We start from the raw sequence: 144,179 nt of genomic DNA, 5'->3' as shown, positions 1-144,179 counted from the left end.
ATTTTCTACAAACTTCATTCTAAATAGCATTTTTATTTAAAGCCCTATCAACTTTTATAAGTTTTATTGTAAATGGCATTTAAAATCATCTTTTATGCAAACTATTATATTTTCTCTAAATCTTATCTTAAACAACATTCTTATATTTTTCTTAAAAACATTAGCAACATTTCTTAACCCCTTTTTCTTAAAATTTAAGCATCTTACTTAACTTTAATTAATTAACCTAAGTTTGACCGGTAAACCGTAGTTAACGGATTCTAAAGGATGCCTAACCCCTTCCCTTTAGGATAATATAGAACCCTTACCTAGAATCACACTGGTTAAGCAGACTATTAACGGAGGTTCACTTAGCTTTACCTTAGTTAATAATTAGGTGCCCTAATTCACCTTAAAATCAATTAGGTGGCGACTCCTTAAAACAAGCAATATAGGAATCTCCAATATGTTGTACTCCGCTTCAACCCGGTCTAAATGGGGTATAACAGGTGAGCCACATAGCCTACTCATAATCTCTAGGCATCAGTAATACACTTCCAATCGGGCTATGGCACTTTTGTGACAACATCAACAACTATGCCCATATATATACGCAAGCCGACAAGGCTATCACACTGGTATATAAAATATGAGCCGACAAAGCTATCAAAATGGTATACAAAATATGAGCCGACAAGGCTAAGAGACATCTAGCTATACACAACTTTCTACGAGCCTCAAGGAAGAGTATGTAACATCATAAAGACGGGACAGGACCCCGCCGTGCCCATATATGTACACAAAAGAATAGTACCAACAGAGCTGCGCACTCCGAATCAAATGGAGCTCCTCTAGCGATCTCGGATAAGAAACCTAAGGATCAAGTCTATCTCCATGTCCACTGCGGGCATGACGCGGCGTCCCTGAGCAAAATGACGTCAGTACGAATAATATACTGAGTATGTAAGGCATAATCAATAACATAATAAAAGCATGGAGGATAACATGGGATAGAAGAGTCACAAAATAGTAGAGTTATGTATACCTCTTGGGACGTTAATCGTATTTACTTACCCTTTTTTCTAATGGAAACCTTCCATACATACGCATATATATATATATATATATATATATATATATATGCATAGTATGGCTACCCTTTTTTCTAATAGAAACCTTCCATACATACTCATACATATATAGTAGTGCCATACCCGACCATGGAGGTTCGGTGTCACACATACCCGGCCATAACAAGGCTCGGTGTTGTCCATACCCAATTGCAGTAGTGTGCGCGCGATGAATATCATACCGGCCATACAAGATCGGTGTTATGTAATGGCCATACATATATACATAGGAGTACATAAGTAGAGTCAACATCATCATCATTAATATATCTTTCTTTAGAGGGCCAACTATTGTAGGATGAGATCAACGATCTCATGAGAGAATCAAGACTTATGAGCTTTAGCACTTCTAGAAATGGAGGCGTCATGAAAGACATCATGGAGTTTACATATGTGTATACAATAATGGAATCATGCCTTAGGAAGGAAGGGTTAGCCTTACATACATTTATGTCTTCTTAACTACTTAACATTCACCTCCAAAGCCCTAGAAATCTACATTTAAGAGGGTTCATGGCAAGGTTAGGTCTTAAAGACACCCTTAAGTTCAAACTAGTATAATTCGTAAGCTAGCGAAAATTGGGAAGCATTTCCCCTATTTCATCTACTTCTACCAAATTCCAAAACAACTCCCAAACAACAATGACATTATTAACAATACCATAATCAAAAGGCTTCGTTCAAGTTAAAAAACGTATCATCCATCCCTCAAAACCCGCTTTTCAAGGTCATTCATAAAATAGCTACAACACCACACCATATTTACTTACATACAATACTTCCTCAACATCATTAGCACCGCCCAAAACAAGATTATACTCATAGCATGCTAACAATCATAATTCAAATTAACGTGTAGCTCACAATATCCTCAACTGTATACTTGGGCTCTATTCTCGCTTTTCTTCCTTCAACCACATGGTATAACAATCAAACAACCTTAACCATATGTAAAAGATATAAAAACTTACCTTAATCACTCAAGAACAAGTCTTGGATCAACTCACTCCACTAGAGTGAAGTCTCCAACATCAACACCATAGAAAATCTTGAGTTCCACAAACCCTAGCAAGCTTTTTAGCACTTGAATCTCTTGATATTGGCCTCTTGATCCTTGGTTTCACTTTAGATTTGTGTTGATATGCTTGGAGAAAAGTTCTAGGGCTTTTAAGAGTTTGGGGGAAAGTGGGGAATGAATTAAATGAATAAGCATATATAACTAAAAAGAACTGACCCGACTCGGATCTACGACCAATTGTACTGGCCGTACAATTTATACGGTCCGTATAAATGGACCGTATAATACCACCAGGGGTTCGCACTTCTCTGGAACGGTTTTACGGTGGGGGGTCAGCCAATTATACGGGCCGTATAAATTATACTAATCCATTTTGTTTTGCGAAACTTATTCTCGTCGATTCTCTTAGCCTCCAATCTTTATGGAACCTTATTGGCACTTGTGCAACACTTCATTAACCATATAAGGGGCCCTATAGCTCCTTCTCAAGTATTTACTAAACAAGGTATAACTCAATTGTTGCGAAATCATCCCAAGCATGACTTACATTCTACTTCCTTCGAAGAACTTAATTCCACCGGTTCATATGACTTCAAAATCTTATGGTACGCGCTTAACGTTATCAAATACTCTCCTTAATCTCATAAGGACTTCATGTTCACCTTAAGCTCGCGTTAGTCTACTCATAATGCAACAACGCGAAATCTCCGAGATGTAACAGCTATGGAGTGAATAAACTATCCAAATTGAAGTTCGTTTAGTCTAGTTTCCAACGCAACCAACCGTTCGTCGATATGACACCAGAGTAGGAAGTTATGGGCATTTCAAGACGGACTGCCAGAAGCTCGCAGTTAGTTCGTGAAAATTCTAGAAACGACTTAAATTGACTTAAGTCGGTGCAGACCGACCTTCGGAACTATCAATTGACCTCAAACCCTCATTTTCCACCATTTTCACCAAGTCTTAAGAACATAAACATATAGATACTCTCTCTCAAAGTTTATACATCAATTTTGGCTTAAGGTGGTAAGATCTAGCATCAAATTTGACCCGGGAAAGGACGGGTGGCCTAGTAATTCTCGATCTCCGTGGTGGTATCATCGTAGAGAGGGGCAGCGACACCAACCCGAGTGCCATATCACACATGCAACCCATTTTAAGGTAAGATTCCTCCTCCGTTAGCATAAATTTGTAATGAGTATCGCTAGAATTAGCCATAACAAAAATTATTGGTAAGATCCCATGGAAATCGATATGGTTAATAATTGGTATTATTGTATTGTTGTTTTTGGTACTGTTGTCGACACTTGGGATGTCACAAAAACAGGTGAAATGCTTCCGAATTTCCCTCACTTCGGATAATTGGGAAAACTAGCACCAAAATATTTGCATGCAAGTCGAAGAGGACTTGTTACGGCTCGCTTTTTATGCGGGGTTAGGGCATAAAAAGCTACTACGAACTCGTTGGTGCTCTTTCGGACTTTGTTTTAAAAGAGTCCCTACCTAATTTTTAGGAAATTAGGAAAATCAGTTTTGAAGGGTTTATTCAAATACCATGAAAAAAACCTTCGTAATCCAGAGTTCTAGGTAAGGGTTCTGATGATCCCCTGGGGAAGGTGTTAGGCACCTCAGTATTAAGGATCCGTACTATACGGTTGACCTTCGAATTCCAAAGTATGAGTATTTGCCTAATCTATTTATTTTGTATTTATTCTCGCAAAGAAACTGTCATTTTTTGTGATTTACATATCATTTTTTGGAAAGAAGTTTGAACATAGGTATTGTAGTTTTGGATTTATAATATACGAATACAAAGTCTTCCTTTATATAAGGAATATATATATATATATATATATAGGGGTTTTTTTTTTATAAAGAAAGTGGTTATGATTCATGTTTTTACTCATACTCCATCTCGGGTTGATCCGTCTTAATACGTTCAGTCTTATCCGGAATTCTTTATATTACGACGGTTTTTAAAGGCGTTTTTCTATTTTAAGAGGTGTTATATATATATATATATATATATATATATATATATATATATATATATATATATATATATATATATATTTGGGTTTTTTTTTTTAAAGAAAGTGGTTATGGTTCATTCTTATACTCATACTCTGTCTCGGGTTGATCCGTCTTAATACGTTCAGTCTTATCCAGAATTCTTTATATTACGACCATTTTTATATGAAAAGGCATTTTTCTATTTTAAGAGGTGGTATATACTGGCTTTGTATGTACTCACCTTTTGGCCTTTTATTTGACCCAAATTTATTAAGGGGATGAGGGGTTTGTTTTTAAAAGAGAGGGCATGGTGAGTTTTAAAAACAACATCTTTTTGCTTTATTGAAAATCATAAGCCCAATTCTGGTGAAAACTTACTTGCCTTATTTTAAAACGCTATGTTTCTGGAAGATTTACATAAAAGGAGTATATGCGATCTGATTTAACAAAGTCTCGTGGGCATTGGGCCCAATATTTTTATGCACTAGACTGAATTATGGCTTAAAACTTTGTTGAATATTTCATTTCCTTTTTCTAGAAAATGGTAAGAGTTTATCAGAAATCCCCTTTTCTACAATAGCTTAAAACTCACTAGCACTGGATCCAATTGCCATTTTAGTTTGAAAACGCAAAGTTGATTTAAGACTTATTTAGGTAAAAAAAAAACAGCTTGTGTACCCAATTTTAACTTAGCGAAAAAACATTATAGAGATTTGCCGTGGTTTTGGAAATCGTTGGGGACCTAAGGTCATCTAAACGGCGTAGGAACCGTTATCGTAAGACGTCTAATCCATAAGTTCCACTATAATATGAGTTGCATACATTTACAAATACATACAGATAAAATCATACATATATGGGAATAAATTTAAACTAGGGGCGTACCAAGCCCCTAGTGGCCATTTTCACCCATGGCTAAGCCTTCTGCGCGCCTCGCTATCATTTTTCACCATAGACTCGATCTTAATGCGAATGAGAAGTCCTATTGGGCCTTTGGCCCAACAGGGGCTGATTTGGACCCTAGTGGTCATGCAAGTAGAGGAAGAAAAGGAAAAGGGAAAGTGGTTAGTTTATATTTAATTGTCCTTATAACTACAATAATTAAGCACATATACATATACAAACACATAATGATACAAGTCACACAAAAGTGTATACTTGCCCCTCTGTGTACTAGACTAACATATTGGTCTAATTTCGAGATTTGATATGGCATGGGGACTGGGTCCTAATCCCATATTCCCGATGTCGCACAAGTTCCAAGGGGTTTCTGAGAACCCCAGGCATGGCTAACACCGGGGAGACTAGGACTAACCCCGAATTACCAAACCTATCTCAAAATATAACCATGGCAGCCCATTACACAAAAAGTATGAGACTAAAAAGAACAATAACAAATATGTACATGGTAATGATGATAAAATAAACTCTTGCTAAAAGAAAATGGAGCTTTCAATTTAAGGAACTCAAAATTACAAGGAATACGGTTTGCTAAATAAGAGAAGTAGCTTTTCAATACACACATACAGTGACAACTTATACTCTAGGGTCAGGCCCAAATTGCAAAAACACTGGCCTGAACTGCAAGCATCCCAGTATCAACACTCCCAGTTAAGGCCCAACCTCCAGATACAAGTCATCTCAATTTTAAACTCAAAGAACAAATGGTAGTTTACAAATTCCAGGATAATCTTAAAAAAAGTGAGTATAAATATGAAAAGCTCAAAAAAAAAAGGCTTCAATTTAGAAAGCCCTTATTCTAAGAGGAGACTCCGTCACATTATACTCTCAACCATAGTACAAAACAAATTCCCCGATTGTCATTATATACGGTGTTAAGTGCAGGTTGGGGAAGAGTTTTAGGAAAAGATAAATTAACATATAACATAGTCCAACAGTATCAAAAGAACACCACACAGTCAAAAGAGTGGGGGGAAGGGGGGCAAAGAATATAACAAGCAATTCCAATTATCAAAAGATGCAAGGCAAGTACAGGTATGAGCCTAAAATTATAGGGACATCTCCTTATGATATTAATAGAATTTCAAGTTGACATGACCCCTCTAAAGGAGTATACTCACTCCAACATCAGGCTGGGACAAGCCAAAGTTAAGCTAGAATCACCTCAGACACAGGACACACACATCCAGTCAAGTTCTTTATTTGGAATTTCAACTCAACATCCTCCAGGTGATACAGTAAAGAAAAGCCAATTCAAATGAATGGAATGCGAGCAAAACGAGAATTCAATTGATTAGTTTGTAGTGCATGTGTCTTTGAAAGAGATATGCAGGGGTTCCTTGTCACTAATATGACCTAGAGGTAAGGCAAGGATATGCCAAGTAAAAGATTAAGTGAGGATCCAAATAAGTTTAGCACATTCTTAAGAGAGAAGAGGAAAAGAATAGCTTTTGGTACCTTCGTCCTAGACAACTTAGTTTCCAGGTTTGAAGGAAAAATGAACACAAATTGCAATACCAAGTAAACATGGAGTCCACAAGACAGTTTGAAAAAAAAAAAAAAAAAAAAAAAAAAAGCTTTTAAAGACAAAAGGAATCAAAATAAAAGTGATTCCCGAAAAGTATGAATCCATGTAACACTGGAGAAATTTTAGAATGAGAACAAGTGAAGCAGGAGAAAGCACAGGTCAAAGCACAAAGTTGCATTACAGCAAATATAGAGACAACCACACAATTTTTCTGAGGCCAAATGGTTTCTAAGTCTAAGGTGCACACACAAATACATCCATGGGACTTCACCAAGTTCCAGTCAAGACAAAACAGCAAGAAACCTCAATTCAATTAGCTAGTTCCTTAAAACTGTAAAGTCACATAAGTATGAAAGGAGGAATACAAGGCTTCCATGACACAAAATAAAGCACAAGCCAAGTCCCACTCTACAGGATTTGCAGGTTTTCAGAGCAAAGAAAAAGAGATCATATTCTCCGTGAAGCCTAGGACACTGAAACTTATCTATCTTTATTGAGATTTTATAAGAAAGGAAAGTTGGAGAAACCAGTTTTGTAGCTTAAAAATCAATTCACATGTATGTTCAATAAAATACAGACATCACAAGAGGATCTGTAAACCAAACACAAGCTCAAAGAACAAACTCTTTTTTGGAAATTCAGTGGCAAAACAAAACACCTAGGATTGATTCTTATATCTTCAAACTTAATCAAAACCTTTTCGACTCAAAACATGATCATATCATAAGTGCAGACTAAATGGGAGGACCCAAAGGAAAAGACAAGAAGAGACAGTAAAACAGTCATGGCACAAGTTGCCTATGTTCTTAACCTCTAGTATTCCCCTTAGCTAGGTGATCACACAAAAGAAAGCCAAGCAAGGTGAATTAAGACCTCACCTTAATTCCAAGTTATTTATATATTCAAAACATACTAAATGATTGTCTATCAAATGATTGGCCTTATCGGATTTAGACAAGTTAGGAGAAGGCAATTAGAAGAGGACAAGCAAGACAACATCAAAACAAGTAGCACAGACCACACATAGCTTAATTTTTTAAAAGAGAAAATGCCTACTATAAGTGATCATGACACAGATTAGCAAAGATCTTCCCCTTTTAAAGTCAATTACCACTTTGCACCACACTGTTTTAGATAAATAGAAAGGATTAAGCACTAGACCTGGACTACCTATTATTACACTCCTCAATACTTGGTAAAATGATGATTCAAAAGCAGGTTTGACACTTCACCTCTTGACCAAAATGCAGCCCAATCAAATAAATAAATGCAGTAATAAATGAAGTCCAATCTACATTTCCAAGCTCTTTCCCTCAGTTTTATCTTATCTTAATCTAGGTGAAGTAAATTTAGATAGAAAACAATCTTTTCTTATAAGTAAAACATTCCAGGCCACTTGGAGAGGCCAAAACAAATCATGAATGAGCCATACACTTAGGTGAATTCTAAGTAAATCATTTTGGGGAAAGAGAAGTCAACAGGCAACAAAAGAAAAAACAAGGAAGTATTTATTAACTAGAAATGCACCTATCCGAGTTCAAACTACAAGCCTATATTAAGGCAATTCCCAAAATCCACTCAATATGAACTAACCTTATGTAAATGGAAAAGGAATCAAAGTGTTATATACGAAATGAAAGAAAAAAAATCCCCTTTCATCACAAAGTAACAAATCAAGTAGATTATACTTAACACACACAGTATCGTAACTAATCAAGTTGACTAATCTTGGACACACAATTCAAACCAAACAACAAAAGAATCAATTCCCAAGGGCTAGTTGCTAAACAAGATAGACTATAACAATACACTACTCCAATTATGAGCCACTAAATTTAAATAGTTCAGTGATTAGAAGTAAAACTTAGTGAGTATTCCAAGTTGAGACATGAACCTATCTTCGATATTCTAAACCCCCGATCAAGTAAGCAACACACAGACCAAACAAATATCCATGAGAGATGCCATTAAGTAATTATTTTAGCTTAACATAAATCATATTTGAACTAGTTTCAAGAAGACAAGTATACTAAACTGGTTCATTTTCATCACAATTCATCTATCTATAAAAGAAAAAACATCAAATTCCGGGGCACATAATAATCTAGATTCAAACAATATTACTAATGCCTATGTCAAACTAGGCTAAACGTAAGAATATTAACACACAATAGATAACAATCAACAATATTACTAAATAAATTAAATACTAACATAAACACAAGATACCATAATATGTTCAACATTAACTAACAAAGCCACAAGCTCTTGGAAATAACTAGAAGCAAGTATTTAAAAGACTAAGACTTAAAAAAAAAAAAAAAAAAAAAAAAAGGAAACAACAAGAGAGAATATTACCTTTTGTTGACACGGCCAAGACCAAATTTGAACTTGGAAGACCCTTCTCCAAACTCGAGCTCGGAAATGCCAAAATGACAAAGAAAACACAAATTTTTAGAACACTAGGTTTTCGAATAAATGAAGAACCTTAAGAAACTTTTTGAGAAAACTTCAACTATTTCAAGACTAATACTTTCAAGTCTTTAGTTTTTATAACTATTTTATCTCTATTTTGCCCGACCTTTTGCATTGAAACTTGGGTTTTCTATATAGAAACCCCAAACCGTCTCAACTGGGTGAAATATCGATGTGGGATAAAGGTTCTACGGCCAAGATCTTCTCCATGGAGGAGTAGATCGACGGTCAAACGACGAACTGTCCAAAGAAAAGAGGGCAACATACATAAACCAAAAAGAAGCAAACTTATAGGGGGGAGGGGCTCGAGGTTGTCGTCACTTTGGTGACGACAATGGTGGCGATGGGACAAGCAAGTGGGGTGGTGCGTGGTGGAGAAGTGTCCACGCCGCCACCCTATGCTCCTATACCCCCTAACCCTAAACGTGTGAAGGCCAACGGAAAATGTGGGAGCCTTCTAGGCTCTTCCACGATGGAGGGAGTATATTATTATAATCTGGGCCGGGTCGGTCCAATTGGACCGGGCTCGGCCCAATTTTTTTAAAAAGAATGTCCCTCAAATGCCAAACGAACCCAGGCCCGCCATTTTTAAAAAATGTCCCTGATATACATTTCATATGAGAATGTATATCAGGTGTATATGCCTAGGTAGGGGCAAAATTGGCAATTGCAAAAATAGCACAAAAAATAGAAAATAAGAAATTGAAGACTAATTAATTAAAAGACATCAAATTATGCAAAGCAAATTATTTAAAAAGCTAATAAATCAAATTCTTTTGCAAGTATGACCTGAATTGGTCAAAAATTAAAAAGGTTTGCAATTATAACCTTTGCAACAAAATCGAAATTCCTTTATTAACTATTTAGTTATTGCTAAATAATTTAATTATTGCAAATATAGTCTCAATTTGGTATTAATTTTACCAGTTAAAACTAATTTGCATTAATAACTTTAATTAATTTGCCAATTGATTGAGCATCTCAATTAAAGTTATTTGGGAGGCTAGAATTGTAAAATGACCCCGGCTTATCTTGAACCATGAATTGGTTAATTACGGGGAGGTCATTTATGTTGGAACCATGAAATTGTATTTTGTCAATGCATTTTTTTGTCAATAATAAAAATAAACAGATAAACAGGCAAAATTCAAAGCTTGAGGGGTAAAATAGTAATTTTATTAATTTACTCGAACTCCTTGGATAAATAAAATAAATTGCTTCTCTTATTTAATTTCTGAATTAATTAAATGGACAATTGTTTAAAATTGTCCTGCGGTTGATAAATTAAAAATATTTTATAGAAAATGTTGTAAATGCTGCAAATTGCAAATAAAATCATTGAGTAATTAATAGAGCCTCGAGGGTTCCCCTAATTTATAACAAGAAATAATGGCCGGGACAATTATGCGAAATTATCCAGGTGCTAATTAATGTGCAAAAATCATTTTATTTGTTATCCAAGGACTTTGAGTAATCAAAATAAATTACGGGAGGTCAAAAATCAGGTGCCAATAGGACTAACCCAGGATTTGCACGTCCTCGTATAGGTGCGGAGGAAAGGGCAAGCTCGGGATAGGAAATCCCTTCAGGCAGCAAGTTAGAGAATAAGGTATGTAAAGTTTTCGTTATTGTTTTCCTTGGGACGAATCAATAGAACCCCTAGCGTGCATTATCAATCCATTGGAGTCTATTTCGGATTTCCTACATTTTACAATATATATATATATATATATATATATATATATATATATATATATATATATATATATATATACGAAAAATACGTATTTTATGAGAAGTACATATATTTTATGAAAGATGCATATTTTTTCGAAAATCTCTATTTTTACGGAATTTCCGATATTTTACAAAATCAAGTAAACGTCCCCAGCTAAGTCGTTCATTGAATCCTATTAAAACGTTTGTATACTTTATGAAATATCCTTATGATGTTAATGTAATTATTATCATTTGCGTCATTTCTTGTCCTCGATATGTGTCCCATAATATATTCGGAGGTATAACTACCTTACGTCACTCAAAAGGCCCAATGTCATGTTCTTTGACCCCTCGTGCATATATATAAATATATATATATATATATATATATATATATATATATATATTTACGCACTATTTTACTAACACCAAGCCGCGCTATAGTCGGCCGGTGCGGCACGTAGATGTGCAATCAGCCGATCGATTGGGTATTCATCCGAGTCCCATTAGAAAGTCGGGTACGTTATGATATAATGATGTTTTCTCGGACGCGGGGAGGATGATGATATGATGATGATGATATACACACCGAATCCTAAAAAGGCCGGGTACGTTTCATATCGAGTCCCGAAAGGGCTTGGTACGCTTCACACCGAGTCCCACTAAGGCCGGGTATGTTATATATATTATATCTTATGTATATATACTTGCATAAGAAAAAATGATTTCTCATGCATGGCATATTGTATAGTTTCAGATGTCACAAGTTACTAGTTACCACTAATCTCCCATGTTTACATTTATATTTCTTAATGTCATTACTTCCACCTTACATACTCGGTGCTTTTATCCGTATTGGACCGTACCACCTTTTGGGCGCGCCGTATTTCGTCTTCACGTGTCTGCGACGAGGAAAGAACGGAAAGGACCTTCTCGATGGATCGCCGACTTCGGCGGGATGTCAGCAAGTACCACTATGCCGGGCTTGCTAGTTGGGTATATATCGAATCTACATGTTATGTATACGACAGATGTACGTATGTACGTACTCTTAGAGGCTCATATACAGTGTTGTGGGTGTCAGAGTCATGTATGTTTTCATTATACTTATGATACACATGTTATAACCTGGGCGGATATATGATATTTTATGAGGTTTATGTTGCGGCCTTGTTGGCCAGCTTATGTATACAGTCGTTCACAAAGAGGTTATGTTATCCTTGTGTTGGGCCTTTACGTATGCGGTGCTTTATATGTACATGCTAATGATTACGATCGGGTTGTTGTATTAAGGTTATATTATGTCACGTCGGTGGTACTCGATATTAGGGTCGGGTGCCGCCCCTAAATCGGGGTGTGACATGAACAAGCTGAAATTCGTACAATCGAAGAATAAATGAAGATCAACGACACGAATCTTTCTTTCCAGGAGGTTATATTCTTACACAATAGTTTAACGGCATAAAAAGTTGGTATATACTTACTTTAAAGAAAATGAATCAGTTCGTATTCGTTTGAATTTTTGGCAACGTATTTCATATTACTGGTTAATATATTTTGACTTTTTAGCCAAAAGAAAATTTGACATTGTTTTACAATGAGAATACACTATAAGAAGTTTTTTCAACGAACTAGCTATTCAAAATATGTTAGTATCTATTCTAAGTACTTCAAATTTATTAATTAACCCTAAAGTAATTTATAAAAATTATTTACCCAAACGTATGCTATTTAAAAGTGTTTTTCTCATAGAAAAAGGGATATTATCTAGTAAAGTAATAACAGTTTGCCATCAGAAAAGTATTACCCAATCATCTCTTATAATAACAATCTGCCATTAAAAAAGCATATCAAGTTTTTTTTTTTTTTTTTTTTTTTTTTTTTAAGATAACAAACTGGTGTATTTTAATAACGTTTTTTATTTATAAGTACCTGCTATGACAGAAAATTTGGTTCTAAGGTTAAGAGCCCATTTGGGTTACCGAATTTAAGTAGCTTTTAAGTAATAAAAGCTCAAAAGCAATTATTAAGTGCTGGAGCTAAACGCGTTTGGATAGAAGTGCTAGAGCTGAAAATAAGCAGCTGATGTGTTTGGTAAAAAGGTGTTGGAAAGCTCTTTTTATGCTACATTGACTGAAATAACCTTAAAGTTGTTAAAAGTAAGAATAAGCTTGTTGTTTCAACACTTTTAATTTTAAATTAATTCACATACAATTAATTTGTGTCTCGATTCACTTTTAAGTTAGAAATTACTTTGATAAGATTACTATTAGTAAATATAAATTATTTAAAGAAGTACAGTATTTATAATTTGACTTAAGTTTGTAATTAAAATACACACTCCAATACTATGAAAAAAATTCATATATAAATTACAACCGTTCATCAATTTCCCCAGCAATCATATCACGAATATCCATCCAATAATTATCACTTTGATTTGTCATATTTTCTACATTTACGTTATTAGCTCTTACAGATGTATCAACATGATCAACAGATGGGAATTAAATACAATATTTTTAGTTTGACTTAAGTTTGTAACTAAAAAACATACTCCAATACTATGATAAATGTTCATATATAAGTTACAAACGTACATCAATTTCACCAGCAATCATATCACGAATTGTCATCCAGTTATTAACTTATATCAATGTCACAGTAATGCATGTCTTGCAGAATAGATCACCTCCCTTTCCATACCCCAAATGTACGCTTCATAATGTTGCTGCATAAAGAATGCCAATAGTTGAATTTTTCTTTCGTTCCTCTCGTTGCTCACACTTGTTGTGTCGCACCTCGACGAAATTCTGCTAGGTGGTATCTCACTTCCTCCCCTTTGTATGGATCCATATATCCCCTCATGTGTGGATATCCTGCATCAACTAGGTAATATTTGTTCCCCAGTGGATGTGGAAACTTAAGCTCTGATCTACGAAGGGCCTCACCAAATATACGACCATCATGAGCTGCTTCTTTCCATCCAGCCCATACAAAGGTAAAACACATATTAAAATCGACGACAACAAGAATATTTTGAGTTGAATAACCTTTTTGCCCAATATAAGGTATTTCTTTTCCTTGTGGTAATCTTGTTTTCAGTGACATGTAATTTGTAATGTAAAAGATAGATATATTTGAGGTTTATTTCTCAAAAAATTATTTAAAAAGCTAGTCACCGTTATTGTTCAGAAATAGATCTTTAATAGAAATACTTAATATTTTCATTTTATTTCTGTTATCTATTAATTTCTATTTTATTTATTATTTTCTCCCTTTTAGTGTTAATTTATTGTATGAAAAGAAGAAAAACCTCTTATGGATAAACAAACAAGGTTATTTGTACTTATGTTGATATGAATGGCTATTTGCTTTAGTGATGGATAAATTGAATATTAAAGGGGAGGTGTCATGGTGTATGCTACTCGCTGATGAGATAGTATTGGTTGACGAGACGCGTAGAGGAGATAACACTAGGTTGGAAGTTTGACGACAGGCCCTATAGTCTAAAGGTTTCGAGTTAAGCAGGACTAAAACAGAGTATATGGACTGTAGGTATAGTGACGTACTGCTTGAGCTAGAGGTGGAAGTTAAGTTTGATGCGCAAGTCATCTCCAAGAAATGAAGCTTCAAGTATCTTTGGTCCATAATTCAAGGAATGGGGGAGATTGATGAGGATGTCGCACATCATATTGGAGCGGGGTGGGTGAAATGGAGACTCGCTTCCGGGGTTTTGTGCGATAAGAATGTGTCGCCAAGGCTTAAAGGTAAGTTCCACAGAGTGGTGGTTAGACCAACTTTGTTATGTGGAGCAGAGTGCTGGCCAGTCAAGAACGCTCACATCCAGAAGATAAATGTGGTAGAGATGAGGATGCTCAGATGGATGTGTGGGCATACTAGGAAAGATGTGACTAGGAACAAAGTTATGCAGGACAACGTAAGAGTACTCCGTTGCGTACAAAATGAGGGATGCGAGACTAAGATGGTTTGGCATGTGAAGAGGAGGTGTGAGGATGCGCCAGTAAGGAAGTGTGAGAGGTTAGCTATCGCAGAAGTTAGGAGAGGTAGAGGTAGGCCGAAGAAGAACTAGGAAAGGTGATTAGACAGGACATGATACGACTTCAGCTTACCGAGGACATGACCCTAGATAGGAAAGTATAGAGGTCAAATATTAGGGCAGTAGTTAGTCGAGTGATGTCGCACTATAGGTTGGAGAGGTAGGGGCCAACCCTAATACACGTATTTCTTAGCAGTAGTATTATTTAGTAATCGCGTAGTTGTCTATTCTTCAATGTGTATTACTTTCTCTTGTGTTGTTGCTTTGTATCTTGCTCTTTTGCTGTCATCTTCATTTTTACATTTTATTATTTTTTAATGTATGCGTCGATTACTCCTTTTCCTTTAATTTCCTTTTCTTTAATTTTCTTTCCTTTCGAGCCGAGGGTCTTTCGAAACAACCTTTTGCCCTCAAAGGTGTAGGTTATGGTATGCGTACGTCCTGCCCTCACGCACTTACCCCGGGATTACAGGTATGTTGTTATTGTTGAATAGCTATTTCTATGCATATTAATATTTTAATAAAATAAATACAAATATTAATAATTTAAGTAGTTATTATATTCTTGGCGTCTGTGGCGGACAAGATAAGAGAAGCGAGACTAAGATGGTTCGGGCATGTGAAAAGGAGGCATGAGGATGCACCAGTTAGGAGGTGCGAGAGATTGGCGGTCGCAGGAGTTAGGAGAGGTAGAGGTAGGCCAAAGAAGAAATGTGAGGAGGTGATTAGACAGGACATGGCACAGCTTTAGTTGACGGAGGACATGACCTTAGATAGGAAGATTTGGAGGTCAAGGATTAGTATAGAAGGTTAGTAGGTATTTGAGTTTCGTCGCGCTGAGTGTGTGAGTAATTTGGAGAGGGGTGGGGGGTGGGGGTGGCTAGCCTTTCCATCTCTTCTTCTGCTCTTTCTTAGTAGTATTATTTTTATTTTTGTACCACGTAGATCATTATCCTTATGTGTGTATTACGGTGTTACTTTATTTGTTTGATATCTTCATATTTTGCTGTCTTATTTCTCTTACATTTATGCATTTGACTACGTTCTTTTTGGCCGAGGGTCTATTGAAACAACCTCTCTACCCCTATAAAGGTAGAGGTAAAGAATCACAGACATCTTACATCCTCCCATTTATATGTACGGACTACGTTGGGTATGTTGTTGTTGGTTGTATTCTTGACATATCAATATTTTTAAATCACTATACGTGAATTTTTTAAAATCTAGCTCACTTAGTTGTGGTAGATTTGACATACTTTTCATGTATAAAATATATCTATCAACTATAAAAGTGTATTTACTCATAATTTTTTTTTTAGGAAAATACATAAAAACCCCCATCGTATAGCTAGATTAATTATGACGCACCCAACTTCATGGGCGACCTATTCCCCCTCTAAATTCTTAATTTTTTTACGTATTTTAGTACCATTTTCGACTGACGTGGCAAAAAAAAATAATTATGGCGAGTGAATTGAAAAAAATGAAATGTTGCAACTCAGATGCTTAAAATTGAGAAAGAAGACATTGAAGACACCTTCCCTCCCTCTCTTCCACATTTCAATTGTTAAATGCAATTTATTTTTCTCTTTCTTCTTCTTTCTCCTCAACCACCGCCGCCGCCGCAACAGCAACAGGAGGTACAAAAAATATTAAAAATGGGTTGAAGAAAATGGTTAAAAATATTTTGGTGTTTGATTTGCCTTTAAATGAATGTGTGTGTTAATGGAGGAAGAAAATGGGTTGAAGAAAATGAGTTTTAATGGAGGAAGAAAATGGGTTGAATGTTTCTTGAAAATAAGCTCTTTATGATTGATGATTAAATTGAATGTGTGTGTTAATGGAGGAAGAAAATGGGTTGAATGTGTGTGTGTTAATGGAGGAAGAAAATGGGTTGAAGAAAATAGGTTGAATGTGTGTTGTTAATGGAGGAAGAAAATGGGTTGAATGTGTGTGTGTGTTAATGGAGGAAGAAAATGGGTTGAATGTGTGTGCTAATGGAGGAAGAAAATGAATTGATGGATTTTCTTGAAATGAAGAAGAAGAAGAAGGGTTTAGTGATGAAGAAGAAGAGTTTAGTGATGAAGAAGACAAAATTAATGGTTTAATGGTTAATTATAAGTTAATTAGTGTAAATATAATTAATAAAAGAAAAATCAAATGAAAAAAAAAAGAAAAGGAAAAGTGGCGTTGACGTGTCGATGACGTGTCGCTGACGTGCACCACGTATGAGTGTGCAACACTCTCGCTATCACAATCAAGCCAATTTTTTTTTTTTTGCCACGTCTGACCAAAAAATGGTACAAAAAATACAGAAAAATTAAGACCGGGGGTAATGATGCCCAGCGGTACGCTATAATTAATCTCGGCTATACTGGGGGGGGGGGGTTATGTATTTTCCTTTTTTTTACATATTTATTTATTCATCAGGATCTTTTTAATAAAAAGCAACACGTCATAACAATTAGAAATTAGTTTTTTTTTTCTCATTCGGTGTCTGGTATCCATATTGAACCTCGACTAAATTCGAATCGTGCACTGCATTGTTTATTTTTCGGGGGCGGCGCTCCAAACAAAAGAATTTTCATTTCCAGAGGCTCGAATCCGAGAACTTTGATTACGGATGGAGGAACCCATCCCACCATAACCATATAAATTTGGTTGTGTCCATCAAACAGACAACACTTTTTTCCAGATATATTTGGGGGACAAAAGGAGACTTAAAAGGGGGTAAACTTCAAAAGCTCATTTTCAGCAAAAATTCAGAAAACACAGGTGAAAATATACCCTCGTTGTTGACATGCATTCCGACCAAAGACGATTTACGACGTGGAGGGAGAAAATGAGACGAAGGCGGTAGAGGGAGATGATGACCGAGACCGGAACTCGAGTTTTAAATGCAATGGAGGTAAATGACGACAGCGCTAGAACTCTCGAGTTTGCTGATGGAAGATGATGACAGCGGTGGGGGGAGAAGGAGATGACGGTGATGGAGGGAGATCACGACAGTGCTGAGACTCGAGTTTTCCTGCGAGAAAGGACGATGGAGGTGGAGGGAGAAGAAGGAGACTTTGTTCTCAATGTATTTTTTTCTCTGGTGTAGTCTTCTTCTTTAAATATATTGTATAGCTGCATTAGGTAATTACCTACATAGTATAGCTATGATAGGTAATTAATTTAAATTAGGCATAAGACATGGTTTCCATCCTGAACTTGTCTCGAAAAGTCGAGTTCACACTCTAACTAATCAGGCGACATATTAACCCGTCACATTTAAAAAGTGTATTTATTTAACCCTTTTTAGCACCGTATGTGATGATGTGGCAATGATTTCTCAGTGGCGCGTGAAAGGCATGAAAATGGTAAAAACTGACTAAATTATCCAGGTGTCATCTTTCAATTGGTTATTATACAATTTATTACATTTAATTGAAAATTTCCTCTTTTAAAACTTTTTATACCTCTTTTTCCTTTTGTCCTTTTCTCTTTCTTTCGTATCACTAAACTCACCTGAAACCACCATTGTTGCTACAACCATACCTCCCCGCATTCTACTCCATCCTAATCACTTTCTAGTCTACCACTTGATATTAGATTGTAATATTTTTGGCTATTAACCTTTCATCTTCCTAAATTTATCCAAAATGGTGATAAAAAATTCATGATTTCAGGCTCGTTCCCAGATCTGAAAAGACCATAGAAATATGCAGAGAGAACGATACGGCCTAAGTAAGAAACTCCACCACACACCAAAACAAAAGCAAAAGAGAGGGGAAAAAGGAGAGAGCGACACCGGCGTGGTAGTGTTAATGGCGTTGCTTCTCCAAAGAACATCGGAGAATACCAATTCCGACGGTCTGGCCACATTTCAAAAAATTTTTGATAAAGCAAATTGTGACCTTGGAATCACTAAATCGAGATAAAGTAAGGGCCATTTGAGTCTCTATTTTGAAAGTTTGTGAGAAAAACACGTGGTGTATATATAAGTAACTGACTTGATCTTTGTATTCATGAGAGATATAATTGGACCAACATAAATAGGTGTCTTGACTGACAGGTGAGTGGTGACAGTGTCGACCTCTAGTCCAAACACCCCTTATCATTTGAACCTTCTTGAACCTGGGAAACTTGCATAAGTGACTTAAGCGATCTCCTGCACCGCCTCGTACATAGGTGACGTCTGGACTCTTGTCTCGGCCAGGTATATACGCTAAGCTTATCTTGAAGGAACGGTGCAGGCGACTGGATTTTGCTACATATCTGTGCAAAGAATAAAGAAGCAGGCAAAGCTGTGGGCCCGACTAATACATACAGCTGACTCTGGAACCTCTCTTTGGAATAAAGGCTGTAAGAAGGACGGGACGGTAAAATCGTATACCATATGCATGTACGTCTCGAAAAGACAACGGCATGCAAAAATGAGCTACGACTCGGATCAATGGAGCGCCGCGACTCTTTGCGGATAGAAAGTCCTACTGGGCCGGACACACATCGGATACACGAACTTGCGAGCATGAACGTGGCCACTCCAAGCGACGGGGAGTCGGTACGGATATGCGTGTGAAAGAGCGTAAGAACGACATGTATATACAGAATATATTGAATAGATGAACTGTGGGCCCGAAATAACTATACACACATGTACTTGTACGAACTAGTATCATGTGTGTCTACGTATATACATATATGATACATACAATGAACGTAATACATATAAATACACACACATCGATATGGGTAAATACAATAACATGTACGTATATAATATATTAGCCTCGCATCCCGTACGTATGTATGGGCCTCTCTGTGACCATCGTTATATACATTGTTGTGATACGTGCGGCTTTGATCCTTATATCGTACATCATAGTACACATTTAAATCGAACAATGATAATGCGTATATATAACGCCTATTCATTCCCCATTACCCACGTATACATATAATATTTTGCGTATGTACGCATGTACGGTCACGGAGTCCGGGAATATATATATATATATATATATATATATATATATATATATATATATATATGAATAAAGATATATGATAAACAGATATTTGTATATAAAGCGGACCCGTGAACAAAAGGAACAATCATAAACGGGAGTACGTGAACATCAAGGGCGGGGTACTCTAATGCTTCTAAGAGTAGGAAGTAATATGGGCTAAGCTTACTCGTTTGTTGGTTTATATCATAAGGTCATGCTAAAGAAAGGATAGCCTTAGCATCTGGCAGAAGTATATCCCGGTGTCCAACTCTACCTCTCCGGAGCATAAGTCTACAATTAAGATAACATAGGCAGCAGTGAACTATTTACCTGAAAAGCTACTTTAATCGTCTTTAGATGCGTATAGGCTTAACGAATTGTGGATAACATTTCCTTGTAAACACAGCTGTGACTTCACGTTCGATCTAACATCGACCACGATACCCGCAACAACAATGACAACACTTGTATATCAAAATATACTCAATTCCATTCCCAAACGTCTCTTAAAAGCAACCCAGAATCACTATCTTGCCCTTCGTGACTTACCGCTTCCATAAGTATCTTCTCTTCGCCCAAAAAACCGCTAAAACTCTTGATAATGACTTAAATGTAAGGGTAGGAATCATTTACATACCTTGAGGTCCTAGAATTCCAAAGATCAACAAGCTCTAACTCCACCGGCAACGACTGAAAAAACCTAGAAACAACCTTCTTCTTCCTGACTTGGGTTCAGGCTCGGATCTTGCCAAATGCTTACTATAATGATATAAAATGTTGGGAGTAAATATACTACAGGGTTTTTCTCTGACTTGGAAGAGAAAATGAAAATTAAAGTTGTGGATCACATGTTGTACTTGGAATGAAAAAGTCCCGGCGGTACGGTCGATGACCGGATTGACGTGTCGACGGTCGGAAATGCGACTACTGTAGATTTTGGGGTTGCGGAACCTGTCGACGCCGCGCAACAATGGTCGTCGACCGTGATGACCCTTCGACGATGGTAGTGTGCTGTGATTTCTCGAGATTCGGCTCGAAGGATCGCGTCGTTTGATTAGATTGACTTCTAATCCTGCAATTACAGCGATACACTGTCGTACCTTTGTATACATGGGGTAAAGACACTATCTCCAAAACTCGGACATGCAGTCTCAATTCCAAGGGCATGCCCAGAGCTATGAAACCATATGTTCTACTATGATGAAGCAGGCATGTGTGGTTTCGTGGTTTCGATGGAAGAGGAAGCGTATTTTGATAAAAAGGAAATATTAAGGGAAAAGGAAAAAGGAAAAAGAAAAAAAAAAGATATTTAAAAACGGTATTATACACGTGTCAAGCACGTGTATAACATCACTCCACATGAAAATTGGGATTGTGTTAGGAACGAGTGAATAAATTCACTTTTTAAATATGTAGGGAGGTAATAGGTCGCCCGATTAGTTTTTTTTTTTTTTTTTTTTTTTTTATGACATGGGAACCCGCAGTCGCTACCCTTAGGATGTGCACGGGGTAAACCCAGCTCCTGTGCAATAGCTCGCAAACCACACAGGAGAGATAACCCGCACTAGGCAAGCCCCGAGCGACGAGCTCGATCCAGAAGGCAAATCCACTGCTGTTGTAGGTAGGGAGGTAATAGGTCACCCGATTAGTTGGAGCGTGAACTCAACCTTTCGGGACAAGTTGAGGGTGGAAACAATGTCTCTTGCTTTTTTAAATTATAGTTATTGTTTTAAAATATCTCTTAGATGTTATTTACACCATGTAAAATCTCCTAAAATATATCCATCAACTACAAAAGAGCTATTATGGATAAAATTATCTATTTTTTATTCATTCATCACGATCTTTTTAATAGATAAAATAACACATCATAACAATTCGAAATTAGGTTGTGTCCATCAAACAAACAACAACTTTTTCTACAATAAAAAGAGATTTGCATCAGGAAAAAAGGGGGTAAACTTCAAAAGCTCATTTCATGGAAAAAATTAAATAATTTAAAAATACTTTTGTGGAAAATTTTCAAAAATATACAATCCAACAGAAAATATTATGTCACGTTGCCCAATATATGATATCAGACATTGGGATAAATATTAACACATAATATATCAACCTTGTATAAAAGTGTATGAAATGTGTTTATACACAAATATGGGCTAAATCGGATAACAAACTCGAATTATGGACTATAGGGCGTAAATATTTCTCCACAAGTTCTAGATACACCTTAGAGCGTAATTTTTTCTACTTTTGGGGGGGGGGGGGGGTAAACGAAAACCTTCTAAAGTATATCATTAAAACTCCAAAATCTAAAAATTTACTTTCCACGCCTCGCTAATCTCCAGTTCTCCATCTCCCCCAACTCCCTATTTCCCACATCTACAAACACCACACAAACATGCACTCCTAAGTCCTACAACATAGTTTGCAATAGTATACAACATTATTTATAATATTATATTTGGAGAAAAATATTATACATAATTGTATCAACCTTATATATTTATACCCAAATACAATAAAAATCGTTTATAAGGTGGTGTAAATATTTTCAAAAAATAGACATTAGGGCATATAATTTTCCCATTTGCTACTTTCCACCCTTCGCCATTCTCCAATTCTCCATCTCACTCCCTAATTTCCAAATCTACAAACACCACACAAACATCCACTCCTACACTCTCTCAGCTAGGGTTTCTCTTTCCGATTTCCCCCGCCGCCGCCGTCTATGGCCGAAGTAATGGAAGATATTCCGGCCGATGACAACACCTTAGACCGCCGCCGCGACCGTTCACGTAGCAAATCAAAATCAAAATCCTCCTCACCACCGCTTGACCGTGACCTTGACCGTGACCGTGACCGTGACCGTGAACCCATAACCGCAACATCATCTCCTCCACCACCACAACCACCACCACCACCACCTCCACCGCGTCGCAGCTTAGAACGCCGCCGCGACAGAGATTCACGCGACCGCGATAGCCGTGACAGAGATTTCGATCGTAACCCTAGAGGAGGTGGTGGTGGTGGTGGTGGTCGTAACGACTATTACGACCGTTCGAATTTTAGAGAGCGTGATTACAAGCGCGGAAGAGCGAGTCATAGTCCACCTCCACATCCACATCCACCTCATCATCATCATCATCCTTTTCCTCCTTATAGAGATCGACGTGGCGGTGGTGGTGGTGGTGGTGGTGGATATTCGCCGCCACCTCATCGTAACCGTTCGCCTCCATTTCATCAACCGTATAAAAGGTCACGTAGAGATGATTATGATGGTGGACGACGTGGTGGTAGCCCTAGAGGTGGTTTTAACGGCCACGCTGATCGAAGGTAAACTTACAAATGTTTCGATTTTTTTTTTTTGGTTTTCTCTGCATATATGTTTGTAAATACTAGCACTCGGCCGTCCCTATTTGTGTGATGGTGTTTGATTGAGAACGTAGTTCTAAGACATAAAGTAAGACTTTTGAAACTTGTCGTCTAGCACTCATCAGTGTGTTAGACTAGTATATTTTAGCCCTAGAGGTGGTTTTGGGCACGGGAATCGAAGGTAAACTTACAAAGGTTTCGACTTTTTTAATTTTTCTGCTTATGTTTGTAAAATACTGTTATAAACCTTCAATAATTAGGCTGATTAGCCAACCAGTAGGAATTTTTATGGATGACCTCAATTAGGAGCCTGTTTGATTGGCTTATTTTAGTTGCTTTTAAGCATCTTTATAGTGTTTGGTTAAGATAAAAAAAGTGTTTTAAAGGATAGTGGACTATTAGTGCTCCATGTAAAACAACATGAACCAAAGATAATGGACTATTTTGGTAATTCATGGACAATGGGAAACTTATAAGTGCTCGCGTAGAGATGATTATGATGGCGGCCACCGTGTAGCCCTAGAGGTGGTTTCGGATCGAAGGCAAAGTTACAAAGGTTTCAACTTCTCTTTTTTTTTTTTTTTTTTTTTTTTTTGGTTTTCTCTGCATATATGTTTGTAACATTGTCTTATAAAACCTTTAATTATTTCGTCTGATTAGCCAACCAGTAGGAATTTTTATGGATGAGCCTGTTTGGATTGGCTTATTTTAGGTGCTTTTGAGAACTTTGTAGTGTTTGAATAAGATAAAAAAGGGCTTTTGAGAACTTGTTGTTAAGCCAAATAACAAAATTAAGCCAAAAACCATAAGTTATAAGTCTATCCAAACAGGCTCTTATTCTTCTTTTGAGCTGAGGGTCTATCAGATAGCTAAGTAGTAGGATTACATAAATAAATAAATGAAGAATGGTAACAATGATTCACCTTTTTTTCAGCTGGAGAATAACAGATTTCTGGGTTACAAAATGAAGAAAATAGTAGGAACTTACTACTACAATAAATGTTGTGAAATATAGCACTTAATGGTTCATCAGTGTATTAGACTAGTATATTTCAGCCCTAGAGGTGGTTTTGGGCACAGGGATCGAAGATAAGTTACAAAGGTTTCGACTTTTTTACTTTTCTCTCTGCATATATGTTTGTAAATACTCTTAAAAATGGCAATTTTGTGTACAAATTGGGTATCAGTTGGCTTAAATACTCTTAGTATAAATAAACCTTCAATAATTAGTATGAATAGCCAATTAGGAGCCTGTTTGGATTGACTTATTTTAGGTGTTTTTAACCAATTTTATAGTGTTTGGGTAAGATAAAAAAGTGCATTAAAGCATAGTGGCCTATTGGTGCTCCATGTAAAAGAACATGGACTGATGGACTATTTTGATAATGGGCCACATAAGTGCTCATTTAGAGATTATTATGATGGCGGATGCCGTGGTAGCCCTAGAGGTGGGTTTCGGGCACGGTGATCGAAGATAAAGTTTCAAAGGTTTCGACTTTTTAAATTTTTCTGCTTATGTTTGTAAAATACTGTTATAAACCTGCAATTATTAGTCTGAGTAGCCAACCAGTAGGAATTAGGCTGGGATTGAGGTGCAGTTATTGTTGTTTTAGGTCAGTAGTAGGATTACAGAAATAAATAAGTGGAGAATTGTAGCAATGATTCACCTTGTTTTAAGCTCAAAAATAACAGATTTTTGGTTGACAAAAGGAAGAAAGTTGTGAACTTACTGAAAATTCTACAATAAATGTGGTGAAATATAGCACTTGTTGGTTCATCAGCGTGTTAGACTAGTATATTTCTGCCCTAGAGGTTGTTTTGGGTAGGGAGATCGAAGGTAAGTTACAAAGCTTTTTTATTTTATTTTTATATCTGTTAGTATAGGTTTGAGTTTTTAGATATTAGAGTTGTTGATTTATGTTAAAAGATGAGGTTATTTAGTTTTGGAATGAATTGGATGTGAACAAAGTGGAAGACGTATAGGAATATTTATTCAAGCTAGGATAACTAATTTGGAATGGAGACATAGTTGATTGATTGATTAGAGCTGCCCTGTGGTTCTAAAATCCTAGTTTTTAACTGTTTTAAAGAGGAAATTTTGTCAAATTTGTGTAAAGCTAGCATTTTTTTGTGTGCTGTTTCTATAAATTCGTAATTTTCAAGTCTGTTAAGTAGTGAATGCAGTTAAATTTGTGGAAAGGAGCCTTATTTAGTTAATTGTATGGCCTAGTCATAGTCCTCCACCTCATCATCATCCTCGTTATCGGGATCAATGTGGTGGCGGATATTCGTCGCCATCTCATCGTAACCGTTCACCTCCCTTTCATCAACCGTATAAGCGGTCAAAATCTGCATATTCTGAGCTGTATTAACTGGAAACAAGCTGCTTTTGACCAGTAAAACATGGAGTCCGGATACAGCTTCAAAATCATTTAGGATCACCTAATTGTCTGCATAATTGCATGAAGGAGCATCCATGTCTTTGGGATGATGATTTGCTGGGCTTTTTGAAGTTTTAGGAGTTCTTAATACTCTTACTTGCATTTAACACATCATCTAACAAGAGTTGTGTCAGGAGAAAAAATGCTGCTGCTTTCTCTGGTGACCAATAAAAGCACATGGGTTAAGTAATTTCTAGTGCTAAGTGTTATTTGGTCGACTCTAAGCTTTAGAAACATAGACAATACTCAACATTGCTTGGGAAACCCTATGAGCCCAAGATCAGCTATGACAGATGAACTGTCCGAAATAAAGGGTTTTATGGATGGTATTTAAGTGGCAAATCCTCCAATTTATTTTAAAAAATGTTAGGCCCTCTGCACCTTTCAGGAATATGGCTTGATCTTACATTGTAGGAATCCTCACTCAGACCACCTGATAAGGAAAATGGAAACCTACCAATCTGTTATTTTCTATGCTGCTCGGACTCTCCAAAAATATTGATGGGTGCGTGTCTTACACTCCAAAAGTAGTGCATTTTTGGAGAATCCGACACGTGTGCGGCAACGAAAGTCAAGAGTCCCGCAATTCAGGTTATTTCACCTTTGTAGAATCTGTGAACTATGCATATTGTTTGCTGAATGCCCAAAGAGTGGCAGAACAATCTTGGAATCACTTTATAACCTTTCCGTAGGTGAATTGGTCTACAGCATTCTAACCTATTCTGATGTTGACCAGCTTTTGTTCCAAAGCTAAAACCATTCACTTTCTTGGGCTTCTCGACATTATATTAGAGATTAGGGAGTATGTCGGATCTGATCTATCAGCAGCCTTTGATATGTTGGTGCAAATTTCCTGATGTCAAGGAAAACAAATATGATAACAAAAAACTGTCATCTGTCATCTGTCTGTAGTTTTTTTTTTTTTTTTGACTTGGTAACAATCTTCTGTTATTTTTTCTTTAGCTTACTCTTTGACTTGAGTTCTTGCATTTGGTGACAAATGATTTTTTTTTTTTGGATGAAGTAATGGTATTTCGTTAAACAAGCCATCAAGAAGATGCATAATTACAGAAACAGAGATAACAACAACAACATACCCAGTGAAATCCCACAACCACAAAGTAGGGTTACAGAAACCGAGATCTTTATCAAAATAATTACAGAAACAGAAATACAGAAAGTACCTAAAAAGAGTTTGGTACCATGTGTCAATCTGTAACTTGGGTGCTTACAAAGCCCAAAAATGGGTAAGTACTAATTACGGGTGTTAACTTAATCCAGCATAAAGGTTAAGCAACATTTAGCCTTGAGAGACTGATTCGGAGTTGAGATTCTATAAAGACATCTTCGGCTCCTTTCATTCCACATAGACCAAATAATAATTGCAGGAGTTATTAACTAGATTTTCCTGATGACCTTATCAACTCTCCATAAACTCCAACTTGTACGTGTCTCTCTCATATGATGTGGCATGACCCAATTTAAACCAAAAAATACAGTAATACATATTCCACAGGTCAATGGCCACTGGACAATGTAGGAATAAGTGACTGACATGCTCCAGGCCGTTGAGCAGCTGGATGCCTCTTATGTAAGGTTGTCTTGTATTAAACATGCTCCATTTAGAGCAATCCAGTTGAAGCATATAACCCTGGATGACAATTTAGTTTTCCATATCAGCTTCCATGGCCAGAGGTGATTATCCTGATTCAGAGTACACATCTGCTTGTAGCATTCTTTCAGTGTGAAAATGTTCTTGCTTCCCCAATTCAAGTGTCAGGTAGCTTATCATCCATGGTTAACCTCTCTATTCTGGCTAAAATATCCATCGACCTTTCCATTTCTCAATCTTGTATTGACCTTTTGAGTTGCACGTTCCTAATCTGCCAATTCTATTTTGTGCGATGGCAGAGTCCTTAATAAAGAATGACACACAGAGATCAGGAATAAATAAAAGCATGATCGGCTGTTTATTTGTCAAAAGCATGATCAACCGTTTATTTGTTAAAGTAAGAAAAAATATAAGAGGAAGCTACTGAATTTCTGCCTGTGCTTGTCTCGTCTTTATTTCGACACTTTTCTAGTTTTCCGAAGTAGCATCATTTGTAGTGCTTTCGTTATTGTTCACGCTCTTTCTTATTCACAGTTTTTGTCCTTTAGCATAATTCTTGTCCTTTATACCCGAGGAACTTATGATTTTTCTTTTATTAGATATTTGATCTTTTCTGTTGTCAAGTTATCTTTCAAGTGTTCTTATGGTGGTGCTTTCGAAAACCTTTTGATTTTGCAGATATGGTTATGATCGTCAAGTCGGTTATGAGCGTGATATGGGGGGTAGACCTGGTTATCCTGATGAGAGGCATCATGGACGATTTGCAGGCCGCTCAGGTGGCTATCGAGGTGGTCAGTTTCATTAATATTTTACTCTCTTGGAGTATTGGCTTTCAATGGGCATGTTGAACATGTAGTATTTCTGCTAGTTAATGTTTAACTACTATTTTGAGTAATATATGTTTTTAGAGCATCGTATATGTATTCATTGCTATATAGGATAGTTAATTAGCAAATTTTGGTAAGTCAGACAAGTTACGTCTTACCCTTTATTTGTTGCCTTAGAGGGTTCCCTTATAATCCACTTATTTCTCCAATAAGTTACGTCTTGCCTTCTAAGTTACCTTTACCTCAAAAAAAAAAAAAGTTACGTCTTGCCTTCTACTTTATATTGAACCTTTTTGATACTCTTTTAGGTGCAGTCTGGTTGATTCAACTTCAGTTTCCATTCTTAGCTTTTAGGGCTCGTTTGGTTTGAAAACAAGTTATCCCGGGATTGTTATTCCACCCTCAATGTGGGATAGAAAAACACTATAATCCCGGGGATTAGTTATCCTGAGTTTCTATTCCAACCAAACGTGGGATACGGCGGCACTAAATTTTTATCCCAGGACTATTTTTGCTTATCCATCATACCAAACGAGCCCTTAGTCTAGTACTAGTTCTACAATTCATGATCAAATTATCTGTTCCAAACTTCTTGTGGTGTTTGGCATTTCTAGGGATGGACTTTTGACCTATATTTATTTATGCTAGATTGGGGCCCTGGTCGGGGAGGATTTGCTGATACTTTTGGCGCAGGGAACAATCAAAGGTACTCGTTTATGCCTTTTATAGCTCTTTGCAACTTCTATGATTGTAAAAGAGCTACCTCTTTTTCCCTACTCTCACCTAGTTAATTAAGTCCTATACTGTCCTTTAGTTGGTGTTTAATTTGCAAGTAACAAGCTCAGCTGCATGGAGAATACTATTATTTGAGTGGAAGTGATTGCTCCCATGTTATCTTTGTCATGTAACATTATGATGACTGAATTCTTTGTCTCTGGTTTTTATTTGGGCATCAAGACTGTAACAAGAAAAACTTTTTCGAGAAAAGTGGCTTGAGTTAAGTGAAGAAAAGATTTTTTTTGCAGGTCTGCTTTGATGGAAAAGAAAAGTAAAATAGCAAGAATGTGGGTGGTAAAACCTACACAAAAGCCTACTTAACATCTCCTCCCCCCCCCCCCCCCGCCTCCCTTTTTTTTTTTTTTAAAGGAAAAGAACGTTTTTCAGAGGCTTGTCGTTTTTTTCCAAGAAAACGAAGTTCGTAAATGTGATCCTCTCACTCATTAAATGGCGGCTGATTAGCTCTCGTGCACTTTCTTTTCCTTTCCATTCAAAACTTTGAGAATATGGGGCATTTTGTGTGATTCATTTCTTTTATGAAAATTACTTGGGACTTTGAATATTTGGTTTGAATAATTGATGCACTCTTTTGAACATGTTGCAGAGAGGGATTGAAGTCTTATAAGCAATTCATTCAGGAGCTTGAAGATGATATCTTGCCAGCTGAAGCTGAGCGCAGGTGAGAATGGAAACAAGATGATATCTCGTTCTTTAGATGTTTCAATTTAAGCTTAATTTGTTGGCTTCAGTATAACCAGTTTTTTTGTTTCGACTACATTTCTCTCATATGTGTCACTGTAAAATAATTGAGCTAATTCTCTTATATGCAGGTACCAAGAATACAAGGCTGGGTACATAGAAGCACAAAAAAGAGCTTATTTTAATGCGCATAAAAATGAAGAATGGTACACTTCCGGATCACCTAGCATCCCCTGCTATCTCTATTTGTTTGAGCTCTGAAATAGAAATTTTTTGTATATGCAGGTTGAAAGACAAATACCATCCGACAAACTTAATTTCTGTTATTGAAAGGTACACGTTGATACCGTTGCACAGAATTTTTGTATGCAGAGCTTTGGAGATGCTCTTGTTTGTTACTTGGACTAACTGCTTTTATACCTTTTACCTGTTGTTCTAGTCAGGTGTATGATTTTGGTTAAACTCTTTTCCTTTCTGTCTTAATGTCCTGCAGGAGGGATGAGCTTGCAAGGAAATCGGCAAAGGATTTCTTACTTGATTTGCAGAGTGGAACTTTAGACATGTAAGATCTGTTTGTTCTTGATATATAGAATGTGCAAGGTGAAATAATAATGTACTGCTAGCTGAAGTGATAAATCTTTGCATAAAATAGAGGTCCTGGTGTTACACCTGCTTCTGCAAATAAATCAGGACAGTCAAGTGAGCCAAATTCGGATGAAGAAGCAGATGAAAGTGGCAAAAGGAGGCGGCATGGGAGAGGGTCCACTAAAGAAACTGACTTACTTTCAGCTGCTCCAAAGGCTCATCAAGTGAGTTCTGATCCCAGAAGAATCCAGATTGATGTTGAACAAGCACAGGCACTTGTGAGGAAGCTTGACTCTGAGAAGGGAATAGAGGATAACATATTATCTCGGTCTGATAATGATAGGGGAAGCAGAGACAAGTCTCATGGTTCCTCTGGCCCAGTTATTATCATAAGGGGCTTAACTTCAGTAAAAGGTCTTGAGGGAACTGAGCTACTTGATACACTTCTAACCTATCTGTGGCGCATTCATGGGGTGGATTATTATGGCGTGATTGAGACAAATGAAGCTAAGGGTCTTCGGCATGTGAGACTAGATGGCAAGGCTTCTGATGCAACAGGCAACGGAGAAGAGTGGGAAACAAAACTAGACTCGCATTGGCAAGACAGGCTGAAGGGGCGGGATCCTTTGGAGGTAATGGCTGCAAAGGAAAAAATTGATGCTGCAGCTGCCGAAGCCTTAGATCCCTATGTCCGTAAGATTAGGGATGAGAAGTATGGCTGGAAGTATGGTTGTGGAGCCAAGGGTTGTACAAAGCTCTTCCATGCTGCTGAATTTGTCCATAAACATTTAAAGTTGAAACACCCTGATCTGGCGGTGGATCTTACTACTAAAGTGCGTGAAGATTTATACTTCAAGAACTATATGAAGTAAGTGCAGTATAGCATCTTGTTTTCCACCTTCCTTACTTTTAGCATAAAGGCTGACGGCTTTAAATGATCTCAGTGATGTAAATGCTCCTGGTGGGACTCCTGTAATGCTGCCATCTATGCCGGTAAACCATCCATTTCTCCTTCTTTATGTTAAATAACATTTCTTGGGTTTCTTACTTCTCATACAAGTGTTTGAACCTCTTAAATTCTCCGACTCCAGGCTTCTTCTCATACTTTTTGTAATGGTGACTAAATAATGCCGTAGTATTATCTCTTGTGAACTTTGCCTGGTGCTTTTGTCTTTAGTCTTCGTGTTGAAGGATATAGAAAAACAAGCTGGAAGGTTTTGTCATATTAATTTTGTCTGATTGGTTTCCAGTGCTGGTTGTTTGTAGTGTTGTTAGATGTTTGGTTAATGGTATTAAAATGATAAATGGTAATAATCTAAGCATCTGATTTATTAAATTAGATACATATTTATTTCTAGTGCTTTGATAAAAAAGAAATATTTATTTCTAGTAATACCTTTTTCCCAAATAGAGGAAATAATATGAAGGATTTATATTATATACTCCCAACTAGTTTGGATTGAGGTGTAGTAGATTGATTGTGTATCATTTTTTTTCTTAAAATAATTATTATAGTGTAATATAAGAAAGAGCTTAATAGAATGTAGCACTGTCAATATTTTTAATTAGCTCAAATAAAGAACAACAACAAAAAGAAATTTAAAATGATGTAAAATAAATTTCAAGAATAATGAATAGTTAGGGTAGAGGCCGGCCCATTATTCATTGAGTTCAAACCTTTTACCACTGGCCTTGGGGATTTCTCGGTTGTTGGAAAAAGATGAATAAATAGATAAATGTCGCATTTAAACACGAAACTAAACTTCCAAAAAACAGTCTTATGATTTGAATTTGATACCATAAAACATACTAGAAGAAAAAATGGGTGACAACAAAAGATGATTAAATGTAATAATAACCCGAAAGGCGCTGTTGTCATTTACGTGCTTTTATGAAGGTACTGACACAACTATTATTAGTTTATTATTATTGGGGAAATCAAATATGGCAACAAGTAGCTGATTATTGAACTTGTAATTCGATACCATGATTAGTTTCAACTTTCAATAACACGAGTAGCGAAATAACCACTTTGAATTTGTCTAAGTGATAAAAAACTTTAGACTAGAAGCCGTGACCTTGTATTTAGGCATAGCTAATGATTCTAGCATCTTTTCTACATGACAGACATTGTGATACTGAACATTGTAAGTTACAGCTGATTCTGTCTTCTAGAGACTAGTTATAGAATTGGTAGGCCGGAAAACTGGTAGATTTAGCATGTTCTCTATGTCGTATCTAAGCTATTAAACATCTTTAGCTCTCTAGTATCTTGTGATGGAGAAGAGCATGGAAGTGAAGTGGAAGTTCTAAACTCCGCACATCAAACGTATTAGAAACATATACTTGTTATTGTCCCAAGGGATTTGGTTCAATGGTAAAGGTAGTATAATATGAAATGTGTGTAGGCACATCTCATGAGTTGAACCAAATCTAGTATTAAAGTGGAGAGCTGTGAAGGATGTAGGTTATCCACGGAATGTTGAAGCTAGAAACAACGAATTTTTCAGTCTTAAAAAGAACATATACTGATAGCCCTGGTGGTTTGGGCAAGTGTGCATCTGTACCTCATTCTCCCTCCATTTCAATTTATATGGCATGCGCTACCAAATGAAAAGGAAGTTGCAGGAGCAAGTTAAGAGCTAGAATTTTTCTGATTCCACATGAGCTTCCGCTCTTTCTTAGTTGACAACTTTATCGCAATCTTAAATTCTCTAGTTACTTCTGGACAAGCAATCACAGTTATGTAGTTTGACTGGGTACTAAATTTAATGAAAAATAGAAGACGTTTGAAACTTATGGTCTTAAATATGCATAACATTTGTGTGGCTATAAGACTTTTGAAACTTGTGGTCTTAAACATGCCATAACATTTGTGTGGATATAAATGCTTGTCATTAAGTGTAAAATAGAAAATTTAGGTTAAATTGCTTCTAAATATATTAAAATGGCATTCTTTTTGAAAGAGATTAATAAGGAAATAATTTCATTTTTCTTTTGTATCAGAGGGTAGTGTCTTTAAAATCATTGAGAAAGTTCTAACAATGGTGAATTATTCTGATTGATTTGTCCTTGTCTTATAATAATGTGCGAAGTGTTTGTTCGGATGCAAAAAATACTCGCACATCAGGCCAGTCAGAAATTTTTGATAGTGATGCATTTTAACCCTAAATGTTGCCTTCACATGTGATGGCAGTTAGTGATGTTTAACATAATTGGGTTAATTTGAGTAGTATTGGGTCTTTGACATCTTCATCACTGTGATAAATTTGCGCCATCTAGATTGTTCATGTTGTTACCACTCATGTTATAAGGCTAATTCCATTATTTGTCATCTGTGCTTCAATGCTGTTTATCTTTTTTGTGTTCTTGCTTATGTTATACAGGCATATTGTCTTGAAGGAGCTAGTCTGTCTTAATATATTAATTGAATAAAAGAACATTTTCATATCATATAGTAATTCAGTCCTTTTACTAAAACTTTCAACCAGTGGTGATTTTAACAGCATGTGGGTTCTATGCAGAAAGAGAAGCCACTAAGGCGCGGACCTGGGCTAGATGGCCGACTGAAGGATGACAGAGGGAACCGTAGAGACCGTGATGGACGTGCTAATGGTGGTGAAAGGTTCGATATGTCTGACAATCCACAATCTGGGGATTTTCAGTCCAATAATGATGGTGCCGGTGGGGGAAACCCTGATGAAGAAATGTTTGATACTTTTGGTGGACAAGGAATTCCAGTTGCGTCTTTCCCTTCAGACATGGCTCCTCCACCAGTGTTGATGCCTGTTCCTGGTGCTGGGTAACTTAAAATGATTCTTCCCCGTAACTTGTTAAATTTGCAAAACTAGGTCTTGGCCATGACTACTATATCACTCTTGATTTTTTGATTATTTTTTTTCATTTTCACTGCAATTGCAGTCCTCTTGGGCCTTTTGTTCCTGCGCCTCCTGAAGTTGCAATGCGAATGATGCGAGAACAAGGAGGGCCCACTCCTTTTGAAGGTGGTAGAAATGGGAGGTCTGGGCCTGCAATAAGTGGGGCGTCCCCGATAATTGCTTTACCTCCTGGATTTCGACAGGATCCTCGTCGTTTGCGAAGGTATTTTGTGCCTTGTAGTATTTTCAGATTGATTAATGGTGAATCTAATAGTACCATCATTCAAATGTCCTATCTCACTATAATCAGTAAAATGTGGTCAACTGTGAATTTGGCACTGTGTGTGTACTGCTTGAGGGAAATTGTTTCTCTTGGTTGAGAAGACAATATGGGTTATCCAAGTGTCGGTATAGTATATTCGTGACTTGTAAAGTATGTCAATAAAAAAGCTGATTTTAGATAAGTACGTCAATAAAAAAGCCGATTTTAGATAATGGCTCTTTGGATGGGTTTGATGTAAGATAATAATATAGGCTTTGCACTGTCTTGTTTGGTCTGTAGATGCGGAAAAAAGAGTACTAGGAAATAGTAGGGCTGAGTTTTAGGTTGTGCGAGTAAGGGCTCGGATCTGCTTGTAAATGGCCCCTGGAATGTGGGTAGTCTTTTGGGAGGTCCGCGTTGACATATAGCTGGTCACAAATCCAACGTATTGGTTAACCATTATAAACTTTGAGATGGGTCATATTCCACTTATTGATGTTTTCTGTATTGGTTCTCTCTTATCAAAATGTCACCGCCCTGTGGGCCATAAACATAACATTCTGAGACAATCATGAAAGTATTGTGAGGCTAACACATCTATATGTTGGAAACAAGACATGTATAGTTTAACACTTCTAGCTGTCTATCCCTTACTCAGCTAGAACATCTTCTGCATGCTTTACACCTTTTAGTGACTGTTGCTAACCATAACATTTTCGTTGTAAATTTTCATTGTGGATTTGTTTATACCTTACTTGATATGGGTTTTTATGTTAATATAGAATCTGTTTGTTTAGTATAGTTTTATTTACTTGAATTACTCGTACATCATTTGCTTTTAAATTTTATATATTTTGATAATTTTATATATTTTATATCTACTTTTAAAATATAAAAAGTAAAAATATGAGGTACAATGGACATTGCTGGGTCCTGCGAAGGGCTGCATTATGTAATTGGGCTTTTAGAGGAAGGAGGCGACGACACCAGTGTGGGATGTTGTTGCAAGGACCTTTTGCACTTATGTGGGTAGTATGGAGGGAAAGAAATAGGAGACTTTTTGAAGCTAACAAGCTTCTGTTGATATATATTTTTTTTTTGGATCAGGTAAAGTGTAATTTTATTGATAATGGAAAACATGAGGTTCCTATTTGTACATAATTTCGGGTGTCTTCGTAGAGAATCAGATGTTTTTTCTGTATATTCTCTACTTTGTGGTACACTCTTGTATACGGGAGCTTTCTTTTTATCAGTAAAATTATACTTTACTCGATTAAAAAAAAAAAAAAGAGAGAGAGAGAGAGAGAGAGAGAAAATAAACCATGATACTTACACTACAAGGTACTTATGCTACAATATGGAGTTATTGCATCGTTCATGCACTTCTTTGAAAAAGCAATTCTTGTGATTACTAGTCAGGCGGGCCATGTCCAAGATAAATCTGTGTATGCTGGTTTGTCTATATGTTTGAAGACTATGTTGAAGTAGAATTTTGATCATGGGTTCCACAGAGAAATAGACAAGAAGAAGACAAGTGGAGTCCGGTTTGTGTAAAGTTCCACCTTTACCGTTTATCTTCTCAAGGCAAGATTCAGAATCAAGAAAACTTCTTTGCCTCCTACGTGGATGGAGGAATGTTTATAACTAACAAAACGGAGCTACTTCTGGAAGTTCTTGGAAGTTGTTTTTCTTGCTTCTTGATCTGTTAGCACTGATTTTCTTTTGGAGTTGCAACTGTCCACTTCTTCCATTATACAACTATGAAAAATGAGTATGCCTCAGTACCAGTGTGAAATGCTGTTGGTCATGTGTTAAGTATTCAGTTGTCATGCCCTATGTGTTGTAGTAACACGCGTATCACTTCTGCAATGCTAAAAAAATGTGTCTGTCCATTCCATGCGACATATAGAAATATCTTTGAGGAAGTTGACTTGGAAGTCGAGTAAGATATATAAGGATTTGCAAATTGTAGTATTTTGTTGGTGTTACATATGCTGGAGTCGTCTGATGACTATCGGGTATGGAAGTTCAACTTTGAATCTATTTTCAGAATTGGAGGGAAAAGAGTGGCAGTACAAGAGAGCTGTCAAAGGGTATTGCTATATTGCCCGAGCAGCTAATGATTATCTATCTGGTTATATCTTGATGGCATTTTCCTTTCATTCAAGGAACTTCTGCCCTGATTAAATCCTGGAATGTAATTGTTTTGTGTTTGAATGGAGATATGACTGACCTAAATGCATTTATGTGAATACATGCCATGGCATTTTGTGATTTAATTTGCAATATTAAACACTATCGTTACTTTCTTTGGAAAGAAACTTATCCATACTTCCTTTACTGACCTACGGTTCAACAATTTCGCAGCTACAATGATCTTGATGCACCTGAAGATGAAGTTACTGTAATAGATTACAGGAGTTTGTAGAGTAGACATGGAGAATGATGTATTTTCAATTGAGTAGAGGCAACCTGCATTGATGCAACATGCAACTACGTTGATGTCGAAGCAAAGAGCAGATACTTGATTGTCTTGAAGTTAACAATGATCAATGCGACCAACTGCATTTACATGCATAGTTGGTCTTTTAGTTGAAGATGTATTGTGGTGGAGGGCTGGTGGTTAGTTGAAGATTTGCTAGATATTTCCAGGTTCTGCATGAGCGTTTAAGCTTGTAGAATTTCCAATTTTTTCTCCTCCCCACTTGTTGTAGCAAAATTTCAGAATATGTGCCAATAAGAACTTGAAATGGAAGAAACACGGATGGCTAAGTTATGCTGCTGTAAAAATTAATTTGTGACTAGAGTTGTCAGTTTGTTTTGGTGTTGCGATTTGCATAACTTAACATTGAAGAAAAATTATGACTCTTGAGATTTCTGATAACATGAATGCTATTGGATCCTTGATTATGAATGCTCAAAGTGACTTTACTAGATAAATTTATTAAGTTGAGTGACCATTTTAACTCTTTTATACTCTCAACAAGGCGATTCTTTTGTTCTCATATGCCTGAGCGAGCTCAAAATGGACAAACAGTGCAAGAAGAGAAGCATGTAGATCCTACCCAAATCCATATAACACCAACTCTGGTTGTTCCAAACTCAACCATGCAACTATATCCATCAGTGTCAACGAGGGTGAGCATCAGGCAGTTTGGATTAGCTTATGAACACTTCAGTTTGTATTTTCGGTGTTGAGCTTACAATTTTGTTATTTTTTTTCTCCCATTCACAGAAGCGAAAATCCAAAAAATTAATGTATCAGTTTTGCTAAAACTATACCTCTCCTAATTGCCAAATCTACAAGGTGATCTATTAACAGACCTGTCTTTATATAGTGAAAGAACGTCCCTTCTGGTATTGCATTTTTTTCGGAATCTCTGTTGAGACTTAGCCTAACCATTATCAGAACATCCAAGTCTCAGATGAATTAAGAGATTCTCATATTGAAGGCACAAGAATCTAAAACCTTTTCAGTCAGTTTCCGGACATCATCCTAGTAAAAGCTCCATAATAAGTCTTTGCATAACCTTACCGGTTTTTATTCTGTGCAGTCTTACGTCATATTTCTACAGAGATTTATTTTCACGACTTGAAACTGGGCAACAATTCTTACCAATATTCCAAAACTCTTTTAACTCTTGCTAAAAAATTTATTTTCACGACTTGAAACTGGGCAACAATTCTTACCAATATAAAAACTCGAAACCGGAAAGCCTAAATGTAACCACAAAAAAACCAAAATGGTATGCCTTTTTTTTTTCAAACCAAAATGGGTATTTCGTTGGATAACCAACGAAATACCCGCATCACCATGTTCATGCCCGAATTATTTTTTCAAATTTTTTTTTTTTTTTTTAATTTTGGTGCATTTAGGTAAAAAATGTTGAACGAAATATGGCATTAAATTTTTTTTTTTTTTTAATTTCGTTTATACAAAAAACGAAAGTAAAAATAAAAATATTTTTGACCTATTTAGTTGGCCAAATTAATCAACAAATAGGACAAATTTTTATTTTTTTTAATTTCGTTTTTGTTAGCCAAATTGTTAAAATAAAAAAAAAAAATATATATATGCTTCAAGGAAAGTACGCACTCCTCCCGGCAGACTTTTAGTTGTGTTCAACTAAAGTACGCCGGAGGGGCGACTTTAGTTGTGTTTAAGTAAAAGTACGGAGGGGGCGGACTTTTGTTGTGTTTAAGAAAAAGAAATCTGCCGGAGGGGCGGACTTTTAGTTATTCATACGATAACCATACATGTTGCGGACAAACTATAAGATTTTATTATAGCCAACCAAACCAAACACGTAATGTTGATAACCAAATTCATATCAACTTTTCAACATTATTATTATTAAAATTGTACTCGGTTCTACACGTAATGGGCATAAAAGTTTGCCCGTTAAATTTTGCACCTTATAAGGCAAACTTTTGTTATACCTTAAGGAAAACTTACCCTTATGAGGCATACTTTTAGTTATGTTTATGGGACACACTTTTGACTAAAGGCATTACTAAAAGTTTCCCTTGAAAAGTTAAAAATATATATATGCTTCAAGGGAAAGTACGCCCCTCGGCAGACTTTTAGTTGTGTTCAACTTAAAGTACGCGGAGGGGGGACTTTAGTTGTGTTTAAGTAAAAGTCTGCCGGAGGGCGGACTTTTAGTTGTGTTTAAGTAAAAGTACGCGGGAGGAGCGGACTTTTAGTTATTATACGATAACCATACATATTGCGGACAAACTATATATATATATTTCATTCATGTACCAATGAAATAGGATGAATATATATATATTTTTGTTTCTTTTGATGAGTATCAATCTCAATGAATAACATTTTCCCACTCAATGCGGATAAGTATTTGCCTACCGTCGAGGAAGTGGAATACTAGAAATGACGTATCGAGATCATAAAGTACAAAAATATTAGTTGGTGCCATGGCAATAATGGAAGCCCTATCTCTTATGGAAGACACAACGGCCCATATTGTAGCAACAATTGCGGTCGGACGTTACTTCCACTCTCTCGTTTCGTTTTCTTCTATTGTCCTTCTAAGAAAATTGCTTTACATATAGTTCAAAGTTACTTCATGTTTTTACAATATTTCAATCTTTATATATATGTGGAGATTGGATACTCATCAAAAGAAACAAAAATATATATATATTCATCCTATTTCATTGGTACATGAATGAAATATATATATATAGTTTGTCTGCAATATGTATGGTTACTGTATGAATAACTAAAAGTCTGCCCCCTCCGGCAGACTTTTACTTAAACACAACTAAAAGTCTGCCCCCTCCGGCAGACTTTTACTTAAACACAACTAAAAGGAAATCTGTGGGGGCGGACTTTCATAAAGCATATATATATTTTTTTTAACTTTTCAAGAAACTTTTAGTAATGCCTTAGCTAAAAAGTGTGTCCCATAAAACATAACTAAAAGTATGCCCCATAAGGCGTAAGTTTTCCTTAAGGTATAACAAAAGTTTGCCTTATAAGGCAAAATTTAATGGGCAAACTTTTATGCCCATTACGTTTAGAAAGCTAGTACAATTTTAATAATAATAATGTTGAAAAGTTGATATGAATTTGGTTATCAACATTACGTGTTTGGTTTGGTTGGCTATAATAAAATCTTATAGTTTATCTTACAATATGTATAATTCTTGTATGAATAACTAAAAGTGCTTTCCGGCATACTTTTACTTAAACACAACTAAAAGTCTGCCCCCTCCGGACTTTTATTTTGTAACTAAAAGTCTGCCCCCTCCGGCAGACTTTTAGTTGAACACAACTAAAAGTCTGCCGGAGGGGGCAGACTTTCCCTTGAAGCATATATATATATATTTTTTTTTTTATTTGGCTAACAATTTGGCTAACAAAAACGAAATTAAAAAAAAAAAAAATTTTAATGCCATTTCGTTCAGCATTTCACGAAATGCACCAAAATTTAAAAAAAAAAAAAAATTTTGACTGAAATAATTCGGGCATGAACAGTAAGATGCGGGTATTTAAGTTGGTTATCCAACGAAATACCCATTTTAATTTGAAAAAAAAAAGGCATACCATTTTGGTTTTTTTGTGGCAAATTTATGCCATTTAGGCTCCGGACTCCCAAAAACTCTTTTAACTCTTGCTAAAAGAAGTGAAGAAAATCAAAGGTCGAATAATTCATGAAAAAACTACCGGTCAGTTTCTTGATTTTGTAGTTTCAACATAAATGAACTAGATAGAATAGAACCATCTATAATATTTGCAAAAATAATAAAAAAAAAAAAAATGATTAAACGTTTCGTCCACTTCTTAATTCCAATGTTGGACACAGCTAGTTCACATTGGATTAAGCATTTTTGTTTCATTATTTAAAATATTTAGAGAAACAAATCTTATGTTGTGCGCACTAGACCACTCTTATAAGAAAAGATGAATAAAGACAATAAAAAATTTATGTTATATATATAAAATTTTCTCACTGTTTTCCACAATATAACAGTGGTCAGAAATAAAGTGAAATAACAGAAATAAATGTAACGATTGAAATGTATAAAGTCGCAAGTGTTATTAGATCTAAACCTTAAAATAAAGTCTTTATAATTAGCCTATTTAGCATTAGATGTATTTGTCTGGAGAATTACGCAATGAATCTCTTTCTTTTGTCGTATTTTTCCCCTATCCCTTAACGAAAAAGAATGAAGTGAGCATGACGACGACAACAACAACAACATACCCAGTGAAATCATGATGTGGGTGCAGGGAGGAGTAAAGTGTCGCGGACTACTTCCCCAGCTTGAGAGGTAGGGAAATTTGTTTCGGAGTTAACTCCATTCAAGAGAAAACAAGGCTTTTGAGTCAATAGTCAACGTTTAATCCCATTTCAAATGTAATTCTAAAGTAGCCAGTTTTAAATACAAAAATAAAATTTGCAAAAAAAATAGCCCTAGTTAAAATGCGGAGCTTTTCCGTGTTCTAATTAGGGCTATTTTTAGTTATGCTTTAAGGAAAAGTTAGCGCTTTACGGAACTTTTTAGTTATCTTATGGGCACGCTTTTAGTTAAGACATAATTAAAAGTATGTATAGGTAAGGTGGAACACCTTTAAGGCATAACTAAAAATTTGTCTTGAAAAAAATAAAATAAAATAAATATATGTCTCGGAAAAGTCGCCCTCAATAGCTTTTAGTTTTCATGAAGGATTGTATCTTAGGATCACCGGCCTGCTCCCAAACGTACTGCCTTGCGAAATTATTTTGTTATTTTATGGTAGGCGGGGGTTCGAACCCAGAACCTCGAGTATCCAAGTGAAAGGCAGAAACTTAAAAACAAATATGAGGAAAAAATTTAAAGCAACCCCAAAAGATGGGCAATCCGGCAAAAAAATGTACAGTAGGGGCAAAGTGAACTACCAAATTTAATTTAAGGGTAAATATGACTCTTGGAAAGCAATTATAATGGCCCAATACCTTTAAGTTCTGTATCAAACTCAACTTCTAAAACACCAACTCCATTCCCAACATTACTTTTTAGCACTCAATTGGTACACATTAACATATAAAACAAGAACCAATTTCATTCCACCTACAATATGTCTCTATTTTACATAAGATTGACTAAGAAAGCGAACTACCTAAAAGAACATACACGTCCATTTTACCAACAGAATCTCATTTTGAAATGCTCAATAATATTACGTAACATTGACTAGAAAGCTCATTTCGTCACCCACTGCAATGGTAGACAAAACAATGCAACTCAATGATGACTTAGTGAAAAACTGCTCGAATTTTGAGACATTTTATTTATAGAATCAGAGAAGAAGTTGAAAAATTAAAAGCCTAACCCTACGAATTTAATGGTAAAATAATAATTAAAAAAAAAAATCTAGTGAAAGTGTTGGAGCTGATGCAGATCCTAACAAATGAGTATTCTAATTTCAAACTGGTAATTAAAAAGGGGTGGTTTAAAATATGGAATACATTAGGGGTGGGGGTTTAATTATTAATATGTGGTAATTTTTCCAAAATAAATAAATTGTAATTTTTAATAGGGAAAATTTCACTTATAAACAATTTATGGGTCAAAATTACATATTCATAGCTCATATTTTAAATTACAAACCTACAGCCTAACATTTCATGGCCCAACTTTAATATTCACCTTTATACATAATATACAACTTTGCTACACCTCTTTTGTAGACAATGTATACACACCTTGCATAAAATAGTATAATAATGTATAAACTAGTATACAACAATATATAATTTTATACGTAATCGTAGACATATGTATAAACCTTACGTAAAAGTGTATAATAATGTATAAGACTAGTAAAAAACTGAAGAGGAAAAAAATGGCAATGGCAGGTAATTAAAAAAAGATGGGCTAAAAGGGGTAAATATTTTGCCATAATTGGCATACAGTGTAAAATTCCCTTTTTAATAGGGAAAACAGTTTCCGTTAGCTAATAATGGCAAATCTTGGGGCATTTGGCTAATAACAGGGTTACGAATGTGACACTTTTGTAACGGAGGCTAAAGTTTTTCTATATCGAATACATGAGGGTATATTTGGTCATTTTCTGCAGAAGACATAAATGACACAGTAGGAGAAAAAGAATCAAAACTCAAGACTAATATACAAATTGGTGGGAAAGAAAAACAAAGGGGTACTTAAACCCAAGTCAAGAAGAAAATGGACAAACATAAGTTCAACAAAATCACACATATATATATATATTTCCTCTGTTTACAAAATTATTGCAGAAAAATGGAATTTGTGACTTTTTAGCTGCTACTTGGCTCTTCTTCTTTTGTATTAGCTTCAACTTCTTCTGGTTCAGAATCAGATGCAGTAGTTTCCAACTTCTCAAGCTTTGCGACTCGAAATATTGCCAAATTGGTATCCCCTGAATGAGTAATTTTTTGAAAAGACAATCAACTTGAGGTAGCAGAAAGTTGACACATACAATATACGAGTTTAACTTCTATAAACAGACAGTTTAAAAGAACTTTTAAAGTATCAGGTCACCTAGATGATAACAAGTGGGATTGGTAAACCCCCCGCCCCCCTCCCAAAAAAAAAGAAGAGAAAGATAACATGCAACAATAGTTTAAACTACACCAATAGCTTAAATGTCTTTTATACTGTCAGTCTATATAAGTCAAATAATTGATAAAATCGCACAAGCAATACAACCACCCCGTAAATTATAAAAAAATACTGAGAAAAATTTCAGTGAATGGAAATGAAAGCCTGAACATCTACTATAAGTATATGCCTTTTTTTCCCCACAAAGATGATGCGACAAGGCTTTCTCAACATACCTAAGCTAGATACTTGCTTCATGGAATTGGTAAGGGGATCTTGCATACCAATTCCCTAACTGATGATATCCCAACATTCCCCTAGATATGCTCATAAATCTTTTTCCCTTTTTTTTGATACCGTGGTGTCCGGAACAGTTTACGCGCACCTCGACTAATTCCACGGGGTACCTATTACCTCCCACCACTATTGGTATCGGGTAACTCTGTCCATCAACATAGTTTTTTTTCCTTCCCTTTTTACTTATCTTATAAAATTTTAATGTTTCTCATAACATAAAAGACAAGGGACATAAAACATTTCATTTGGTTAATGCTAAATATGTACTCCAATATCCAACACTACAGATTAGCCATTAACACATGTTTTTCTCTTGACTCAATTAAGGTGGCCCCACTTTTGAGGACTCTGGCCTAATTAAACCTATTCCCTAATTTATTGCTACACCAATGAATTTTTCATGAGTTTAACTTATATACCTTATATTATTAGAGAGTTTTTACACTATCAGGTCACTTAAAAGATAACTACAAGTAACTGTCCATAACCATGACAAGTAGAACTAGTTACCCGAAAAATAAAACATGCATCATGCTATAAAAAATTAAATTACACTGATTATGTGAGGGTTTTTTATATTGTCAGTGTATATAAGTTAAATCCAATTTTCATTACTCTTTAAAGGAAGAGGTAAATAGGATGCTGAAAGTAAAATGTAGGATCGGCTACAAAAGCTGTACCAAATGTCACGATACTTCCAGGTAATGCAGCAGCAGCCACACCAGGTTGGAGCCTCTTCTCACCGATGAATGTTCCATTCGTGCTGTCTAAATCTGTCACTACGAGATACTCCTCCATGTTTTGCAGCCGAGCATGTACACCAGATACTGTTTTGTACATCAACAGATTTTCAGCTACGGGCAGAAACTAAATGTTTTGTTTGGCAACCAATTTATTACCTTGACTCTAAAGGCTTTTCATTTCCTTGCTTTAACAATGTTTTAAGAATTGAAAAAGTGGGGATTACATCAAGAAATTAAGTTTGTTTTCATAATCAATATATATATAAGAGAAATCACAAATTTTAATATCCATAAATTATCTTAGATTCTGGTGGAAGCTGATCAGCATTTCAGGCATACAATTTTTCACCTTGAAAAGGCGAAAAAAGGGAGGCATTTCTGTAAGAGTTTAACTTCTATACACTAATAGCGCAAAAGGATTTTTATATTATCAGGTCACCAAATAGATAATTACAAGTAACTATCTATAATAAGGGAAACTAACTACTTGAGAAATACGACAGGTATGGTGGAACTATTTACGTGAAAAAATAAGACAGAAAACAGATTACAACAGGTTAAATTACACTGATAGTGTAAAATTAATAAACTGACAGTAAATAAGCTAAATTCTTTCACAAAACTGGTTTCATTACCTGTAGGCACCGGAATGACCACATCTGCCTTATCAGCAACACGTCCGACAGTAACTGCACCCTAAAGAATGTAACAAAACTTGCTTTCAATATTTGAAACTGGAAATTTGATTGTTATGAAAGAGCATCACATCATAATACTTACGGAAGGTATTTCAAGAGAGCGTGGCTTTGCAGTGGGAGAACCGATGTGCTTTGTGTCTCCATCACCTTAATTTGATGTATTCAATATTTGATAGTGAGTCAAAAGCTCTAAGCTAAACATAAATGGATGACAAGATCACAAGAAATTCTTAAAACTCCTTTGTATCGTATCGTTAACCATATTTAGAAGTTTAGTACAGCCTGCAGGTTATATTGCTAGGACTGGTCAATAGTGGTGCCATAGCCGTGCCGTATCCTTAAAAAAAGCACTACTGTTGGAGGATCTGACAGACACCCGACGACACTTTTGGAGAGTCGAAGCAACATAGCTTATAACACATTCATTATGAAAGAAGAACAAGTAACACAGAATTTTGGGTCCTTGCTTCAAAGCATCAACAATTAACAGTAATACAACATATGATTCGAAGTATTGAAGTCAAGGACAAAGAAAAACAACAAAATATAAGGGAAAATAGCGATTCGTCAATTTTGATCCCTATATTATTTGACTAAGTATATCTAGCGTTTAATTAAAAAAGGCCCGGCTCTGGTTCTTGAAGTTGACTTGAAGCTAATTAAGGGACTTTAGTTTTATTCTTCTCCTTTTTTCTTGCAAAAGGTAATCTTCCATGGTATCAAATAAAAAGAAACGAAAATACTCACTTTTGTCTGAAGCCTCAATCTTTGACCTGCTAAAGTAGAGTTAAATGGTTTTTCTTTTTCTTTTGATAATGTTAGTATCCTGGTCAGGTTGTTGCACTGATTATTCCACCAGGTGTTTACTACCTCTACCAACATTAGTACTTGATAACTCTTCCCACCAAAACTTACACAATTGGAGGATATCACTTAGCATTTTTTGGTTTTGTGCTGAAATTTGAACCATGTCTCTCATCATTTTTAGCCACTTTATTGACCGCCATACAGTGGCGGATCCAAAATTTTCACTCAGGGGGTTCGAAAAACAACAAAAGCTAAATATAAAATATAATGTTGTTGATGAGAATCGAACCTAGGATGCTAGAGACAATTTTGAACACCCTTGACCGCTTGAGCTAACCTTTTGCATATGCTCAGGTGTTCAAAAGTTAAAATATATACAAAAACACAGAAAATCTATCCTAATTTTTTGCAACACCCTCACCTCCACTTAAATCCGCCCCTGCCGCCATACCACAATTTGTCACCCACTTCATTGACCCTCAGACCAAGGGTGGAGCTAGGGGAACGCAAGAGGTTCATCCCAATCCCCTTTGCTAAAAATTACACTGTATATGTAAGGTTAACATATGTTTTATATACAAATAGTAGATGTTCAATCCCCTTGGCTTCTTTACGGATTTAATTCTTTATATTTTAAATCCCATTAGTGAACATCCTGGCGCCGCTGATCCATCAGACGACACCTTGGGTGCATATTGAAGTGTTTATTTGTTGTTTACACTTTTTTCATTTAAGTACTAGGCATTTCCCAAATTTGATCCATTATACAACTTAGTATTAACTCATGAGGAACAAACTCCTATATGTAAAGAAAAAAAAAAAACAGAAAATAAAAGAAAGATCACGTACCTATAAATTCAAGAGCCCATGTTACTGAACCAGTAGTTGAATTACTCTCAGCGACAGAAGCATGGATAGCTCCAAAGTGCCTCAATTGCCTAGCACTACATGTCAGCTTTCTTGGTATGCAATTAAATCCAAGAAAATTAATGGAACTGGAAGAACAATGAGTACTAGCTCTAGAAGGGAGTAGAGCTGGTAGTTTCAGGAAACTAGCATAGGAAAGAGACTGTGAAGTTGTAGTTAATTCCATTGTTTTTTTTTTAATGGATTTTTCTTTTTTGTTGGTTCACTCTTTATGACAGGTATATATATGGTCTGTGGATAAAATTTGCTTTAGTGGAAAATGTGGTTGAGGACTTTGCTTATATAAAATGTTGTCACCAAGATTTTAGATAACAAAAATCACGGGCTAAAAGACGTCAAGTAATACAACTTTTTAAAAAAAAATTCTTTTAAGAATCTAAGCCTCGTTTGTACATGATTTGAAATCAGGTTGATTTGAAATTGAAGTTTTGTTTGGATAAGTAATTTGAATTTCTTAAGTTCCATTTTTTTAAACTTAAAAATTTGTGAAAAGCTATCGAAAGCTTCATTTCTTATAGAATCTTCTGAATGAAATAACCAACCATGCTTCGTAACAAAGTTAATATCTTGCAAAAGGCGCTTTCTAAAAAATATGACATCTATTGATCAAACTTTAGTTCAATTAAAAAAATTGAACATGAGTTGTAGTGTAACTACTCTTTAATATAATCGTCTCATGTGACAGACAATCTCTTCATGTCGAGCATGCATTTCAGATAAGATGACCTAGAAGACGAACCAACATTGTTATTTTGAGTCAAGATTTACATTTAGAAAATATATATCTACCAACTTATGAATTTTTTTTACAAAATATAAACTTATGTGCCAAGTTTTACATTTAAATTTTTTTAAAATCATGATTTGGAATCTCAAATCCTACTTTTTGAAAAATTTGAAATTTAAAATCATGATATGAAATTAAAGTTGAAATTTTGTGTTGAAGTTAAAATTTTGTGCAAATTTCATAAATAATGATTTGAAATCGCATGACCAAACACCTATTAAGTTGGGAAGAAGAGGTATATATAAAAATCTTCTGAGAGGGGACTCCATTTTCTTTTTCATTTTCTTTTATTCTAAAAGATTGATTAAGGGTCGATTAAAATGGGTTGGAGTTTATATTAGAATATTGAAAGATTGAGGTACAAATCTAAAGTCAAGAAAATTTAAAAGTACCTACTATCTCCTCCTCCTCCCTCTTTCTCATCATTGTTGAACCAATCTTGAAGTTTTAAAGTAGGTTACAAAATTCAGACATGATTTTTGTGTTGTTGGGGTATTATTGGGAATAATGTATGGATGTTGAATACAAAATTTGAGATCTTTTGGAATTGATTTGGACAGAATTTGGATTAATTTTGAATAAAAATTGTTGCTAAAAGTTTTCAAACATCCCCTGAGATGCTTAAAACATCTCTATCGGGATGTTTCAAACATCTTCTTCTTCGTTCAACATCATAATCATCATCATCTTCTTCCTCCTCCTCCAAGTTTTAGGTGATTTGAATTATTTTTTAATTAAAATGTGAAGCCCATCATTGTTAAACTAAACCTAAATTTTTTAAAGTGGGTTTAAAAATTAAAATAAGATTTTTATTTTATTTTAAAGTAGATGTCGTTTGGAATTGTTGGTAATAATATTTGGAGGTTGAATACAAAATTTTAGATCATTTAAAATTGATTTATACTGAATTTAGATTGATTTTGGAAGAAAATCGTTGTTGAAAATTTTCAACCATCCCAAGAGATGTTTAAACAAGATGTCTTAGATTAAACATCTCTAAAGATGTTTGAAATATCCTTCGTTCAACATCAACTTATTTTTCATTCATCATCTTATTCTTCTTCCTCATTCTCTAATCCTCCTAATCATAATTATCTTCTTCTTCTTCTTTTTCGAATTTCAAAGGTGATTTGAAATACCTTTGAATCAATATTTGAAGTTCGCAACTATTGGACTAGCCTTGAACTTTTGAAGTGGGTTTGATTGAACCAGATGTGTAATTTTGAAGTGGATGTTATATGAAATTTATGAAAATAGTATTTCAAGGTTGAATATAATAACGATTGACTACTAGATTACCTACTCACTTAAGACTCCTCACTGCTGTAGATTCCCTATTTTTATAACCCCTAATCTTTGGAAATTTTGTGTAACTTTCTCCTCCTATTTAGGCTCTCTTTTGATAGGCATTATCTTTTTTCAAGTTTATCTTGTAGATATAAGTGTTGTACATATTTTGTATAAATACTCTGCCATACAAGCAAATAATATCATCGCATTATTTACCATCTTCTGTTCGCTTCTTTTTATGGTATCAGAGCTACACTAAACTACCATGAGTTGATCTTTTTTTTTTTTCCTGCTTACTCGCCCAAACACTCAAATAGCCCCTAATACCTCTGTGACCAATGCCGATGGTGTCAACAACGCCATTACTATTGTCCAATTCAATCCCGTTACCCAGCTGCCCATAAAATTAACAAGCAGTCACAATTTCTTCCTGTGGAAAGCTCAAGTTTCAATGCTTATGCGTGGTCACAATCTCTTTGGGCATCTCGATGGCTCCATCCCTGCCACTACTCGCACCATCTCTCAAAACAATCAAGATATTGATAACCCTGAGTTCCTTCCCTGGTATCGCCAAGATCAGTTAATTCAAAATGCTATCTTGGCCTCCGTTGATCCTACAATTGCCCCCACTATTGCTGTTAAAGTCTCCGCCAAAGCTGTCTGGGATGCAGTATGCGAACAAATCTCAAACAAGAATTTTCAGCTTGCGAGACCGATTGGCTCGTCTCACTAAAGACTCTCGTCCGGTCACTGATTATCTTCATCAAGTTCGATTACTTTACGATGAACTTGCAACTGTTGGTGCGCCTGTATCAAACATCGTTAAAATTCTCAGTGTACTCGGATCTGAATTTCGAGAACTTTCTGTTGCCATTCGTGCTCGAGAATCTACAATTTCATATGAAGAGCTTTATGAAAAGCTGCTACATCATGAGCTTTTTCTAAAGCATGAGGAAGACAAGAAGCCGCTATCAACACCTATTACAGCTGCTGTAGCACAAAAGACTACATCAGCTCCTCCTCGTCAGGGTAATAATCCTAACTCCAGCAATCACCGTCCAGGTACGAACACTACTACCAACAATCAGCAATGGCAAGCACAACCATGGCGCCCACGAAGAAACAATCAGCAGCAGCCCTTTGACAAAAACCTTCACTGCCAACTATGTGATCGTGTAGGTCATTCTGCGAGAGTATGCAGATCGCAGTCACATAACCATCTGCAAGCCCAGGAAAACTTCACTGCTCGTTTTTCTCCTCAACAGACCCTTTGGATCATGGATAGTGGAGCTACTCATCATATTGCCTCTGATGCTCAAAGCCTAGCCACCGTACATGACTACCACGGCACCGAAGAGATAACTATGGGCAATGGTAACACCATTCCAATTTCCCATACTGGAAAACGCTAACTTAAGTGCATCAAATCATAATTTCAAACTTCTTAATACCTTATGCTCCCCTGTCATAAAAAATAATCTTATTTCTGTTTCTCAGTTTTGTCGTGATAATCATTCATCTATTGAATTCTTTCCTTTCCATTATCTTGTGATGGATCTGAGTACGGGTGCGCCCTTAGTTCGCAGGAAGAATAAAGATGGGTTGTATGAGTGGACACCAGGCTTCACACATCGTTCTCCTCAATGCAATGTGGTTGTTCCATTTCACCTGTGGCATCAGCGTTTAGGCCATCCTAATTGCCGCTTTTTAAATAATATCTTGAATAATTTTTCCCTTCCTGTTTCAGATCCTAAAGCTAGGTCCATTTGTAATTCCTGTTATTCAAATAAAATGCATAGGTTGACTTTTTCCGAAAATTCAGTGCAAAGTAATAAGCCACTACAAATCCTTTATAGCGATTTATGGGGTCCATCTCCGGTTACGTCAATTGATAAAAAAAGATATTATGTGTCATTTGTTGATCAATTTTCGAAATATATGTGGTTGTTCACTTTAAAATCAAAAAATGAAACTCTGGAAGTTTTTGAACATTTACATCCGTTGCTCGAACAACGGTTCAACACAAAAATTCAATATTTTTACACTGATGGTGGTGGTGAATTTCAGAGTTTACAGTCCTATCTCAAAACATATGGCATAGAGCACTTAGTGTCACCCCCATATACTCCATTAATAGTTGCTCTAGTCCAAAGATGACACCGACGTGTTATTGAAACGGCTAGAACCTTGCTGCACCAAGCATCTTTACCCTCACACTTTTGGAGTTTTGCCTGCCAACAAGCTGTTTATGTGATAAACAGGCTAACTACACCCAATCTTCAGCATAAGAGCCCCTTTGAAATTCTGTTTCAAACTATGCCCAAGTATGACTCCATTAAAGTATTTGGTTGCTTGTGTTATCCATGGCTCAAACCATATGCCAAGAATAAATTAGAGCCCCGTTCGACACCGCGTGTTTATTTAGGATTTTAACATTACTGCCATCAATGTTTTGATCCTTTAACTTTCAAAATTTATTTATCACGCGATGTCTTGTTTCTGGAAAATTAGGTCCCATTTGAAAAATACAGAAAATAAAAATGTATCTTGGGAAACTTGTTCAACTGAACAACCACCACAGGATAATACTCTGAGTTCAAATGTCTCTTATAAACTTCCTACTCAGATTGTGCAGTGGCCCGTGGGCATACATTCTCGTCTCCTCTGCCCCAACAGGTACCACCGTCTCAGGTAATTTAGTTTCTCGCTTATCTGATACTTCTTCTCCTTCTCCAACAACTCTGTTGTTCCCTCCTCTTGCCGCACCAAATTTAGTTTCCGGCCATGATTCACCTCAACCAATTGTTTCAGCCTAACTAGTTCACCCCTCTTCCCATTTAAATGCTCAACCTCAACCCACAATAATCACTTACCAGCGCCAAAATAAGTTTACTGGACCTTTGACCCAGAATCCTACGGTACAACCTTTTTCCTTGTCACTTGCCCCGCCTCCCATAGCGTCACAACCTTCCCTTGTTGCCTCCGACTCTATAGTGATACCCACTCATCATATGATTGCTTGGTCTAAGACCAATAGCCTTAAGCCTAAACAATTCCACACTGTTGTTCAAACTACTTCCTCCATACCTAGAACCTTTAAGCAAGCTCAGCAAGTCCCACACTGGCGTGAAGCTATGAAAAATGAATTTGATGCCTTAGTTCAAAACCGAACATGGGATCTGGTACCATATGATCCTTCAAAAAATGTGGTGGATTGTAAGTGGCTTTTTGGGGTTAAATATCATCGTGATGGCTCAGTTGACAGGTACAAAGCTCGCCTGGTTACTAAAGGGTTCATACAACGACTTGGCCTTGATTTTCAATGCACTTTTAGTCCTGTGGTGAAGCCCGCAACTGTTCGACTCGTTTTTACGATTGCAACACAACAAAGTTGGCCCATCCGTCAACTTGATATCAATAATGCCTTCCTGCAAGGCCGTCTCGATGAGGAGGTCTATATGCGTCAACCACCTAGTTTTGAAGCTTCTACACATCCAACGCATGTTTTCAAGCTGCACAAAGCTATATATGACCTCAAACAGGCTCCACGGGCCTGGTACACTGAACTCAAAAATTATGTGGTTACTTTGGGATTTATTAAATCCCAATCTGATTCGTCATTGTTCATCCTGCATAATTCTAAGTTTACTGCCTATATTCTGGTTTACGTTGATGACATAATTGTTACAGGAAATCAGATTCGTGGTGTTCAGAACATAATTGATAATCTTGCCACCCGGTTCTCATTGAAAGATCTTGGTCCACTTCATTATTTCCTTGGTGTGGAACTCTTTTCTTATCATGGTGGTCTTTTGTTGTCTCAACAAAAATACATTACAGATCTGTTGCAGGAAGTTAATATGCACAATTGCAAGGGTGTTCTGACGCCAATGGCTTCTACTGTTGTTTTCCCAGAGTCTGCCGAAGATTCTCTAGTTGATGGCTCTCTTTATAGGCGGATAATTGGTAAACTTCATTACCTTTCTTTTAAACATCCGGACATCGCATTTGCTGTAAGCAAACTCTCACAGCCCATGCACCAACCCCTAATATCTCATTGGACAGCCATGATGCGCCTCCTTCGGTATCTTCACCAGACATCCTCGTTTGGTCTCCGAATTTCCAAAGAACATAATCATCGTCTTCTAGCATACTCAGATTCTAATTGGGCTAGAGATCCTCTCGATCGAACCTCTACCACAGGTTATGTTGTTTACCTTAGCAGCTCTCCAATATCATGGTCTTCTAAAAAGCAAAGATCTGTCTCCCGCTCCTCCACAGAAGCAGAATATCGGGCTGTTGCAAATACTGTTTCTGAGACCAATTGGCTAACGAGTTTACTCCATGAGCTTCGCTTCCGTATTTTAGCCACTCCTCGGATCTTTTGTGACAATGTCAGCACCACTTACATTTGTGCCAACCTGGTGTTCCATAGTCGGATGAAGCATATTGCTATTGATTTTCACTTTGTTCGTGAACAAGTTCAAAACAAGGCAATCGAAGTTCAACACCTTCACTCTGCTTATCAAGTTGCAGATATGCTTACAAAACCACTTCCACGAGCCTCTTTTGTCAAGCGATTTTCCAAGTTGGGTGTTGTTGACACCACCAACTTGCGAGGGCGTAATAACGGATGACTACTAGATTACCTGCTCACTTAAGACTCCTTACTGCTGTAGATTCCCTATTTTTGTAACTCCGAATCTTTAGGAATTTTGTGTAACTTTCTCCTCCTATTTAGGCTCTCTTTTGATAGGCATTATCTTTTTTCAAGTTTATCTTGTAGATACAGGTGTTGTACATATTTTGTATAAATACTCTGCCATACAAGCAAATAATATCATCGCATTATTTACCATCTTCTGTTCGCTTCTTTTTAGAATACATAATTGAGATTATTTGGAGTTGATTTAGACTATATTTGGATTGATTTTGGATCAGAATTGTTGCTCAAAAGTTAATCATTTCTGTAGATATTTGAAACTGTCACAACCCAAATCTAGATCTAGGTTGTGACAGGCAGACAGGCCACTAACCACTAGGCAAATCTTCTAAGCTACATTATGTGCATAACGTAGAATAAGAGAAGAAAGAATACTACTAAAGATGTTTCAAATACAAATTAGTGCGGAAGTATACTACAAACGTTAAGACATCCCATGCAACCCAACATGAAACTAACTCATGAAGCACTAGAATCTGAATACAACTTATACGAGTTGTAGCTTGATAAAAGAGTCACGAACCAATAAATAAAGGATATGAGTTGAAACCGCCTCCACTCTAGTGGTGGCTCACCTCAACCGGATAGAATTGACAAATTTCTGGAATCACTAGTCAACAACTAGATCTCCACTTACTAAACCTGCGTACATGCATTAACTGTGAGTCTAAAAAACCAAGTAAGTTCATCGACTCGCTCTCCCAACCTACACCTGGTGCAAGTCTTTAGAAATCATTGGTAGTGCATGCAATCCTCATCGTAGCAATACAAGTATAGATAATGATGGAAAGTTTGGTAAATATAAACTCATGATAAGGATATTTTTGTTCCCAACAGTAAAAAGTACATTTTTTTCTGCTTCTTAAAAGCACATTTTTTTCCTTGGTCAAACACATCTAATATAAGAAAAAGTACTAGTAAAAAAGAAAAAAAATGCTTATAGCTTTCAAAAAATTTGACCAAACAACCTATTAGTGTGATAAATAAGTTATTATTACATATAGCAATTTAACAGTAAGTACGATTGAATAAATTATCTTCAACTCAAATGATATACACACAAAGAGTTAAATAAATGAAAAACTACTGCAAAATATTTGGCGTTCACTCTCAATCGACTCAATTTTTAGTACACTAGTCATTCACATGGTTTTTTTAACTAAAGTTGAGACAAAAGACATATGCTTTCATTCTTGAGCTTTTATGTATGTTTGCTCTTATTTGGATAATATATTAGGTATATGCGAAATGAATATTTGAATTTCACAGATACCAAACATCTTTCCATATATATAGAAAGATATGTATAGGAATGTTAAGAAAAAAGCTTTCTTCTTATCATGTGGTTTCTTGAATAAAAAGAGTAATCTGATTAATTACTTTATCCATAATCTTAAACTGAAGATCCATGATTTCACTGGATCATTAGTTTTATTTATGAGTTTAAGTAAATATACACCGTATAAATATTTTTTATAGTATCATTTTTTTTTTATCCCTTGTGTGCATTAAAGATACTTGGGGAATAATATATAGTAGCAGTACAATATACGGAGTAGCAAAAAGAGTAGTACAACTACTTGCTAAACTAATGTTACTGACTAAAATTCAACTCTTTAATTATTCTTCTGACTATTCCTCGTATTTGGAGTGGTGGGGAGGAGGGGGGGGGGGGGGGTGTTTCAAACTCCTAACCTAAATTCTTATATTAGCAATTATTACTTAATCAATCTAAATCCTCGTACTAACTAATTCTACTATCTGTACTTGTCCCATTAATAAATAATAATAATACTCCAATCAAACTAACATTATTCCCGTTCACAACGTTTCAAAATAAAATAATAATAGATGTAGTAGTAAACAAGGAATGACTTTTACAAGATAGTATTATTTTATAATCATGCTGACTATTTGATTATGACTACTTTAATGTTGGACCAATAATTTATTTTGTTTCAGAAAGTTAAATTTTATTTACTTTTAATAAATTGAATTACTTTGAAATATATAAGTATAAAAATTAGCATCTTATGGTAGTTTCTTGTATATATTTTTTTTTTTCAAATTTCACTTGATGAATCACATTCCATAGTTGGATGCATGTATTTGTCTCAAACATTAGTATGAACATGTGGCTGAGATACATATTTTAGAAACTTTCAATTGGCTAAGTTTCTGATCCGTTTAAATAGGAGTAAATAGTACTAATAAAATCTTGAATATTATAATTATAATTTGGTTAAAGGATGAAACTCTTTTATCATGCGTAATGCCAAATTTCCTTCTCTCTCTTAATCAAACTCTCTTTGTTGTGGTCATGTGGATCCCACAAATTTCTTCTATTAATTAATTACACATTTCTTAATGATTACCCCCAAAGATATTAACAAAAGAGTAGGTTTGGGCATGGGATCGTCGTCAACCTCCTACTCATGTTAAAAAAAAAAAAAATTAAGGTAGGGATCGACAATTGTGCAGCAAAAAATATGGACCCCATATTAAAATATCAGGCAATATTTATATAATTCCCAAAGTATCCCCCATTAAGTCATTAATGGTGGATTCATTGCCACATACGTATCAACTCATTAGTGGGAGCAAATGAAATCACTGTACAACAAAAAACTTAGACCCCATATTATTGCTTTTCTTCAAAAGATTAAGTAGTCAAACCATACAATTTCCTTTCTTTTCTTATATTAGCCTAAGATCTAATCTAGATATTTAACTGTTGTATTTGCTATTCCGCCATGTCATTTATTTGTTATGTTTACTCAAATAAATATACTTAAAATATTTATATTTAAAAATAAGATAGAATTTAATTACTTTTTCATTTTTATTTTTACTCTAATAAATGTGAAAAGAGATTAATGTCCTAAAAGAAAAAATAATATTAAATGGAGATCAAATAAGGTAAATTAGTCAAATTATAATTCTAATTGACGTTTTCTTAAAAAAGGTGTAAAAGACAACACGACAAGTAAAATGAGCTGGATAGAGTACTTGAAATTAGAGTAAACCAAGAGTATTCACCAAAAATTAAAAAATAGTAGTTTTTCGTTTAAATAGAAAATCAAATTTCTACTTTGTTTCGTTTTCAACATGTAAAATTAATTTAATAATTTGAACTAATGTAAGTTTGATTTAATTTTATAATTATCCAAATCAAAATTTGATAAAAAATAATAAGTATTGTTTAAGTCCAATCTACATACATTAACAATAGAATATTTTACACCTTTAAATTAATCGAATTAAAATTCAAGTTATCAACTGATGCTTAAATATTGCTATTGTTTTGTCTCAAAGAGGGGAAAATAGTTTCCTTTTAAACAAGTCTTCTCTTTTAAAAAGTATTAATAAATTTTTGTAAACTTTGTATTCTAGCAAACATTAATATAATAAAGTTTTGGATACGGAGCACAAACTACAGTGTTATATTAATCGTGTTTTGGACATACAACTTATTAGTAATATGAGTAAAAAGATTCAAGCGATTTTTTTTTTAAAAAGCTGACAAAATAATGAATAAATAATTGCAATTTGAGAAATTATATAACCAATTAACATTAATAAGAACAAATTTTGAAATAAAAGAAAAATATATGGGTCAAAAAATTAATTTGATGTGTAACTATATAACACAAACTTTAGTAGAATTTAAATTAAATTTTAAAGAAAATACATTTATGATGTGAGACTACACGATAATATTTTCACTAAATTGATATAAATGATAAAAGTACTTATTAACAATATATCATTATAATTATGAAAGAAGAACAGAAGCAAATATTATATCATGCTAACAACTTTTCTGCTATCTGTCGAGATAAATTACGCATTTGAATTATACGCTGAACTTTATAATTTTTATTTGTGAATGGTAAATAAGAAATGATTGATCTTTAGGAGAATAATGTATAATGACTCACGGTTGTTGTATAAAATACAATTCAATCTAAGAAGCAAATATATATCTTTGCAAACCTAATAAATTTATAGCACTAAGCGATAGTAAAAAGCAGATAAAATGTTAGATTCTTAGTGCTTTACAACTTAAGAAATGAATGTCCTCATAATTAAAAAATAATAAGTTATGTTACTATATTAAATTATACTAAAGTTTTGGTTAGGACCAGTATAATGTAAAGATTTCAACGAAATAAAAACTTTGAGATGAAATGAAACCAAATAATTTCCTATACATACTTCTTCAAACGAAAATGTTGTCATACTAATATAATGTTTGTCGTTAGTTCATATTAGGCCTATCGCACGGGCATCAACATGTAGTACATATAAATGTGTAAATGAATATCGCATTTGTTTCATTTTAGGTGATACTATTTCTTAAGCCGTCTTAAAAAATATGATATATTTTTATATAAAAAGATTAATTTAATTTTAAATATTCTTCATTTTGCCTCTATGACGTATTTTTACTGCTTCAGAAATCCCATGGGATACTTAAGAATATACAATAATAACAACAATAATAATAACATACTCAGTGTAGTTCCACGTATGAGGCCTGAGAAGAATAGAGTATACGTAGACCTTACCATACCTCATAGATGGAAATGCTATTTCCGATAAGAGATAGCACTTAAGAGTGTAAGTTTTAAAAAAAATCTTCAAAATTTGTGCCCAATCGAACAAAGCAACATATCTTGAAACAAAAAGAGTAAATTTTTTTTTTTGACACAACCCACATGTTAAAAACTCATCTATTTTCTTTGTTTTTTTATTTGCAAATAATCCAAGATTTTTCTCTCTCAACAAGCTTCATCGTGTAAAATTCTCTTTCCTCGCATGGCACCATCCCAATTGAAAAATTGCTATTTGCTATACTTGGTTTGTTGAAGAAAGAAAAAAACTGTTGAAAAAGTAGAGAAAAAATAAAAGGGTAAAAACTTATCTTTATCGGATGTTTACATTGATGCACGACATGTGTTTCAATTTAAGCTTAATATATAGATAGCCTCTTAAATTTGTCAGGATATTCCATTTAGACTGTCACGCCCCGAACCAGGGCCTGGACGTAACACGGCACCCGGTGCCTGACTACATGTGACCGAGCGAACTAACTGGCTAGGGCGAATCAACATGTGATATCAAAACATCTTGAATGCGAAAATAAAACTAACACGTTGATCTACTAAAAAATAGCGAATAAATCATGAAGTCTTTGAGGAATCTTGAACAAAGTACGAAATATAACAAAGTTGCCAACATGGCTAACATACAAAGCCTACGACTACGGCCCGACTACTACTACAGTCTATGAAGCCTTTAATGAAATCTTTGCGAGTGTTTACCGGGACAAGGCCCCAGTATACATGACTGTCTATAACTGCTATACAGACTGTAAATAAATGATAAGGCCCCGAAAGAACTGGGGTTCACGAATCAGTACGATACTGTAGATCCTAGTGAGCAAATGTGTTGTCTTGTAAATCGTTACCTGTATCGCGAGATGCAAGCCCCGAGCAAAAGGGACTTCAATACATTTGAATTGCACTGGTATGTAAAGCAACTGAAAGAAAGAACTGTAAGTGGGGTGCTCGGGGAAAGGGCAACCCAAATCAATAAACATGTAATAAGTGCTGAAACTGAAACTAATAACTGATAACTGAAATGAACAAAGAAGTAAAGTTATAAGTATTTTGTTATATCTTGTATTTTGTACGTTGGGACATTCCGAGCTAGTCGTGAAAAGTTGAGGGCAAGACAATTTTGGAAGGCGAGGTTGAGATTTGTAATCTTCGATTTCGTTTTAATGCCTGAAGTCGCATATAAGTATTGGCATGGAATACTAAGGGCAAACTTGAAATTTAAAAATTATTATTATGTATGAATTCTTGGAGAGGTCAAGTGGCCGTGGGACCCACCCATGGTTGGCCAATATTTTCAAGCCATGAAATGGCACATGTGTTCATTTTATATGGGTGAAGGCTAAATGTATATGTAGGCAAAGATGACAAGGAAGAATTCATCTTTTATAATTTAAGAAAAATCTAGAAAATTGGAGAAATTTGGAGGAAAAGAAAAGAAAAGAAAAAAAAAAAAGAGAAAAAGGGGCATATGGCCGGCCATGTGCCCATTTATACATATATATATATGTGTGATGGTCAAGTAAAGACCACACTTCATCATTTTTTTGCTCTAGAAAGTTCAAGAGAGAGAGAGGGAGAAAAACACGGGAGTTCGACCGAGGGGGCCGGCGAAACTTGCCCTCAAATTTGATCATGGAAAATTATTCTCCTTCTAGTTTTCTACTAATTGGAAGGCCCTCGTTAACGTGCGAGTAGTTGTTGAAACAAGAAAATCGTTCGTTGTTGCCATAAGCAACTTCTAGCAGAAAGAGGAATTGAGAGAAAAGGTAAGGTTCAATCTTCTTTGCATGCATTATGGACGTTTTCGAGCATGTTGTAATGTGAAGAAACGAATGAAATACATGGAATTATATATGTTGAAGTTGCGGCCGTGTGTATGAAGTTTGAGTGTAGGCATGATGAACTAACTTATTTAACATGATTGGATTGTTGTGTTATGAATTCTATGATGCAAATGAAAGTTTGATGATTCAAATTGAAGTGTGGTTGTTGTTGGGCCGTGGGTTGTCTTGGCCGTGTATGTATGCGTGTTGTGTAGGAATGGTGAGTTAAATTTACTTGGCATTGTAGTTGTTGTCGCTATGGAATATATGATGAAAACGAAGGTTTGATGACTCAAATTGAAGTTGTAATTGGTTGTGGGCTGATTTAGAACCTAAAGTGATTTTAATATGGTTTCTTGTTTTTATGGGAATAATGTTGTTAACGGATGGAATGATTGACATAGTTTATGAGTTTGAAAGAAAGAAATGCATTGTTGTCTTATTCATTAATTTGGAAGGTTTCGGGTAAGGTTGGATGTTTTGAGTTACTTGTCGACATTGTTATTATGATTGTTGGTATTGTTGTTGTTGGATTTGGCCGAGTTGAATTCTCGGGGTTGATGATTTATAAGGGAGATGCTGCCCAAATTTTTGTAGACAAAGTGTTAGTTTGGAATCGGATTCTTAAGTGCTTACGGCTAATGGTTGATATTTAATGACATGATTGTAGATCGTGAGAAGCTGAGGCATAAGTTTGGATTAGCTTAGGAAGCGGCCAAGGTATGTAAAGCTTGTCCTTCTTTTCTTTTGGCATGTCCTAGGCGTAAGTAAGTTATGATATATTATAAGCTTTGGGGGTAACTCTATTCTGGAAATCCGAGCATGTTTACGAGTCCTAAATGCTTCTTGATATTAACATTCTCCATATGAGCGGATTATGGTCTTTATGGTCGTCGTATGATTGGATTTTAAGGTTGCAAGAAGAATTTTTGTTCCTAAAAGACCCTATATCTAAAATTGTCCGTAACTTTCATAAACGGAACCGGATTGCTATAATATGTTCGTAAAATGATCCTATAATGAATGACTCCCGTAACTTTCACCGGCGGGCTCGGATTAGCTTGACACATGTGTATGATCTCTGAGACGTTACTTGACATAGCTTATGACGATATCCGAAAGAACACGGAACGTGATTATGATCTCGACACACGAGCAGTGACCGGTTTACTTATCTGTTGAGTCTAAAAGATGATTTATGTGTATGTGTATGTGTGTATGTGACTTCTGCTTACTCTGCTCGTGCCTACTATGTGACATTTCATCGAGTCCCGGGCCGGGTACGTATTCGTGCACATGGTTATGACTATCTCACCGAGTCCCTCATTAGAGGGCCGGGTACGGTATGTATGTGATATTTCACCGAGTCCCGAAAGGGCCGGTACGACCAAGTCCCACGCTCGGGTACGACCGAGTCCCTCGCTAGAGGGCGGGTACGGTATATGATGACATGATGATGGCGCCAAAGACAAGATCCCATTCACCGAGTCCCTCACTGAGGGGGCACGTATATATATATATATATATATATATATATATATATATATATATATATATGCATGCATGATGATGATATGATTATGATATGAGTCTACTTACCGAGTCCCTCGCTAGAGGGCCGGGTACGGTATATATGTACGATGATATGATGACATGATTATGAAATGATCTTACTTACCGCGTCCCTCACTGGAGGGCCGGGGCATGTTATACGCATACTTAATGGTTACATGATTTTGACATGCATGATATATATCTTCAAAGGCAAGTCTCATGATTTTTACGGCTACTACATTTGTTCTGGAACTCCTATTTCGGACATGATCCTTTTTATTATGCTTTATGCTTTACATACTCAGTACATATTCCGTACTGACCCCCTTTCTTCGGGGGCTGCGTTTCATGCCCCGCAGGTACACCTGATGAGTGAAGATATTAGTAGAAGATGTTCCGGCGGGGATTGGCGAGCTCCATTTTCTCCGGAGTCTTTGCGAGTCGTGGCATCATGTTATGGTATGCTCGGAGTTCGTTAGAGACTTTGCGGCAAGGTGTCGTGGGTAAAAACGTCGGTTATGTAATCGGCTATGTAAGCCGATGTATTATTATGCATTGTATTATAAGTTTCGTACGTTACAGATTTTATTTGATTCGAGAAAGGTAAAAAGCACATTATTCTTCGAAAAATTTTCGTTAGGTATTTGTGTCACGATTTGAAAGCCAGCGTGATTATGAGTCTTGTGTGAGTCAGCGGGTTCGCTCGGCCCTACATAAGGGTCGGGTGCCCATCACACCCTAACAGAAATTAGGGTGTGACATATTTCCTGTTCTGAATGTGGAATCACCTATTTATAACATGTGGCCTTGGGCCCATATAACATGTGGTCTCGGGCCCATATAACGCGTGGCCTCAGGCCCATATAAGTGCACAAGGTTGTGGCCTCATGCCTAAGTATACGTATACATAAAGCGTGGCCTTAGGCTTAAAACACAGGTGTTCAACATTAAACAATTTATATAAAAGAACTGAGAATCATGCAGAAAAGTACAACACTGACATACTGAGCAATGACTCACTAAGGCATATATTCATAAACTGATTATGAGACCTAAAGCTTTAACCATTTATAAACATGCTGAGTATTCTAGACTAAGACTCATGGGTATCAAACACAAGTCTACATTGATTACGTACTGAGCTCACAACGTTCGGAATGAAAGTCATGAATGAATTACGAAACTAGAGAATAGAAATTCTGCAACTATTCAAGGAACTAAGCTTAACTATATTTCTGAGGCAATTAGTAATGTTGTAAAAGAACGTGGCATAATGAGAATCATTAACATTCCCAAACGTAGAGAGTTAGCCTCACATACCTTAATTCCGGCCTTTGAGGGTAATACAATGTTCGTCAACCCTTTCAACCTTAATCTACAACAATACAAGTCAAAGGGATTCAATATTAGCAAGTATACTCATGCTTTGGTCATCTACGCATTTTATCAAACACTTGGTGGGCATAAAGCTCCACAACCTTCATTAATGGTGATTCTTCATCCAATTCTCATGCTACTAATTCTAGGTGATTCTACAATCTCATTTAGATGCAATTAACACCATTCTTCACACCCGTATGATTACAACAATTCTAAGTCAACAATCCAAAACCTTACTATAGTTCATATAATTTTCTTTATCAAAACCATTTACTAATCTCCCAAGAACTCATTAATTAACAACTACAGATGATTAGAGAGTAGAAGCATTACTTTTTTTTTTATGTTAAATCCTCTTAAATTAGAGTTCTAGGGTTTCTTTGCTCAACAATGATGTCTCAATCGAATATCTAATGATTTGAAGGGTTTAATCAAGTTGGAAGGGTATTAGGGACTTGAATTCAACTTAGAATCATCATAGAACTTACCTTGGAGGGTTCTTGAGGCTTGATACTTGTTCTCTCTTGCCTTAAGATGATTTTTCATGATTAGGGGTGTTAGGAAAATAAACCTCAAGCTTAAATATAAGAAAAACGCGAAAATATGAAGTTTTGACCCGAAACCCGACCCATTCGCTATGCCAGGCCACCGCGCGACCCCTGGCAGGTCAAAAGTTCAGACAGGGTATTTTTGTGAGCTGAGCCTGCGATGCGGGCCCATCGCACGCTCCCCAAGCCGGGCGCTTGGCCATCGCGCGCGACTCGAGTCTGCTTCTGCACAATGTTCAGTAAAATGACCATAACTCCTGACACAAAGCTTCATTTTGGCTCCACAATAGATCTTTGGAAAGGTGTTTCAAAGATCTACAACTTTCATGTTTAAGTTTTCTCAAATTACAACGGATTTTCAAGAAAATCTGGTTGGAAGACAGACGTATCGAAAACTTAGCCGATTCTATCGAATCTTAAGCACCTCACTATCCGTCTTGATTCCAAAACAGCTATTTCCATCCATACTCCTCCCAATAGTACTTCACATGTCTAAAATGTCACATTAATACTCATTTAACACCTCCACACCTAATCGAATTTACGGGATGTTACATAGACACTAGAATAAAGTCTTATCCAATTGAACACCTCAACTCCTAATAAAACGTTTCAATTAAACACTTTCGGTTCAAATTCTTTTTTTCCGTGTGTGTTTTCATTTGTCTATTAGGTAGTAAGGTTAACTATATAAAATATGTCATATACGCATTCATCTCAATAAACTGTACAACCCCAGAAAATTGAGGTGAATGTGTATATGACATATATTATGTAGCTAACCTAACTACCTAATAGACAAATGACACATACAAAAAAAAAAAATTGAATGGAAAGTGTCTATTTGGAACGCTTTGGAACGCTTTGTTAGGAGTGAGGTGTTCAATTAAAACAAAACTTCATTCAAGTGTCTAAATAAAATATCCTATCAAGTTTAAGGGGTTAACTATGTGTTAAGCCTTGAATTTATATAACTATCATTGATTGTCTACGCCACATCTCTTACCACGGTCCTTCACCGGACCCTGCTAATGCGGGATGCTTTGTGCATCAGACTGCCTTTTCTCCACTTGATTATAATTAATTAATATACACTTTTACTTCATTAATTCACCTAACCATAGTAACTTGAATTACAACAACAATCACAACATACCAGTAAAATCTAACCAAATAAGGTCTGGAGACTTTACCCTGCTATAGTAACTTGAATTGTTTGGTATAAATACCAATGCAAGCTTTTACCCAAAAAAAGAAAGACCAATTAAACAAGCAAATGATTACTTTTTCCTTAATTTAATGATGTGGGTGTTATTTATCCCCAATCTTTCTCCTCTATTTTCTCTCTCTTCTTGTTGCCATGTAAACCTCTCTTTATTTTTCCCTTTTGTCTTCTTTTTTTTAAATTCCTTAAGCTGCTGACACCTAAGCTATCTTTCACTGTGTTTCTTTTTTGTCAAAACTCTTTCAATAATAAGTGGATCTTTATTTCTTTCCTCACAAAACACAATTTGGGTTTCTAAAAGATTCTTCCTTTTTTACTAATTCTTTAAGATTTTTGCATTCCCATTTCTATCTTCAAGTTTTGTTTTATGGGTCTTAATTAAAGTCCTAGTCTTGATTTTTTATAATCAATATTTTGGGTTTTGACTTCATTTTTAAAGGTTTTCTTGTTAATTTATGTTACTTCTTTTCTGGGGTTTTTTTGTATATTGAGTTTTAAGCTTACTTTCAGTTTTTTCTGTGTTGAATTCAATTGAAATCTGTTGGTTCTTCATTTATTTATCTGGTTTTTGTTTTTTTGAGGGAACTGATTAGTTGTCACTAGCTCCAAGTCTCTGTGGGTTGCTTCACCAGCTTTCTTTATTCAGGTATGATTAAAATGCTAATTGTGTGGTAATTTTTTTTTTTTTTTTGAGCTTGTTGTGTTTCTTGGTTTTTATGATTTCTTTGAGCTTGTTGTGTTTCTTGGTTTTTATGATTTCTTTGAGCTTGTTGTGTTTCTTGGTTTTTATGATTTTTTCTTAGCTTGTTATGTTTGCTGGTTTTTGTGATTTTTTTCTTAGCTTGTTTTGTTTGCTGGTTTTTGTGATTTCCTTGAGCTTGTTATGTTTCCTGGTTTTTATGATTTTTTTGAGTTTGTTATGTTTCTTGGTTTTTATGATTTCTTTTAGCTTGTTATGTTTCTTGTTTTTTTTGATTTCTTTTAGCTTGTTATGTTTCTTGGTTTTTATGATTTTTTTTTTTTAGCTTGTTATGTTACCTGGTTTTTATGATTTTATTGAGCTTCTGTTTCCTGTTTTTTATGATTTTTTTGAGCTTGTTATGTTTCCTGGTTTTTATGATTTTTTTGAGCTTGTTATGTTACCTGGTTTTTATGATTTTTCTAAGCTTGTTATGTTTGCTAGTTTTTATGATTTTTTCTTAGCTTGTTATGTTTGCTGGTTTTTGTGATTTTTTTCTTAGCTTGTTTTGTTTGCTGGTTTTTGTGATTTTATTAGGCGTGTTAATTGCTCAGCATACTCCTATTGGGGTATTTTCTTAATTTGTCCAAGTAGTTTACACTAGCAAGATTGAATTGGGTCTCTTGATTGTGAAATTTTCATAGAAGTGACCTTTTGGGTTTTTTTTTTTTTTTTTTTTTTTTTTTGGGGGGGGGGGGGGGGGGTGTTGTTAGGTGTGAATGGGTTCTTATTGGAGTTAGTGAAGTGTAAACTAGGAGTTCCTTTCATATTAATTTTGAATCCCTTTCACATTCATTTTTGAGCCATGCATTTATTGGTTTGGTAGAAGCACCACGTGTAAGTAAGTATTTTAACGGGGTTGAGGGCTAGCTCACTTGGTGAGCTCCCTGCATTCCACAGTGGAGGTGGAGGGTTCAAGCCCCATCAGTAGCTTCCCCTTTCCCTTTCTCCCTACTCTGGTGTAAAAGTTGAGGTGCCTACTTGTGCACACCCAAAGTTGGAGGGCATACTTTCCAGCTGAGGCCAAGTTTGAGGGCCTGTTTATGTATTATGCCTTATTTGTTTTCACAAGCTAGCGGCGTCTTTGTTTTCTTCGAAAGCTATGATGTATATTTTTATTTGCTTTGGTCAAAGAATTAAGTTATTATATATACCTAGGATTGAGCTCAGTGGATTTCTTTGTGGACTTGTATATGAGCTCTTTTCCTTCCTGTTTCATTCATTTTATCCCAAAGTCCGATGAGTTTTTAGAAGTTTGATGTCCTGAATTATGTATCGGGTTATCCTTTTTCATCATTTATCTTTTTACCTTTTATGTTATTTTGTGAGAATCTATATCAATTTGCTTTCTTTCGTGGCTTATATATATCCGTTCTATTCTGTAATTTCAGTGCCTTTGTGGTGCTGTTATTTGAATAAAATCCTTTTACTTATCCCCCCCCCCCCCCCCCCCAAAAAAAAAAAAAAGGGGGGGCAGTTTCTTTAATATCACCAATTTCTAATATTAAGCTCGACTGGCTTTGTCGTGAATGAGGTCACTCCTTTGGGACATAACGCCTGTATTTCTCCCTTGACTTTATAGCAAACAATTTCACGTCTCCTTATTTTTTCTTTTATTTATTTATTTCACGTCTCCTTCTATTGGCAATTAAATGCTATTTTTTTAGAGCTTTTATCATTTTGGCCCGTCGGCCAAAATTAATTATGGGTGCTAGCCAAAATAGACAAAACCTATACACTGATTATGTATATTATATGTATATTTATACTTATATACAAAACCTTTACAATTGTTGGCTATTATTCTTTTGAGAGGTCCAAAAATGTAATTATCCCATTTTTTATTTATTAAACATTTTAGGATATGAGCATCACAAGTGAAACCGATTATATGATGACATCCAAAGTTGACATGGATTCACCAGATGAAGAAAGTGTAGCACTTAAAAAAGGTCCCTGGACTTCTGCGGAAGATGCGATTTTAGTGGATTACGTCATGACACATGGTGAGGGGAATTGGAATGCTGTTCAGAAGCATTCAGGACTTGCTCGTTGTGGTAAAAGTTGTCGTTTGCGGTGGGCAAATCACCTAAGACCAGATTTAAAGAAAGGTGCATTTACTCCAGAGGAAGAGCGACGGATAATTGAACTGCATGCTAAGATTGGAAACAAATGGGCACGAATGGCTGCTGAGGTTCGTATTATCTCTCTATCTTTTTCAGTCACTTGTGGTTACTCCCAACTATTTGAAAGTGTCTTATTTTGTTCCGTATCTTTGCTTAGATAATCATAAGGCATAAGTGTCGTCTGCTTCCGTAATTTTATTGAACAATCATGAAGAATTAGTTAAACTGACAGTTCAAGATTTTGTTTTGTTAAAAAAACATTCATTGTTTTATACTTACGAATTTCAAAACGTATAGGATTCTAGTATTTTGACCTTTGTGTCAGTTTCTTGAACCAAAAAAAGGGGAAAATCATATGTAGTATCTTTTTGTTTAATTTGTAAATTCTGCAAACAAAATGTCTTTAACTGGCATCCTTCATTTATGTTTTTATTTCATATTAATTCCTTTTTAAGTGTAGGATGTCCTACCCCGGATAAGTTCGAGGTCTATGTCTAGTAGTCCTTGATAAGTACTGTTTTTATTACTCTATCCCAGTTTATTTGGTATACTTTCCTTTTTAGTCTATCCCAAAAATAATGACACATTTCTATAGTTAGAAATGATTTAACTTTAAACTTCCTATTTTACCCTAATGAAATGATTTATTACTATAGAAATGTCTATGGCTTGTTTTATGCCTCAACTCCTCAAGTTTCAAAAGTCTGTCTTTCTTGCTTAAACTCTGCGCCCGGTCAAACAACGTAGATAAAATGGTACGGAGGGAGTAGTACTTAATTTATTTATTTTTTTAATCAGGTAAACATATTTTCATTCATAAACATGGCCAAAAATCTGGCCGTATACAAGGGGTATATACCAAAAGGTAAAGAAATCTACCAAAAGAAGTAATTCTCTACAAACTCCACCCAATCTTCTATACAATTGGGAGCTCTATGGGTGCACCAAAAAAAAAAAAAAACAAGGGATCGAAGGCTACTCCTAAATTGTGAAAATTTCGACTCCACCCCCTCAAAAGCTCTCCTATTTCTCTCTCTCCACACCACCCACATTAAAGCTAGTGCAACTACGTTCCATGCCCTGCGCCTTCTCCTCCTTCTCCCGCTCTTCCAACTGAACATCAACTCTTTCACAGTTCTTGGCATTACCCAACGTTTGTCAAACCACCTGAACATATCCCACCATAGCCTCATAGTAAGACCACAATGAAGAAGAAGATGATTCACGTCCTCGCCAGTCTCCTTGCACATAAAACACCAGCTGATACAGACAACTTTCCGCTTTCTAAAATTTTCTGTGTCAGGATAACCCCTCTAGTAGGTAGCAAAGTGAAAAAATACACCTTCCTTGGCACCTTTGGAACCCAAACTGCGTTAGAAGGAAAAAGTTCATCTTCCCCAATCAAAAGTTTCTTATAAAAAGACTTGACTGAGAACAAACCATTCTTCCCCAAAGCCCACCACAATTCATCCGGATCATCAACCGAAGTAACTTGCTTATGGAGTAGAGCCAACAATCTTTGAAACTCGGTCACCTCCCAATCATGCAAGTCCCTCCTAAATCTCAAGTCCCAAAAAGTATCTCCACCTTGTGTTCCTCTCACTTGTTGTATTGTCAAGTCTCTTTGGCAAGATATTCAATGTAGGCTCGAAAACTCATTTTTCAATAAATTATCTCCACACCACCTATGACCCCAAAATTTAACTCTCCTCCCGTCTCCAACCTTGAATGAGATGTTTACTTTGAAATCATCCCATCCCTTCATGATGTTCCTCCACAAACCACACCCAAAAGGCATAGTCGCATCTCTAGATCTCCAATCCTCTTCCATAGCCCCATGTTTATCAATTATCACCCCTCTCCAAAAAACATTTATCTCCATCCCAAATCTCCACAGCCATTTGCCAAGCAAGGCTTTATTAAACACTTTTAAGTCCTTTAATACCAAGTCCTCCCCATTTTTTAGGAGATGTGACAGTTTCCCACCGCACAAAGTGAAACTTCCTTGCCCCATCCGCTGCGTCCCAAAGAAAATCTCTTTGGATCTTCTCCAACTTTCCTGTGACTGAAACTGGAGCCTGAAACAAAGACAAGAAATAAGTAGGAATACTCGATAAGGTGCTCTTTCTAAGCACTTCCTTCCGCCTTTGGACAAATATCTTTTCTGCCACCCTGCTAATCTCTTCTCAACCCTCTGAAGAACCGGATTCCACACCGTTTGATCCTTGTTTGAATAAGTAATTCGTGTTATTTTGATCAGTTCGTCGTCTAATTATGAGTTTCTGCTAACCTTCGAATGTTCAGCTGTGTCAGGGAACCTTGATCTGTTCAATCTTTTTGAATCAGATTTAGCTTTTCTTCCCCATATGTATCGCCCCTGTTTGTAATCATGCAATCCCAAATCCTATATTTTGCTTTTCCTTTGTTGTCAACTTTTGTGTTATCATATGAAATTATAGTAACCCTTGGAAATCCGAATAGGAGAAAGCTCTCATTTCCTATTTTCTACCCATAGCTCTCGCTTGAAGTCATCCATAGCTCTTGTTGACACTTTATGTTGTGTCATCAATCACCCACTGTTTATTGATAACACATCACCCACTGTTTATTGATAACACCTAACAGTTCGCCATCCATTTAATTTGCTATGTAACTAGAGCTACATATTCTTCTTCGAATCCTGGTGAAATAAAATCCCTAACTGATAGTCCTGTTTCACTTATTTATGTCAATAGGACTCATTTTTTGAATTGAAGTGGACTCAAATTAATCTATCTTTTGAAAATGAGACTTGAATATTTAGAAATGTAAGAATATTACTACAAGATGCAAATTTCTTCTTTCAAATGATGAAAAAACATACTTAAAATCTCAATGAAGATTGTTTTGTTAACTCCCAGAAGCATAGTAGGACTACCACTTCGGGACACAAGGGTTCTGAGATGGGCATTGCTTTACGGGTTGATAATGTGAACATTGTTTGGCCCTACCAGCGTAGCTCTGTCGATCAGACTATTCTTTTTAAAATAACACTAGCCATTAACTGTTGAGTTTTGGCTCTCTGAAGTAGCTTGTTGCATTTCTTTTGCTCTATTTTCAACACTAAGGGGGGTCTAAAATCCGCCTAATGAAGCCATGATCAGAAGAGATATGACATGGATTTAGAGAGTCTTAAAAAGTTGCCAGAATCCGGGATGTAAAAGGTTTCTGGCTCAATGAAACTTATTGCATCATCATGTCTCATCTGCCTTAAACATATTTATATGTATGTTTGTTATACACTTGGTAATTGTCCCTTGACCAGTATAGGAAGTGAATAGGAAAATTAGACAAAAGTGTTCGCCTGGTAAAGAAGTGAAGTTACAAACGACGAACACCACATTGTTAGAGCACCTTTCTGTGAAGTTACAAACGACGAACGCCACATTGTCAGAGCACCTTTTCTACCATCATCTTGATACACATGATTTTCTCTGTACTATCTGTTGTCTTTTATAGTAGTCCAAGTTACATTCTTCCATCATCTTGATACACATGCTTATGCTTTGGCCTTTGGGTGATATGTGCAGTATATCTTGTGTGATAATGAATAGTGTTTTGTGCTTGGTAGAACTAATACTTTTGGTTAGTACTTTTCATTAAACAAAAAAGTTGCATGACTTCGTATGAAACTGCCTAACACTTATTTGGTCCAGGATTAGCTGTCCAACTTCTAATTTAGGTTCTACCCCGGCTTATGGTACTTCAATAGTCTATTATGGAAAAAAATGCTACGCAGGCACATTTACTAGAAAAGGTTCAAATTTTTTAAAACATTAACCTGTCATTTCCACATTTAGACCAACAACATACCCAGTGTGATCCCCCCCTACCTTGGGTGAGGTACATAGGTTGTTTCTGATAGACCCTCAACTCAATAAAAGCGTTTTCGAAACAGGTTTGAAAAATACAATAGTAAAAAGCTATGATGAAAATACTGAAGAAAAGAAAAGTATTGACAGCAAAATAGTAAAGATAACCAAATAACCAAAGTAAAAGTAACAACATTAGTATATAACAGTTAAAAAGGCAGAATATTAGGCTGGAGATATCACTAATTAAGTAATTAGGAGTGCGATTTCTTCAATTTCTCATTATTAACTTTTTATATGCCGTTTTCTACCCTTTCAGTTGCCTGGCCGCACAGATAACGAGATCAAGAACTACTGGAACACCAGAATAAAGAGACGACAGCGTGCAGGCTTGCCAGTTTACCCTCCAGATATTTGTTTCCTGGCAAGTCAGAACAAACAAAATGAAGAGTCGGGTGCATTTTCGTCTGCAGATGCACAAAATTCTAACAACTTTGAGATTCCTGCTGTGGAGTTCAAAAATTTGGAACTCAATCACTTGTTATATCCACCACCAATTAGCTTTCTGGCACAGGGACATAGAGTTCCCTATAGTACTACGTCTTTTCTTTCTACAATGCATCCGTCAAAGCGTATACGAGGATCAGATTCCGTGTTCTCCTGTTCAAATGGTGATCTTCTCCTAACTTCCTTCCAATATCAGAATGGCAGTTCTTTGCTTGCTCAACCCTTGGGGTTTTCTTCGTATAATAATCATAATTTGACATATGATGATCATCGATCATTCTCAAGTGTAATTCCGGGCAGCCATGCCTGTTTAAATGGCAACTCTTCTTCTTCAGAGCCCACATGGGCTACGAAGCTGGAGCTCCCTTCACTCCAAAATCAGACAGCAAACTGGGGCCCACCTGCTTCCCCGCTTCCTTCACGAGAGTCGGTTGATATTCTGATTCAATCCCCTCCAGCTGGACACAGTGAATCGGGTAGTCTGTCACCTAGGAACAGTGGTCTACTGGAAGCTGTGCTTTATGAATCACAAACTATGAAAGATTCAAAGGATAATTCATGTCCAGATCTCAAAGGATGGGAAACTTATGACGATCCATTCTCTCCTTTCAGTCATTTCTCTGCATCAGTATTTAGTGAATACGCCCCTATCAGTGGAACCTCATTACATGAGTTACCATCAATAGCCACAATGTCAGGTGAGAGTGGTTAATTTACTGATTTCTCCTAATTATCTACATAGTGGAAGTTTATTATTGGACTTTTTCATTTACGGCCCGTCGGCCAAAGTTAACTATGGTCACTAGCCAAATATATACAAAACCTATACACTAATTATCTATATTATATGTATATTTTGTGTATACAATAAGTATATTATATGAATATTTTTGTGTATTCAATGTGTATATTATAGGTATATTTGTACTTAATATATAAAACCTATACATTTGCTGGATATTATTCTTTTGAGCAGTTCAAAAATGAAAATTTTCCTTTATTTATTAATTTGTATAATTGGATTCTTCTATGATGTTAAAGGATGCAAGGTTAAGCAAGAGATAGGCAATCCAGCCCCCTTGGATGACAAAGATGGCACTTCGAACCAGACGAACTTTTCCAGTCCCAAGACACAGCATGCTAAGAATCATCTGGCATTGAAAGATGCAATTGGCTCTGGCTTTTTCGATGATTGTGGCTGGGATTGCAAGCAAATCCATGCCGTAGCCACATCATCAGGTCAAGCTTGTGGACGCAATTCTTGCTCTTGGGATGCCATGTCCGCTGTGTAGTCAACGACCCAAACGAGATTATGGTACTTTTAAAGTTTTGATAACATCTTTTTGATATAAAACTTGGTTATCATCTATTAAATGACAATGGAATACCATGTAATTTTTTCCATAAGCTGGAAACAGTTACGCATGTCCTGCGTACATCGAGTTTATGAAATCTAGAGATAAGAACAAATGAAACATTGTTTTTATGTGGCATCAAGCTGATTGCAGTTTTTATAATATTAGACTGAGACATGCTTAATTAAGCGACATGGACAGGGAGCATTCATATAGCGGCCTCCTACTCGTTGTTTGCTGTTGTAAATCAATTGTGGTTTGGTGGTGACTGGTCGGAAAAGGTTTGATGGCGTTGCATAAGGCAAGCCGTAATTCAACTAGGCCTTGAATCAGTGGTTCACAGAGACAATTAATAGTCTGCTTATGGCTAATCTGCTCTTCGAATCGTATTTTAGAATAGGTTGGAACTATGTAAACATGATACGCTAATTCAAAAAGCACGCATTCTCTTTTGTGAGACAATAAATTGTACCTCATTCCCTACTCATGCAGTTTAGGTGCATGAAACAGGGTTGAAGCCTGAGAGAGTCCTCAAAACCTGTTTTTGTGACAAGATTCTTGTCCAGAAAGTCTGTTATAGTTATAAAAAGGAATATGCTAGCCTTTTATTCTTGGATAGTGTATATAGAAAACAAGCAGTTGATCTCATGGTAACCATGACTTCCGGTGCTTGTTTAGTCGTGAGTTTTGAATGGAAATACAAGAAGTTGATAGGTGAATTGTATGATCCTAAGTGCATAGATGCACTAGTTAGCTAGAAGCATTTAATTTGAAATAAAAGGTAACCAGGTGCACTAAGCTCCTGCTTTTTGCGGGGATCCGAGAAAGAGTTGCACATTGGGTTTCTTGCATTTTTCCAAGAGGTGGTTTCAATGACTTGTAGCTGTGACCTCTTGGTCACATGGGTCTAAGGTTTACACTTTTACTGTTGTGTCAAGGCTTTCCTTCATTCATTTAAATTTGAAATTATTTGAAAACCTTAAAATAATTGTTATTTTCATTATATTTTAAAGAAAAGATAAAGGAAATGGAATGGGAAATACAGGAAGAAAAAGGAGATGAACCTTTTGTTTTCAATTGCTTTTGTCAAGACATTTGCAGTGCCTTAGCACCCCAAAATCATTTTTGCTGCTTGTCACGGACCGCTATATTAGTGTTCATTTCCTTTATCATCTAATTCGATGAGTAACAGTTTTCTAACCGTTTTTGGTCCTAGTAAAAACTTATTCACTCTCAATATATAAACTAAACGTTAATGCAAGATGTGTTCTTTAATACCACATTTGTTATTGACCCATAGTTAAATAACGTGTTTTCACTTAAATTTTAGCTGCTAGAATTAAATTTATTGATTTAGGATGTGTTTGGTATAGTAGAAAATGTTTTCCAACTTTTCACGTTTGGTTGTGTTTTTCTAGATTATATAAAAACGTTCTTGGAATAATATTTATTGTTTAATTGCGAAACACAAAAAAAATAAGTACAATATCACTTATCAAGAAAGCATTTTCCTGTATGAACTCCGAGTGTGAATAAGTTTTATCCTCCGGTCCTATACATAGCTATATCGTAGTGGTCCAACCTTGTCCTAGCATTCTTCCTAAAGAAGACGGCATTACTCCATTTTAAAATCGTGTGATTTTTTACTTTTTTAGTTTCACTGATCTTATTTTTCTCCTCCTAATTCATTGCATTGGCAGGAAATTTAGTTATTTAACATTCAGAAAAGTTCAGTCTTTTTTTCTTTTATTTCCAATTTTCTTAATAATGACTTAGGTAAGTTTTCAACTTCCAACAGGTTCAAAGACCAAAATTAGAGGTCACTAACATTGAATCATCAGTCAAGAGTCGGTGACTGACTAGCTGACACATCTGCCTTTCCGCTTTCCACGAATCAAAATAAGTAACGATAGCTAAGAGAACTAGGGAGCTAGAGCTCCAAAATTACACATTTGGATAAATTGAAGGTTGAACGTGTCAATCGGTAGAATAACACAAGAACCAAAATCGGAATAAGGCAATGCTCAAGGCTAAATCACCATCTCTGCTATTCAAACAGACATGAGAAAAAGAATCAACCAAACAACTCATGTCAACAGAAGCATCAACTCGTTTCTCCCTATATCAACTTCTCCTGTCTTACTTCAACAGCTTAACAAGACTTTACACTGAATGTTAAAAACACAACCAGTAAAAAAGTTGAAGCTATGAAAGAGTCGTCTTACAAAGTTCCGGAGCAACGGCTCCTTGCCAACTCAGCGAACAGGCAATAATAATTCAGAAATTTGGTACTAAACCAGAGAAGAGGCAGCGTCCTTTTTCTACAGAGCAGCATGTGTGAAGTACAAACAAGAGTATCCTCCAATTAGAGGTAGAAGTTACAAAGGTTATAATGGCAACAGCAAAGGTACTGACTTTCCAGGATCACATCTTAACCCTAAATAGTCTACGGAAAACCAAACTTGGTGTCAGTGTAAATGTAAAAAAACTCAGTATGCAGCAACTTCCAGGATATTGGTATTACAAACAGACTTGTTCAGTATTCCAGAAAACTATGGTACATTTACCTTCCTGTAACATTTCCGAAACATCTTCCAATATACAGAACAATAAAATCAGGGTTCTCTATCTAAAATCAGGTCCGTTGCCTTACCCTCCTGCCATTGGTATCGGCACCATCTGAAAGCTGAGCCCAAACGCTTCTAGTCTTTCCGCCTCCACTGCTACAGTCATCCTCACAACCAGCAACAGTTTTAAGAAGCTCTGACTGAAGAGAAGGGCAGTTTTCTTTAAGGTACTCAAATCCATCTGATTGCATGACAGCTGCGAAAATATGCCAACAAATATATGAGGGAAGACTACAGTGCAAAGAAAGCACACAAAAAGCACCAAGCTGCAGATTTCCATATTTATTATAGCTTTAACATAGAAAGGTCCCAAAATGAACTCTGAAACAAGTCTTTGTAGTCAAAGCCCAACTCCCCAAGGGAGCAGCAACTCACCAAACAAATGCTCGAGACCTTTGCACATCCAACGGGATATGCACATTCTTTTGGGACATTCTACAGCACTGTCACTTTTACTTTTCTTTGGATCAGTTCTATAGCAGTATCTCGGTTAGTAACATGACTTGCTCCGTGAGACTTCTTTTAGAGCCCATTTGATGGAAAACATGTTTGCAATTACAATAAACTATCTGATTCACTTCATCATTTTTAGTTTATTGATTTATTCACCAAACCGATACTTTAAGTCCATTTTAGTAAGAGGTGGCCCCCTCCCAAAAGCACTCAATAACCAGTGTTGTCAAAGGCGCGCTTAAGCCCGGAACTGAGGCTCAAAACATGTTGAGCGCTTCGCCTTGCTTAATGTGCGCTGCAGTGTCGTCATCAAGGCTCTAAGACATTATTCCTTGCAATGAGCCTCTCCTGAAGAGGCGAACACTAAACAATTGATATTTCACTTTATTGTAATTTTTTTTTTTTCAAGTTCTTTGTTCATATATTTGTTATTATTATTAGTCTTAGACTAAACATATACATTTGTAGTTTTTCTCCATTGCGCCTTTTGCGCATAAAGCCCAACAGACCACAAAATAATTACATAGGGCTTGTTACATTGTCTATAGAGGTACTGATCACATTATAGCCTGGGATGACATGCAGCTTCTTGTGTTTGTAAGAAGAGGAAAGGCAGTGAAAAAAAAACCACAGAGGTAAAGACAAAGAAATACATCATAGAAAAAAGCTCTTATATCCAAGTCTAGCTCATCCAATAAACTATCTCTAGAGAGCCTCCTTTTTTTTCAGTTGTCTCTAGAGAACATCCAGTGCCAGAGAATCCCAAATTATTGAATATAGGAAAGAACTAGATGGACACTGAGGATTCATATAACCAACCCAACTAGCTAGGAATCAGGCAGAGCTGCTGTGTTTGTCGTCGTCGTTTAGGATACTCTAAAGCAGCGTCAATTTGGCAAATTCTAAGCAACATGCTCTTATTCCCCCTCTGCACTTTTCAATTTTCTTATTTTTCCATGATAAGAGAAAAGAAAAAGAAGAGCACTCCCAGTAAAAGAAGAAAGACTTATTTTCTTTGCTCAGTTTATGTCCTATCAGACAATAAATATGATCAGCTCCAGGAACGAAGCATCACTCCTATTAGGTTTTGGAAAAGAGAGAAGGCAAGACACTCAGCAAAGCGACAGACATGGAAAATGGTTAGCTATACAGACAAAGATAGATCCGGTAGATACTGTTGACATGTTAAGGGTCCCCTTTACTCCACAGCTTTCCGCTCAAGAGAACAAAAAAGATGACAAACAAGCACCCCAACCACCCCCCCCCCCCCCCCCCCCCCCCAAAAAAAAAAAAAAAAAAAACACCAATGACAATGCAAAATGCACAAGGTTCATATGCTAGACAAACTATCAAGCTTCATTTGTTGCAATCCAAGACAAGGGAAATGCACAAGTTTCAGTTAAACAGTTCAGGAGAACTGCAGAAATCACTGTGAAATATGGACAAGTTGCAACAATAATATTTCTCATACCTGCGAGATTTTCAGCAGCAAATCTAAGGCAAACTGCTTTGAGTTCCGTGGCATGGTAACGGTCAGCTAAAGCAAGAGTTCTGGAAACAGAGTTCACGGAGATGTCTTTGCAAAGATGAGATTCGCATACCCGCCTGAGTCTTGTTAAATCATACCGATCGGCTGCTGATAGCAGCTTCGCTGTCAATGTATCAGTCACAGAAGGAGTAGAAGAAGAACTAGTATCTTCTAACTCTTCTTCTTCAAGAGAATCTCTGTATATGAAGTGCAACATAGCCTGTTTCATGCCACAAGAATATGTATATCAAAGAAGGGTGAGTGAGGATTTCATGTTTTGTTCTGAAGAATTTTAATCTTTTTTCTGCCAGAACACAAAAGTTACTTTGGAGAAACAAATACAAACAAGAGAGATGGGGAAATGCCATTATCTGAATCAATGAAAAAATCCGTCTTCTTCAACAGCACAAGAAAACCTAATTTAAAACAAAATGATTAACAAAAGTACAAAAAAAAAAAGGGCGTAGATGCTAACTTTGAAAACCCTGGGTTCCATATCTGCGACAACGATCTCCTGCTTATCACCCTCCATTTCATCAAAAAATTCAGCTCGGAATACAGGAGAACGAGCAGCCAATACCAGCTTGTGGGCATGAAATTTTTCACCAGCCACACTGAAAACCACATCAGAGCCTTCCATATTCTCTAATAGCATGCCAAAGTGTGATCCCATATCAGAATGTGGAACCTGGATTGGATGTAAGCTCGAACAGTCAATTGTAGATCGAACAACTCCCACAGTGCAATTGATTTTCAAACAGTCATCCTTGAGATAATCTGAAGTCTCAAGCATCGCTCGTCTAAAGAAACGTTTGTATCCCCTGCATACCACACAGATAAACAATATAGCATAGTTTGCCTTAAGTTGTAAACAGAGAATATCAAGCTTAAAGTAAAAGGGAGAAACAAAGCTCGGTTAAGCCTAGATAAAGGGAGAAACAAAGCTCGGTTAGGCCTAGATACTAATTCTAGTTTGCATTTTCTTTCTTTTCACATTTATGCCATGCCAAAGAAGAGAAAATTTCAAGAAAGGCAGAAACCTAATAATAGAGCATGTGCCAATCAAGGAAATGCATCCTGTCAGCCACGACCTAATATTGCCATAAATACTTCGACTCAATTAGATGCCTCAACATTCAATGAAGTTCCATGATGATCACTGCCAACATCTTGATTTAATATATAGAGTATAATTAGTGATGTGCAACGTGATGATCAAGTTTGACTATATTCGACCAATCTACCTCTCCTTCATCTATTCTTGTACAAAAAAATCCAAGAGACTGTTATATTATATACAAATGGATCATGGAATGTTTCTCAATTTACATAGCCAGTGCTCAACAAGCATCAATTGCTACATTTGTGTAGGGCAACTTTGGTAACAGAAAAGACCCTTACGACATATTAAAACAGTCAAACTTGAACAGAACACTTTATCGAAATTACTTTGAAAGACAATTAATATTGAGATGTGTTTAAAAAAAAATTAACATTAGGCCTAACTCAACCTCAAAAGTTAGCCCATGAAGTGAGGATTGTCCAAGACCATATAAGGAGACATCCCATTTCCTCAACTAATGTGGGGCATTCTAAGAAAACCTCCCTACACTCCAAGGCCTAGACATTTGGAGCGTGAACAAACAGGGGCCCAATTTAGTAAACTAAAATTGGAATAGGTCTAGCTCTGGTACCATATTACAAAAATGAACTTTGGGCCTAACTCAACCACAAAAGAGAACATAAAATTAGGATTGCCCACAATATCATAAATAAAATCATATCACCTTATGTCCTTATAAATAAAGAAGGGTTGCCCAAAACTATATAAAGGAGATAACTCATTCCCTCACCCAATGTGAGACATTCTAATAAGAAGAACCACATCATATAAAAAGTCAAGGTTTAGAGTGGGACGCTTTTATTTATTTAATTAATTCTTCAAACATACCCTTACTTACGAGTTGGGTTCTTTTAGTTTATTTATTTTTTGACAATGCATGGAGTAACCCAAGACCTTCATAAATCACTTTGGATGCCCTTTACAAACAATGTGGGGAACGTATACAGCTCAACATCCTCCACGTGTGTAAGCCGATTTTTGGAGTTCAAACATGGACTTGATCTGGACTTACGAGTGACCCGGCTTACCATGTTAATGTCTGAACCGTTTCATGTAAAAACTTAAGCTTTTGAGAGGGGGTCCGTTTATTTATTTTGTTTGAAAGGGATTGGAGGGGGGGGGGGGGGGGGGGACACTTTTATTTATTTAACTGTCTTCACAATTATTATGAGCTATAGTAAGTGATCTTTAAACTTTAAACCGCCTATTCGGCCCTCCAGTCCACACAAATGATTCTTCCCACAACATTTACATCAAACCACAATAAGAGTACAAACATGTATGTGCACACACACACACACATATGATGTGTGTGTGTGTGTGTGTGTGTATTCATGAGTATAATGCAATGTGCAAGATGATGTAAAGTCATTTAACTGATTATGCAATAACATATGATTCTGAATGTAGTCTTCAGAGTTCAGTCTAATCAAACAGCACATCAGAATAAAACCAACTTATCTTGTTGGATATTTTTTTAATGCATTTTTATAAGAGACACATAGGGAGCACTAGAACACCGTACAGTATGGATCTCATTGCCATTGATAAATTTAGTATCCATATCACTGTTTTTTCCTCACTCTGATCCTTTTTTTTTTATGAAGTAAAAGATTTCATTGCAGGAATCAAGAAGATGCAAAAGGATGGTACAAGGATATTACAGTTGAGATCACACAAAAAAAGAAGTATACTAGCTCCTTAAACAGTGGTGGATTACTAAAACGAGGGACCTAATAAACTGCAAAGGAAATTCAGTGTTATCTACAGGGGATACCCTCCTTTCTTTGTAGTCCTTGTTTCACACTTTTTCTTGTCAGAGTGTTTTCATCCTTTAGCCAGTCACGTATAGCTTGGAAATAACATACAATGATGCACCTCAATTAAATAAATGGACCATCCACATTCATATCGCTTAAGCATTAAGATATGGTTGTATTCCAAGAATCTAACTAAGCGGAAGTTGTTATATTTTTTTTTTTTTTTAAACTGGTAACTTTGTATTCCTCAGCATTAAGGGTATGCTGGCCACCTCCAAAAATTTACACTTTACTTGACAGAGAAATACTTACAGTAGGCCTAAAAAGTTCACTAACTGAACTTCCTCTTCTACATATTGTTCTTTACACCAAAAACTTAATGAAGTAATGACCTTCCATTGGATCTTCTGCAATGAACTTTCTCTGCCCTTAAAAATTATGTCGTTTCTTTCCTTCCAAATGTTCCACCAGATGCAGGCAGGAACTGTTTTCCACCAAATCTTCTTTTATAAAGGAAGAAAAGAAAAGTTTCAAACTGTAGTAATGTTTTCTTATGACCAAGAAATCCGTCTGGAGCCAACTCACAGGACCAACTGCATCATTCGGAACTCCAGGCTAACGAACCGCCCCTCTGCCTTTCTCCACTTAAATACCAGACTTAATTCACTTGGCACAGGGCTCGAACCTGAGACCTAAGTCACAAGTTCCTTAACCTTTGGCGATTGAGTTAAGCCTTGGGGACCAAATCGTAACAGAATTCTATTAGCCTTACAGCTCTTCCCTTTCCAACCCCTTAATGTTTTCTTATCAGAACTAAATATGCATGAGTACTTGAATTCTACCAATCACCCACATTTCTGCTAGACATATGCATTAAGCTCAGACTATTACTTATCAAGATAATTGCAATATCCACTCGGAAAGAAAAAAGAAAAGACAAGCTAATGTGCTCCACTTCACTTACAGTAGAAAGTATGCCGACCCTATTTAGTTGTCCACCATGAAATTGCAGAAATGCATCTAAATACTCAAACACAAATTCATAAACTTTAACAAAGTAAAAATTAAACTCTGCCTATGCAAGATAACGAAAGCATAGCCGGTTCTGAAGCTCGCAATAAAAAGGAGTGTTGCAGTAGGTAGACAGACAGCATAAAATTATCTAACTATATTTAATCCTCCTAATACTGCATCCTGGATAGAGTGGAAGGAAACATAATTATCACTGACCCCAACTAATTTCTCTCACAACTTCACGTAAGGCAGAGTTTGATCATTATGAGGTGATTGGAGGAATAGAGACGCACTTGATTTGATTGACCAATATTCCAATTAAATCAAGTGGAACTAATACTTTCTAGAATGCTTAATAACTGCTGCAAGAGCACATATTTCACATAAACCAATAGAGTTGGTGATCAAAAACACACCTGAACTATCACTTTTTCACGAGTTTCACACCCCAACTATCATCTGTTCCCTTTTCCTACCTCAACTACCACCATCTATGTATTAAAACACACCTCGAAGCGGATTAGACCAACTATAAGTTGTTCCCTTTTCCTGCCTAAACTATCACCTAGGTGTGTTTTAATACATAGATGGTAATAATTCAGGTAGGAAAAGGGAACATACTGATAGTTGGGGTGTGAAACTCGCGAAAAAGTGATAGTTGTGTTTTTTACCATTACCTCAAACCAATAGAATGAAACAACTAAACTCAACAATAAAGGATGAAATGCACTGCAAATTAAGGCTAAGTTACATAAACTAATGAAATCACAAAATACGGCCAATTTACCATTAAACTACTCGTTCTCCCAATTTATGTGGCACCGTTTCCTTTTAGTCTATCCCAAAAATAATGCCACATTTCTATAAATAGAAACAGCTTAACTTTAGAATTCCCTTTCTACCCTTAATGAGATGATTTATAACCACACAAACGACTAAGGTTTGTTCTAGACCACAAATATCCAAAGTCTTCCTTTCTTTCTTAAACTTTGTTCCAAGTCAAACGGTGCCACATAAATTGGGACGGAGGGAGTAAATTACAGGAGTTAAATAAAATTACCACATGCTGCTGCGGTATGTCAACGTATACGGCCCACTTTCAAGCGACCGATCAAAATGACTATGAACCTTATATTTCCCTTTCCCACTTTGAGCAACAAGGGTCAATTCAAACAAAGCCCTAACATCCGTTCCTTCACTCACTAACGCAATAAAAACCGACACATAAGTCAAATTATCCTCAGGGATTTTACCATTGATGAGCACCAACAGTAAAATCATGCCCATACCTTCAGCTAATGAATACCCCTGGATCACGAACTGGTGGGACCCGTTTACCTACTTTATCTAATAATCCTATTTCATCTTTTTCCCTACCTCTTTATAGTAGCTCTACCTGGTACCCTACCTTCTTCTAGGTTTATCCTTCAAATTGCTAATGTATAAGATTATGTAACGGGGGGAAACGATACAATCTATCCAAACGTTATATTCATCAAAACAATACAGTACGAAACAATACAATATAATACAACACATTATGAAATAACATGTAACAACCAACCAAACAGAGTGTTAGAGAAATTACCACATGCTACCGCGATATTTCAACGTATACGGCCCACTTTCGAGCGACCGATCAAAATGACTATGAACCTTATGTTTCCCTTTCCCACTCTGATCAACTAACGTCAATTCAAACAAAGCCCTAACATCCGTTCCTTCACTCGCCAACGCAATAAAAACCGACACATACGTCGAATTATCCTCAGGATTTTTACCATCAGGATAAAAGTAAATTGCCCATTGATGACCACCAACAGTAAAATTATCACTAGCTATATGTTTACCAACTCCCATACCTTTAGCCAATGAATAACCCTGGATCACAAACCGGTGTGACCCGTTTACAGTTTCGGTTACGGACCGGGAACTTGTGGGTCGGGTCAATGGTGACCCGGTGTTGTTTTTGTCGGACACGTGTGTGATTATTGGTGGCTCCGACATTGTGAAAAATTGGGGATTTTTTGGGTTATTAGGGTTTGTGACAAGGGAAATTCATGGACTAGAAAGGAATTACTTGGAAGTGTTGGGGTGGAAAATGGCAAGATTTTGAGAAGAAATTTTTTGTTAGGGTTTTGTTTGGATTTTTTTGTGAAGAGACGGGTTGGAGATATTCGAATTAATTGGGTGGGGTTAGATCTTTTTTCGGAGAAAAATATGAAAAAGTGTCTAGTAATTAGTACTACTATGTAATTAACGTACGTAGTTGTTTACCATACTTCTCTTCTTTTTCAACATTAATAATCCAGTAACTTTAGTGTGGATTAATTGGGTGGTGGGACTCCAATGCAGGTATCGGATATAGAGTGGGAAATAAAAAAAAAAATTTACTCCCATTATTTTTATCAAATCGTATAAATTTGTTATAGTTAAGTGTTTTACTAAGATGAAAATGTATGTTAATGAATTTTGGTTGATTTAGTAAAAATATAATATATATGTTGATTTGGTATAAACACTGAATGGAATATTTATTTATTAATGATGTTGACAAATAACTAAATAAAAAAGTTTAATAATTATTATGAGTTACTAACAAATATATTGCGTTAACAGAATTTCCTACCTTACCGCAAGCCGATACACTCTCCAATAAATCCACATCTAGTCACATCATCTTACAATCATTAATACCCACCAAAGCAACCAACACGTGCTCTAGTGCAAAAGTCATAAAGACCGAAGATAGTTATGTCACAAAAATCTCAAACACCTACTTAGAAATAGTTATTCCTCAAAAACAGATATCACCAGCAGCAAGTCCCTCGGGAAAGTTTGAATTTGTCAAAATCAATGCATTATCAATTATTGCAATAGAGAGAAATATTTAGAGCTTTGCATATCAGAATTATTAAAGTTTCGTTATACTAACATAAATTATTTAGATATAGCTAATTCTACGAAAACGAGAGATGATTATGAGTTTATATTATCAGCCACAACTTTTGTATTGAAAATCAGTTTGCGGATGAGCATGACCTCAACAACATTATGTATTTTAGATTTACTTTTAAAAGAGTAATCACGACCCGACTACGGCTACGACGGTATCCGGGCTAACCACCGAACACCGCTCCCTCATTTGAAACATATTTACTTTTAAACATTTTATATATTCAAAATAATAGTATCATAATGCATATTTGTTAAGACTATGGGACCATATACCCACACATGCATATCTACGAGCCTTACTAGAATACTAGACAATGAGAAGGTATTACCCCGTCGTGCCCAATCATGACTATATACATATAGTCTTTGTACCAAAAGAATAATCAATGGCACCTAAAATAGAATATCTCAAACTTTTATCTATAAGCATGTCTCCTTACCCGTTGGATAAAACTTCCAACAAGTGTAAGGTTAAATAATAAGGAAATAGCCAAAGATCTATACAAATGATACTTTGTAAGTATAGATACATTTCATATACATTCAAATATATACATATCATGAATTATCATAAGGTGCCTTACTATGTCACATATACATCATCATACCATACATTCATATCAATCATATATCATCGTCGTTAACCCGCGTCCGGTAACCGATTTTGAATTTAAAGAAGTCATGAAAAGATGACAGATAAATCTAGGCACGGTGGGATCGTATAATCGATCCGCCATCTAGAAGACGGTGGAATCGTATTATCGTACGATTATGCATTTTCACTATCATTCATTTTTCAGTATCATGGCTCTATCATAATCTAATATCATTACAATATAACATCAAATTACACATTAACTTGAAAGCAACTATAGCCGTTGGTTGGGGTGACGTAAGGTCGTTCCATGAACCCCGATTATATTTAGTCTTCACCTGAAGGAACAAGCATAAGGAAGTTGTATATCAATGTCAACATCAATGAGATTTATAGGAACATCATGTCATGGCTCTAGAATATTTTAGGACTTTGGCTTATCATTCTCATTATCGTACCTTTTATCTCAGAGGACTTTAACTTTCTTGAAGATAGGGAATTTGTATAAAGAGAATTTATACATAGGATTCATGCCTGTGATTATTTATATTATATCGTTTGGAATTCGAACATTAGCTAAACAATCATAAGAACGTACTTATTAAAGCTAGAAAATTGGGCAAGCATTTTAGTTTATAATTTCCTCCATATTCCATATCAACTCCCAACATTCATAACGACAATCACAATATCATGAACATAAAAGGATAATCTAATTACATATAGCCCACAATTCATAATTTCACTACAATTCTCCATAATCAGAAAAGTCCATTATCGCGTTCTTTCACATATGATACTCATTCCATGTTTTAAATATCATTTATAACACATTTATAACCTCTATATATATATCCATTTTCATGATTTCCCACTACTACTCATTAATGGCACTATTCACACATTTATGACCCATTTTTTCTTCTAAATCCATGTGAACTTATAAATACTTCAAACAACATAGAAAGATCATGAAACTTACCTTAGATGATGGAGGAATAAGCCTTGAAAATAACCTTTTCACCCAAAAACCCTACTTCATCTCTCTCTTGGGTTTTCTTGACAATGACTTTTAATGGGTTTCATACGCTTGATTCTCTTCAATTTTGTTTTGATCTTTGATCTCTTTTGGTTTCTTGTGATTGGGGTGTATGGAATGTTCTAGAGAAGTCTTGAAGTAGTGGAGGGAAAATGAGAAAGAGGTCCCTTATATAATTTTACAAGTTGGCCGCATATTGGACCAACATATGGTCCGTATAATTTCTAATTACCGTATGTTTGGACCGTATATTTGGTCCGAACATGTATATCTAAAGACATACGGTCCAGATTTTATACATGTCTAGTATGTTTGCCCGAGAGGAGTTGTTCTCGTCGACTCGTTTGATCTCCAATCCTTATGGAACCTTCTTAACACTTGTTCATCACTTCATTACAATCCTAACGGACGTTATAACTCTTCCTCAAGGTACCAATAGAACGTTATTAACTTAATGCTCGAAATTCTTATCCGATACACTCAACTTATAACTCGTAGAAAAGGTAACAACTTTTTTTCCTTAAATGGAAGTCTTAATGTGGAGGACCATCAAATACTATCTCTTACTTGTCCAAACCTCGTGTACATCATGCCCTAAATACACAGTAACGGGGAATTTTACCAAGGTGTTGTTGTTGTCAAAAAATGAAATGATTGAAATCGTTGCTTGCTCCGATTTTTTAAGCCACGTGATTTTAGTATGTACAATTGTTGTGATTACAGATGGTTTGGTTCAATTTTATATACTTGATAATAAGGTCGAACATTCATTTTTAGTTTGTTAAGAATTGGAAGATATGATCAACGAATTTTTTTTCTTGCAAAAATGAATGGTTTAACGTTAATCAACAATTATATTTAGTCTTTGACATAAAAAACTATATCAAAGTTAGCATATTATATTAAATATTAGAAACTTTTGAATAAAAAGAGTATCATGTATTATTAGTTGGAGTTTTGAACTTGAAGAAACTAATAGAATGAAGCATTTTAGTAAGGTCATTTAAATAAAAGGATAAACCCTTCACCAACAAAATACCCGAGATCAAATGATTTTTTTTTTAAAAGGTTAAAAAATTATCAGATATCAACATAACAGAAAAGAAATGAATCAACAAAATAACAATATGGGACACAACATTTTCAACTACATCACGGCCATCTAGTAGACATTAAAAATCGTCAAGGAGGCCCCAAACTTTTCTTCTTGATTTTTGAAAAGAAAATTAAAGAAGATAAAATATTAGCAGAGACAATAAATAAGTAAGGAAATCTAACCGGCAACAAATAAATGAAAGATAAATCAGCTAAAGGATAATCGATCCGCAAAAGAAGAGCATGAATAGCAAAAAGAAGATGATAGAAAATGAAAAGTACGAAAAATAGCAATCATCTAAAAGTTTCATCTTTTCAAGAAGCCACAAACCTATAAAGAATAAATAGTAACGTGTTATGAATACATTACGTAATGGCGGTTGCCCATTTAGTTTCCCAATAGTTTACATTCCATGAACCACTTGTATAATTTGACAGATCTGTTCACTAAATCATTACCAACATCGACATTTGAGAAGTTGAGATATCATATTGGAATGTGTCATCTATGAGATATCAAATGATGTTCTTATCAGGGGAGTAAAATATTTGTTGCACTCTTTTCCCCTTAACCAAAGTTTTGTCCTAATTGGCTTTTCCTGATAAGGTTTTTAATGAGATGTGTTCTGACTCAATGCGTATTACAAGATGTGCGTACTCTTTTCCCTTCACTAAGTTTCCATTGATATTTCCTAGTAAGGTTTTAACGAGTCACATTATCTCTCAAATGGACATCAAGAGGGAGTGTTATGAATACATTACATTATGATGACTGTCCATTTAGTTTCCCAATAATTTACATTCCATGAACCACTTGTATACATGTATCTATTTATTATAATTACTTAATTCTTGTAACATTTGGGATGTCCTTTGGAACTATATATAGGGCATTATTTGCCCCTGGAAATACACACTTGAAATAAGAAGAAAGTTTTCTCTTCCTCTCTATATTTTTGTCTACATTTCATATAGTTTTCTATTCCTCTCTACATTTTTGTCTATATTTCTTATCTTATATTGCTCTAAATTTTATAACATAACTAGCAGGGAATGGCCCGTGCTATTAGTTTACAAACGGTATTATGCTATGGATAGTCCTTTGGTGATGAAAAGAGAAGAGAACGAATAAGTAGCGGAAGGGAAAACATAGAGCATAACATTATATGTTACTATGATTGAGGCTAGCAGATGTCATGTTTGTTAAAAAAAAAAAAAATTGAGACAGGCATATGCCATAGCCAGTAGAAGACAATTGCATCAGGTATCCTGCTTTACAAATGTATATTTAGATATCCAGATAATAATGACAAATCAGACTTATAGTTGTATATCAAGGAAGTACTACAGAAAAAAGCGTAAAAGATTAACATACTTTATGAAGACAGATTAACACAATAAATATACATATTTGCAGTTATATTGATGCATAAATATGTTCAATAAGTACTTCAGTTTAGTTATTTACACTGGAAAATGCCTTGATAGATAATATAGGCATTCCAGGTATCAAACACAAAATAATATCAGAAAATAAAATTGCTCAGTTGATCCTCTTATCTTAGACATGGCTGTGAGGACTATATCAACAACACTACATGCAGCGTCTGTTGCATATGCGGCAGCTATTCGAATGTCAGCTTTCTTTAAAGCAGGTGCATTCGTTCATGTCATCACCAGTCATGCCACATATGTGTTTTTTTATCTTGAAACGTCTCACAATTTCATATTTGTACTCTGAATGCCCAATTATTTTATGGTCAAGAGAAGAAATTATAAATGACTGCAAAGAAGGATCCTTTAAAAGCCTGCTAGTCTAAATATTGAATTCATAAGCATCTAGAAATTAATTACTACGTTGTATTAATTCAAACTAATATCTAAAACTAACATTTTAGCAACAGAAAGAAAAGGAAAATAAAGATAATAATTATCAATTCTAGAAAACAAACCTCGCCAAGATAAACACCACCAAGGTCAAGCGTATGAACAGGCAGAGGTACAGGAGACTTGTCCTTGTCCTGGATTAGTAAAAACGCAGCAGGATACATATTGTTTCCCAGCCCTAAACGACATAATATTAATCATTGCCACTCCCACCTAGCAAAAAGAAAATAGAAGAGAGCCCAATCTATTTTGACTTGTTTAACGCATTCGCTTTCAGGTCTAACATGACATTAGAGCTCTTTCACTTAGTGATGAGTAATTATCACTTGGGTATCAGATTCTAGTAGTTGTCATAGAGACCTAGGGACATTGAATTGATAGAACTACTATACTTTTCCCATTGCTTCAACTATCCATATATATTGTCTCCTCAGATTTGGCATAGCATTTCCAACTCACACGGCAGAACATGACATGCTTCTGAAGGCCTTGAACACCAAACAATGAACAACAATCAAAATCTAGGGAAGTAAAATCTTGAGAAGACTATTTACAAATTCATGTACACATTGTACATGCTAGCATTCCTAAACATGATTGAGTTAATTAACTGCAAAAAAGTCCAACCAAATCATTATATCTAGATTGACATAGGGTACTCAATATTTTTAAGAACGACCACCCTAATTTCTTCCCTAGCAATACCAAATGTACACATATATTTGTGAATCACTTGAAGCCTACAATTCAGGTCATTTCCGAAGAAATTCTGGTTATAGAGAGCGTTATGATGACTAATAAGGCCACCTTTGTCACCCTCAAATTAATCTCTGTATCATCTCTAAAAGCACGTAAAAGAGTACATATGCGAAAACTAACAATAGATATGTAGCGCAAAAACTAACCAGCTCAAGTTTAGGCAATGTAGCTTTCTTTAGAAAAGGCAGCTAGTTGGGCTGCAATCTTCCCCTGATCCCAAATGATAAAAGAATTTATCGTTTGATTGATATTTATCTCTGATTTTCAGCAAAGTGACTGCAAGAAAATATCTAATAAGCCCTGTAAAAAGAAATTTCAAATACCCTGTTTCAGTTAAAATGCAGCAGGTTTAGTAACCTCAACACGTCCCCATTTGTCCACAGCTAGTCTCATGGTGCTCTTGAACATGTCAATCTTGGCATTCCGAAGGATGATAATTGCACCAGCCCTTCATCAGATCAACCGACAACATCAAAGTTCAGTGCTAACCAAATCTTTGTTACCAAAAGAAGAAACTAAACCAAATATATAAAGCTATTTTAAGCAGTAAACATCATTTAGAATGACAAAAGAAGCTAGGATTGGTAGTGAAGTCGGATGCCTTTACAGTTTACAGTAAGTTGTATGCAAATGAGCCACAACAGAATTGCTTTAGTGGTCAAAAAGGATTAATCAGTCAGCTTCTTATACAAAGGTAAACTCCATGATCATAAATCTATACTTGAAATGGATCAGTGACTTAAGTAAATCGGAGAAGAGACAGTAAAGGCACACAATGTACAATATAGAAACTAAAATTAGAAAGAAGCACTACCTAGCAGTGCTAAATCAAGAACTTTGTCATGGAAAGATGTTATAGGCTTAGAATGGAGAAGGAAGTGAATTTACCATCAGGTGCACGGGCCCAACATGATTTTCTAGTAAACAAAGTTGTGTACAAATACTATCTATCATGTATTATAGAAACATGGATAGTTATTTAAGACTATCTCCCGTTTTAATCTCAAATACATGTGATGAAAACTTTTGGTGATGAAAGTACAACTTTCTCCCTGGACAGTGTAACCTGCAAATATAAATTGTAGCATTAGGGTACGATGTAGGTCAAAAATACCCAAGGCATTCAACTTAGTTGCCTGAAAAATGGGAAAGACAAAATATAAGCACAAAAAGGATTTTGATTTGAGCCGTAGCTCGAACTAAAAAATAAATTAAACGATGTAACAACTAAATTTTTTTGTGGCCTTCCTATCAACTCACTTTATAAAGTTCTTCTAGGCAACCTCTGCTGGTTCCATTCCTTAAAAGAAAGTCAAGTTCAAACTTCAAGTCTTAAAAAACTATCAAGTCCTAAAAGATTAAACTCTTCAGTTTTCTGGAACTTTACTAAAATGAGACTCAAATACGATCAAAACTTCAAAGCATAATAATCCATTGTGAAGAACTCTAGCAAAATCTATATATCATACATGCAGTCTATTCGTCATACATGCAGTCTATTCTTCTTAGCTACTATTAAAAGAAAATTGGCTATCAAATTCCAGAGATGAGACTGTACTACTTGAATCATGAAGGAGTTTTCGCTTTTTTAATTCGGCTCTTTTATTTCTCAGTTGGGACAAAAATAATTGTTTTCTCTCAGGCGACATTCGTGCATATCTAGTACGACGGTGCAAATTTCTATCAGCATTTCTTTCGTTGACATTCCTTTGAGTGTTCTGCAGTAAATTCATAGTATCTTTGCTTTCATTCATTCCTGTTTCAAGCAGTTTATACTTCCATTAAATTAGTTTTATAGGTTAATGTAATCTGGAAATAATATTACTTTAACACAATTATATATGATAGAGGCTAATGTTGTCCGGAAGAAGTAATAACCTACCTTTTGAGTTATTGACTGATGGAGTATAATCTTCTAGTGAACCTGCTGAAAAAAAGATGCAACAAAATTTCATTAACTGAAGAAAGAATAGGATTGTATTAAATGATGAATCAACAATTTGTAACATATTGGAACAACTTTAATTTCTTCTCTAAAAAGACATGATTTTCTCTCGCTTTGATTGCACCTTCAAAATCCCTTTAAAAAGATATGGAATTGAGAAATTATATAGAATAAATCCCCTTTAATAGAAAACATGAATTTAAATAAGCCGGAATTCAAACAGACAAACACCGAGTGGAAACAAAAAGGTGAATTTTCCTTTTCTTTTTACATCGCCTTTTTGTTAGCATCCAAATACGCAATAGCAGACATAGCCTATCGTGAGTCAGACAAGGTTGAGTGAAGCTCTTGCAAGAATGAGACTGTAAGTAACCACAATTATAACTTGCTTCTTTGTGATCAAATGCTTCAAAATTTGTATTATCTTGCTATTAACTATGTCATTTAAGTTGTTTAGGAGAATTCCCTTTTCCCATGTGTTTCAATTCACTGTTATCCTTATCTTTTTAGCTTTGTTTATACTGACAGTTTTTAATCAATAATCTTCCTCGTATCATGACTTTAGCTCCCAAGTCGCAAATGAGGATCACGTCTTGGAAGCAATTAGGCTCTTCAACAATTCCACAATGGATGCGGACGATCCGGAATGAATCAACTCATAAACCTTACTCCCCGAGATGGCAAATGAGATAAAGGTTTGACTTTGTGCAACAAATACTCACTTAAATTTTCCAGTATATGTCCTTCCAGTCACGTTTTGATAAAGTTAATTTTTTTATGGATGAATAGCAAGTCAAGCCCAAATTAAGAGAAGAATGAGTATTGATAGCCATATATCAGAGAGACGGCTAATTGATGACCTGACCAGGATGGGCATGAATGAATCAATTGTAAAAGTCCTTTCATTGCTTCACATATATGCCTTTTTGTCATAATATATTCCCACTTATTTTCTCCATTTATTTGATTTTGGTGCCTTTCTGATAGTCTTTTTTGGTAGTAAACTGGTAGAAGCCTAGATTTATATAAAAATACACTTAGACTTTCTTGTGTTGATGCAAGTGCTGAATATTCTCAGGTAAGAAGAGCACTGATAATTTTGCATTTTAATCTGTCACTACGCTTCTAGATCAACTTATAAATACAGAGCATTTCACTCTAAAGTAGTAGCTTTCTGTTCTAATAAAATGTGTTCGTTCCAACTTGTATATATAGTGGACGTGAGTCTCTTTGATGAAATCAAAAAGCAACTTCTTAATTTTAATACACAAAAGAAAACAATGCAGGCAATTAAGAAAATTTGCAGTAAAGCTATTAGCATCTACCATACTTAGTATAAGGAGAACTTTAGAGTAGAAAACTAAATAAATCACTAATGAGCAGCTTATGGTTCAATAACTACATCAAAACTGGGTTGTTAGACACCCACTCATCTATACAAATACGAATCTCACGGGTGCACCAGAAGGCAATTTTTCATTTTGTTGTTTGTTGTTATACTGCTAATAAATGGGGTTGTGTTCCTTGTTTTAAAGACACTTTTTGTAAAAAAAACTATTAACTGTGTGAGTTGTTGTATTTTGCAGAATTTGTTGAAAGAAGTATGAGCTGCTTTAGTTGTTGTGAGGATAATGACATGCATAGAGCTGCTGATAATGGGCCATTCATGGCACACAATTCAGCTGGTTAGTTTCTTCCTTGTATTGGGTATCTAATAAGCAAATAGAACTCGGGGGAAAAGGCAAGCAAAATAAGAAGGGGAAAAACCAATTTTCAAACATCCATGAGTAAACCCAGCCAAATTAGGAACAAGCAAGTACAAAATTCTATAATAAACTAACACGCACTACAAAATTCTATAATAAACTACCAAACCACCAGGAAACCTATCATATACCTATCAAAAGTAGTATAATAATATACCCAACAAAGAAAACAAAGATTTTTTTTTTATTTTTTTATCACAATCAGTTAAATTAGTCATAAAAAAAGGTTGGAGTATAAGCTAATGACATCAAACTAATAGATTGAATTAAAAAGGAGTGCCACTTAATAAAAAGCAAGGAAAGTTTTAATAGCAACATATTCAGAAAAATCTTGAACAAAGGAAAAAACCCAATTTCTTAAACTGGTGTTGCCCTTTCTTTTTCATCAAAAAATTGGAAGAAACCTAAGATTGGTATGAACCCTAAATTGCTGAAAATCAGCATAAGAGCCATGCAAAATTCTACAATAAACTACCAAATCACCAGAAAACCTATCATATACTCATCAAACGTATTGGAATAAAATACCCAACAAAAAAAAGAGAGGATTTTTTTATCGTCGCAATCAGTAGAAACACTGGAGAAATTCAAAGAGTGTACCGAGAAACTTACTAGAAAAACACTCATAGAATGAGATAGAAGCAATAAAACTTGAGTGCTTCTTAATTTTGTTTGAGCAGAAATCAACTTACTGTACCTTCGAAACACAAAGAACACTGAGGGAAAACTCGAACCAAATTACGATAATCTGAATTGAGGAGCTGTATGAGGGTAGCAGCGGAGAAGGAGAAGTGACAGAAAATTTGATCGGGTCTGATTCTAGTTCTAGAATAAGGGAGAGGAATGTATATACAGAGTGACTTCAGTTCCAAATTTGCCCAAAATAAACATTAAAAATACATTTTTGCCTCTATTCGTCCTTGTTCGTATTTCCAACTGCCATTTCTAAATGTTGGTAATGGTAATGTAATAATAGGATAAATATATATAACTCTATAGTAAGAATGGGAGACAAGCTTTAAAAATCTTAACTTCCAAAACAAAATCTCGTTCCTTGTGAGTATCAGAGCTATATTCAAAATCTCGTTCCTTGTGATACTATATTCAGTTTTAATTCCATTCAATTTGTGTTTTTTTTTTTTTTTAAAATTATATCATGGTTCAAGCCTTTTTTATTTCTTCCTATAACGTTCACATATTCTAAAGTCATCATTATCCTCATTCGAGCTCATATGTACTTTGAGACTAATTTAATCATACTTTAAATTCGCAATTTGCTCTAAGTAAATACAATTTTATTATAGAACTTTAAAATATTGATGTGAGAAAATACTCCAGCTATAATTATTTGAAAAATAAAGTAATCATCTATATGATATTGTTTTCAAATGATAGAAAGTGTTTACAAAATATGATCAATTATCTTAATTTCAACTTGAAATAGAAGAATTTGAAGTTTCAAAAATCGTTTTGAGAAGTATTTTAAGGAAAATGATGATTTTTACTTATAAATTTTTATGTTTTTCAAGTGAAGTTCAGGTCCCAGTAATCTCAACTTTATTTTTTATTTTTTTATTTTAAACTTCGACCAAATACCTAAAATATTTGTTTCAGATGCTTTTTTTTAAAAAAGAAAGTCAATTTTTTTTATGATCCAAACACAATTTTTTAAAATACAAAAACTCGATTTTTTGTTTTGCAAACTCTGAAACTTTGACTGCCTTACCATTTCCAACATTATCATCCTGGTAAAACTTTCTCATTACAGCAAATTTTTGTAAATTTTGAAACTAGGAAATGAAAAGGAGAATACATATGTCTACTCTTGGTATATTTTTCTTTTATCTCTTAAAAAAAATAAAGGAGAAAAAAAAGAAAAGAAACACTGTTTGCGGTGCTTATAAAGACCTATCTGCCTATTGTGTCAAGTACTAGTTCATTGAAACTTTGAAGAGCCAAAACAACAAAAAATGGGTGAAAATGGAGGAACCCAAATCTCAACAAACACAAACAAGATGATATCTGTTGAAGAAGCACTTGAGATAGTACTAAATGTAGCTCAACGGTTGCCACCTGTCACTTTACCTATTCACGAGGCTCTAGGCAAAATCTTGGCTGAGGATATCACTGCACCTGACCCTCTACCTCCTTATCCTGCATCTATTAAGGTATTTTTTTACATGTATGCACTGTTTTATCAATTGGGTATTGCTCTGTATTTGTATATTTGTTGTATATGTTGATTTTGGTTGACTGTTTTTGGTGTTTAGTTGTTGATTCTTGGAATTATGCCATGGGTTCTCTGGAAAGTTGTTATCTTTCTTGAGTCAAGTGATGTGTAGTCCCATAAGTGGGGTTTGGGGAGGGTAGAATGTACGCAAACCTTAGAGAGTCTAGCTAAGAGCTAAAGCTGCACTAAAGAAAGCTAAAGGGTAATTTTCACGTACGTATGTACTGTTTTATCAATTGGGTATTGCCCCTTATTGGTATATTTGTTGTACATGTTAAGTTTGGTTGAGTCTTTTTGGTGTTTAATTGTTGAATCTTGGAATTATGCCCTGGGTTCTCTGGAAAGTTGTTATCTTTCTTGAGTCAATGCCTTCTTTGTGCCCCTATTCGCAGGTTGGGGTGCCCAGACTGTCCGTGGGGGGTGGGGTATTGGATGATGCAAGAATGATTTTGAGAAGAAATCTAGCTAAGCTATACTAAAACTAAAAAGAGCTAAAAGATGATTTTCATTGATAGCTCTAAAACGGTTACACCCCAAACAGAATATATACCAAAAAGCCCTAGCTAGCTAATGAGTCTCAACAAACACAAACAAGATGATATCCTTTGAAGAAACACTAGATATAATACTAAATGTAGCTCAACGGTGACTTTGCCCATTCACGAAGCTTTAGGCAAAGTCTCGGCTGAGGATATCAGTGCGCCTGACCCTCTTCCTCCATATCCTGCATCTATCAAGGTAATTTTTCACACTTATGTAGTGTTTTATCTATTGGGTATTGCTCTGTATTTGTATATATGTTGTATATAACAACAACAACAACATACTTAGTGAAATCCATCAAGTGGGGTCTGGGGAGGGTAGAGTGTACACAGACCTTACCCCTAGTTAGAGAGACTGTCTCCGATATGTTGTACATGTTAGTGTTGATTGATTATTTTTGGTGTCTAATTGTTGAATCTAGGAATTATGCTATGGGTTCTCTGGAGAGTTGTTATCTTTCTTTAGTCAATAAGGGTAATTTTCATTGCTAAACTCTAAAATGGTTACACCAACAGAATATATGGCAAACACCCTAGCTAGCTAATGGGTCTAGAAGACACTAATACAATAAGAATTGGGGTAAAATGCATAATTAAAAAACTAATCTTAAGGTTAAGGGGTCTAAATGTAATTAACGAAACCCGTGTCCTTCTGAAGATCAGGTTTCCAATAGTTGTGTACCGCTCTAGTTGCATCCGGTACAACCACCCCTAGCATTAGCTCAGCTCCCATATTACAGCTCCCAAATTCGGATGGCATCATTAATGCCTTCTTTGTGCCCTATTCTCTGGTTGGGGTGCCTAGACTATCTGTGGGGGGTTTTGGGGGGGGGGGGGGTGTTGGAAGGGTTAGTAGGTGGCGAAGGAAGATTAGTTGTCCGTATAGGGACAACCTGATAGTTAAGAGGCCATTGTTTGAATGGCAGTCATGAGTTCCAAACCTGGTGGCCTTTTGGCTACGGCTGTCAAAATGGGTTTTCAACTACCCTTGACCCTTAAATCAGTCAATCAGCTAGGCCTCGTTTAAAGTAGATGGGATTGGTAAAGAAAATGGACTTTGAGGCTAATTTAATCTAGAAACAAGCTAGCTCATGAGGTGAGGATGGCCCAAGATCAATTAAGGAGATCAAAACCCATTCCGCCAACAAATGTGTGACAACAAGATTGACTATATGAATCTTTTATAGTTATTTTGCTTTACTGGTCCTGGAAAAACTTTTTTTTGGCTATCAATGGGCTTTGATTTGGGGTGGGGGTGGGGTAAATTGACGATACATGATCATGATGAGTTTGAAATTAAGACGGGTAGGATGTAGAAACAGTAGCAGGTTGGAAGATGATAGAAAAATGGGAGAGGGCTAAAGGATGAATAGAGGAGTCTGAATGCTTATATAGTTACTTCAGTTGGAAGCAGAAACATTGCTCAAACAGAAAGCATGTTGATAAAGAGTTTCATTTTTGTTGTTGCCTCTTTGAGGGGTCTGATTAACTTTCTTTTGGGTGGACATATTGCAGGACGGGTATGCCGTTGTTGCTGCTGATGGACCTGGTGAATATCCTGTAATTGCTGAATCAAGAGCAGGGAATGATGCACTTGGTGTGACAGTTACCCCTGGGACTGTTGCATATGTAACTACTGGAGGTCTGTTTGTTCAGATATTGTAAACTCTATACCTTTATGCCTAGAGCCCTAGACAATATATTTGCTCTTGTTGATCTTGGTAAGATATTTAGAATTATATCTAAAACAGGCAAAGAAACTTCCTTATTGCTAATAAAAAGAAGTTCAACACAAGGCGAGTTTTTCAAGCTTCTTTTTGTAGTCTTTTCGAACTATGTGGGTCTGATTTTCACCGTCCGGTGTGATACGTAGGCACCCTCTTTGGGTTCGGCCCCACTTTATCAATTTTTTTTAAAGGCGTGTCTAGCCCTTTAGTGATCCGTGTCCTGGCGTTATTGCTGAGACAACCTTAGTCCTTCTACAGAAATAGATAGGGGTTGTTTTTGCAAAAATAACCAGTTAATTTGTTTGACCCTGTGTTTGGCCATTTTTGGTTAGATGGCCTTGAATCTTTTTACGTAAGTAAATAAGAGTTGTTTTGTAAAAATAACCACTTTGGCTCGTCTTGTATCGAGATAGCCTTGAGTCCTTCTACTTCCTCCGTCCCAATTCTTTTGACACTTTTCGCTTTTCGAGAGTCAAACGAGTTGTTCTTTGATCGTTTTTCATGTCTTTTAAATATTTTAAATTATTAATTATGGTGACTTATAGTACTTTTCACGTAGTTTCCAAATCTATAAATTTTATTTCGAAAAAATTAAAGATTCTATGTTCAAACACACGGTCAAAATTAACAAGTTTGACTCTCGAAAAGCGAAAAGTGTCAAACAAATTGAAACAGAGGGAGTATGTAAGTAGTATATAAAGGCTATTTTTGTAAAAATAATCACTGAGTTTATTTTATCGAGTCTTTATTTCTTGCACTTTTTACTTTGTGGTTTACAAAAAATACCACAAAAATGATAAAACAATTTTAGAAAAAGAATAGACGAGTTTTTTGTTTTCTTTAGTGCATGATTCTTGCCCCTACGACAAGATACATAGGCAACCCGTGTCGGGCTCGGTTTTTCATGTCCTAAGTTGGGCAAATCGGTTAAGTCTTGGCTGTTTGGGTCACAGTTAGCTGATATCCAGAAATAGGATCACTTCCATGGAAGAAATGTTCACATTCATTTTTCCCCTGAAATTGTCGTTTTCGAAAACTTCATAATGTCTTTCATTTGAGTCTAACTTGCGCATCTGCAAGCAATCATGAATCAAAACCCAAGAAGGTAGGAAATTTGATATCAGCCAAGTCTAGATAATCCTAAACTTGTATATCTATCCATGGTACAACATATTTTTGCCGCCCGTGGGAAGTGTCAGAAGAGATAGAATGTACCATTTGTTGTAGATCAGGTTCCCTTGCAACTTTGTTATGGTGGCATGAAATGGGTGCAATAAAGCAGGGTTTAATATTCAAACATATGGGTTTGTTGACCAGAATCATGAAGGTAACCTTATGAGGGATGTGATCGAAGCACTGGTATCCTTTTGGGACTCGATAAACAACGTCTTCCGTTTTCCGGACTTCGAGTTGATCCCTACCTTGGAGGAAATAGCTGGTTATACCGGGCTTGGAGTAGACCTACATCGTTAGAAGCTTGTAGCCCCAAGAAACATTTTTGTGAACAAATTCTTGCACCACTTGAATATTAGTAAAGTCAACGAGGAATCTCTGTACAAAGGTTGGGTCTTCTTGAAGTTTTTGTACGATAGGTATGGGAGAAGAGAGTGTTTTGGGCAATTTGGAAGACAACTCAGTAATAAAGGTAACTTGAAGACTTGGAAATGACATAGACATTTTTCTTTCAGGGTGGCATTTTTGTTCAAGTCTCCAATTTTCCTTCATAGCAAAACATCTATGCTATTTTCAAGTCTCTAATTTTCCTTTATTACTGAGTTGTCTTCCAAAATGCCCCATCACAAAAACTTCAAGGATACCCAAACCTTTTTCTAGAGATTCCTCGTTGACACTAATGTTCAAGTGGTGCAAGAATTTGTTCATAAAAATGTTTCTTAGGGCTACAAGCTTCTGACGGTGTAGGTCTTCTCCAGGCCGATATAACCAACTATTTCCTCCAAGGTATGGGTCAACTCGAAGTTTAAAAAATGGAAGATGTTGTTTATCGGGTCCCAAAAGGATATTAGTGCTTCGATCACATCCCTCATAGGGTTAACTTTCATGATTTTGGTCAAGAAACCCATATGTTTGAATAATAAACCCTGCGTTATTTCACCCATTTCGTGCCACCATACCCTAAGTTGTAAGGGAACCTGATCTACAATTTGAAATGGTACATTCTCATCTCTTCAGACACTTTCCACGACCGGTAGGATTATCTAGGCTTGACTGATATCAAATTTCCTACCCTATTGTGTTTTGACTCACTTGCAGATCCCCAAGTTAGACTCAAATGAAAGACATTATGAAGTTTTCGAATATGAGAATTTGAGGGGGAAAATGAATGTGAACATCCCTTTCATGGAAGTGATCCTATTTTCAGTTGTCAGTCAACTATGAACCAAACAATCATACTTAACCGATTCGCCCAACTTAGGACATGACAAAACGAGCTTGAGACGGGTTGCCTACGTATCTTTTCGTAGGGGAAAGTATCAAGTTACGCATAGTTCTTGAAGATCTAGAAATAAAGCAAACATGCCTCTTCTTTTTCTAAATTTTTTTATCCTTTTTTTTTAAAAAAAATAAAAAATGCAAAGTGCGAGAATTGAAGACTCGATAAAATGAAATCAAGTGGTAATTTTTGTAAAAATAGCCTTTATCTACTTGCATAGAAGGATTCAAGGCTATCTCGAAAAAACGGCCAGACACAGATATGAGACTAACCAAAATTGTTAGTTTTGCAAAACAACCCTTATCTACTTCCGTAGAAGGATTCAAGGCTATCTCGACAAAAATGACCGAACGCAGGGACAAACAAACTAAACTGGCTATTTTTGTAAAAAAGAGCCCTTATCTTTCCGTAGAAGGAATAAGGCTGTCACAATAGAAAATGGCCGGACAAGGATCACTGAAGGACTAGAAGCACCTACGTATCATACCGGAAGGTGAGAATCAGATCCACATAGTTCGAAAAAACTACAAAATGAATTTTGAAAAACTTGCCTTGTGTTGAGCTACTTTTTTTGTAAGCAAGAGCCTGGAAAATTCGAGGTTTAGATGACTTTATTTCTTTTGACAAATGTCATCCAACTAGTACTGTCTTGGGTGTCAATTGATTTCTCCATGCTGTTTGCCAATCCAGGTCCTGTGCCTGAGGGTGCTGATGCTGTTGTGCAAGTAGAGGACACTGAATCAGTTTCAGTTGCTTCAGCTGAACCGAAGCGAGTGCGTATATTGAAGCAAACTACCCCTGGAGTCGATATTCGTGCAGTGGTAAGAACTTGATGCTGTACCTTGGGTATGTCTTATGCCTAGGTAGAATGGAGTTCGGATTGCAGAACATAATTGTTGGTTTGTTTTTAGTGTACTTTGTTTTCTGGAAAATAATGTGTGTTTGAATATGATTTTGGAATTGGTTGCTTGTAGCAATAACATACCAGTGTAATCCCACAAGTGTGGTCTGGGAAGGGTAGAGTGTACACAGACCTTATGTCACGTCCCAAAATACCCCCTAGACGTGATTGGCACCCAGCAAACACCACTGGCCAGGCGAACCACATTTTCATATCTTAACCATAACTTTGCAGCCTTTACCAAATTTAATAGGCACTCAAATAATACAATAAATAATTACGGATAATTAGTGTCTCAAAATATTAATCAAATACTCTTGCCCAAATCCCACACTAGACCATGGAACATCTAAGAGAATTACAAAAGACTCGGGTTTGTAAAGCCCCAAAGAAAAAAACATTAATAAATAAATGATAAAGACACTTTTGGTAGCCTCCACGAACAAAGCGGCGGCTCACCTTAACCAATATATCAACTCTAGCAAACTCGTGAGCTACTAGCTTTGTCGTTACCAATAGTATCTGCATGGACATGTAGGTAAGGAGTGAGCTATATGTAAATATAACCCAGTAAGATCCTCGACCCTCCACTTTAAATACCCCTGGAACAAGTGTTAGAAAATACAAACACACAACATGCACAAAAATATTATGCACAAGAATTATATTGTAATATAATATTCGACAAGGTCCAAACAATCGTTTATCAAGAATAGTATATATCTCAACACAATTTACACTAAGGACCTGTCATAACAGCAGTTAAAAGAATTTATCAACACCATGAATTCACAACAGCATACACAATGTGTCAAATATATCAAGAAGCATACACAATGCTCGGGAAGCATACACAATGACTCAATAAAATCAAGAAGCATACACAATGCTAAGGGGAGCATACACAATGCCCAGTAAAATCAAGAAGCATACACAATTCCACAATCTTATGGCTCACAGCTGTATCACATCATGCAACAATTTATAAAGAGAGTTTTAGAGTATTTGAAAATAAAGCATATGCGGCTGGTCTCAAGGACCACCGATTCTGCCAAGCACACGCTCGTCCCAACACATGGACCAGGCAGACAAAACATATATTTTTAAAACAGGTTGGAAAAGCAAGCACCCACTGCTTAAAGTCTCACTTACCTCAAATTCACAACTCTAAAACACTTCCCAATAAATAGAAACTGTGTTGTCGAGTCTCCGGATCACGTCAAACTACACAAAAATGGATTTAGAATGGTCAAAACCCTTAAGGTAAACCACTTCTACATTTTTAGAGGCTTAAATGATCATAGTCAAATTTTAAAAGACGAAAACGCCCTCTGGTCAATGGGTTCAAAACCTGACAAGACATATGTTTTCGCGAAACTCTCGACGAGACGATTCCAACCATGTATATAAGTCTAAAATCTGACACTGTTTGCTCCTTCAACTCAATGATTTAGGTTGAAGAACCCTAGGGCTAAACTTTCTCAATTCCTCAAAATATCCCCATGTTTTCATCACAAAAATTCACCCATAATTACTGAATAAACTTAAATAAAAGATTAGAGGCATTACCTTAATGATTCGGGTTGAAAATCCCTATTTTTTGTCCTTTCTTTTCTTCTCTTTTTCTCCCTCTCTTTTCTTTTCTTTCTCTGGGTGTTTCTTTGTTCTCTTGCTACCGTGTTTTCTGCTTCTGTTATGACTTAAGAACGTTGGCTTCCTTTGCCTTTTTAAATCATTCTTTTCTTTCCTTTCAAATTTGGGCTTCAGCCCTTTTCTTTTTACTTTTTTTTTTAATTTTTTTTTTACGCTCTCTTTTGGTAAATTACAAATTAACCCCTTATTAAAATTGGGGTCGTTACACCTTACCCCTACCTTGGGAGGTTGAGAGGCTGTTTCCGAAAGACCCTCGGCTCAAGAGAAAATTGGTTGCTTGTAGGCTGGAAGGAATTTTTTAAACAACTTTTTGATAGTGTTTCTCTGAAAAGCAAAACATTTGTTTTTTGTTTTTGGAAGTAGTGGAGATTAATTGGACAATTTATTTTACCATGTGATCCGAAAACTATTTTAAGAATTCATGTCTGTGTTGATTGCAAGTTAGAGCGAAATGACTGATGTGGTAGATTGCCTTCCCATTTCTGGATGGTTCATATATCTGGATGTCGGCATGAAAATTTTCAGAAAAATTATCCACGCATTTTAATAAGCGCTATTACCTTTTGAAGTGATTAGTTGTATTAACTAGAGCCTCTAAATCGCAACAGAGTCAAACAACACTAAGTGATTTCTTCTTATCTGTCTAAGCCTTAGTGGACATTGTTACCCGGTACCCGTGCTGGTGGGAGATAGCAAGTACCCGATGGAATTAGTCGAGTTGGGCTCAAGTTGACCCCCGCACCAGTGTCATAAAAAATGAAAATGAATTCATACAATGTCTGGCAATGAGCTGCACCCTCAGGCCTAATGATACATTAAATTGACTGAAGTCTATTGCTGTCCTTCTGCTGATTGGTGTGGCTATTGGAATTTGTGCCTACCCGGAGTAGTTCATATGAGGGACAAGTGAGCTTAATAGGCATTTTGGTCTTTTTACATGTCTGAACTAGGGACAGCTTACAGCCCAATAGTGCATGTTAACTTGTTATCTTTTGCTCTAACATGGAAGCCCAATGAATACAAGTCAAGTCAGTTTTACTGCATCTTCACGAAAATTCTTTTTGACCCTGAGAGCCATAACCTGTATATTTTTTGGAATACTGCATATTTAAGAGACCTTTTTTTTTGTTGGTAAAAACATATTCATGCAGCCGTTCTCCCTGTAGCTGCTTAAATTTTATTATTTGGGTAGTCTTGTTGGAAAGGAGGCTATAGGCCTTGAAAATGGAACCATTGCTTTCAATTACTTACTCCTTTTGACTACCACCATGATCGCTCAACTAGTCCTTTTCAACTGCTTTAAAACTGTCTTTTCCAGGGATCTGACATCAACTGCTTTAAAATTGTCTTTTCCAGGGATCTGACATTGCACAGGGTACTATCGTATTGAAATCTGGGGAGTCATTAGGTGCTGCGGAAATTGGTTTACTTGCCACAGTAGGTGTTGTCACCGTGAAGGTATTTGTTTTATTTCCTTGCAGTTTCTATGTTATAACCCAGAATGTTTGCCTATTTCTTCCTTTTTTCTATGCCACTTCTTATGCAATCATGTTGCATTTTGGATTGCTGATGTACAGGTGTACCGTAGTCCAACAATTGGTGTCTTATCAACGGGGGATGAGCTTGTAGAACCAACAGTTGGGAGGTTAAATCGTGGTCAGGTTGTGGAAGCTACTATGATATTCTTTTAGAGTCCGTTTGGATTGGCTTATAAGTTGGCTTATAAGCTGTTTTCAGCTTTTTTGAGTGTTTGGCTGGCCAGCTTAAAGTCATTTTGTGCTTAAAATAAGCTCAAAAAAATAATTGGGCCCATTTGACTTAGCTTATCTAAAGCAGCTTATAAGCTGAAAACAGCTTATAAGCCAAAAAAATAAGTTGGACTACCCCAACTTATTTTTTTCAGCTTATAAGCTGCAAACAACTTATAGAAATAAGCTCATCCAAACACCCTCTTAATATATATATATGATGCTCACGGTGGCAACTCAGTTGCCATGCATTAGTTTGTGACTTCAAAAGAAGTATCTTCATCCGAGATTTATTATCACTACTAAAAGGAATTTTACATAAAATTAACATTTGGTCATAGTACTTATTTGATTTTTTTCAAACATTATTTTTGACTGAGTATTTTTTTTTTTTTTTGAAACTGGCAATGTTGTATTCCTCAGCATTAAGGATATGCTGGCAACCTTAAGACAAAAACAAAAAAAAAAAAAAAACAGATAAGAAAAAGGGGTAGATACTACTTACAGAGAGCCTAACAAATCTACAAGCTCTGATTCCTCTATTTCTTTCTCTTTACACCAAGAATATATTTTTGACTGAGTATTTTCTACCCAAAAGCTATTAGAACCTCTAATTGAATTGAGAAGTACTTTTATAAAAAAGGACCTCTCCGTGAAGGCCCCCCTGTGGGTGGTTAAATAGGTCAAGCTTATGAGCTTATGGTGACTTAGGTTGGAGGTCTTCTTTCAAGGAAATTCTTCACTAAATTCCATTTTCTATTATTTGTATGGTGATGATATTTTATCAACTAAATATTGAGGAATCTGTTTTCCTTCCTATATTTCTTGTTCTGCTCAGGTATCTTATAGATAATCCCATTCATTTCATGGTTCACTATAATACTGGTAATTGGACTACATTATGTGCACAAACATTCGCCTCTGGTATATTTTACTTAATTTCAATTTATCATAAGCAGATCAGGGACTCCAACCGTGCAATGATCCTAGCTGCTGCAATACAGCATCAATGCAAAGTTCTTGATCTTGGTATAGCTCGTGACGATGAGCAGGAGATTGAGAGGACATTAGACAATGCATTTGCTTCTGGAATTGACATCCTTCTTTCCTCTGGAGGTGTTTCCATGGGAGACCGGGATTTTGTGAAGCCTTTACTTCAAAAGAAAGGGAGAGTATTATTTCAGAAGGTAATGCTGGCAATATCTGTATACAGATTTTGGAAGCTCATATTTTCATAAGGTAATGCTCCCTACACATGCTTATAGGATTGAGCTGGGAGCTTGTACAGATATACCTCGGTGTTTCTTGTTCGTATCGACACACATCTTGTGTCTATGAATTCAGGGAAATAGTTACTTACTGGCATTCTTTGTAAATCAGGTTCTCATGAAACCAGGAAAGCCGCTCACATTTGCTGAGATCCTTCCCAGATCATCTGACAGGACTTCCAGTAAGATTCTTGCATTTGGGCTACCTGGAAATCCCGTGAGCTGTTTGGTCTGTTTCCATATCTTTGTGGTTCCAGCCATTAGACACATCTCTGGGTGGGCAAACCCTCATCTTCCAAGGTTGCCAAGAGTTGACAGAAGAAGTCCTCTTATCTCTCTAGCCCTTCAATCCTTTGTCTATTCAACTTTTGGTTGATTTATGGTCGTGCAATCTCAGTAAAGCACTATTTCTCACAATTGTAGAGTGCAAGCTCATCTAAAGCATTCAGTAAAGACAGATCCTTTCCGTCCAGAATTCCATCGAGCTGTTATCTCCTGGCAGTTGAATGATGGTTCGGCTTACCAAGGGTAAGCATAGTATTTCTGTTTTTGTTTCTCTTTCTTTCAGAACATGCAGTTCCATCCAACTATAATCTTTCAAAGGTAATTTTTTAAAGTTTCGTAGTCGATATCTTTTTTTTTTTTTTTTTTTGATGAAGTAAGATGAAGTTTCGTAGTCGATATCATTTTCGAAATGCATTGATCAAAATATCATTTCCCAAATGCACTTACTGGTGTCATAGATGCTGGTTCTCCTTGGTTTTTAAATCTAAGCAGCTCCCTTCTTGTTTACTCTTTGTCTGATGTATCACATGTTGCAAATGGTGGAAGTGCTTAATATATGAGCTTATTCAGCAAATAAAATATCAGTTGATGTTGTTGCTATTCTTTTTACTTCACTTTGCGGTTGAATGTACAATATTTCAATTATTCCATAATTTGACCTATTTGTAACACATGATTTTCGTGCCTCCCTACGTTTTCCTTTCATATTACACTGTTCGTAGTTCACTAGATTGTGTTTTTTTTTTTTTCCACTGTTTGACCTGTAAATTCTAGTTTTCTTAAATATGTGTTATGGAAGGGTTTTAGTTTAACTGTACACATCTTGAAATGGAATGTTGCGGGACAACTCATATTTGCGCAATCATAGTTATTGGACAAGAATAATAAATAGAAAGCAAAGCCCTTTCAAATTAGTTTCTGTGCATGCTATGATCCTATATTTAGTTCATATTATTATTATAAAAATAACGAGACACTGTTTGTGATAATCTGATGAATTTGTATGTTATATAGTCTTCATCATATTTTGCTATGCCGTCCCTTATTTTTGTTCCGCCAATGAGGTTTCTTTATGTATAGAAGATTTGGTGGGTTCATAGAAAACTATATTTTTTTGTAGGTTTTCTATGTTTGATATACTTTTAGTATAAGAACAATTTTGTGCCCAAACACTTAATGGGATTGTTACTTTATCAACAAAAAGATACACCTACACATTTATTAGTTGTATCTCGGTACCCATTACCAACGCCTGACTCCTATAATTTAGAAGATGACAAATCTGATTTCTGGACTCATATTTGTGTCCAAGACTGGTAACTGCATCCATGTAGCATAGCTTAAAGACTTGTATATCAAGGTATGGCGAGATGTGAGCTTTAGAGAACCTCCAATATATATTACTCCTAGTTCGCCTTATAAGATAAATTACTTATTACTGCAATGAAATGGATCTGAATAAAGTAAAACTAGGAGTAATATATATTGGAGGTTCTCTAAAGCTCACATCTTGTCGTACCTTGACACACAAGTTTCACTCAGTCAAACCCCAAGTAAGGCAGTTGATTGATATATTGGTTGATATTTTGTTCTGGGGGAGAGGGAAGAGGGGTCAAGTTTAAGGTGTCCAAAAGGAACCTGAAACAGAAGGTAATTTGCATATGTTACAGGGTGAAAACAATGGAACACACTGCAACGAGGAACCTAAGCTAATCTAGTTACTGGTAGGCAACCCCAGCTCATCAGAATGATATATATATATATACATATAGGACTTCTGAGTAAAATGTTTTCTGAAGAACTGTTTTTCGTTGAATTTCCTATGAGGCTGTCAAAATCTTATTAATTAAGGTAATTAGATTTAATAATAGATCATCGACAGGAACTCAGGCGTATGAAGACACAATACCAGATCAAGTATAATACCTCATTCATGTTTTATTGGCAGACTGTTGCAGTGAATGGCATCAAAAGCTCACAAGCTTCTTTATGATGTACAGGTTCGTAGCTGAGAGTACAGGTCATCAAATTAGCAGTCGACTTCTGAGTATGAAGTCAGCCAATGCTTTGTTAGTGCTTCCGGCTTCAGAAACTTCATTACCTGCTGGTGCTTCAGTGTCTGCAATTCTAATTTCTGATATAAGCAATTCCCCACAGAGCAGGAATCTGCAATTGCCTGACTCAGGTAGCACCCGACAAGAACATAAGCTAGCAGCTGCAAATGCTGGCAGTTCTGAAAATTCTGAATTTAAGGTAGCTATTCTTACAGTAAGTGATACTGTTGCTGCAGGATTGGGACCTGATCGCAGGTAATTTCTAGTAGGCCGCATCTCTTCTATTTTTGCCATTGTATCAAGTTGCTCCGTTGTTTTGAACTTATATTCTACATATGCCAATGTTTCATAATATCTTATTACAGGGGCACTTATCTATTCTCCTTTCTTTCTGCTGCTTATTTTTTCTAGTCCTCTATTTCTTTATTATTGTGCATTCATGACAGTTTAGAGGAAAGTGTGCATTGCTGCCATTTTGGCATGTTATTTCTTGTTAGCTAGTATTTGTTAATGACATGCATATCCCATATCATTTCTTATTGATGTGCTTAAATTGGTTGTCTTGAGAAAGAAAGAGGGCATTACGACCATTTTGGCATGTTTTTGTATATTGACCAGTAAAATCTTAAAGCAAGCATATCCTGAGTTGTGGAAAAGCAAATGCTTCATCACCTAGATTATAGTGCTTTTTTATTTAAAATTTTAACCTTGTTTAACTGAAAGTTACTCAGGAAAGATGGCACTTCTAACTGTTTGCAATAAAAGAGGAATCACCTCAAAATCTGTAGTCATTGGCGCATCCATCAATAAGAGTGAAATTATTATTTCATTTGCCTCCATGGCCACTATAAATGACTACACTATTTCTTGAGTTTACACTCCTTGTCTGAGACATGCCGGTGCAACTGACACATCAGTTCTCAGTCTTGAAATTGAAAGAGATGCATCAGGATACACCTCCCTTCCCCCACCTTTTCTATTACAGAGAGGTTGCATCAGGATACACCTTTTTGGTTCGTCATTCCAAAAAGGTCACTTTAGTGATGCAAAAGGAAAAGTGGCAAATCTGATATTACTCCGTGTAAAAGTGCAACATGTGAGTACAGACTCTTTGCTACATATATTAAGCTACTTCCTATTACTTGCTGTTTGAATGGCTCTTGTATCATTGATAGGATCATATCACTTTAATGCTTCCATAAGAGGCAATCTTTACCATCCCACATGCCTAAATGATAAAGAACTGGGAGGATTCGTTGTGGTAGTTATATCTGACAAGTTGAAAACTCTGCAGTGGGCATGTTTACCTTCTTTCTCCTTTTCGCTCTGCTTCTGTATTTCTTCTATTTTTTGATTGGTTTTCACAGAGATAAGAGAACTACTACCATTGTACAATTGATTTGTTCGGCTAATAGTTTTCCGGTTAAGATGTCTCATCTGCAAGTCAACATCTTGTCAAATGCTTAGATATTCTATTTTGAGTTCATCATAGGCTGATTACTTCAGATGATTTTTGTTTTCCCTATCTCCTTTCTTTGCAACACTCATTTCTCCATCAACTAGGGGATTCTCCACAGCTAGCCGTCTAACAAGGAGCGACATGTTTTTCGACCTTCATAATGAGCTTCAATCTGAGCCAACCCTACACCTCTCACGCACACAAAGAAAAAGAAACAGAAAAGCAAAAGCTACATCACCTAGAATAGTGCTTTTGGATTTAAAATTTTAACCTTGTTTAACTGAAAGTTACTCAGGAAAGATGGTACCTCTAACTATTTGCAAGAAAAGGGGAAGTACCTCAAGCTTTCTAGTCATTGGCATCCATCAATAAGAGTGAAATAATTATTTCATTAATGATTACACTAATTCTTGAGTTTAGACTCCTTGCCTGAGACATGACAGTGCAACTGACACATCAGTTCTCAGTTTTGAAATTGAAAGAGATGCATCACGATACACCTCCCTTCCCCCACCTTTTCTATTATAGAGAGGTTGCATCAGGATACACCTTTTTGGTTCGTCATTCCAAAAAGGTCACTTTAGTGATGCAAAAGGAAAAGTGGCAAATCTGATATTACTCTGTGTAAAAGTGGAACATGTGAGTATACAGACTCTTTGCTACATATATTAAGCTACTTCCTATTACTTGGTGTTTGAATACCCTCCATATCATTAATTAGGATCATATCACTTTAATGCTTCCAGAAGAGGCAAAATTTACCACCCTAAATGCGTAACTGATAAAAGAACTGGGAGGATTCCTTGTTGTAGTCATATTTGACAAGTTGAAACTCTGCAGCGGGCATGTTTACTTTCTTTCTCCTTCTAGTTCTCCTTCTGTATTCTTACTTTCTTGATTATCTCTCACGTTCAAAAGATGAAAGTTGCCGAGATGAGAATGTTGAGATGGATGTGTGGGCACACCAAGAGTGACAGATTAGGAATGAGGCTATCCCGGGACAAGGTGGGAGTGGCCTCGGTGGAAGACAAGATGCGGGAAACGAGACCGAGATGGTTTGGACATGTGAAGAGGAGAGGCACGAATGCCCCCGGTGCGGAGGTGTGAGAGGTTGGCCATGGATGGTTTCGAAGAGGTAGGGGTAGGCCGAAGAAGTATTGGGGAGAGGTGATTAGATGATATAGCGCGATTCTGACTTACCGAGGACATGACCTTAGATTAGATAGGAGGGTATGGAGGACTCAGATTAGGGTAGAAGGCTAGTAGATAGTAACGTTTATCCTTTCATATTAGTAGTCACATTTGTGCTTTGGTTTTACTACTATTTGTTATCTCGTACTTTGATTATCTTATTTTATTTGTGATACCTCTTGCTCCTTTACAAACTGCTTCATCATGGCTTAGTCGCTTTAGTTATTTGCATTTCCATATCGCTTTGAATCTCTTGGCCTTATCTGACCTCTTGTTATGCTTTTATGCTTTTATGCTTTCTATTGAGCCGAGGGTCTTTCGGAAACAGCCGTCCTACCTTGGTAGGAGTCAGGTCTGCGTACACTCTACCCTCCCCAGACCTCACGTTGTGGGATTTCACTGGGTTGTTGTTGTTGTTGTTTCTCAGAGATAAGAGAACTACCATTATACAATTGATTAAATTGGTTGATGTTTATTTAGTTTTCTGGTTAAAATGTCTCGTCTGCAAGTGAACATTTTGTCAAATGCTTGGATATTCTATTTTGAGTCATCATTGGCTGATTACTTTAAATGATTTTTGTTTTCCCTCCTTCCTTTGTCTGCATTAACAATGTTTATACCTTGGATAGAATTTACATGGCCGCTTGATATTTTTTTGGTCCCATAATATGTTAGAGGCCATTAAAAAATTTCTTCCCTTTCTTGATTATTAAATGATCTGAGTTTCTTTATGCTATATGATCTTGCAGTGGTCCAAGGGCAGTTTCTGTCGTCAATTCATCTTCAGAAAGGCTTGGAGGGACAAGTATAGTTGCAACAGCTATTGTGCCAGATGATGTGCAAAAGATCAAAGACATGTTGCAGAAGTGGAGTGACGTTGACAAAGTGGATCTTATTCTTACCCTTGGTATGTTTAGTTATTATGGTCACGTTCTGTTTCTTTGGCTAGCAATAAAATATTTTATGAATGATTCTTGCTGGTTTTCGAGTATCTGTTTTCACAGAATGGTTTATCATGGCTTATTTACTTTCGTTGTTTTCATTTTCATAATTGCTTTGAATTGTTTGCCCGTATCTGACCTTTCCTATGCTTTTTCTTGAGCCGAGGGTCTTCCGGAAACAGCCTCCCTACCTAAGGTAGGGGTAAGGTCTGCGTACACTCTACCCTCCCCAGACCCCACGTTGTGGGATTCACTGGGTATGTTGTTGTTGTTGTTGTATTCTTGCTGGTTTTCATTCACTAGTATTGATTTGATGGCTGGAGTAGCAATAAGTCTACCTATTTTTATTTTTCTGCTGACATGGTTCTTTCAAAATACAAAGTTGTCATCTAGAACCTTCATTATTCTTCTTGTTTTTCTCACTCTTACTGTATGAGTCAGGTGGGACTGGTTGTACCCCGAGGGATGTTACCCCTGAAGCTACCAAAAGTTTGATACAGAAAGAAACGCCTGGTCTTCTCTATGTTATGATACGAGAAAGTTTGAAGGTATCAAAGTTCTCATCTCACTGGTATTCCATGGGAATTTTATTCGACTGTAGATGTATTACAGGTGCTAAAATTTGGCAGATGTTTTATACACCCTTGTCTGTATAGCCTTCATCTAGTTCATTGCCGAATCTGTGGGGGTGTCGAATAAACCATGAAAAAATAGAACTAGGTGTATAACCACATGCTCATGTCGCAAGGTCTTTGTCATAAATTACCACTTCTGAAAAGAAGATAATTTACTTTACAAGTAAAAGATAGGACAAAAAGACATTCTACGACAGTGTATGGAGGCAACAGACCATGTACTTAGTTTCCCGAAAGCCAGTCTAAGAATCTATCCCATCAGTACGTCATATGTACTTAGTTTCCCGAAAGCCAGTCTAAGAATCTATCCCATCAGTAAGTCATATACCAGTCTAAGAATCTATCCCATTAGTAAGTCATATGACTCCAAATATAACACAAACAAAATGTGACTCTTGTCTTTCACGAGAGAATATTATTGAGAGCTTTCCTATTATTATGATCATAAAAGTCCAAGGCATGTGTTGCTGCTGACATACTTAGCTTTGTCTGACCTCTTTCCTCTTCATTGCAAAAGTAAGTGATCGAAGTCTCTCGCTGATGGAATCTTCCCTTTTTTTTGTTCTCCTTTTTTTTTTTTTAAATTAGAAAATTCTGAAGATAATTGGCAATCGAATCACATTCCACGTTATCCAGATGTAAAATAAACCTCGCTAGCCACTCCCTGAAAATCGGATTTCATGCAGATACCGTTGCTTACATATTATTCACAGTGCATTTCTATTGAAAAAGTGAAAAACATAACAGATAAGTCTTATTATAAGCATATACAAAGCTTAAATACCAAAATTTGCATTGGGCACTCTTGGGTTTGCCGTAGAGATTGATGAAATTGGAATTAAGACCATGGAAGATTAGAGTTTAGATCTCAACAGAGGTGAAAAAGTTAGTTGATTTTTCCCCCTTTGCCTAAGCTTTGGTAGGCAGAGTTAATCGGTGAATAGTCGAGCTGTCGAGGTGCCTGTAAGTTGGTCCCGACACCACCGATATCCAAAAATCATATAAATAAAGTAGAAGGGAGAGAAGAGCTGTGTTTGAAACTGCACCCGCCCACCAAGAAAGTATCTCAAGCAGTATCTTTTCCTCAAGTATCAAAATGAACTAGAGAATTCAAGGTATCTTTTCCACAAGTATCAAAATGAACTAGAGAATTCAAGTTAACCAAGTGAATTAACTGTTTGCCTTTATAGTGGCCTAACAACGAGAGGTGTGTATAACTAAACACCTAATAAGTGAATTGATAACATCAGATATTTAATCTTGGCAGGATTTCTTTATATCTCTTCTTAATCACTTATCCAGATGGTTGAAAATTTTGCATGTTTACGTAAGGCAGCTATGGAATTTTGTATGTTTTTGTATGTTTATATATGACATCTATCAGAAGTTTCCTTTATGGTGTGGCCTAACAATGATGCATCGTACTTCACACAGGTTACGCCTACTGCGATGCTCTCACGTGCGGCAGCTGGAATAAGAGGATCAACATTGGTAAGGCCAGAGTCCAAACTAATTTATTTTCACAAAACACACTAGCACGAATCAGCCAGAAGTCCCTCATATTGTTGATAAGCTCAGCTTAAAATTGTGTCCTCGAGTGACACAAAGGGAGGGCATTTGTGGTTTTAGAACTTGAGACAACTATTACAGTAAGACTGAATTACCTTAGCTAGACTAAAAAGATAATTAAATCTGTACAAGCTTGCACTCTCACTGAGCTGACATACTGAGCTGAACATACATCTTCACAGGCACATTGTGCTATAAATACTGGGGTTAATATGTAACTTGATTGTAAGGCTAAATCTTTAGCCTCACTTTTTTTTATTTATTTTTTATTTTTAAATTTAATTTAAATTTTCTTAAATCACTCAACTTGTCCGAACCAGTGACAATCTTAAGTAGACCAAGCTACAGAATAACCAAGTAGAGGATTCAGATTTAGGTAGGCATGTCAAGTTTCTGTGGGGAACTTCTTGTCTTCTCTATTAGAAAACGGGAAGCTGTTCAGTCTGGGAAGTACAGCCACTCTTTTCTTCCTTTAACAGGAGAGCCTAGTCCGACCTGCATTTTAAGTTGAAAGTGTTAAAATGTTGTAAAATAGAAGTGATACTATGTAAAGAAAGCGCATCCATCCCTACCTGCCACAAAAGAGTCAATAACCATTATAAAATTTCCAGATATATCCTGCTTTATTTGCATCAATTGTTAGAAATCTTTTACTATTATTGTTGGAGCTTCTAACTACTGCTCCTTGTTATTTGAGCCCTGCAGAATTTTACCTTGTGTATGTTTTTTCAGATCATCAATATGCCAGGCAATCCAAATGCAGTGGCAGAGTGCATGGAAGCTTTGCTGCCTGCACTTAAGCATGCATTGAAGCAGGTAAGGGGTGACAAGAGAGAGAAACATCCTCGTCATATTCCTCATGCACAAGCAGCTCCCACAGACACTTGGGAACGTAGTTACAAGTTGGCTTCAAGTGGTGTCCAAGAAGAGCATAGTTGTTCGTGTTCCCATTAAAGTGTTTGTCTCATGTGAATTTTCCGATGAGGGGTATACTTCCCACTTCAAAAATATACAACAAAGAAGGGAAATTAAGTACCTCAAAGGTACATACATAGGCATGTTTGTTAACGAACAAACGAAAAAATATGGTTTGTCTATATTAAATAAATCTCTTCAGTAATGTTGTTCTTGTTGGAATCTTTTGCTTTCTGGAAATGTTGTGAATTTGGATTTGAGATTTGATCCTTCCAATGTGGGAATAAGAGCTGTTCACCGTCAAGAAAATGAGCGTCTTTCTTTAATTTAAACTGGGTGGGATATAGTGCATATTAGGTTGATGTTCTTTACCTGAATAGTAGCCATTGTCTCTTTGGCTAGGAATGAAAATATATTGTAGATTTGCAAGAGTTGTCGAGGCCCCTGTTCTGCACGCATCTGACCAAGTTCGCCCTATGAAATTCAGGATTTGACATTTTCAGACCGACTAGTTGCACTGACTTTGAAGTCCTACTTCCTTTTTTGAGGAACTCTACGTCTCGTTGTGTAGTTTTTGAAAAAGACTAGGTGATTTCAAGTTTGTTTTATAATTCGTTTTAGCAAAACAATTTTGGCGAAAATTGCAGTTTATGTGAAAACTAATCATTTTGTTGGTTGGAAACTCGAATTTGCTTTCATGTTACAACAGATCATTTTCTAAGAAGTTGATAAAAGAATAATCAATTAATTGTATTAACAAAAGAACATGAGGATTTACATGACTTCACTAGTGATAAACATTTTCTGTAGTTGATATAATACAACAGTTGATCTCGGTGCTGCCAAACTAAAAAGCTAAAGAGAGATCACAACAGTAACATGATCTCGAAACAGACCAAACTAGAATTTGCTTTCATGTTACAACAGAAGCGCAATGTACCATTTCAACTCCTTCCACCATAAGGGAGAAAACATGAGCAAACACACAAAAGAAAGTACTAATTGTACAATAAAAGAATGAATCAGTTAATTGTATTAACAACAGTAACATGATCTCGAAACAGACCAAACTAGAATTTGCTTTCATGTTACAACAGAAGCGCAATGTACCATTTCAACTCCTTCCACCATAAGGGAGAAAACATGAGCAAACACACAAAAGAATGTACAATAAAAGAATGAATCAATTAATTGTATTAACAAAAGAACATGAGGATTTACATGACTTCACTAGTAGGTAAAATCATAAACCATAGTTTCTTCTAAAGTTTCACACTCCAAAAGCCAAAATCACACCAGTACTCTAAAAGCTAAAGAGATCACAACAGTAACATGATCTCGAAACCTTGCCAAACTAAAAAGAAACAAATCAGCAAGAAGATGTAGTAGTAGTAGTAGTTGGTGAAAGATTTCTTGCTGGTGGGAATAGAGCAACAGCACCTCTATCTGGGCTAGAGAACTTCCTGTAAATCGCCTTCAGCTTATTTTCTGCAGCACCTAAGTGATAGCCAACCAATTGCTTTGTGCATTCCATCAACTGTTCTTCTGAGTATCCAGTATGGTGCTGCAGAGTTTGAGTCCATAGAGGACTTTTGTTGAGAGTGCTACGAGCACCGTAAACGGATGATGCAGCCAGCATTGATGGACAGCATGCTATTGTGGTCTGATAGTTCATCAGACCAAGTTCAGCAAAGAAGAAAGCCATATTCTCCATCTACATCAGCAGAATGAGTTACTTAGTTAATAATAGCCAATACACCAGGAAAATTCATGCCTAATGATGAACCAAAATGAATTAATACCTCCTGATCATTTGGTGTTGAAGCTTTAATGTACCTAACCAGAAACACATATGGTGTTGGAACTGTCAGATACCATTCTAGCTTCCCAAGAATTGCTTTCTCCATCTGAAGTATAGACTCTCTGGCATATGCATTGTCTGATATATGAATGAAATCATTGACCTGCAGATATCAAGAAAATAAAAAATCTGAATTCCATCTGGCACACAACAGACTAGCAACAGGTTTGAAGGCCAAATCTGAAATGTGCATAATAATATACCTCTGGTGCCCAAATCTCTTCATACTTGCAAGCGATTAGCATCGAGCTAATACCAACTAACTGAAGTTCCCTCCTGGGAACCGTCTTGACCGATAGGAAACGGTCCAGTATGTTAATTGCAAGGTAAAGGCTCTCAGGCATTAGCTCAAACTTCCTATGAACTTCTATTAACCAGTCCACAAGAATGGCTCTCATCTTATGATTCAACTCTGGTTGAAAATTCATGTAGTCGTTCACTCGACCTTCATCCTGAATTAGACAAGTGATTATCAGAATCAGCAATATTCTAAAAATGGAACACAAACAGAAGAGAACAAGAAAAAAAGAGTCACCATATATACCTCAGTGAGCTTGTAGAAATTGTAAATATCCTCAACATACTCCACAGCTGCCAAATGATTATCAGCATCCGCAGCATCAATGTCATCGATCTCATTCTTTGGTCTGTTGGAAAGTCCACAAGCAGCCTGAGAAAGAACAAATTTTTCAGAATCTAGATATTGCTTATAGTAATCTAAAGAGGGGACAATCCAAATATAATAACCTTGCTTCTTGCAGTAAGGGTAGAAGTGAGTGTCTTTCCAGTTTTCTTTGTCTTTCTTCTGCTCAATGGGCTTTCCTCAATAGTCTTCACTTCCTCCTTATCAGGGCTTATAACAATAACAGTTTCATTTGCAAGGTTATCTGATGCCTTCTTCTTGGCTGGTACCTTTATTTGACCACCTTTATTGACAACTTCTGCAAGTGATTTCTACAGAAAAAAAGAAAATACAAATTATATGCACCATTTCAAGAACCTTTAAAGTTTCATAAAGCTAGTAACATTTACTTTCAATTGTTAGGCAATTTTTTTTACCTTGTTCTTCTCTGCTTGTGCATTAGCTAGCAACTGTGCACAAAAGCTCCTAGTAGCAGGACGAGTAATCTGCATTTTAGGCTTTCCTTCGACAGCAGGAGCAGTCACGAGGTTGCCAATGTCTCCGAGCACACGCCTATTTTTTCCAACGGCTTGTCCAACTTTCTGTTTCCCTCCCATTTCTCCTATAGATTAGAATTCTCAATTAGTCAATCAATTAACATCATCAATGTCAAATCAGTAATTGATGTTCATCAGTATAAAATCCATAAACATGATATTAAAAAACACCACTCACCATCTCAAGAAACCAATCAATGAATTAACAGTTTGATCCTAAATTAACTGAGGTCAGTTATATGATTCCTATGTACTAATTCAAGAAACCCACTGTTAGAACACAACCTTTTTTCTTTACAACAACAACAGTAGGAACAATTTACATCAACCAAAAGCCAAAAGAAATTCAATTGAGAAACTAAGTCAAAAGTAAAAAAATAATAATCTATCATGCCCAATTCCGATATTAAATGAAGCACACTAACAAAAAAAATCTCTGAAAAAACTTACCCAATCAAAAGAAACAATAATTTATCATGCCTATTATTTTATTCCAATGCTAAATATTTCGAGAAAACACACTATAATCACAAACCAAAAATTCTTGATTATTTGAAAACAAAATTTCACCCATCAAAAAAATAAAAATCAATAACAACAATCTATCATGCCAATTTCATTTCGATACCAAATATTTCAAGAACCCCACTACAAGAACACAGAAAAGATCTTTTTTTTTTTTTTTGTGAAAAAAAAAACAGTCAAATTCAATTGAAAAAAAAAAAAAAAAAAAAAAAAAGCCGAGAAGGTATTTTTTTCATTCTAAAACCCAAAAACAGATATTCAGTTGAAACTCAAATAAAGAAAAAAAATTATATAACAATAATCTACAATTTCATTCAGATACTAGATATTTCAAGAAACCCATTACACAATCACACACAAAAGATCATTTTATTCGTGTCAAAAAAAAAAAAACCCCACATGAGATACAATTGAAATTCAGTGAAAAAATGGAAAAAAGGGTGGCAATTAAATGAAAAACAGTATGTAAACTCATAATTTAATTCTAACCTCTTGGTAAATTATGATGAACAACAACACCTTTATTATTATTATTATCCATTTCAGTCTCTTCTTCTTCTTGTTCTTGATAATAATTCTGTCCAAACACTCCACCAAGACTCGTTAAAATCGACGATAAAAACGAATGGAGACGACCCTCTCCTCCCTCTCCTTCTTCTCTATTATCGGTCGCCACTATTTCAATCTTTCTTTCTTCTCTTTTTCTTTGGATTTTCAAGTTTTTTCACAGATTTGTTGAGTTAAGAAAAGAGAGTTTTGGTGATACTATTTGGCATTTATAAGCAGCAAAAATGGAGGAAAGGAGCGTTTTTTCTTTTAACTTTAACGGTCATATTCTTGTGCTTTTGAATGAGGACCGTTAGATGGGAATTAATTGAACGGTTGAGATTTGTTTTAGTTGTATAAAGGGTGTTTTTTTTTTAACTAGCCGTTGGAAGGGAGTGAGCTTATGTGAGAAGATATTGGGATGTTACCGTTTGGTAAAATTATTATAGGCATTTATAGTTTCCTTTGGGGAAAATAGGTTCTTATTTAGATTTTGAATTTATATAACTTTTATACTATTTGGGCTCATTTAGTATCCATAAAGGAAATTGTCTCTTATATTTAGTTATTATTGATGACGCTAAAAATATTTCATGCGTTTTATTTACAGATATATTATATTATTTTTATATTTATCTATCGTGAAAAGGATCATATTACTAAAATGATATTTAAAATGAATCACAAAATCAATTTTCTGTTTATTTGGATTGATTGTAGCATATTGTAGTTGACTTTTCAGAGTTTAAGTTATGTACACTGATAATGTATAGTTTTTTTCTTTTTTACTCTAATAGTGAATTTGTTTATACAAATAGTGCAATTTAACTGGATGTAGCATATGGCAATTTTTAAAACATTACACTTAGCTGGCCGTGACCAAGAAACTAATGGTTTCGCTCGGTGGATTGGGAATGTCCGAGAACTTAATTTATTTGGTAAACTACTAGGGCTCATTTAGCCCATGTTGGATTAATCAAAGTCGGGTCTTTCTTTTCCGTTTTTTGATCGATTTTTTTTTTTTTGATGCGCTATTGCTATAAAGATTGCAGCATAAGCATTCAAAAGGAATGTTATTACATAAAAAATTATATACTTCCTCCATCCAAAAAAAATTGTCCTCTTTTGATTTGGCACAAAGTTTAAGAAATAAAGGAAGACTTTTGAAATGTGTAGTTCAAAATAAGCCTTGAATATTTGTGTGGCTGTAAATCATCTCATAAAGTTAAATTGTTTCTAAATATAGAATTTTTTTTTTTTGAGACAGACTAAAAAGAAAAGGAGGATAATCTTTTTGGGACACAGGAGTAAGTGACTGGAGTGATGACGCCTTGCTTTTGAAAAAGTTGACTTCTTCTCTTGAGTGCGAGATAACAACTGACTCTTCCGATTAATTAAGATATAGGGATCAATAGTTTAGGGAGCCACACTTCTTTTCTTTGTGTTTTTATTTTATTTTATTATTATTAGACTGTATAAGTATCCCTAAACGAGTGGAACGATCTAAAGAATAGGCCTGCAAGAGATAGCTACGAATTTGTCTTAATTGACTTTTTCTTTCAAGCTTGACTGTGGAGAAATTCCTTTTTTAGTTGCATTGTTCTGTGAGCAGCTGTTTCCTAAGGGTTCTATGCCAATTAGTGGGAGTCAAACATGCTTGTTTGTGGTAGTCAAGCAAGCATGAATAGGTTCTTTGGCGGAATATGAAACAACAACGTAACAACGACATACCCAGTGTAATTTCACAAGTGGGTTTTGGGAGGGTAAGATGTACGCAGACCTTACCTCTACCTTTATGGGGTAGAGAAGGCATTTTTTCCGATAGACATAGCACTCAAAAGAAACAAAGTCAATTTATGATTGCAAGAGAAATAAGACAACAATATATCAAGATACCATGGAGCAACACATAATAATACACACATAAGGGTAATGTTCTACACGATACCAAATAATACTACTAAGGAAAGGAGAGGAGGAGATGGGAAGGCTAGCCCCCCACCTCTGTCTCACACATCGCTACAAACTCAACTACCTACTAACCTTTTATCCTAATCCTCGACCTTCAAATCTTCCTATCTAAGTTCACGTCCTCAGTCAACTGAAGTTGTGCCATGTCCTGTCTAATCACCTCCGCCAGTTCTTCTTTGGCCTACCTCTACCTCTCCTAACTCATGCGACCCCCAATCTGTCACATCTCCTGACTGGAGCATCCTCACACCTCTTCCTTACATGCCTCAACCATCTCAGTCTCACTTCCCTCATCTTATCCGCCACGGAGGCCACTCCGATCTTGTCCTGTATATCTTCATTCCTAATCATATCTCTCCTAGTATGACCACACATCCATCTGAGCATCTGCATCTCCGCTACTTTCATCTTCTGAACGTGAACGTTCTTGACTGGCCAACATTCTACCCCATACAACAATGTTGGTCTAACCATCACTTTGTAAAACTTACCTTTCAGCCTGGGCGACACCTTCTTATCGCAAAGCACCCCGGAGGCAAGCCTTCATTTCATTCATCCTGCTCCAATACGGTGGCGGAATATGAAACACTTATAGCAATCCTCTCTCTCATGTATGTGAAAAGCATGAAGCAGCCTAAGTCAAAGAAGAAGTAGATGTGGAGGTGGCATAATTATATTTTTCAACTTATCATATTAAGCTTGCTATAAATACCAGTTGTTATTGTAGGTCAATTTGACTTAATAATGAAAAAAAAAACGTTTGAGCTGCCGTCGCTTAATGCACGTAAGGGGGTGTTTACTTTTTCACCATTTGATTCTTGTAAATAGGAAATAAGACTCAACTTTTTTATTGCAGATTTAGAAGTCGTTTTCTTTCATCATATACTATCGGTATGCAAAATTTAAACAATAAAAAGTAATTTTGTACAACAAGTATGATTTTGTAACCAATAAAATAAAGTAAATAATATGTTAAGAGTATGTTAAAGGCGTGATAGTGTAAAAACCCTTTAAACTATTTATGTATATAACTTGAATCAAAATATTTATTTAGACTTATTAAAGTTATCCTCCTCCTATAGTCAAGGAAAAGGTCTTCTAGTTAAGGAAAATATATTGAAGAGCAGAAGTGGCTCTATTACAACTTTTCATGTGTATAAATTGAAATAACGGTTTCCTTTTGATATTAGTAGCACTTCTGTTAAAAACATTAGAAGTAATATTTATTCTGAATTGGCGAAAGCGTAAAGAAACATTAATTTTAAGTATTAGAATATCTGAATATTGAAATATATTCATCTATGACAAATTAGAATAACTAATTATAATCAGAGGTGTATGTAGCATTATGGTATGAGTTCAATTGAACCCCTAATTTTCCGGACCATAAATTTATGTATAAACGTGTACTAAAATTGCAATAAATAATAGATATATGAACCCATAAGTTTAAAACTTTAATGAGTTCAATGTTAATAATCTTAAAATTGAACCATAAAATTTAAATCATGAATCCGCCTCTAATCATAATTAATAAAAATGATTCAATCAAAATACTAATAAAAACAACTAAATAATCTTAGTCTAAATTCTAAACAAACTTGTTAACATATCATTTAGTTAGTGTTTATTTTCAAAGTATAATTCGACTTGGACATGAGTTTCACTTAAAAAATAAAATAAAATTTTGTGAGCGGAAATCGTTATTTCACTTAAAACACTCCTCAAGCCAATTTTTCACACTTCAAATTATCTATTTCAAATTAAAATTCAGATAATTCTTTTTTTTATTTTCGAACTTTAGAAGGAGTTGAAATGGACCAAATTGTAAAACAAATATCGATTTGTAAATGATAAATGCCATTTATGTTACCTTTGTGAACAGAAATGTTATTTAGATTAAATCATTAAAAATAAATTAGGAAAAGGAAGATGGAGATGCGGGGGATCGAACCCCGTGCCTCTCGCATGCAAAGCGAGCGCTCTACCATTTGAGCTACATCCCCTGTTGTTAATTGGGATTATACAGGGTATTATAAATAAACGGGCGTATAAAAGAAATTTATCATTCCTGATTAATTTACTGCGAGTAAATAAATTAGGCAGTTTAAATAGTCTCAGTTCTTCTCCCATATTAGACTAAGGTTGATTAATATTCGACATGTTATTATAAAACTTAGCTATCTGCTGTGCATTTGTATTAGGTTCAGAAGTTTTCCTAATAATTGAGTTAATTTGAAGATATACTTTGCATTAATCTACTTTAAGAGTAATTTCAGCATCCCTCTAGGTACTTATCCATCTTTTTATAATTTAATGGATATCTAAAAAATTGTTGAATTTGTATAGCTCTATTATTTATTGCGAAATTCTAATTAAGAAATTCTTTAGCTATCATCGCGCATCGCAAATAAATTACAAGTACATATAGGCATACACACATTTGCAAGGAGATTGCTTCTACTTCATTTTCTTTGAACGAACTTTTCTCCATACATTATTTTATTAATAACTATTTTTTAAAATTACAAAAAAAAAATCTAACTTATCTTTTAGTAAGAGACTAAGAGTCATCATCTCAACGATGAAACACATGAATAATAGTATCTTCGAAAACCTCCTTCACCTTTAGGGAAGGGACAGGGATGTGAAGAAAATGCACGAAATTTAGTACTTTTACTCCTCCAAATATTTAAAAAATTGATTTTAGTTCTTTCAATTCCGTGTTAAGGATACTTAACTTTCAATTGATTGATATATACATTTTTGATTCCTCAGAACGTGAATCTTAAAAAATTTAAAGAATTATTAAGTGCTAAATCATCCAATTAGCGATGTGATATGCTAATTTTTTATTGTTATTCCATATTTAAGGGAATATAGTTTTAAAAAAGGTCTAAATATCATGTATTTCATATAAAAGGACCAAAATACAAGTTTTATTTAATTGAAGGTTTTTTTTTTTTTTGGTTTTCCACTTGGTGTCCGGTACCCGCATTGGAGCCAGACTATATCCGGATTCGCGCCGCATAGGGTCCCATTCGGGGGAAAGCGCTCCCTACCAAGAATTTTTCCATACCCAGGGCTTGAACCCGAGACCTCTGGTTAAGGGTGGAGCAGTCCCATCCACTGCACCACATCCTTTGGTGGTAATTGAAGGTTAAATGTACCTAATCAAATATTATAAAGACCAATATCATAATTTACTAAACTAGACATACTTAACAAAATTCTACTAGTACTATTTATGCATCGATACTGTCACGGGCCGCCTCCTTCTTAGTGTCAGCGGCACACTAATGGCCCGTGCGGCGCCCGTAGTTCAGGCGGACTACGAGCCAGCCTAATGATTGTCCCAGGATTCCTGGCACGACCCTGTGCCTATGGCGAAGCACTCCTCAGAGGCTTAGCTTCAGCGGTGTCGCCGGTTCGGTGTCATGGCCTCGGCCTTGCCTTACTAGCATGCCCTTGTGGCATGTTTCATATGTTGGGTCTTGTCCGCACGCACACCTGATGTGCCGAGTAATTTTCGGCACATGTGACGGTTTTGGCGAAGAGTTTTACTAGTTTTCAAGCAAGTTCGTGTCGTTTTTATGTGGTTTTTATTGTATTTCAGGTATTAAGTGTTTTGATGGAAAAAGTTGGAGAAGTTTGTGAAAATGCGGAAAGAAGTGGAGAAAATAACAAGTCACTGAAAAAGGCAGCTTGATGGAGCAATTAGACGGCCCGCAGAACTTTCTACGGAACGTCAAATTTACCGTAGAACGGTCACAGTGAGCAGTTCACAGAGGATCCATCCTGCGGAACAATTATACGGACCGCAAAACATTTGACGGTCCGTCAAAGAGTAGCGTAGAAAAGTGCAGGAGACTGTTTGACGGTTGAAGGGCAGCAATTTGACGGTCTGCATAATGGTTCTACGGTCCGCAGAATGAACCCGACGGGCAATTTTTTCTTTTTATTTCTCACGACTTAGGCTCCTATAAATACTTGATATAGGTTTCTTGTAAGAGGATATACACCAGATTTCAGTTCTTATTTATTTAGCACTAAATACTCATAGTTTTTGAAGTCTTTTGGGATTAAAGACAATTGCAATTAATTTCTCTTCAATTCCAAGCAATCAGTCGTAAGCATTATGATCTCAATTATTTCTTATTGTTCTTCTTCTTCTATGAGTAGCTAAATTTCCTTACTTGGGTTGTGAACCCAATGATGGGTGTTTTGTGATTGGGAATTGTTAGTGATATACGCATAATGGATTGTTAGGGTTTATTTGTTCTTCGTTTTCATCATATGGTTAGTGGTTGCAAACATTAGCTAATGCCATAAACTTGGGTTTATTTGGGAAAATAACTAGGGTTTGGTAAGAACACATAGCAAGAACTCAAGGGTTTACACCTTGTTTAATAAGTTCACTTAGGAATAAGAGGAATTTATTTGGCATAATTAACCGTTCTTCATGCATACTTTCTTATCTTTGGAAAAAGCATACAAAGAAATAATCTTTTCTTATTAGAAAATAGTCTAGATTCATGTAGAGGTTAAGTGCATCCATACAAGCGATCCATTAGAAGTATATCGAGAACAATACCCATGATCATACACTTTATCTAAAGGGAACACAACCTTGGTTTCCTTTATCATAAATTACAACCCAAAGTAATTAGTTAGCTATTAGTCATAAACAATCAACTTTTACCAAAATCATCGGATTAAGACATTAGACCTAAATTAAGCATTCTACGAGTTTACTAACATATTCCCTGTGGGGATTCGACCCCAAGCTTGTTGGGTCACTATATTTGACATCGTCTGCTTTACGCTAATTAAAGGTGTAATTTGAGCGTATCAACACCCGGGGTTAGCTACGGACAGGACAATCCCTCACCTGGCGCTAAGCATTGCTTGCGCGTGCACAGTCCAATCCTTAATCTTGACACTTGCCTTGTGCCTGTGCACGTGGCCTGTGCTTTGCCCGAGTAGGGCAACTCTTAAGTCCTTGGCCTTTGTAATGTACGTCCTTTGCAACATGCCTATGGGATGGCATTGCCAAGCATAGCCCTCGCGATATACTCGCATCCTGTAGGGTGCAGCGTCGCCCTACGACTGCACGTCTAGGCCAACGGACCCTTGCTCGCAAGGCTGAACCTAAGCCAAGCTCACAAGTCAACACACGAGACTTTTAAGAGAAGTGCCTCGAGTGTTCAATCGGCACGGAGGGCTTTTTCATTCCCAAGGATAGCCCGCAGGGCATAGTCGGTCCATACGCCAAGCCTCCGACCCTCGTTGTGCGCCCAACGCTGGCCTGGAGGCCGAGCGCCGCCCATAGAGTTGCGTAACTCGTATGGGTACCTAGGGCACGCTTTGGAGATGCCTAGGCAGGACCTTGAGGTTGCCCCTCAAGGTTGCTCACTTGGTACGGCTTGATGGTAGCACGCATGGGGGAGGCTGGCTGAGCCTGAGATACCTGTTGCCCCCTTATATATACTTTAAAGAAATAAACCCAAGTTTATCCACTTGACATCCTTTTGCCCGAGAACATGATGGGCCTTTCTCATTGATCCGAACTCCAAATGAGGCACCGTCTGTTCCTAATTCTTCCTCTTGACTTCCTTCACTCCTCCATGAAGTTTCATCTCATCCCCATACTCGTGGAACGAGATATAGCCTTCGGAAGCTTCAGCACTGACACTGCTTCTTGGCTAAGTCAAGCCCATAGGTAAACGATCTTCAAATGATACCAAACTTGGTAAGCACATTCCTTAACATCCTAGGAAGGGTCCTCTCACCCTAAATCCCAAGATTCCATCCATAGCTCGGAAACACACGGGATTGACACTCAAGCTCGCACGTGGCCGCTCGTCCGCCGACAGCCCGTGGGCTCATCCCAGATCCTTGCTAAACTTCCTTGGCACTCGTAGGATATGCAATGCAACATATCTAGATGTTTGTTGGCTCCCGCCCGTCGGAGCCCATTGTCAACGCACGTCGCCCGCACGGTTGACGCTGCCTGTGCGGCTGACACTCATCTGCGCACTTCACCCGCGCGGCTGACACTCGCTTGGCCCGCTCGGGGCGCGCAGGGGTTACGGGCACCAAGACACAATGAAGGAAGCCCGTAACAACACGCATGAATAAGTTGGTCCGTAGTGTTTATCCATAAGTACAAAGTAATAGGTGCATTATTGTTTTTGAGTTTGGGTTCATGGCAATGGTAGTCAACTCGGAGCAATTGAAACAAGCACCAAAATAGAGTCCCTTCTTTATGGTATTCAAAGCCATAGTATTTTAAATATGACTAGCTCTACACTTCTGGTTTTATTTTTTTTTAAAAAAAAAAAAGAAAGAAAAAAAGATAGAGAACTATGATAATTGTTGCAATCTTACGGCACATGGGAAATTGTTGAGAAAGGGTATGACGAACCAGAAAAATAACTTTGAGCAAAGCTACAAAGAGCAATTTGCAAAAATATTGCCAGATGAATGCAGTGACCCAGTACTGGTGATATCTTTACTTCGAAGCCAATGAAAAATTCACATATTATTTCAAAAGGCCCGTCAAATGACAAGTCATTGCAGAAGAACAAACAAGTCCCAAACGGGTGTATTTACCGATTCTTTGCTGGGGAATGGGAGCTTGGTTCTCTCGAGTTTTACAATTCATATCTCGTGCACATTGTAACGAGCAGCAAATGCTTAGGACAAAATCTCACCCCGGAAAACAAAAGACAAGGGTGGAGAGTGAAAGGGGGCATCGTCCCCTACTTATAAAAAATTTAAAGTTGTTTGAATGAAACAGTAAATGTGAAGACTGCAAAACTACTATCTTTTTGGTAATGGAAGCAAGCAGTCATATACCCGTTCCATCCGTGATGTAATCCTGAGTTTATGGGCAGTTTGAATATCTGGCTTCGCCAAATCAATGATATCCTGCCTCAAACTACACACACGCACGTGTCATATATGAGCACATATTCAGAAAGTATACTATTCAAAATCTGCGAGAGGTCTCATACTAAGAGGACAAACCTTATCCATTCACCAGTCGCCCTTGCATGTCCTTCCACAGCACAGTACAAGCGATCCAGATAATATAATGCCAACCCCAACATGCATTGAGCATCTTTTTCCTGAAGAGTTTGGGGAAAAGAAGAAAGAAGGGAATAGGAAAACCAAAAAGAACTCAACTCCAAGCTATGGCAGCATTACATGCAAGCACCAAGTATCTGTCTAACAAACTTGTTGGAGAGCAAAAGATATTTATGGCATTACTGTTAGGGACAATGGGAATGAGTAAATGCTTCTAATTTACCAGATGAAATTGGATTGTATGATAGTGGAAGAAATATGAGATTCTCAAAGGTGCAAATACTATTGTACAAAAATTTAATAAAGGTGCTGATAAAGTTCAAAGGGCCTTACTTGTCCTTGATCTTGGCAGCTTTCTAATTGCATAATCTTTCTCTCTACTTCCACAATTAGCAGTCGTCGTTGAATTCGGGCAACCCTTCCCCTGCCTTCTGCTTTCTTATCCTGATTGCATTCAAAATTTAATGGCGTTATATGATTTCGCATAGCATGGCAAGACTCTTGAGAGACCTATATTAACCATCAAATATCTCAACCAGTAAATGTTATTTCCTTTATTGGTAGTTTCAACTGATAATCACCTCCTCATGTCAATAGCATTAGGATAAAAGAGAAACGAAGAAAATATCCGCTAAAGCTATTCCGAGCCACAGTTGAGTCCACTTTTTAGGTTTGAAATGGAATGGAAAGTGCCCAATCCAGTAAAATCTAACAATTGCGTACAATTATGAAGAATTCATCATTGTGTAATATCATAGAAACTATTCCTGTGAATTGCACAACAAGCCTCCCTCATCAGAAAACTCTTTCACTCCAATCTCTTTCTCAAGGAAAGTCCTTCCAATCTTCTTCTTTGATGACATCAGAAGTAGTTTCCCTTATCTCCTCCCATACTCCAATACTCAGTCTATTCTCTGAATTTATGACCAGCCTTTCCTTCAACATTCTTACAACAAACAGGATAACAGAATAAGTAGTAGCAGCCGAACCAACAGGCAAAGCTCATCAAAAGCAGAGGCTTCAAGAACTGTGTGAACTTAGAGTGGGTAGAAGAGAAGGTCCTTACACAAAGTAGCACGCTTGAGCAATGGAATAGAACCCTGCTCCCGCTCTCCCCAGAGTTCCTTCTCTTTGTCTCTCATGCGACAAATTTCTGATCCCTTTTACAATTATTTTCAATGGAATAATATGTACGCTGCAAAAATTCAGCTTTTTTAATCCTTCAGGCTTCTAACAATTCATTTTCCTTCTTATATGTTTCTCTAGTGATAATGGCTTCAAAGTTGTGATGCTGCACCGATCTGCCTTATTCCTGATCAATTTTCTGAATATGACCTCAAGAAAAAGGAGACGCGCGGGGGATTCAATGGATTATTAAATATTCATCATGCTGTTGTGAGATCAATTCTTGGATGGAAGTCATGTATAAATAGCTATGCCCTACATACACACAAAACAAAAACAAGCCACTCTACCTGTTTAAACCAAGCGCGCACCAACATGATCACAAAGAGGGAGAGGAAGAAAGCGGGCAAAGCAGCTAAAATAGCAAAATTGATTTCATTGGCCCTAAGAATTTTATCCAGCTCCAGCATAGCCCTGTTTTAAAAATATGAAAATCAGAGAAAAAAAAACAAGAAATGCCTTTAACTCTCAGAAGTTCTAACTTCAGGACAAGAGTATCAGTTGCTCTCACTCACTCTTCAATGTCAAGCTTCAGCTTCTGAACCTGTAACGCAGAAAAAAATTGTTACATGCCAAAACTAGAATTGACTGCAAGTCTGCAACAGAATGGAGTATATTACCTGGATAAGAAGGGCACGAGAAAGCTCCCCAGAAAAAAGATTTTGAATTGGATGCATCAGCTCCTTCTCGTACCTAAAGTGAAAAGTAAGCTTACTTAACAGAGACATAAAAGCACACACCTAGTTGTACAGTGGACCCAACTGCCAGCAATGTCAGCAAAAAATTATTCTGCTTCAAACATGGTCTGTTAAGCATATATTCCAACTATGCAAAAGACATGCATAATTGCTTGGTTAAACATACAATGAATAACAGGAAAGCAAACAAAATTATTTGAAACGGTAAGCGAAAGTTGAAAGTTAAAAATTCTGTCATTACATCAGAGACTCTAGTCAGTTAACTAGAGATGACAAATAGCTGGTCCATCCAGCCATCATACCCAAAAGGTTCAAATCATTCAAAAAAATCATCCTGCAGTTTGTCAAAATTGAAAACCTCATATATCTCCACAATATAACCTGTAATTGGTGAGCAGGCAAGCAGCACAGACAAATTCTTGGAACATAAGAAGCACTACCATTATAACGAAGTTGCATAGATAATGCTTCTGGAAGAGGATGAGAACCATTGAATAAACTATATAATATCAAAATTATGCATGCCGCTTTTTTTAAGGTAAGTGTGCCTCCTTTAAAGTGCATAAAGTACTTTATCAACGAAAGAAAGAGCACATAAGTATTTCTTTTTTTTTTTAATAACAAAAAAATTACTTATGTGCATTTTTTTTCTCCTTATGCAACAACAAGTAGTACATTATCTTTGACAGATTTTCAGTTTCATAGAAAAAAATGAGGCAGATAAGAGTTCAGCATTCGTAGTAGGTGCTTTCTGTGTGAGAAAGAAGCAGAGGATGTAAATTGCCTCCTTCTGCAGTGTCAAGTGACCAAACAGATCGGGGATATGTTTCGTAACCCATTTAGGGTGGTGTGAGTAATCCCAAAATCAGTTAAGTAGCTTGGAAGGATGCTGGAGAAAGACATCAAGAGCCAGTGGTCTACCATCCCGTTGTGCATTTGTTGGGTAATTTGGTGGGGGAGAAACTACAGGTGCTTTGAAGGAAAGGCAGAACAAACACACAAGCTAAAATACGAGTGCTTGTACTTTTTGGCCTTTTGGTGCAAATAGTTAAAAGTATATGACATGCAAAGTTTTTAGGGCTCCACAGTTCCCCAGCATTTATAATAGGGATTGAGTCTTCGCTTGTACATACTTGCACCAACTTGATGTAGTTTTACATCACATCAAAAACACACATTTTAACTAATTAAGGGTTAAATGTGCTCAGTCATATCACAAGGATCCGTATCAGAATTTAACAATCACTGAAGGATCAAAAGTGCTATTCTCCCATTTACTTAATTATATCTTCTCAACAGCAAATATTCTGTTACTCATTCTGATCTGTATCTCTTTCCAAACCTGTAGTACTTCATCCCAAAAACGTAGAAAACAAAATACATCTGAATACAAGCCATTCAAGACCTGAATAGCAAGTGTCTCATAGCATCCAAAAGGATCAAAATAAAGCATGCATGTATTTTCTTAAAAATCTAGAAAATAACAAGGGTGAAAGTTGAATTTATTAGGTTACAACCATATCGTGCAGCGGAAGGCAAATAACATCCTGTACAATGAGTATTATCATACAATCCTAAATATTAAATAAGCAACAAGCAGAACCAGAAGGAAGCCACACCTCATCATTACTATTTCAAGCATTTCCTGGTCCGTTGGATTCACTGGAGGCTTCTCACCCTTCGTCTGCTCAGTGAAAGCTTCCAGCATTCTGCAAAACATGAACATAGTAACTGGTTTATCCCATAGCACTAAATGCCTACACTTTTTGCACTTAAGAAAAGAAGATAAGATGGTAAATAGCATGCATGATACACTTCATTAAAATAGTGAAAGACAACAAGCACCCCTAGAGCATCAAATTGACCACGAAGCAGGCGGGTGTTTTTTGACAAGGACCACACAGAATATTCTACAATTTTTTTTGAAAGGAAACGCAAATAGAATACACATCGCTTTTTGCCACAACAAACTGGACACACATTTATCACAGAGGAATGGCAAAGATTACTAAGTAAAAGAAATTTGATTAGTGAACACTCTGGACAATTTCTCAGACATCCATAAAGCTATATGTGTATATAACTCTCTCTCACTCCCTCTCGCTCCCTCCCTCCCTCTCTCACTGCCTCCTCTCCCTCTCCTTCTCGCTCTTCCTCTCTCCATAATGCTAGTGCATATATATGATTAAGACTACACATGCACTCATGCTTTAGTAACTACTACTCTATAGAGTATATACACATATAGCTTCTTAAGAAAATGTTTGAAAGAGCTTGTTCAACCTAAAACTTCTTCTCCCCGTTTGCTAAGAGTTGTGAGCAGAAAAAACAGTCCAAACCCAAGGTGTAAATGGCTTATAAAAGAAGCCTACTAACTTATCAGTACTTTTTTAAGAATTAAAGATTGAATTACAAGTATAATAAAAGAGACTCATTATGAAAGCATACAACTGTATCTTGTGACCAATCTGCGTTTGCACATTGTGCACAATAAGTCAATAAGCTATAGTTCAATGAATTAACCTGTGCAGAGAGTCAGCAGTTAACTGCACTTCTTCAGGTTCCATTGCGCCCTTCTGCCTTTTCCTAAATGTGTAGAAAAGATCGTCTCTAATCTGGAGGAGCTGGTGAAAACAAGACATACAACATTAATATTTACCCATAATGATCAGGGAAGTTTAGCGCCAAAACCTTAACTAAACCTGATGAACCAACTCATGTCAGCAAAAACGGACAAAACATAGAAACAGATTAACAGCTTCGTCATTTCAAAAGTCCAGCAAGAATGGAAGGATCATAAAATAAGGCAAAATATATTATCTTTTATATAAATAAAAAAAAAAAAATACATTCTCAAAAGATAAATGAGAACTAAAATGCAAGATGGAAATATATCAGTCGAACACCAGCGAAAGAAGTATTTCATAGCAAGTCTGATGAGACAAACAAAAATAGAAAAGGCAAGGAGCGGAAATTCTCCAAGTGAAATAGTCATGTACAATGTTAAGAATCTACGAGATGACATTTTTTTTTTAATCATAACTTGACCTGGCAATTGGCACCAGCAAGAAAGGAATCAATATAGTCCAAAAGTTTACAGACTAATGCGAAATTAATAATCAAATCAAGCATTTATGCTCTCATTAGAGTGGACAATTTGGAAGGAGAGAAATTCAAGATGCTTTGAAGATACAGAGAATTACGCGCAAAAGATCAAATTGAATTGTCTTTTGCACTTTTGTTTTTGGTGTGGACACTAAACAGATATACTTGGGATGATACTGATTCAATTATTGATGTTCTGGATTCAATATAGAGGTAGATCAGTTTTGTTTCTTGAGTCCATTTGTAAATATGGTTTCAGACTTCAGTACAGCCCATGCACTGTTCTGTCCACTTATGTATATATATATATACACACACACACACACCAGTTTCAAAAAAAATTATCCTAAGTATTTGTGCAAATAAAAATGTTTTCATATTTTGGTTGTCATCAGTAGAAATGAGTGATCACCTCATTTAAAAGCTTAAACTATTAGAGAAGGACACTCTTTTTATTTATTTCAGGTTTCAAAGCGTCCCCCAAGTCAGGGCCTGATTCTTTTTCTTGGATCAAGCACGTGGAGTATTTTTATTGATGGGTGACAATAAGACTTAAACCCAGGACCTCTAGCTATTCTACTACCAGGTAGAAATGACTATCTCATCTAAAAGCTTAAGCTGTTAAAAGGAAACACTTCTATTATTCACTTAAGGCCTTCAATATCATACATTTCCAACTCTCGTCTTATTCATGGATGGTTTAAAAATACAAGGAAAAGTCCACTTAGATACAAAGATAAAAAATGAGCAACCAACCATGGGAGATTCATATAACTCTTCCAATCAGACTAGCTTGATAGATTCTCAGTCTAGCATCATGGCAATACTTTTAAGGTTTTACACAAGAAACTTAAATCCTGACCCCACGTATGAGATATAACATGACCCCATGGTGATGTTGAATCAGTCAACTATTATTCTATTAAAATGCTAATGCTTTATCTTTTCTTTTGATAAAGTAATAAATGCAAATGTTTTATCATTCCGATATCTTGAAAATCATTTCCTACTTCAACTGTAACTCCTTAAAATTCCTTAGCATATTCCACAATCTTAAAGATGAAATAATAATCCTCATAATTAATTTGCAGTAAAACAATTGGAAACCATTTAAGGAGGATTGCACACGTGGAGCATGAGAATATAGGAAAATCTCCTGAGGACATTTGAGTGTCGATAGAATAAACCATAATAAGCAAAGTCAAGTAGGAACTCAGGAAATAGTATTCAACTTCAACCATTACAGATAGGATCTGAAGGCAAATATAATAACTAGGGGCAGCTTACCGGTTGCTCTACATGGTCATTCCAGAAGCTAACTGTTGAGTCCTTTGCTTCACGGACCCAATTGTCGATGTCAGAGCTTCCTACTAAACTGCTATGGCGAAGTAACCATAATGAACAGATAGAGATGCCAATAATCCCACAGGTATAAGGTATCCAGTATCGAGTAACTCTTCTGGGTTTCCGGTGAATTGTAACCTTAAAAAATTAATGGCAAACAAACTGTCCTCAAAAGAAGAGTCAAAGTACAAAAATATTTAGATAATGTAACTTTGTGTTGTATTCCTACAACATGCACACTCATGTACACTTCAGCTATCGAGATCTCAGTTGACAACTAATGTCATATTGTCATGGCATGACAGTTATGTTATACAGCATCCCCATTCAGGTTAGCAATTCACTGGTGAGTTGATAATTTGATAACGATGAAACTAAATCCATATGCTAAAGATAAAAAGATGACCACAGCTTGAAGATAGAAAAGGTAAAGCTATCACATTACAAATCAGTAGGGAACTCTTACAATGGCAGCTAAATATGTGTTCAATCTGTCCATATTTTGGTAGATCAAATTGATAGCATCTCTAATCTCACAATCAGTCCATTGAGACCCTTCCTGATTAACTTCTGGAAGTTTCTCAAATATCAATGGAAAAGAATAGCTTTCATCAACAGAAGAGCTTTGCTGCAGAATAAATCAATGGACAACATCAAAAACCAAAATTGACAAACATGTAGCTAGAAAAACAGTCGTTTTCAGACATTTTCGGTGACTTCTATAAAATTTCCCTCACCTGGCGCACTGCATGGAAATGGCCAATTGATGCCTCCAATTTCAGAAATAAACCATTCATATCAACCAATAATGATGATAATGACTTCTCAGGATCCTTAACTAATTCCTCACCAGCTTTGTCAACCTTCATGTAGATCTATACATATGCCAGGAAATACATGAATTGAGCGTTTATTACCATAAAACAATCAGAATATACCTAAATCATCAACCTATGCAACATTAAATTACTCCTTAGAGGGATCATTTCTTCCAAGAACGTCCAAACTGCAAAGTAAGATCTTAACTTGATAAGCCAAACAAAGAAGGGAATACGCGAACAATGTAGAAAGTTGTGTCGTTGCCAAAACTAAAATTCTTTGCTTTCTAGTAATCTGTATATTCAACCAATCAACTTGCCCAGTTATAAGATTTAGCTTCATACAATTGTGCTCTTCACTAATTGCTTGATCTCATTAAATTAGTAGGGACGCTTCTCAAGAATGAAAAATATGGTCCATGAAAGCAGTGTTATAAAAAGCGAAAAGCGAAGATAAGCGCCACATGTTTGTTGGAGCTTTAAGTGCAACACAACAACAACAACCATTTAAATTTCTGATGCACAAGTAAAGATACACCTTTAAGTTTTCCTGATTTAAAAAATAAAAAGATAACCTTTAAGTTTCTAATTCAGATTAGTGATTACTTTTCTTATATTAAATTTCTGGTTTCCGATTCTAAATCGCCAACATATTTGCCATAATGTTTCCTTGAGAACAAATACAGCGCTTTTTTTTTTTGTTGTGAAGATTAATACACTGCTTTGTTTTACTAACTATATATTATTTATTATTGCCGTCCTAAAGGCAGAGCCCGTGGGCACAGAGATGTGTGTCCTAGCACTTTGGTGCTGCACTAAAGTGCCATCGAAGCTAAGTGAAGTGCCCAACCTATGGTGCACATACTATTAGGGTTTTTAACTTGCAAGAGAAAACTCCTTCCAATCATAGCCACCTTAAAAGCTTATGAAAAGTGATTAAGAACAAATCATTTTTTTTCCCGAAAGCGAGACATCTTTTACGGGAAAGTTCTGAATGTAGAGATATTAACTGATATAAGGTTATGAGAAATTGATGAAGTCATCTCATAGGAAAATTGCCACTATAGAAGAAAACAAAATGTAAAGCAAAGTAATTTGGTACGAACCATGGGATATGAACTGATAAGGAACTGCAGTGCCAAAAGTCGAGTAAGCCAAATAGAAGAATCACAATTGAAGGATCCTGTTGGATGAATTGCAGTATCCAACTGAAGCCTAAACTTGAAATGCTTCAATTCTTATCCTCTTGGTTAGAAGCCCAGCAACTCTTAAGGTATCTAAACAACTCTTCCAATTTTCGTTTTCATTCATACAAAATAATATAGATGTACAGGAACCAGTACGGAATGAGAAAACAGCAGTGGAAACATTATTATAGCATCAAAGAAAAGACTGATGAAATAAAACTGCCAAATAATGTTACATGATTAATTGTCACATGTACTAAGGCAATAGCAACTAACCTGTGCCAAAAATGTAGCCAAATGATATCTTAAGCCACTTAAGAAAGTTATCCTCTCGGATATATATGAAGATGCCAAACAATATGTATGCTGCACTCCAGAACCTTCACCAACACAATCGCTTATCAGTTGAACTGAGCCATTGAAAAATGCATTTGGTCCTCTCTGACATATCATGAAGTATGCTTTTTGAGTATTTGATCCCTGAAATAGTACATACATAACAAATTTAACTTGAACTCTGGCTGAAAACAGATTGTAAATATAGTTTCGAAATAACTAAAATAGCTAACCTGTGCTTTAGTTTGCCAATATTCTAAGTTCTTCTGGATGTAATGCAAATTTAGAAAGGTGCACTGCATAATGTCCTCCAAGACACCAACAATTCTAGATGCCTCACAAACAACCCTGCATCTAAGTTAGCTTAGAAATTTTTCTTATGAACAAAATGTCCTCTAAGACTATCCATCACAACTAAAGGTATCGTCCCTTTGTCTCAATTTAACTGGCACTTTCCGTTTTTCTAGATTCAAACTATGTACACTTTGACCGACATTTTATAATATATTTTTCATCATATTGACATGAGAAAAAATACAACTTATAGTACTTTTCGTGTAGTTTTTGAATATTTAAATTTTAGTTTTACTCCCTCCGTCTACTTTTACTTGTCCGCTATACTAAAAATAGCCATCCACTTTTACTTTTCCAGTTTGGTAAATCAAGTGATAATCAACCATTTTTACCTATTTTACCCTTTTATAAGTACTACTCCCTACATTCCAATTTAAGTGTCTTACTTTCTTTTTGGTCTGTCCCAAAAAGAGTACCTCTTTCTATATTTAGTAAGTTGACAATACCAATATCCTATATGGCAAGTTTATAACCACAAGATTCAAAGGACATTTTAGTACATCATACACATCTTTAATTTAGGACCTCAAGATTCAAAATTCTCTCTTTATTTCTTACTTTGTGCCTAGTCAAACTAACACTTCAATTGGGATGGAGGGGGTAAATTTTGGTTTTAATATATTAAGTTTGATCTAATCCAATTTAGCTTCAAAAATTAGTCAATTTGATTCCCAACAAGTGAGAGGTGCCACGTAAATTGGGACGGAGGGAGTACTTTTTACGAAAATTCGAGTATGGGGAATGGATAATGCATATATAAGGTGTGTTCGGTATGGAGGAAAACAAAACATTTTTCATTTTTCAATTTTCTCATGTTCGGTTGGTCAATAAAACATTTTCTTTAGGAAAACAAGTTCCTTAAAAATGAGAAAACTGGCTTCCATAATGAAAGTAGGGAAAACAAGTCCCACATGTGGAATTCCACATTGATTGTCTCCTTCCCACCCTCTCGAACTCACCTCATCCCACCACCCAGGGACGAATTTATAGGCGAAATTTGGGGCACGTAAACCCATGGTCTCTCCGTAAAATTAGGTATTTTATGTATACATTTTCTGAAATTGGTATAGTATTATCTACTGGCACTCATGCTACAAGATGGTTAAATGGTTCACTTGGTTGAATGTTGAGTTATTTAACCAGAGGATTAGGGATAAATTCCCACTTAATATACCCGTGGTGCACTTGCGGGAAACTCCTTGCCGAGGGCCTGTGCACCCCCGGGATTAGTCGGGGCTCAAAGAGACTCGGACACCCGGTGCTTAATCAAAAAAAAAAAAAAATTCCCACTTAATATACTTTTTCCTTTCTTTTTCTTTTAGCAGTGCACCCATGTTCTAAAATCATAGATTCGGCTCTGCCATCACCTACCCCCACCCTCACTCCCACCCACCACCCCACCTCCACCCCATAGTATTTGTCTATATTATATACAAACATTTATAGGATAATATTTTTTACTTACGTACTGAACACAAGAAAATAAGTAAGAAATTCACTTATTTTCCTAAAAAACATTTTCTCTAGGAAAATAAGTTCTTCAAAAATGAGGAAAATGACTTCTCTAACGAAAGTAGGGAAAACAAGTTCCACAAATGGCATCCCACATTGATATGTCTCCTCCCCACATTCGAACGCAACCTCATCTTCACCCCCCCCCCCCCCCCCCAAATAATATTTATCTATAAGGGTATGCTGGCCACCTCCAAAAATTTACACTTTACTGAAAGAGAAATACTTACAGTAATCCTAAAAAGTCCACTAACTGAACTTCCTCTTCTACATATTGTTCTTTACACCAAAAACTTAATGAAGTAAAGACCTTCCATTGGATCTTCTGCAATGAACTTTCTCTGCCTTTAAAAATTCTGTCGTTTCAGGTAAGAAACCCACTTATTTTTCATGAAACATTTTCCTTCATACCAAACACATCCATAGTCATATAAAATGTTAATTTTAGAGATTTCAGAGTACTTACGTAGTAGATTCAGGTGAGGATGAAGGGAATGGAAGTGGAAGACAAGTCTTTCTACGACGTCGTTTAGTGGTTCCTGAGCTGTTTCCACGGTACAAATTGGAAATCCTATTGAGGAAATTCGAGTCCGGAAAGTAACTGGAAATTCGATTTAGTAAGTTGTCAGTGTAGACGGAGATACTAGGTTTTAGGCCCTCGCCGGCGGCGTTTTCCGGTGGAGTATCCATCGGCGAGTTGATCAACGCCGGTGATCGGAAAATATGAAAGACAACTTGATTCTTTTCAACTACTAGTTTTCTCTTTTATTTACGTTAGGAAATACTGAAATTCAAAACAATTTGATTTTTATTCCTTCTTCCCCAAGTAGATTTTTATTAGTTTGTTTAGTTTTTTCACCTTTATCATTTATTATTACATGGCATATTTTTTTTTTTTTAAGTCTGTCCAAGAAAGAACTCAATCTTAATAAAATGTTTTATAATCACACAGATATTTAATTTTTATTTTGAGCCACAATTTCAAAAATCTTCATTCCTTTTTTAAACTTTGTGGCAAGTCAAGTAGTGCTATATAAATTGAGACAGAGGGATCAGTGCTTTTCGTGTAATTTTTGAATATCTAAATTTTAAATGTAGTATATTAAGTTTGATCTAATCCAATTTAGCTTTAAAGATTAGTCAAGTTGACTCTTGAAATTGAAAACCGTATTGAGAAAATTCGAGTAGGAAGCTGCCAGAAAGTAACTGGAAATTCGATTTAATAAATCTTCAAAGGTAGATGGATATAGCAGGTTTTAGGCCCTTGTCGGTTAATGGGTGAAAATTATTCATGTAATTTTATACGTCAAAAAATAAGTTTTAAAATAAAACATGAATATTTATATCTTATTCTCGCATATTTTCTGATTGAATCTTGCAGGAAAAAGAATATCTTGGAAGAATGAAAAATAAGCAAATGCCAAAGAGATAAGGAAATATTTCATGGGTGCAACCACAAGTCCATGTTCACAACCGTGAAATTTCACATGTGGAAATTACATAAAGACAACATTGGGAGAAGTTGTAAAATCCACGGGTGTAACCGCCACTTTCATACTCACACCCGTCAAGTGTTGAAATCCACGGGTGTGACCACCACTTTCATCTTCACACCCGTCAAGTATTGGCATCAAGAAAGAAGTTGTATAATTCACGGATGTGACCACCACTTTCATACTCACACCCATCAAGTGTTGAAGTCCACGGGTATGACCATCACTTTCATACTCACACCCGTCAAGTGTTGAAATCACGTGTGACACCGCTTTCATACTCACACCCGTCAAATAAGGTCACGGATGTGAGCACTACTTCAAGAAATGCATTCGTAAGGGGAGACACTATATTTCCTATAAATAGAGGCATCACTTTGCTTAGAAAATATAGAATCCAATCATGAGAAAGACATAAGAAATAGTCTTTGCTCTATTTCTCTTCTTTTTATTTTATATTTGTAAGAGTAGTATTTTATTTTTAATTTCTTTCTCACATACTCCTTAATGGAGTAGTTTCTTTTTGTTGGGATAGTTGAAGAAACTTGGTATGATGTTATAATAGTATCTTTACTTTAATTTTTTCATGTCTTGATATTCAAATCTTTGATCTTACTTCTTTTAATCCTAATTCTCACGGAGGGATTAATTCAAGTTAATTTATCGATTCAAGAACCTCAATATTATTTCTTTTAGTCCTAATTCTCACGGAGGGATTAATTTAAATAATTTTGTTGGTTTAAAATTGTTATCTTATTTCTTTTGGTCATAATTCTCACGGAGGGATTGACTCAAATAAGTTTAATGATTTGAGGGGTCTCTATCTTATTTCTTTCGGTTCTAATTCTCGCGAGGATTGTCTCAAATAAGTTTAGTGATTTTAAGGGCTAATCGCAAGAGATCTTTATTCCTCATAACACAAATCAAGTCACATAAGTTTTTCTATTCTTTTGTGAAATTTAATAGAATGGGATTTTATTATAATTGTACCAAGTGGATTCAACGACTCCCAATTCTTTTCTTTTTAAATTTTCTAATAAGTTGTTTATTTTATTTTAAGTATTTTATAATTTCAAAACCTCTCCTTTCATCAATTTGATTCTCTCAAATAGTACCCAAGACAGTACGCATCTGTAGCCTAGGTGGTTCCAATCTCTGTGGGACGATATCTTAAACTATACTAGAATTTGACAGAGTATGAGCGAATTTTCCTATACACTTTGGCCTCGTCATCGGTGTTTTCCAACGAAGAATCCATCGGTGAGTTCACAGAGTTGACCAACGCCGGTGATCAAAAATTATAACGGAATGTTACAAAAAAGAAAGACAATTTGATTCTTTACGAGTAGTTTTCTCTTTTATTTACGTTAGGAAATCTGAAATTCAAAACAAATTGATATATACTTTTCTTTCATTTCTTTTAAATTTTTTGGAATTAAAGATTCCTTTTGTATATTATTTTTTTAAAATATACATTTAGCGGCTATTATATGGGAGGTTGTATAGTGTAAAAGTCTTTTTTTTTAAAGCGTGTCTGAATTGCGGTGTAATTACTGTATGGGGTAAATCTAGCCGATGTACAAAGCAGAAGTTGACACGTGAAAGATAGAGACAGATCGGACATGATTCAGCAATGGACAACTCTGATCTTGACTTACGGACCAGTCCGGGCTAATTGGCCAAACCTGTTGAAGATCCGGAGTCATGATGCGAGCCCGCCAGAGTTCGGAGGTACGTAAGGGAGTGACCGGTTAGGAAAAGTCTCTGTTGTAAGTTGTAACCAAGCCTGAAGAATCCATGTTTCACTCTTGAAGAATCTAAACAACGTATAGGACGTTGAGATGTGCAGATACTGATCACCAAAGTGGGATGTGTGATACAAACGTTGCTTAGGGTTAGATTATAAAAGTGTCCCTTCCCCAACTTATATCCCATCTGATTTCTCATCATTGAACACTATTTATTACACTTTCACTCCATTATTGTCCTCTAGCTCTCAAGCTCTTATTGCCATTGTAACCCGGATTCGTTGCTAGTCAACAATCCCAGAGTTATCTCAATAAACATGACTTACTTTGTCTTATTTGATGTTGTTACTTGCATATCAAATAAGTTAGCATCATTTATATCTATTTCAACTTAGTAAGTTAGCATCATTTATTTCATGGTTTGGTCGACCTTAATATGCTTGTCTTTAAGCCTTGGAATAAAATCAATTGTTACTATGAATTAGGGATTTGGGGGTAAACAATTACTAGTAAGTACATAGTATAATAATTATAAAGATTTATTTGTTTGTTATAACGTAATTACAATTCAATTCTCAGTGTAATATTTGATTGCAGAATTATATTTGTCTGTTATAACATAATTGCAATACAATTCTCAGCGCAAGCTCAATGTTAAATTGCACAAGTATAAAATACTTTTGTCAGATAAAAATCAATAAATTTTAATGTTCTACAAAATATATGTCCAAATATTAAATATTACTCCCTCTGTTTCAATTTATGTGAACTCATTTGACTGGGCACGATATTTAAGAAAGAGTGAAGACTTTTGAAACTTGTAATTCCAAATAAGTCTTGAATATTTGTGTGGCTGTAAATCATTTCATAAAGTGAATTTATTTTCATATTAGGAAAGAGATCATTCATTTTGGCACGGACTAAAAAGAAAATAGGTTCACATAAATTGAAACAGAGGGAGTATTTATTATTAGGTATTCAAAATACATATTTTTCTTTAAAATATTTTACTCAATTTATGACTTTAACTTTATAACTCATGTTACATCATTAGAGATACATGTAAATTCACTGGATGTTATCTCATCTACCATGAAGGGCAATATAGAATTTAATTCTATCACTTCTGATTTAGATCCTTAATGTTTACTGGTATACGTACCCGCGTGATGCGCGGACATGACAAAATAACATAAAGTCCTTCAAGATGTTAATCAGTTTTTTATCTTAGCATCTTGAAACAGATAAATTACTAATGCACTTAAAATATCTGCTGCTAAACACACATTACGGCTATCATTGAAATGGTACTAAGACAAATGTGTGTTTCTAATACTAACGATAATGTCGTAGAAGACGTGTATATAATTCACATATATTCAATAGAATTGTATACGGGGAAAACCGGACATAACGTAAACCAATGAAGTGAGGGCCGAGGCAAGGAAGATGGGAACGTGCCTGATGACATTCGAGCTGAACCGGAGGAGCGCTTATACCGGAGCTGAACCGGAGGAGCGCTTATACCGGAGCTGAACCGGAGGAGCGCCTGGACCGGAGCTGAGCAAGGACACCATTTGGTCCACCACCTTTATCGTTGGTCCCAGATAGCCGCCGGTCCGAATGGTCGTTGGTCCGTGTAGCCGCCGGTCCGAACGGTCGTTGGTCCCAAGGTG

The 144,179-nt window shown here is 36.0% G+C and overlaps 7 protein-coding genes and 1 non-coding gene across 15 annotated transcripts; 3 read left to right on the top strand and 5 right to left on the bottom strand.

Annotated features, from left to right (window-relative positions):
* Positions 1–22,601: 22,601 nt before the first annotated feature.
* Positions 22,602–37,199, top strand: LOC132032500 (serrate RNA effector molecule-like). Of its 6 annotated transcripts, none has more exons than XM_059422130.1 (13): positions 22,602–23,184; positions 23,408–23,432; positions 27,983–28,080; positions 28,780–28,837; positions 29,513–29,587; positions 29,739–29,813; positions 29,893–29,940; positions 30,101–30,169; positions 30,260–31,060; positions 31,137–31,185; positions 33,717–33,994; positions 34,114–34,293; positions 36,700–37,199. In XM_059422130.1, the coding sequence occupies exons 1-13, from the start codon at positions 22,608–22,610 to the stop codon at positions 36,758–36,760; spliced, it is 2,394 nt and encodes a 797-aa protein (XP_059278113.1). In that variant the 5' UTR covers positions 22,602–22,607; the 3' UTR covers positions 36,761–37,199. The 6 variants fall into 6 exon arrangements, with proteins under 6 accessions (XP_059278113.1, XP_059278111.1, XP_059278110.1 ...); XM_059422128.1 differs by having other exon boundaries at positions 27,983–28,092; XM_059422127.1 differs by having other exon boundaries at positions 27,983–28,095.
* Positions 37,200–42,985: 5,786 nt separating this feature from the next.
* On the bottom strand, positions 42,986–47,136 carry LOC132032499 (uncharacterized). Its single transcript, XM_059422124.1, has 5 exons — positions 46,820–47,136; positions 45,246–45,310; positions 45,101–45,161; positions 44,403–44,549; positions 42,986–43,243 (listed from the first exon to the last, which is right to left on the bottom strand). Exons 1-5 carry the CDS (start codon positions 47,061–47,063, stop codon positions 43,122–43,124), a joined length of 639 nt encoding a protein of 212 aa, XP_059278107.1. The 5' UTR covers positions 47,064–47,136; the 3' UTR covers positions 42,986–43,121.
* Positions 47,137–64,984: 17,848 nt separating this feature from the next.
* On the top strand, positions 64,985–73,572 carry LOC132032498 (transcription factor GAMYB-like). The gene is made up of 4 exons (XM_059422122.1): positions 64,985–65,498; positions 67,453–67,785; positions 71,888–72,773; positions 73,117–73,572. Exons 2-4 carry the CDS (start codon positions 67,456–67,458, stop codon positions 73,365–73,367), a joined length of 1,467 nt encoding a protein of 488 aa, XP_059278105.1. The 5' UTR covers positions 64,985–65,498; positions 67,453–67,455; the 3' UTR covers positions 73,368–73,572.
* A 2,142-nt stretch (positions 73,573–75,714) lies between these two features.
* Positions 75,715–84,151, bottom strand: LOC132032494 (BTB/POZ and MATH domain-containing protein 4). Its single transcript, XM_059422119.1, has 4 exons — positions 83,524–84,151; positions 78,514–78,859; positions 77,982–78,258; positions 75,715–76,253 (listed from the first exon to the last, which is right to left on the bottom strand). The coding sequence occupies exons 1-4, from the start codon at positions 83,940–83,942 to the stop codon at positions 76,066–76,068; spliced, it is 1,230 nt and encodes a 409-aa protein (XP_059278102.1). The 5' UTR covers positions 83,943–84,151; the 3' UTR covers positions 75,715–76,065.
* Positions 84,152–95,896: 11,745 nt separating this feature from the next.
* LOC132032491 (molybdopterin biosynthesis protein CNX1) lies at positions 95,897–115,614 on the top strand. Of its 2 annotated transcripts, XM_059422116.1 has the most exons (13): positions 95,898–96,147; positions 98,267–98,393; positions 101,621–101,751; positions 104,841–104,942; positions 105,062–105,145; positions 106,192–106,419; positions 106,613–106,800; positions 106,924–107,028; positions 108,786–109,094; positions 112,239–112,396; positions 112,872–112,978; positions 114,500–114,556; positions 115,367–115,614. In XM_059422116.1, exons 1-13 carry the CDS (start codon positions 95,950–95,952, stop codon positions 115,586–115,588), a joined length of 2,016 nt encoding a protein of 671 aa, XP_059278099.1. In that variant the 5' UTR covers positions 95,898–95,949; the 3' UTR covers positions 115,589–115,614. The 2 variants fall into 2 exon arrangements, with proteins under 2 accessions (XP_059278100.1, XP_059278099.1); XM_059422117.1 differs by lacking the exon at positions 112,872–112,978 and having other exon boundaries at positions 95,897–96,147; positions 115,367–115,569.
* Positions 115,615–116,715: 1,101 nt separating this feature from the next.
* LOC132032490 (G2/mitotic-specific cyclin S13-7-like) lies at positions 116,716–119,878 on the bottom strand. 2 transcript variants are annotated; one of them, XM_059422115.1, is made up of 7 exons: positions 119,604–119,878; positions 118,470–118,651; positions 118,158–118,364; positions 117,955–118,080; positions 117,614–117,862; positions 117,352–117,513; positions 116,716–117,263 (listed from the first exon to the last, which is right to left on the bottom strand). In XM_059422115.1, exons 1-7 carry the CDS (start codon positions 119,653–119,655, stop codon positions 116,919–116,921), a joined length of 1,323 nt encoding a protein of 440 aa, XP_059278098.1. In that variant the 5' UTR covers positions 119,656–119,878; the 3' UTR covers positions 116,716–116,918. The 2 variants fall into 2 exon arrangements, with proteins under 2 accessions (XP_059278098.1, XP_059278097.1); XM_059422114.1 differs by having other exon boundaries at positions 118,470–118,654; positions 119,604–119,877.
* A 3,686-nt stretch (positions 119,879–123,564) lies between these two features.
* Positions 123,565–123,637, bottom strand: TRNAA-UGC (transfer RNA alanine (anticodon UGC)). Its single transcript has one exon. It is a non-coding gene; the product is annotated as a tRNA-Ala (tRNA).
* Positions 123,638–128,094: 4,457 nt separating this feature from the next.
* Positions 128,095–142,042, bottom strand: LOC132032493 (protein DGS1, mitochondrial). The gene is made up of 15 exons (XM_059422118.1): positions 142,036–142,042; positions 139,729–139,953; positions 137,630–137,744; positions 137,337–137,540; positions 135,793–135,930; positions 135,522–135,683; positions 134,999–135,193; positions 133,130–133,230; positions 132,226–132,315; positions 130,529–130,601; positions 130,424–130,452; positions 130,199–130,322; positions 129,057–129,167; positions 128,664–128,764; positions 128,095–128,574 (listed from the first exon to the last, which is right to left on the bottom strand). Exons 2-15 carry the CDS (start codon positions 139,950–139,952, stop codon positions 128,457–128,459), a joined length of 1,785 nt encoding a protein of 594 aa, XP_059278101.1. The 5' UTR covers position 139,953; positions 142,036–142,042; the 3' UTR covers positions 128,095–128,456.
* Between the last annotated feature and the right edge of the window lie 2,137 nt (positions 142,043–144,179).

Source organism: Lycium ferocissimum, chromosome 10 (assembly GCF_029784015.1).
Source record: "Lycium ferocissimum isolate CSIRO_LF1 chromosome 10, AGI_CSIRO_Lferr_CH_V1, whole genome shotgun sequence".
Classification (NCBI taxonomy): domain Eukaryota; kingdom Viridiplantae; phylum Streptophyta; class Magnoliopsida; order Solanales; family Solanaceae; genus Lycium; species Lycium ferocissimum.
The sequence above is the reverse complement of the archived record's forward strand: the minus strand, read 5'-3'. Positions and strand labels throughout refer to the sequence as shown.

Excerpts from the sequence above, each read along its gene's own strand:
- LOC132032500 (XM_059422125.1), top strand. The coding sequence starts at position 22,608 with ATGGCCGAAGTAATGGAAGATATTCCGGCCGATGACAACACCTTAGAC. Across the intron at positions 30,170-30,259 it reads CAGAGTGGAACTTTAGACAT|AGGTCCTGGTGTTACACCTG; the intron begins GTAAGATCTGTT and ends TGCATAAAATAG. Across the intron at positions 33,995-34,113 it reads ATGCCTGTTCCTGGTGCTGG|TCCTCTTGGGCCTTTTGTTC; the intron begins GTAACTTAAAAT and ends CTGCAATTGCAG.
- LOC132032499 (XM_059422124.1), bottom strand. The coding sequence starts at position 47,063 with ATGGAATTAACTACAACTTCACAGTCTCTTTCCTATGCTAGTTTCCTG. Across the intron at positions 45,311-46,819 it reads ATGGGCTCTTGAATTTATAG|GTGATGGAGACACAAAGCAC; the intron begins GTACGTGATCTT and ends CATCAAATTAAG. Across the intron at positions 45,162-45,245 it reads GCTCTCTTGAAATACCTTCC|GGTGCAGTTACTGTCGGACG; the intron begins GTAAGTATTATG and ends TACATTCTTTAG.
- LOC132032498 (XM_059422122.1), top strand. The coding sequence starts at position 67,456 with ATGAGCATCACAAGTGAAACCGATTATATGATGACATCCAAAGTTGAC. Across the intron at positions 67,786-71,887 it reads GGGCACGAATGGCTGCTGAG|TTGCCTGGCCGCACAGATAA; the intron begins GTTCGTATTATC and ends CTACCCTTTCAG. Across the intron at positions 72,774-73,116 it reads ATCAATAGCCACAATGTCAG|GATGCAAGGTTAAGCAAGAG; the intron begins GTGAGAGTGGTT and ends ATGATGTTAAAG.
- LOC132032494 (XM_059422119.1), bottom strand. The coding sequence starts at position 83,942 with ATGTCGGAGCCACCAATAATCACACACGTGTCCGACAAAAACAACACC. Across the intron at positions 78,860-83,523 it reads AAATATCGCGGTAGCATGTG|GGGATACAAACGTTTCTTTA; the intron begins GTAATTTCTCTA and ends TGTGGTATGCAG. Across the intron at positions 78,259-78,513 it reads TGGAACCCAGGGTTTTCAAA|GCTATGTTGCACTTCATATA; the intron begins GTTAGCATCTAC and ends GGCATGAAACAG.
- LOC132032491 (XM_059422116.1), top strand. The coding sequence starts at position 95,950 with ATGGGTGAAAATGGAGGAACCCAAATCTCAACAAACACAAACAAGATG. Across the intron at positions 101,752-104,840 it reads GAGTCGATATTCGTGCAGTG|GGATCTGACATTGCACAGGG; the intron begins GTAAGAACTTGA and ends TGTCTTTTCCAG. Across the intron at positions 112,397-112,871 it reads GGATCTTATTCTTACCCTTG|GTGGGACTGGTTGTACCCCG; the intron begins GTATGTTTAGTT and ends TGTATGAGTCAG.
- LOC132032490 (XM_059422114.1), bottom strand. The coding sequence starts at position 119,655 with ATGGATAATAATAATAATAAAGGTGTTGTTGTTCATCATAATTTACCA. Across the intron at positions 118,365-118,469 it reads CACAAGCAGAGAAGAACAAG|AAATCACTTGCAGAAGTTGT; the intron begins GTAAAAAAAATT and ends TTTTTTCTGTAG. Across the intron at positions 118,081-118,157 it reads CCCTTACTGCAAGAAGCAAG|GCTGCTTGTGGACTTTCCAA; the intron begins GTTATTATATTT and ends GTTCTTTCTCAG.
- LOC132032493 (XM_059422118.1), bottom strand. The coding sequence starts at position 139,952 with ATGGATACTCCACCGGAAAACGCCGCCGGCGAGGGCCTAAAACCTAGT. Across the intron at positions 137,745-139,728 it reads TCCTCACCTGAATCTACTAC|GGTTGTTTGTGAGGCATCTA; the intron begins GTAAGTACTCTG and ends ACTTAGATGCAG. Across the intron at positions 137,541-137,629 it reads ATTGGCAAACTAAAGCACAG|GGATCAAATACTCAAAAAGC; the intron begins GTTAGCTATTTT and ends GTACTATTTCAG.